Source organism: Panulirus ornatus, chromosome 49 (genome assembly GCF_036320965.1).
Source record: "Panulirus ornatus isolate Po-2019 chromosome 49, ASM3632096v1, whole genome shotgun sequence".
NCBI lineage: Eukaryota > Metazoa > Arthropoda > Malacostraca > Decapoda > Palinuridae > Panulirus > Panulirus ornatus.
The window spans coordinates 2,991,814-3,122,700 of record NC_092272.1 but is presented as its reverse complement, the minus strand read 5'-3'; the positions used below and the strand labels follow the sequence as shown (position 1 = coordinate 3,122,700).

Sequence of the window (130,887 nt, the reverse complement as noted above, 5' to 3'; positions counted from 1 at the left end):
AAGAGTCCACGGGGAAAATGAAACACGATTATAAGTTCCCAAGTGCACTTTCGTGTAATAATCACATCATCAGGGGAGACACAAGAGAGAAATATAACAGTCAGTTGATATACAACGAAGAGATGAAGCTAGGACGGTTCTTGGTAAACATATATTGGACAAGATCACAACTGAGCATGTGATCTTGTAAATTCCCAAGTCCACTTTCCTGTAATAATCACATCATCATTGGAGATACGAGAAAGAAATATAACAGTCAGTTGATATACAACGAAGAGACGCAGCTAGGAAACCATTCGGTAAACGAGTGATTGCCCGAATGGAGGCTGGGTGCGTTCAAGTCTGGCAACACACACACACACACACACGCACACATATATATCACTAGCGACAATTTTAATTGTAGTACACGGAAGGGTTTGTGTACATTACACAGTTTGGCACCACGCCCAGGGAGCATTGTCCCCGGATCTAGACCACACACCCCAAGTACCTCAGGAGAATTTTATCGCCAACGAGAGCAAAAAAAACCACACGGGTCGCCCCTTCCACCATGAAAGTCCGAGCGAAAACGGACCCGCATGGAAAATGGGGCGGTACTCTTACGAAAGCGTGAGTGACCATTTCTGTACCTCATTAGTCAACTACTGCGCATGTCCTCATTTGCATACCCTTAAGGGCTGTGTGCTGACCCTCGCACGTGTGTGTGTGTGTGTGTGTGTGTGTGTGTGTGTGTGTGTGTGTGTCACACTACTTACATGGGGGATAAACATGATATGTATATATATACCTACAGGTGCTTATATGAAGGGTCCACTGGATCATAAGGCCAGGCTGTGGCTGCCACATACATAAGACCTGGGTTCGATTCCCGGGGCATAGTGGTAAACAGTTTTGACATCAGATAGGCGTACATGTACGAGGCGTATACACCGGCCATTTCAGACGCAATCTTATGTACATCACAACATTCCTATAAAACTACAAGCTTCCGGTTATGAATTGTTATTCTGACAATCTACTTACAACATCGAGGTGATAAAAGAAAAGAAAAAAAAAAAGGGACTTCATCAATGAACCGCCATTTCCACTGCCAGATCTAGAATAAGACAAAAAATAATGGATTTTATTAACACGATATGCATATTCTCGACATCAGTTTGATACAATCATTTATGGGCCCCCCGCGCGCGCCCGCGGCCCTCCCCTTAACCCACGCCCGCGAGAACCTCTCCGTGTTTCAGTCTGCATACATGACCAACAAAGACACCTCCAGGGGGAAACTGGGTCCGAGGTAGAGATGATCAATCGCTATTCTAGGTCCATTAAACGTTACTCCCCCCCCCCCCCCCCATCACCTCACCCCCCACACCATTAAATTACCCATTATCCTCGCCTCGGCGGACATTATATAAAAGGCCTGATCGCGCAGATAAGGAGGATTAAAAGCACGGAGGAGAATCCCAGCGCTTTATCATCGTCCGCTATTGTGATAAAAGAGATTCACGCACCAGTGTTGATATAGGGTTAACCCGCTTTGGAAACCTTCATCTGTCTTCTGTGTGTGTGTGTGTGTGCGTGTAAATACGTATCTGTACCACACGGGGAGGGAGTTTTACACTCTGTGGGGTGGGATGATCCCCCATCACTTGTTTTATATGTCTAGAACACAAATCCCGAGTTCAAACGGAGTTAAATCCTTCATTCCACTTGAAACCTTTGTTTTATATGTCTAGAACACAAATCCCGAGTTTAAACGGGATTAAATCCTTCATTCCACTTAAAACCTTTGCTTTATATATCTAGAACACAAATCACAAGTTTAAACGGAGTTAAATCCTTCATTCCACTAACAACTAGATCTAATATAGAAAGTAGGATCAAAACCAGCTTATATATGTCTAGGAAAATACAAAAAAACAGTCGAATCGCTTCAAAAAAAAAATCAATTCTCATTAAAACTGTATTACAGTTCAGGAAGTGGGATCGAAACGTTTGTGTCCCCCCCTTGAAAAACAAAAAACGATCCGTTTAATAATCCTAATTCGGATCCAATACTAGATTAGACATCACATCGGATCGGAACCTGTTTACAAGCCCAGACGTGATCACCCGACCTTACACCAACGCTCGATCAAGCTTTTCGCATCCAGGCAAATAGGCAATATGCAAATTCAGCCTAAGCTGTGCGTCTGTCGTAAAAAAAATATATAAACACGAAAACCAATTTACATCAACGATAATTATCTCCGCAAATTCAGACAAATAATAACTTCTGAGGGGTTGGGTTGGGTTGGGGGGATAAAGATTATCTTAGAATGTCTATACTCATCACTTCTCCAAATTCAGATGAAAGTAATTAAACGCCAGCAATTACCCTGAAGATAATTCGAAGGACCACATGAAGAGACAATATGATAATTATGCCCTTGATAAAATACAATAGAGTTAAATGAGCTTAGATAATCATGTCCTTGATGAAATATGAAAGGTAAAATGAGATTCCATGGTATACAATTATGTCCTTGATAAAATAAGGATAAAATGAGCTTTCGTGGTATAGCGTTGCTGACCATCAATCGCGTGCGCCAGGTACCGCATCCTGGACAGGGCAGTCAGCTCACAGCTAACCCCAAGCCGTTCATCCTCCCCTCGGCGATAGCCCCTTCTTACAAACATCCATGCTCGTTTTCAACGAGAAAAAAAAATATAAATAAATCGTTATAAAGTCTCCTTTCGCCTTAGACAAACATCCTACAATTATGGCAATTAATGAATAACTGAAATTGAAAGGAAAGAATGTATAATTGTGAGGTTGGATAGCAATTTCTTCGCGGGCTCGAAAAGATAAGGAAACGCAGAGGCGTGTGGGGAATTAGATATGTATAAGTGATAATAATAAAAAAAAAAACCGTAATTTCATCACTCCAACGTTGACTATATCAATCGTCTCTATATACATCGTCTTCATCTTGGGAACTGCGGGTCAAAGTCATCAAACTGTGGCTGGATGACGACCCTCCCGCCACGACGCCACCCGGCACACATTGTACGCAGTGCCGACCGTCGTAAGTTGGCCAGCTTAAGGCTTGTTAATAAACCCGTCTTCCCCGGGCCGACAGCCCTTACTGGGGGTCATTCACCATTCACAGATAATGAGTGGGGGCGGGGATATATATATATGGCAGCTTGATGGAAATCTTGATACGAATATATGAGGTATGTTTTTCGTTTTTTTTGGGGGGGAGGAGGGTGTGGTGGTGTGCCACCCTTTTACGCCGAGGGTATAATATCAACACGACCTGTCGCTCTTCAACACGTAAGCGGAAATGCGTAGGGGGGGGCCATCGCAACCCGATCGGCGATGCTCAAGAATTGGCAAAGCCGATCAGAATACTTTATAGATACACTTGATCCTAGTCTGTGGAGGGGATCAGAATACCTTATAGAAATACAGGATCCTAATCCGAGGAGGAAGATCAGAATACCTTATAGAAGTGCAGAATCCTACTTATACTACTTCTCCTAATTCTACAACTTTTACTACTACTACTACTACTTCTACTTCTTCTACTACTACCACTACTACCACCAAATACCATCACTGTACACATGGTGCAAAAAAAGAAAAAAAGTATCTCACCACAACTCCCAAAATGCCATCACTGTAGACAAGGCGCAAAAAAAGTATCTTACCACATTTTGCGCGAAACGATATGACACCACGAACGAAGGATTCTGAGAAATGCCTATAAGTCTGGCCTCACACCGGAAAAGCCCCACTTCCATGATGTAATAAATCGACTGCTAGTTACATTTCCTCTCATTTCCCATAATGAATATCATACTGGTTAGATAAGTGATGGAAATACATACCAACTGAGGATTTTATTATAAAATTCTGTCTCAAATCCACGCTTGCCTACCCTTCCTAGAACAACACGAGCGGAAGCGATCATTTCGAAGCGCATCGGACCCGTTCGAAAAGCTGTGTCACTCTGTTCACCATACTTCCTTCATACCTTGTGTCTTTCGTGCTATCATACTTTCGTGCTATCATACTGCATAGAACCCTTCTTTCATACTTCGTTTCATCGCTCGCTATCATTCTGCAGTGCATTCTTCCTTCATTTCATTATCTTCCGTCATCATTCTGCACCTCGCACTTCATCATTTCGTTATCTTCTGCTTTTATTTCTTTTTTTTTTTTTCGTCCTTAGCCATATGAATTCACCTGTTCTTCACTCCCTTTCGAATCAAACTCCCTGAATATCTTTCCCGCCGTTCCTCACGACACAAGCACCTCCTGACGCCCAACATCCCCGGCGAACAACAGGGCGGTTTTGGTCGCTGGCAAGTTAGAGCGTCGTACGTTCTCGGTGCTGCTGTGGGTGATGGCCGGCGGGGGTTCAACAGCTTTCTAACAGGCCCGTTGAGTTCCCGAGCAGGCGCTACGTTACGACCCGGTAGTCTAATTGGTTGTCAGGGTGGGAGGGATGGCCGTGGAAGGAAGGGGGGGAGCCGGCAGTCATGGTTGGTGGGTATTTCGCAGTCTAATTGGTTGTTAGGGTGGGAGGGATGGCGATATATAGTTAGGAGGTAATGGTAGTTGATGGGTCATCGTTAGTCTAAATGGCTTTCAGGTGGGAAACGCAGAGAAGGTAATTGGGGGGGAGGAAACTGATAGTTAGCGTTGGTTTGTGGGCCTGTTGATAAGGCTCGTTAATCAGCTACTCCATCAACCATCCATTACGTAGTTAACGTCTGAAGTCGTCAGTGGGTTGGCTGGTTAGTTACAAGGACAGAAAAATAAATACATATATACATATATATCTGCCTAAGCTTGGACAAGGGCAGGAGAGGAAGCACACGCTGCACAGTGACTGTTCAACAAGTGTGGCACGGATGAATCGGGTTCTCCATGCTGAGGGAGGAGATAAGGGGCTATGGCAACCAGGAGACATATGCGCGTGGGGTCGACTCGGTCATCGGTAAGGGAAGCGGTGGTGTCAAGTGTCGTATGGGGTCCTGGAACACCACTTCTTCACACCCCCGCCAGGCTCCCCCGACGACCCCCTTTGACCAACGGCACACATTACCATCAGCAGTGCACTCTCTCTCTCTCTCTCTCTCTCTCTCTCTCTCTCTCTCTCTCTCTCTCTCTCTCTCTCTTTCTACCCCACATCCCCATCCCTTCACCATCATCCCCTCACCGTCAGCTCAAGGGGAGAGGCAACTACCTGACCATGATCAATGAGAAGGTTCGGAGGGAACTCGAAATCGCATCAAACACTTTTCTCAAAGGCGATCCCGAATCCCTTTTTTCTCGGCTCCTCCACTGGAAGAGCCAATCTCCACAGATCAACCAGACCCAGGTGTTGTGGTCGAATCGATACATCACAAGCTACGAGGAACGCTCTACAGGGGGCGACTCTGCTGTAGACTGAGGCACACAGAAGAGAATATACGTAATGGACAGATCACATGTAGAAATACACATATAGGGATATATACATATACACTTACATATGCTGATAACCACGAGGAAAATGGCTATGAGCATGTACAAGATCAAGCGTACCAATGTGACCTCTCGGAATATATGTACAACTGTATATATACAAGTATATAGCTGTACATATATCTATAGTTACAAATCATTACCTAGGGGGGGGGAAAAAGACATGATGAAGGAGGGTAAACTAAATACATACACAAATATGAAGATCGAGTAACTAGGCTTTATGATCTACAGGTATGCAAATTATGGGACAAACTGCACATACAGTAACACAAGAGAAAATGATTAGGATGGCAGATGCACAGACAGACAAGCAAACAGACATATACAGAGATACGAAGACAGACACACAGAGGAATATAAATAAAGATAACCAGAAAAACAGACATTATCCTAGCACGTCTTACAAGACATCATCACAAATGGTTAAATCTGTGGGAATAATACGCTTCGCACAATTCACGTTGGTTGATACGCCCGACGAACGCAAGGAATATACGCCCGTACGACTGTCTGCGACAGGGGGGAGGGGGGGGCGTACATCCATCATGTGTGTGTGTGTGTGTGTGTGTGTGTGTGTGTGTGTGTGTGTGTGTACCGACTGTCTCCCAATCCCCTCCCAACAACCCACAAAGTTCCCTCCTCCAAAGCGCAAACTTGTCACTCCCTCAGAGTAAATCTCTCTCTCTCTCTCTCTCTCTCTCTCTCTCTCTCTCTCTCTCTCTCTCTCTCTCTCTCTCTCTCTCTCTCATACAAAGGGCTGACGTTCACGGGGGCAGCGATCCATTAAGGACCAAAACAAGAAGCAGCTGATGTGGGGAAAAAAAAAAAAAAATATATATATATATATATATATATATATATATATATATATATATATATATATATATATATATATATATACATACCTATGAGTCCACTGGGAAAATGAAACACGATAAGTTCCCAAGTGCACTTTCGTGTAATAATCACATCATCAGGGGAGACACAAGAGAGAAATATAAGTCAGTTGATATACATCGAAGAGACGAAGCTAGGACGCCATTTGGTAAACATGTGATCGTTTCACTTTCCCTGTGGACTCATACGAATACCTTGATCACGCGCAAAATTGTAATCCTTCCCAATATATATATATATATATATATATATATATATATATATATATATATATATATATATATATATGTTTGAGTGACGACTTATAGCACGCTGGGGAAGATAAACACCTGGCTCTCTCCCCCTTATCTCAAATTGATCTGTCCTGACCGTACCCCCTAACCCTCACCTCTCTCTCTCTCTCTCTCTCTCTCTCTCTCTCTCTCTCTCTCTCTCTCTCTCTCTCTCTCTCTCTCTGTGGCGGGGGGCCACTACTACAGTTACTGCCACAGCTAAGAGCACAGCTAAACCCACAGCACGAGACAGCCACAGATCCCACAGCAGCTGAATCCCAAAGTTTACAGATATATACAGTTCAGGCAACCGTTGCTGCTGCCTTTGCCACAGCTGTGCCACAGCTACGACAGCTATAGTCAGAGCCACAACCAAAGCTAAAGCCGTACTTTAGCTTAAAGCCGCCAGCCACTGTTGAAGTCACAGCTACAATAACATTTACAACCATATGGGCATACCCACAGCTAAAGCCGCACTTTAGCTTAAAGCCGCCAGCCACAGTTAAAGTCACAGCTACAGAAACAGCTACAACCATATGGGCATACCCTCAGCTAAAGCCGTGGGTATGCGCACGCAGCCCCATCAAGCTATCATAACTACCAAGCTAGAACGACGGCTCTAACATCATACCCAGCCACAGCTTCAACTGGCAGCTGCGAAATCAAGTCACAGCTACACTCCAAGCAATTAAGACATTTTGGGCCGTCCGCAGTCAAGCTGACCCTAACTGGAGGAGGACCTGGGTAAAGCAAGCTTGGGAGGGGGGAAGGGTGGGTCGTCAAACACCCCCAAATGAAAGCAAGGGGGGGAGCAGCGCGCTTCTGAGCGCGCGCGCGCACACACACACTCGAGCGCGGGGGTTCGTTTTGCCTAGCGAAGGGGTGAGGGGAAGACCCTTGGCTTGCTTCATGGGAAGAGGCGTGGGGGGGGTGAGCGCGCGGCGCGCGGTACCAGCGACGCGCCTCGCATGCCTAATGAATGGAATAGAACCACACCTGCGCAGGGACGCGTCGGGAACCAGCGAAAACAACTCTTTTTTTCTCTCCTCTCTCTCTCTCTCTCTCTCTCTCTCTCTCTCTCTCTCTCTCTCTCTCTCTCTCTCTCTCTCTCTCTCGTACACGTCTCCAGGTTCCTACGAATGGATATCCAAGACTTGAGTGGGGTTTCTTTTCAGATTTTCGATTTTCATATTCTCTCTCTCTCTCTCTCTCTCTCTCTCTCTCTCTCTCTCTCTCTCTCTCTCTCTCTCTCTCTCTCGTACACGTCTCCAGATTCCTACGAACTTCCAAGACTTGAGTGGTTTGTTTTTGTTAGTTTTTTTTTTATTTTCGTATCAGCTGATGGCAGCCTAACCTATTTTCAACCTACCCAAACCCATTTGAACCTATTTCAACGTACCCTAACCAATTTCAACCTATCCTAACCTTTTTAATCTATCCTAACCTATTTCAAACTAGCCTAAACTATTTCAACCTAACCTATTTTAACTTACCCTCACCTATTCTAACCTGATCTAACCTATTTCAACCTACCCTAACCTATTCTATCCTAACCTATTTCAACATACCCTAACCTAACCTATTCAAACTTACCCTATTTCTACCTAACCTAACCTACCCTAACCTCTTCTAACCTAATCTAACCTATTTTAACCTAAGCTACCCTATTTCAACCTAGCCGATTTCAACCTAACCGAACCAATTCTAACCTAACCTAACCTATTTTAACCTACCCTTTTTCAACATAGCCGATTTCAACCTAACCTAACCAATTCTAACCTAACCTAACCTGCCATATTTCAACCTAGCCAATTTCAACCTAACCTAACCAATTCTAACCTAACCTAACCTACCATATTTCAACCTAGCCGATTTCAACCCAGCCTATTTCAACCTAACCTAACCTAGGTTAGGAAGAGAATCTTCAGGTAACCACCGTATTCCAAACTTACACTTGTGGGCACAAGACGTACAGAGAGAGAGAGAGAGAGAGAGAGAGAGAGAGAGAGAGAGAGAGAGAGAGAGAGAGAGAGAGAGAGAGATGCTGAAGCCTTGTTGCAACTGTCCACCTTCGAACGCAGCTGGCTCGCCATTCATATACTTGGTGGTCGAGGTCACCCACTCCCAAGCCCCAGCCCCCCTACCCCCACCACATCACCCACCCTCCCACTTAACCCCCCCTCCCCCCTCCTCACTACCCCCACCTTTCACCTTCCTCCACCACCCCCCCATCCCACCCCCGCCCCCATTCCTCCCTCCCAGGCCACTGCCGCATCCAGTCCCTCCCTCCCTGCACTACAGCCATCTCTCCTGTGGTACACTTCAGTCTCCCCCCCGGCTCCCCCACGACCCACTCTCTCTCTCTCTCTCTCTCTCTCTCTCTCTCTCTCTCTCTCTCTCTCTCTCTCTCTCTCTCATATATATATATATATATATATATATATATATATATATATATATATATATATATATATATACATTCCTATGAGTCCACGGGGAAAATGAAACACGATAAGTTCCCAAGTGCACTTTTGTGTAATAATCACATCACATGTGTATATATATATATATATATATATATATATATATATATATATATATATTCACACATGTATACGCACATAAATCGAGACTGATAGAAATATCTAGATAGACACATAGATATCGTCCCCCTCCCCCATTTTCTACACACGCTCCCTGTCCTACCGCCCGTTGAGCCTACAATCCTTAACTACTGTAGGAATCTTGATAAGGACGATGAAGAACGCGTCCTTCATAATTTATTCACTAACATCTGGGAACAAATCCAGCCAGCCAGTCGGGTTCCCCCGCATTTCAAAGCCGACTTCAGGCCCCGCGTCGCCCGATGCGCCACGAAACGGAGGGGAAGCAAGCAGTCTCCTTTCCCCTCCCTTGTTGAATTTGGTCTTTGCTCAAGAAGAGGGAGAGAGAGAGAGAGAGAGAGAGAGAGAGAGAGAGAGAGAGAGAGAGAGAGAGAGAGAGAGAGAGGCGGAGAGAAGGAAGAATGTTGAACCAGAGGACGCAGCCCGACAGAGTGGCAATCCAAGCCGGAAAACCAGAGTAAACACCATGCATTAAACATGCAACCACAGCTATTATGAGACAACGAACTTCATACAACATAAACCAAGGGTTGGCACCGAGTTCATACGAGAGAGAGAGAGAGAGAGATGGAGCAGCTGTTGCGGGTTTTTAAATCTACAGAACGATTTCTTCGCCAACTGAAAGGGGGATTTATCAAATGAAAGATCTACACGATCCAATAGAATATATGTATCTTCTCAAACCCATCATCAACAAGTCCCGGATTACTGTTATGTGCGTAATGCCCTGAGTCATATCGACTGGAATGATGGTAATATACGCATTCTACCACATGGAACTCGTAAGTCCCGCGTATGTTAAGCGTTCGGTTTTGAGGAGAACCAGCTAACAACCAATTGACACTTACGAATGAATAATTACCGTAACAATATAAGAGCGAGCCTGCAAGAACATATGTCATAGACAGAAAGACACATGTCTAGATTTCTGATAACACTGGTCATACTGTATGTGTATATATATGTGTATCTAGGGATACGTGTGTGTGTGTGTGTGTGTGTGTGTGTGTGTGTGTTACCGGACTCTGCCTGCAAGAGGTTACACCGCGAGCGACAAGCCACCTCGGGCGAGGCTACATCACCGGGAGTACAAAGCCGTCAAGGGACTCCCCACTCACGTCCCAGCTACTGGGCGTAGCGCAGCCTTGGAGCCGCAGCACCTCCTGGGAAAGGTGGACAGAGAGAGAGAGAGAGAGAGAGAGAGAGAGAGAGAGAGAGAGAGAGAGAGAGAGAGAGAGAGAGAGAGTCCTAGGGCGCATATACATAAAATAAATATATAATTCAAGATACAATCTCAGTCATCTTCCACGTCGGAATATGTCGACTTTATCTTGAGGGTATCGCAACATAGAGCGGGTGACTGTCGAGCGAACGCACACACACACACACACACACACACACACACACACATATATACAGAGAGAGAGAGAGAGAGAGAGAGAGAGAGAGAGAGAGAGAGAGAGAGAGAGAGAGCCGACCCCATCCATCCAGATTTCTGCTCCCGTCTTACGACGGACGTACAAGACCATCCGACGAGTCTACAATTTGAGCACGACGGTAAGACACTGGAGCACGACGGGTAAAACCCATGAGCACGACCATAAGCAACGACGGTACGACCCTTGAGCACGACGATGCGACCCTTGAGCACGACGGTGCGATCCATGAGCACGACGGTGCGACCCTCGAGAACGACGATAAGCAACAACGGAACGACCCTTGGGCACGACGGTACGACCCTTGGGCACGACGGTACGACACTTGAGCACGTACGACCCTTGAGCACGACGGTATGACCCTTGAGCATGACGTTACGTCCCTTGGGCACGACGTTACGACCCTTGAGCACGACGGTACGACACTTGAGCACGACGGTACGACCCTTGAGCACGACGGTACGACCCTTGTGGTATGATGACCTTGATCAGGTCAAACGTTACGCCAACATACTCACTGGGTCGTACCGTCACACCCAAGTGTCGCACGGTCGTACTCGAGTGTCGTACCGTCACACTCAAGCGTCGCACCGTCGCACTCAAACGTCGCACCGTCGCACTCAAACGTCGCACCGTCGCACCCAAACGTCGCACCGTCGCACTCAAGCGTCGCACCTTCGCACTCAAGCGTCGCACCGTCGCACTCAAACGTCGTACCGTCGTATACGCAAGAGGGCCAGCCAACAACACCTCGTTTCCTCCAACTTATACACAGACAATTGCCTCGTTCCCTCGTACAGAGCAGCAATTTCAGGCTACGAGGGAAAAGCACCTCACAGAACGACTTCAGGAGGGAGCACCAAGTCTGCCCCACATACACACACACACTGTGTGTAAATAACTAGGTCTCCTGCGGGACGTGGGGAACAATATGCACGCTCTGCCAAGGTAATTTTTTTTCTGGCACGCTCTGCCAAGATTAATTTTTTTTTTTCGCGCTCTTCCAATATACTTATTTTTTTCTTCTTAACGATTCAGTATATGTGGAGCAGAGGCTGTGTGATATGATATGGAGTGTTCCTACTCAAAACACAACCTCAAGAAACTTTAATGATAGTGGTGTGCGTACACACACACACACACACACACACACACACACACACACACGAACGAACGAACGAACGACGTATATCCAGGAATGACTTCCAGCGAACGTGAGTGGACCGTTCTGAAAGGCGTAAAGATCCGATATCGCTGACCCACCACCCTTACCCTACCCAACTCTCTCTCTCTCTCTCTCTCTCTCTCTCTCTCTCTCTCTCTCTCTCTCTCTCTCTCTCTCTCTCTCTTACGAGGGGAGGCTCCTCATGGCGACCGCTCACCCAGCACTTCAGTGGCCATCATGAAGTTTCACTGGCTTTTATATATATTTTTTTCTCTTTATTCCTTCCCTTTTCTGCCTGTGTCATCACCATCATCATCATCGTCTCGCGTCTACGGGGAAGTATACAAACTCCTCGAAGAAGAACTTCTTCATCCAAAAGGGAAGGGCGTCCCCGTCATTCCCCTACTACTGGAGGGAGCGCAGCTTTGGAGTGGTAGGAGCTACAGGAAGAAAGGGGGTCCTGGAGTAACACTGGGTCCCTCTCAAGACTGGGGTCCCAAAGCAATCACAGGAATGTATATATATATATATATATATATATATATATATATATATATATATATATATATATATATATATATATATATATATCATCTGACAAAATTGGATCGAGTGCAAATAAACCAGCCACTGAAATATCAAGGAGGAAGTGGGAGAGTGAGACGAGGTTAAGAGGAGCGGAGGAGAGCGAGACCAGGTGAGGGAGAGCGTGGGAGAGCGAGACCAGGTGAGGGGGGGGGGGACGTGGGAGAGCGAGACCAGGTGAGAGGAGCGTAGGAGAGCGTGAGTCACGGTGAGTCACCTGGATAGGAGTGGTGGGGGATGCTGGCCCTTATGTGGAACTAAGGAAAGTGTAGGGGGATGGGAGTTTATCTAAAAGGGGAGGGGGGGAAATTGGGGGCAGTGAAGGGGTGTGAGGCTGTTAGAGCAATGGAAGGGGAAGGGGTAAACTGGGACAATGGAAGGGGAAGGGGTATACTGGAAAACTGCAAGGGAAAGGGAGGATACTCAGAGCAACGGAGGAGAAGGGGGAGCACTGGGATAGTGGATGGGAAAGGGGGACGTTACGAGCAGTGGAAAGGGGTGGGGATGGAAGAGGGACGTGAGTGATGGAACGACAACTACGATTCCCCAGGATCCTCAAAGACCATCACCACCACAGAACCTCACACCACACCACCAGCACCACCAGGCCAACTTACGACACCTCCACCACCACCACAAAACTTGACATCCCTGAGCACACAACGAAAACCAAGTCCGCCACCACGACTTACCTCCCACCTCACCACGACTTACCTCATCGCCACCACGACGCCGGCCACTACAACTGTCCCACTGTAGCAAGTCAGTGTACACGGTGGAGTACGGCTGTCGAATCCTTCAAAGTCAAATCCTGGGTTCAGGAGCCAGTCCCACCCCCACTGCTCCTACCTCGCCACGTACCTGTCGGATAGAAGAACATTAACGCATGCGCTACAATCACTGACCTTGCGTATCACCACTGTTTACCAAATCATACCGATGACCCTAATCACACTGTGAACTGACGACCTCATTCCCAGTGGCTCTACTGTCAACACTCTGGCTACGATGGTGTAGTAGTTAAAGAGACGTAACTGCTATAACCCAACACTGGCTCCACCAATCGCAAGTGGATTCGCTCCTGTCAATAAACATCGTCAAACTCCAGCCTATCTCGGCCTTCAATGCCCGTAGACGCCATCATATTCTTCCTTCCCACGTCTCCGTCTCCCAAGCTCGTTTCGTTTCTTTCCTGTGGGCCGCTTCGCTGGGACCCCGATCGCAGACCAATTACGCGCGCGAAACATATCTTCCGATGATTACACCATCACGACCTTTTGTTTACGGGCGACCACGTATAAAAAGTAAATAGGTTCACTTTACGAGCGTCTTCCTTTCTTTTTTTTTTACGTCTAGAGTCATAGGCCAAACAGACGATGCTCATTTTGAAAACAAATCTGGTATCTTCCATTCTCCTGTGTGTGTGTGTGTGTGTGTGTGTGTGTGTGTGTGTGTGTGTGTGTGTGTGTGTGTGTGTGTGTCCGTCGATCTAACTACTCCAACCATGATGAACAGCTCATCACACCGAGGTTAACTAACCTCCCTAGACCAAAGCCAAATCGCGATTAATCCCACAGACAAACGATCTAATACCGCAAAATGAATTTATCGCCAATGCCTTGTCGAATGGGGATCCGAAACCACATTTCAGCCACTAAAAAAAATATATATGTATACATATTACCCTATCGTCTATAATGAGCTTCCAATCCCCTTAGACGCTGTAAAATAGAGGATTTAGCGCCTCTTCAAAGTAACCCAGCACCGACATGGAGTTGGGCCTGAACGTATGGAAAGATAACAACCTCTATAATTAACGCCACCTGGAGGCTAAGGGAGGGAGATGAGAGGAGAGGTAGATGTGTGTTCCAAAGGTCTTGAAAGGGGAGGAGGCTGGGTGGGCGTACAAACGAAGGGCTGGCGAACGAAGGCTAAGGAAGGGACGAATTCAGATGGGCCACTTCGCAGGGGTCCGGACCTGAGAAATGCTGACTGGGAGAAATGGAGATGAGTGGGTGTACTACAGGTGGATGTGATCACTGGAGCGACCAGCAGTGGGCTGGTACATTCTGGGGGGAAACAAAAGTGTGAGGGAGTGATTGAGAGCGAAGGAGGATAGAAAATGGTTAACCTCTCACACCACAACCCTGCATTTCACTCAATCTCGCAAGCCCCTTTTTCACGACATTAGGTACGTCGGTTTTAAAACAACCACACGAGTAGATTACTATAAATCTTATCTTCTATCAGTACAAACCACACGCAGAATATATCCAATACGTCAAAAACAAATCAGGAAAAGGTCAGTTCACTTTAACGAGCGGTGTCCATGATAATCAATGCCTAAGTACACGAAAAAAAAAAATTATATATTCTGTCAATACACCAATCGGAATAGACCTCTTTCTTTAAAAAAAAAAAATAACTTTCTTCCACTTCAAATCCTAAAGCTATGTAACTTTTTTAAACAAAACAAGATACGTGTATCACTTCCCCCAATATATATATATATATATATATATATATATATATATATATATATATATATATATATATATATATATATATATGAATTACACACACACACACACACACACACACACAAAGTAGAATATGAGAGAGAGAGAGAGAGAGAGAGAGAGAGAGAGAGAGAGAGAGAGAGAGAGAGAGAGAGAGAGAGAGAGAGAAACGTACAAGTGCTTCCACACACACACACATGCACACAACCCCCAGCGCTCGTTTTGTACCCTGGGTCTCTGAGCGACCCATGAGAAGCACAATATTTAGGTAATGTCTCCAGCAGAATGGATGTAACAGACGCGAGATGATAATCATTTTCGCGGGTCTTTGAGGGCGCTTCGTTCCCATGCAAGCATTATACAAGGACGTCTGAAACGCGGCTCACTGGAATTGGACCGTTGAAAAAATTTAAATATATTCACCCATTGTATTTGATAAGAAACCTGTGCGTAATGATATATATATATATATATATATATATATATATATATATATATATATATATATATATATATATAATGCAATGTGTAGGTACATCAACAATCAAGTGGCGCAAAATTAGCCCAAACGTTATTTTGCCGACAGATCAATGAGGACGAACCATTTCTGTAATTTAAAAGGCCTCGTTCGAAGCACAGCAGCTGAGGAGATACTACAAAAGATACTTTAAAGATTGTTAGGGAAATTTGACGAAATGGACATGTAGGAAACTTACAAATTTTCGAAGAACTTTCGACGCTAAAACCACACCAGAATTAGAACTTAGAACCATCTAAGAAGCAATTGACACCCAGAAAAATAAACAACAGTAAATCGTAGCTTGTACAGTATATTCGTACCTTCTGATAACAGTAACTCATTAAAACCCTTAAAAAACCTTACCTTGTTAGAGGCCGTCCTAGTTTTTGGCATCAGCTGCCCCTCAAGCGCTGGTCTATTTAAGTAATATCTCTCCATAACTCCGACATTTTCCACGACTAAAACTTAAAAATATATCACAAATCACGAAAAAAAAGGTTCTTCGAGTGATTAACAATCACAATGGGCCACTAAACTATCAAACTGCTTGTTCTATGGTGTCGCGCGACATCGAATGTTCTCGAACATTCATCTGAAACGTAGTCAAATGAGGATCGTTAAACATTATGGATCTTGCTCGCATTTTACCGAATAAATCTACAAAGCACGAAAATAGTTAGAGTAATTATCGTTAATTAACGGAATTTCAGCTGAATGATGACTGTATTAAATTATTCAATGATTTTTAGATATACATTTGGACGGTGGTGCCCTTTGAACCCAGACATGACGTCATTCTGAAAGCCCAACCATTCTATTGTTAACGCTATAATTTAGTTACCATAAATAGTCGCTTGCATAAGTCAATGTGGAATTGACGTCAAATCTAGTAATATCTCTTTATCGAAGCGTATTTACAGTCCATAGTTGGTTAAAATGGCCCTAAATAAAAAGTAACGAGTTAGGCTAGATTGCATATGGACACTGAAGTACTTTTTTTTAAATAAAGCAAGCTGTACAAGCCTTATATAACTGTATGAAGTATTATAATTATTATCTAAAGACTTTGTAAATGTTGTGTTGGTAATGCCGAAATGTTGTGTTGGTAATGCCGAAGGATAATAATGAGAAGTGTACGAAGAATATTTTGTTTTATTGTCTATTATTTTTGGATCCTGATGTTTGTGTTTGTGTGGGTGGAACAATGTGAAGTGGGGGGTTTAAATGGGGAAATTTGAGCCTAAACTACACAATTGGTAGCTCTAATTAATGGAACAGCACCATGGAAGGTTATTGTGAAATGCGTGGGATATCAAAATAAAATTATCTATTAATATAGAGAATCCTGTTTTGTATTATGAATGTAGTAAGTGGTGCTTATATGGCGTAAGCCACAATGACTACTAGTATCATTATTGTAAGAAAAAAAAATATAATATATATATATATATATATATATATATATATATGTATATATATTCTTTCGTCTGTTTCCTTGCGCTACCTCGCTAACGCGGGAGACTGCAACAAAGCAAAATAAATGAATAAGCTACCACTGTTGGGGTTGATAATTGAAGCTAATTCCTGAGCATGTATTAAAAGGCCACAAGACAATAACCTAGTAATTCTAATAATCTATGTATGTAAATTTAAGTAAATTTGATAAATATAATATCTATAATAAACTGTCTTTCAATCTGGATTAAGGTGAAGGATTTTGTAATTGACAGTTTCTGGTGGAGGCATTGCTATGTGGATGTGAAATCAAGCTTGCATATTCCTATTTTATTTATTACTCATTTATCGATAAATATTCTAAACTTGGATTGCAAGGCAGCTACTCTGCTCTAAGCTAAGGGGGGGCCCCCATTTCTTCCCCCTTAGTTAATACCCTCAGCAGGACATGGCGAAGATAACATTATTATCGACAAAGTAGACGTAAAGAAGTGCCAAATGTGGCATTGGCTAAGGTCAGCCTTTACTTCTTATCATTGACTAAGGTCAGATGTGTGCTCGCGAGGTGTTATTAAATACAGGTCAAATGTCATTACAGACAAGGGTCAGCCCATGTGTGTCTGTGAGTTGTATAAACAACTTTAGGTTGATGTGTGTCTTAGGAATATCGACCAACACTTTAAGGAATATTAGTTTACGTTAAACTATGACCTTTGGGGTTTTATTGTCCTTTTCACACAAACACATGTGCAAATGTGTTCTTGCACTTGTAAAGAATCCATAATTATGATTCTCATTATCACTGGTAAGTTTTCCCCTTACCCTTAAAGTAAATATTTGATCTAGTTCATGTAAATGTGAACAGAATTAGAGACAAGGATTGCATACCAAGTCTGAGATAAAATATTAGTCATCCCTAAACTTTACCAGAATTCGTTTTCTTAAATTGGATTCATTACGCGTCACAGAAAACGGAAAATATGTAAAGGTTTAAAGGGGTACCTTATATAAAAGACTATTCCCCCTCAAGAACATGTCCACAATTTAAGAAATACATCAAGCAAAAGTTTATTCTATAATTTAGTGATGGCTTAGAGAGCCGGATGATCACTTACCTGAAAATTATCACGTGCATATAGAATCTGCTAATTGATCTTATTTCCTAGATAATTTTGATCCTAGTAATAGAATTAAGCTGTTTAAATCGGACTTACGTCATATTAATTACTGCAAGAGGTTTAATTTCTAACATTTTATTTTACAGATGCTTTTTAAAGTAATAATTTGAAAGATACGCTAATTATTCTCATATCAGTCCACACGTCTGCCATATTCTTCGTCTCCTAACATTAAACGTAAATGTAATTGTTTTTAACCTCTATATTGAACACTTATATTGCATCAAAATTTCCATTTTCAAAATACTGGAGTAGTTGCTTAAAAGCATATAAGTCAAATTACTAATGAACATAGTACTTCAAGGTAAACTAGCCTCGTCCATTACAACCAGAACACTAGACCTTAATTATAGAGACGAGAGAGAAAAAAAAAGTGTATTAATTAACAGTGTTTATTACAGACTATAGGAAGACTTCTGTTCATAACCACTAACTCTGTCATTCACCATCTATTAAGCCTGATTTCAAGTGGTTAAGGTACGGGACTATGTTGAAGAATGTGGCTTAATTCTATGGCATATGGCAAATGAATTGAACCAAGATGCCATCCATAGATTTTGTGAAGTTTGGACTTCATTGTAGCAACAGACTTGTCATTCTCAACCCACAGCATTTCAGGGAACCATCAACATGTACAGCAAAAAATATATACATTGTTAATTAGAGATGTATATATTTACATAATGGCATATTTCGAAACTTGAGAACACCTTTAGCTTTAAATTTTGTATAATGCTGAAGGTAAAACATACTAATTGAAGGTTTACTACTATACAAGTGATTTGTATTTTGGTAATTTAGTTTTCCAAATATTTGCTGATTGGGACGAGTTGAAGAACCCCAAGAAGGAAATGGAGATTTTGAGTATGTAGTCAAGTCAAAAGCCTGTGGAAAAATCATCTCTAGGCCTATGGATACGAGAGACGTATGAAGTTAGAAATTACAATGGCCGTTAAATTGCTGAATCAGAGAAATATATTAGGTTTCTAGCCCTGTCATTAGTTAATTCATTTACAAGGAATTACTCTTTTTGGACTTGATTTTGGGCAGTTACCCTCAGAGTTACATGACTGCTACTCATTTATTTCGTCCCAATTTCTATAAACATTGAGGCAAAGGGAAGATTACGATGTTACATATTTAATGTACAATACGAGTACACCAATCACGCCATAGTGATCAAACATCGGGAAATACAATGGGTTTATTCGGAAGAACGCAATAATACAGTGGTTCCTTTGGAAATACACTGGGTTTATGTACGCAAAAATACAAGTGGTTCCTTTGGAAATACACTGGGTTTATGTACGCAAAAATACAAGTGGTTCCTTTGGAAATACACTGGGTTTATGTACGCAATAATACAAGTGGTTCCTTTGGAAATACACTGGGTTTATATACGCTACAATACAAGTGGTTCCTTTGGAAATACACTGGGTTTATATACGCTACAATACAAGTGGTTCCTTTGGAAATACACTGGGTTTATATACGCTATAATATAAGTGGTTCCTTTGGAAATACACTGGGTTTATGTACGCAATAATACAAGTGGTTCCTTTGGAAATACACTGGGTTTGTGTACGCAATAATATAAGTGGTTCCTTTAGAAATACACTGGGTTTGTGTACGCTATAATACAAGTGGTTCCTTTGGAAATACACTGGGTTTATATACGCTACAATACAAGTGGTTCCTTTGGAAATACACTGGGTTTGTGTACGCTATAATACAAGTGGTCCCTTTGGAAATACACTGGGTTTATGTACGCAACAATACAGTGGTTCCTTTGCAGTTACATAATCACCACACTCGCAGTTAGTTCATTAAAGTTACTTGACGTTAATCTCCTTTTTTTTTTCTTAAACATTCCTCGTCCACTCACATGGGAAGTGACGCGCAGTGATGGCGTAGCTGCGGGCGAAGCGGCTCGAACCAGTAGGAACCAGAGCCAACCTCCCTCCACCACACTCCCACAACGCACCCACATACAATACGAAGATTCCCTTAACCCAAACTCGTAAAAAAAAATCATATCAAGATATACAATCTTCATATCAAGATATACAATCTTAATCCTGAGACGGGATGAAGTTTTTTGAAACTTCCGAACAGTTTGAATAACTTTTTTTCAAACTTTATGAGCGAAACAGAATTCGGGATATTTCTACTGCATTTAACACTGTATGGAAACTGCATCATAGAAGTACATTACTTTGAGGTTTTTTTTTGTAAAAGTTGACCACAAAACTCGTCCCAAGTTACTCATATTACTGGTTAGGTTACATACGGTCAAGGAGGCGCTCCAAGGACATGATAAACTCCATTCAGTCCTGCTGCTGTTTGCATATTGCCTAGGCTGGGGTTGTGGTGTGCTACCTACAAACACGTGTACTGCATTATTACACATGATTTCCCCCCCTCACTGGAGTGGGAAGTTGTTAATATTAAGTGTATTCTAATTCACTTGTTTAAAAACAACTCGCTGAATATTTTTGACTTTATAGCCATACATAGACTGGTGTCAGTTAACGGAGTGTGAAATTCAACGGGCATTATCTGTAAGGATAAACAATGCAACTACCTTTATTTATTGAGCTGTTGCTCTACGATCAGTTTACGGAAAAGATTACGAACTCTAAAGCGAAAACCTTGATTACTCGTACATTAAATTCCTTGATTTATCGTACGCTTTATACTGTGTCTTGAAAACTGCAAGGGTTTCAGTTATGATGCAAACTTTTACCAGATCTGTTACCTATGAAAGAAGGGAGAAGGGTTGGTCACTTCTCCCTTAATAATTAATATTATCTTACGTGTGAAAGATTCCTGAGGGTTTGATCAGAATACAGCAGCTTGATTCGTTTATAAAATACACGTACTGAAATAACTGTATCTCTATGAATAGCTGTTTCGTGGTCTGTCAGGGTTTAAACACATTCGAATGGTATGGTCTCGTTCTGACACAGCCTAGCTTTTAAACACGCGCGTGCTGACCTAACCCCTTTAAGGTTGACCATACGATCCTTTTAGCACGGTGTTACGACCCTTAACTACAACGTTACGTCATTTAAGGTATGGTCGACCTGACCCATACGGGAACAAAAGGATAATGACCACCATATGTCCGAAAATTTAAGTACTTCCCCACAGCTCCTCACAGACACAACAAAAGAGCCATCAGTGTCTTTGATAGTTTTGTATACCTATGTCAACTGACTTCATTTGTTTTCTTCTTTTCTATACTTAAAGTGTGTAAGTGCTCACTGGATCTGTTCATCAGTCCCTGTAGTAATCACATTGTGAGATCCTAATTGTACTCTTCTAGTTGTCTTGTGCCGTAATGAGTAGATGGATTCTTCAGTCTACCTCTGTAAAGTGCGCATTCATCTACTTTTGCATACCTATACATTCAGAATGGTCAGTTACCTGTCATGCCCTCGCCCCTGCCATGCTATATAGCCTAGTATATATGATTTATAGCCTAGTATATATGATTTATAGCCTAGTATATATGATTATGAGATTAATTCCATCCTTTATCACCTGTCCATTTCCTCTCTCCCACACCTCACTCTCCCTTAACCCTAAGTCTTCCTTCCTTCTCTATACCCCATCTATCTTTGTAGTTCCATCCACTTTCCGCATCTTTCCTCCACGTTTCTTATTATTCTATTTTCCCCCTCTGTACTCCCTTCTCTTTCTCTCCCTCGCCCTCTCCAACTTCACTCCCCTCTCCTCTGCCACTCCATAAACCCCCCCTGGAGTAGCATTCATTAGGTAGAGCACCCGTGGGTACGTGACATGGTCGGGGTGTGTGCAACCCCTCCGCTCCTCCAGGTACGACAGGCTAATCCAATGCTCTGGTGAGCTTCTACCCTGGTCTTGGATATTTATATTCTGCATCATATACCACTTTATTATATCATGTTACATAATAAGGCACTATCATATATTATTTTATATTATGCTATATTATTTTCTCTTGAGATTAAACTTAAACGATCGACTAGAACACAACTGTATCGAGGTGTGAGTGCTTTCCGTCATCAAAAAAAAAAACAACTCTTTGAGAAACTAAAATAAACCTTAGGAGCAATGAAGCAATTGTCTCCTTCTCGTGTCACACTACAATTGTGTTATCTATGACGTGTGGTTATCCTGTGAGCAGGCGGTACGTGCCCTTTGATCTAATATGAGCCTGCTCTTTGACCCTAAGAGTCAGGGTTGAGATCTCGCTATGATACACGCAAGTCGTGCCCGTCGTGCTCAAGGGTCGTACCGTCGTGCTCAAGGGTCGTATACCGTCGTGGTCAAGGGTCGTATACCGTCGTGGTCAAGGGTCGTATACCGTCGTGCACAAGGGTCGTATACCGTCGTGCTCAAGGGTCGTATACCGTCGTGCTCAAGGGTCGTACCCGTCGTGCTCACGAAGTTTTATATACAACCCCATGATTATCTACGTTAAGAGCTAGTATATATACTTGAACTTTATCACTTTCATACCATATATTTCCCCAGTTAGCGGACGATGAACAAGTTGCATCAACACATTGCTAAGAGAAAAAAAAAATAACACATGTCAGTTCCAGACGAATTAGAACGTCTTCATGGATTTGACCTTGGAAATATTATCTCAATTCTGCACTGCACTGTGGGCAGAGAACAACAGCACAGTAGTACATTCTCCTGTAGTGACTGTAGAGCCAAGCAAGCTGACCTGGTCAGTATGAACACCACCCACCGTCTTGGAACATGTATAGAACCGTTGCATCACATCTTGTTTACGTCTTGTGCTATCTATTCTAAAAAAGCTAATAAAAAAACGATCATTCTAAGCAACTCATGGAAGCTTAATAGCTTTATATTCCTGTCCCGCAAGGCTAGGAAGTCAGCCACGTCCACCGGGAAGTGTAACTACAGGGTAACTGAGTAAGTGATAATCTTCAATGTGGAAGTTGCACTCTGGGCAAAAGGGGGGTCGATCTTGTGATGTGTTGAAGCAGTGTTCGAAACGCTGGAGAAATGGGTGGTATCCAGAGAGCAGACGAAGAAATATGACTTGAATATGTCTGGGGAGTGTGAATGTTTGGTGGTGTTGTACAAGACGGTTTGGGGGTATGCCATTAAAGGGCTAGACGCCATGAGAACCCAAATGGAGCCTGGAGATGGACTCATTTGTGCCTGTAACCCCGGCAACTTTATTGTGCACCCCATGCTCATCCTGTGAGCGGTAGCGGAAAAGGATTTCGAAAGTCACAAAGGGTCTTAAGCCAGATCCCAATGGGTTAATGTTACATAGGATATTACAATTCATTGCAGATATTTCATTCCATACATTACATTACTTTCATATGGTATGTTTGACCGCCTACATGCAAAATGTGGATACAAACTTAAAATTTCAGGTATCACGTTGCTGGAAGACTTCGTGAAAAACCCTGCAGAAGTAAACACACTGAATATTTTTTCCCATTTTTTGGAGAACTAAACTCAGCATTGCCCAAAGATGCATGTGAAGAAAATAGGATAACATAACGAGCGGCTTTCCCAGCTGGAGAGTTATTTATAAATATGGTCGGAAAAGACGAAGAAAAGTTGAAATACAAAGTTGGAAACATCTTATGGTCAAGGACCATTAAAATCTGTCATTAAATAAAGTCAAGACACTCATGTGACTAAGGTGTGACAGACTTTACGAGGAACAGTAGAAGGAAAAAAAGTTTCATATCCCAATATGCTTCGTCCCCAAAACAAAAGGCAACAGCGGAGAAGCGATCAAAAACATGGAATAAAAGGCCTGGGAAATAGGTCTCCATCCCAGCCAAGAAAACCTCCATTATACGATCAACAGAGATATCCTAGCCAGAGAACTAGAGACAAGTCTGAGCCAAAGATGGTACAGAAGCCCGCTGACCTCTCTCCTAAACTGCCAGAGTTGGTGTTCTGAAGGGTTAATAGACAGTGGGCGAACCCAGTTAGAGGAGATAAGATTGTAGTCAGAGGACCCTGTGGGGGTAGAAATAGAGTAAGTGTACTGGGAGGGTTTAAAGGTCAAAAAAAAAAAATAGTCAAGTGTGTTGAAAGAATAGTGGCGGTTGGGAACTCGTGTTTGAGTGTTTAATCATCTGTTTCAGATAGCAAAGGTGGGGAAAAGAGAGAGCCTTGGCTCCACCAGGATCATCTTTGTGGTGTACACCATTAAGATGGCACTGGGGTGAAGAGGGCATTGCTTCAAGGCAGGAAGTCGAATAATCAAAGAGTCCTACACAGTCACAGCTGTTGTGGGACAAATATACAAGACACAGAGGCTAAAGAAGAGACGGTCAAGAAATTTTAGGACAGATTGCTAGACAGCTGGTGATTGTTGCTTTCGTGTGGCTTGTATCTTTCTTATATATCTGCTTTTGATCAGTTGTATCACGAAACAGGCGAGGCGTAGTTTAGGATGCAGTAGACGATATGTTTGGAAAAGTTTTACTAAGGAATTAAGTTTGTTTATAGGCTTCGAGTTGGTGTTTGTGGTGTGGTCAGTCATTGTTTGTTACGTGTTGGATGCGATGCCCAGTATGGCTGGAGACTTGTTAAAGCAGAAGTGTTTGCCCATTTAGGCTGATGGGAGTGTACAAATTGGTTTCATGTCTGTCAGGGATTAAGATAGAGACGGTAGATGTCTGTGGCGATGCAGGAGTGAAACAATGTCGTATTTGCACGAATTAATGTTATATGTTTGATGCTGCTATAGGAAATGTCCAGGAGGTGTGTTATGATTTTTGAGGTCATCCTCACGTGATGGAACTTTCACATTGTAGTCTGCAGATGAGGAGTTGGTCATATCTTAATTGTCTATTATTTAGGAAACGATTACTAGCAAGACATGTTGGTGGACTGTGTGAGGTGGTGTAATTAGAGAAAAACTGATGCATCTTACATGACCCAGTATACACACATACGTATATCTTACATAACCAGCACACATTCAAACACATGTTTCTTGGACTAGATACAACTCTCGTGTACGTGAAACAAGACAGAAAGAAAGAAAAAAAAAAGAGTTAATCCGGTCAATTCAGTTCACTTCAGCCAAGATGTTCTTGTCCAAACCTCCCTCCCACTATGACTTACTCCACTAGCGCAAATTTTGCTTTGTGTTTTGTGGTTGGTCAACGTGTTATTATATCATTGCTTGTCTTTTTCGCCCTAAGGCAACATGAATAATGTGGCCATGGTCAGGCTAGGAAGAAGAGGGACACAGCCAAGTAATGTGGAATTCTAAGATCCTTGACCTTCCACCATTGTTAGGCAAACCGGTTCTAATCAGCGTCGAAACCAGATTTGTCCTCTGAACGTAATGTGCATGTGTATTTTACTTTCTAAATAGTGTGATTCTCAGCATATAATTATACCAGCCATGTCCTAGTTGATGGGAAAGTAAATTTGGTTTCAGTAAAGAAGCCTAGTGCGTAATCCTTGAGGTGTGGACGAATGCTTATTCAATAATAACAACAAATAATAATAATAATTATGATAATATCTACTTCAGTTAAACGCCAAGGATACTGACAATATCACATAATAAACAGGAGGCCAAAAATAGATCTATAAAAAAATAATTACCCAAACGGCGAAGATAAGGAGGCTAAAATTGGCCCATTAAATTGACAGTCTTTAAAGAAGTACGATCGTCTATACGTTGAACAATTTAATGGTTATTGATAATGTTAACAGTGGTTGGGATGGGGGGCTAACAACCATGAGTGTCCTAGTGCGTGTTCGTCTACACCATCATTGCGTGTGTAACACTTGACGTGTCCGTGGCGTTGGTTCCCGCTAGTATGGAAGGCAATTCTGGGTGGGGCCGCTCAGAGACAGCCGCCCTTCCCTTCCTCCTCCTCCTCCCCCGTAACCACCCCCACTTCCATCCATACCGCCCCAGGGCGGACGCCTGAGGGGGAGAGGAGAGATGGGGGAGGATACACACCGGGGGGTGCGTGATGTTACAGTGAAGGAAGCCCACTTTCCCGCCGTAATTCAATTAACGTGCGACGCTTCTCTTTGTCTACATCTGTCCTTCCCCTCTCTCTCTCTCCCCCAAACTAAACGCACGCCTCCACTTTCTTTACGAGCCACCCCCAAAGCCGGGGATCTCGACTTAAAAGACCACATCGCAGGAATAACTCATCTCCCCCGAGTAAAAACCCCCCTCTCATGTCCCCCCAACCCACCCCAACCCCGCCTCCGGGTTCTTCCATAGCCTCGCTAACCCCACACCCACACCCAGCCTTCCGTCCTCCTCCCGAGCCGCCCAGCCAGTCCCTCCACAATGACGGTTGGTGACAAGGCGACGGACTTTATTACAAGGGAATTATGTCGCTTTCTTTCTTCTTTTTTTACGTGCTATTAGAAACACTCGTCACATACAACACATCAGTACATATTCAAGCATTCACAGAGGGTGAAATGTGTGACACAGGCGATGCGTAATTGCAAATGTAAGATTGTAGTCGCATCCTAAAAACGGATTTTAGACTCAAACTGTGCTCAATAATACCAACAAAATATCAGTACACAGACTGATGAGAGGCATCAGAATGTTTTATCATTGTGGTAGTAATCATCAGGTGTTATCTGCCAGAAGTACGACTTTGGGATTCTTCTGTGTCCCTATTTAATTATGGAAATAGGCTGTGCTTTTTGTCGAAGTTAGAATTGGGCAAACCGTTTTGACGATATTTATGAAGACACACTGTATGGGGTTATATGAACATCTTCATTTGATATCTTGCAATATCATCATAACTCTTTCAAAGCCTTTTGTTGTTATCTTGTATTTGGCTTAGAAATTAACTGACAAGATCATAAAACATTACATTCGATCCATTTTTTGTGCATGTGTGTGTGTGTGTATTTTGCATTTATCACCAACTAGTTTATTGAACACTGCACACCCCCCTGCATTAGCGCAAAACGATTACATAGATCACAAAGGGTTTATGCTAAGCCCACTAAAACCTAAACGGTTGTGAGGTATTTCATTACCAAATCATTATTCCATTTCCTACATTGACGTATCCTTAAAAAAAACTTCAGTTCGTCAAAGTCGAAGACAAAGTGTTCTCGTGTGTGTTTCTCGTGTTAGACTGATAGCCTCATGAACACGGAACGTTCATATCCATCCATGATATGTACTTGCCCAACCGGAAGTGTGTTTTGCCTGTCTTGTATCAGGCGACATGATATACACACGAGCAAGACAAACAACACACACACACGCACACTACACACACACACTGCTGCCTCAAGTTTCGTTAACTCTCTCTCATTCAGCTACCAAAGGCTAAGGCTGAAACTTCTCTACATCTTGTGTGTGTGTGTGTGTGTGTGTGTGTGTGTAGCACTCCTTCGAACCCCTAACAGGGCAACCCTGTTGGTAAGGGATGACAGGAGATGTCTGTAGTGAGGCAGTCCTCCGCCCCTGTTTTAACCCCCTTCAACACACGCACTCTCTCTCCCCTCTCCCACCTCTCACGGCACTCACACTCTCCCTTTCCGACCCTCCCTCCGCCCCCACCGCTATCTCAGGACACCCAGCTCCGCCCTCTCCCGTCCCTTCTCCCCCCCAGCCCTCCCAGGGTGTCTCGGGACACCCCTGCCGCCCTCGGCAGTGACCGTGACACGCCCCAGTGACTCCCCAGCACCCACGTCGGCTGGTAGGAGGTGAGTACACTCGCCGTTCTTCGTCCATTCTCTCTCTCCTGCAGGAGGACTGGCGCTTCTGTGGAGGACTAATTTACATTTATTTAGTAGTGTGGCAAACGGAGGCATAACTGTTTATGTAAATGGTTTCCCAAGCTTTCTCCTGAGCGTGTGTGAACTGCCCAGAACAAAAGCATTTCGGGATTATTCAATTTCGTGTACTGTCTGACTCATGCTCAAGGTAAATAATGAAGTATTTATGAGTTCCTCGGTGATAACAGACTACTGAAAATGTGTCATGTGCATCGAAAGTGGCACGTTCGAATGGCAAGGTGAGTCACACTATCGGATAAATAATATAAAACGACGGATAAGTCAGATTCGGATAAAACAAAGACCATTCCAGCCTAACTTACATTGTGTGCGAGACGTAGTAACCTCCTGTCGCTATGGTGCAGCCTCGTCGTACGAGACCCGTAAACTGCATAAAATTAAGAACCCATTACGAGGTTGTTTAAATGGGTCGCGTACCGCTTTTGTTTAGTTATGGTGATGAGTGTGTATAATGCTGTGTGGCTGTTATAGTGGTTGGGGCACTGTTGGAGTGGTAGCAATGGTGGGTACCTTGATTTGGATAACGAGTGAATATTCCGCAACTGAAATGAAAGTCTGTGGTGTGGGAAGATCGAGTTGTGGTGTTGACAAGCAAGACGTCTTACATATACACTGGTCCTGTGGCGGGTTCAGCCAGTCTCCCTCAGGCCCCGCTGGGCCATTTCCCTGTTGTCCTTAGACGGGAGAATTATTTTTTTAACGTCTCACTGAATAGTTTAAACGTGGTAGGGCTGTTACGTTTTCCCCTGAGACAGACTTGGTTTATGCAACTAGTTAATGATGGAAGAGCTGGAATGTTGTGTGGAGGAGAGGCAAGAGAGAGGTGGCAGTTGAGGTTAGAGAGTTTATGAGACAATAAATGGGTAAGCAAAGTAATTTCCCCATATATTGATTAAATCCCTTGCGAAGCACAGAGGAGAAAATAGTAAGCCTAACCCTGTTATTTTTCCATTTAATGAACTGTTCACACCATCGCTGTTTCCGACGACAAAGACTTATGCCTCTCGTCTTACCAACCGGTAAACAAAGGCCGTTTGGGGGTTAGGAAACCTGTCTGGTTGTTTTGCCTCGCCCGGGAATAGAATCCGGCCCTTCACGTATTTTATGGATGTGTATCGATCCCACGGGTGTGCATGTTATCATCACATCTGCCACCTCTCGAAACGTTCTGTTCCCCTCGAAATAAGAGGTTGTCAAGTGACTAAGTGGAATGTATTTCCAACACTGTTTTCTGGAGCTCAAGAGAACTACAGCGATACAATATTCATCTACGATTAAGTTTACTTTGTTGTCTTGCAGGTTTATACTACAAGAGGAACAGGACAATAATATATATATGTTAGAAAGGATCAAAATTTTGCGCGTGATCAAGATATTCCTATGAGTCCACGGGAAAATGAAACACGATAAGTTCCCAAGTGCACTTTCGTGTAATAATCACATCATCAGGGGAGACACAAGAGAGAAATCTAAGTCAGTTGTTATACATCGAAGAGACGAAGCTAGGACGCCATTTGGTAAACATGTGATTGTCCAAAACATACACCGAGCTTATCATTTTACAAATTTTATCAACAATAAAGTCATCTAAATTGTATAGACCGTATATATATGCCCACAAATACTATCTTACGCATAACTTCAGCCAGGCAGCATACTGATGTAGGAGTAAACACACTAGGTCCTCCATATACCACAGAACATGTAAATGTTTCCTCAGTCTGTGTCAAAGTTGGTCAGAAATCAAGCCCCCTCACGTTGGCTAGTAGAAATGTGGTGGTGGTAGGGAGGAGAATCAAGTTTCCTCTCTCTCTCTCTCTCTCTCTCTCTCTCTCTCTCTCTCTCTCTCTCTCTCTCTCTCTCTCTCTCTCTGGAAGGAGCAGTCACAAGAGACCACAGGGCTTAGCAATGTGGTTTTAACACGTAGAATGGTTTCTGCAGTGGACGCCATGACTCGGCTTTCTGCAAGGACACGGAACAAGTGTCTCAACTGGGGAGGGACAAAAAGCCTGGTGCCACTGCTGTAACCCAGAAGCCTCTCGAATGGACTCCTTTTTAGACTCGACCATCGTCAGCAGCATCACAAGGGAATAGACTACAAAACCATTTATACTTAATAACGCAGATTTTCCCAAGACAATAGAAGGATAGTGGTTTGGCGAACTGCAAACAAAAGATACAACAGGAAAATAGCTCTGGGGCGTGATGCAAGCCAATGGAAACTGAAGTTACCAATCACTAGTGACTTGGGACAACGGTGCATTCAATTACAGGCGTATATGATTACTGACAGTCTATTGACCATGACTGGAGACACTGAAAACGAATGTCGAGTTAAAACTCAATGAGCCCCAATTCGACACACTCAAACATCAAGTGAATGAGGCATTTCGATATATGGTGAATGCACAATGATTTCCAAGATGGTCTGTATCTCAATATGGTGCCTCGGTACTCTACGAGTCTGCTAGAGCAGTCTTTAATACTAGTGTTATACAAGGAATCTCCAACTTTGGCTCAAGATAATGTTTTCTTAATGGACTTAAAGTGTCCTGTTTCTCTTTTATTATTATTTTGTATATCTGAATATACATGTTAGATAAGGCTTTACTTATAAAACAAAAGCCCAGACGCCATAGTTTTTTGTCCTTTACCCCTTTAAGTGGCTAACTGTGGGCAAAAATGAATCCCCATGTCTATCAACATCTGTACCTACAAAGTGTACCCAGCCAGACAGGCTGTGGAAGCTATGTGAGCCTGAGGCATGCAGCCTCCAATAGCTTGGTTGACCAATGACCAAATCCAACAGCCTGTGCGAGTCTGGTCTGTTGAGGGTGAAGAGCCTCAAAGACTTTACAGGGTAAGTACCAGGGTGTCGCCAACTCTAAATGGGGAGCTATATTCATGGATATGTCAACAATTCCTTTCATTACCCAGTAAGGTATTTTCACATATAGACTGTGCCTATATCCTTCGCATGGGATTAACTAAACATAACTGCACAACCACCATTCTGTGGACGGGGTTCCTATTGTAAACTTTAGAAATCTGAAAGCTAAATCTTCACCAAGGGTTAAACAAGGACACTAGTGTTGTTCGTGGCGAAATTTTTGTCAGCGTTTTATGTAAAACGTTTATCTGTGATCGTCAACTGACCTTTAGAATACATGGAACACCTGTATTGAATGTGACTCGTTTTTTTTCATTTTTATTTTGATAACTACGTTTCGCAGTTTGAACAGTCAACTATTAACTCACTTCTTCCTTTTTTTTTCCCCAAAAGGCTATACGGACTGGAAATATGAACTAAGCAGACAATTTCTATAAACTACCTCTTCAGTTAATGGGGAATGGTGTGATTTCTCACCAACTCTGATAAGTATAGTGAAAAGTATTTAAATATCCCTTCAGAACATGGAAAACAAAACTCGTGCTCACTGCTACTGTGCAATGCCGTCCTTTAGCATTCGTTGTCCTATATATACAACGAAAACAAACTAAGCGCATAAAGCTAAAGGATATGAGATATGCTGTATTTTTTTTCGGATAACACAAATGTAACAAGCGTCAAACTTAATCTTAAACTCAGTTCTTAAACCCCCCCGTGGTTTGACCCCATGACAAAGCGAAGAATGCTGTCCTTGTAGTTTTATCATGTAGTGTAAACCGCAACAAAGTAAACTTAACTATATTTGGATAACTTTTCACTCTTAAGATGCACAAATATGTTCAACTAATAGAACAGAACACTGGAAATAGAGTACATTCACACCCAGAAATAGTTCAATTCTTTGAAAACATAAATCATTGCTTTGAAAGGTGGCAGGCATATGTTCTGCACTAACAAGCTATACCCATAAGATACGCAAGGAGCCGGTTTTGATCCCTACGCGAGGCCAAACAGCAAAACAAATTTCCCAATCCCAATGAGATAACTCTGGAGGCAGACTTGAGTAAGGAACTGCCGAAGAGGTATCTTAAATCAGGAGAGTGTGTGAGAGGAGGAATTTGAGCCAATATGAATGAAATAAAGATTATGAGGTTAAGTGGGGGGAGAAGGTGTTAAACAGGTTGGTCTGAGTCTGAATTTGAATCAGGAGAATTTTCATTACAGTGGTGATCATCATACTCATGTAAAAAAAAAAAAAATCAAGCAATATTAATGCTGCATGAAAGGGGTCACCATTTGAGAAATCCTACATTTGAATAGCTTATCTTGTTCTACTACCATTGAACTTTGAATATGATCTTTAAGCACATGTTATATGCCAAACAGAATTACCATATGGTTTATTTCATTAATTAAATTATCCTTGGATGTTGCTCTATTACCATTCTTTATTTCCCTTTATAATCTCCTAAGCTTTTATGATTCCTGTCATTACAGCCGAGAGAAGACTAGTCATGAAGGGTGGTGGAGGAATGCTAGTACTGCTGGTGTGTGCCACTGTGGCTACCACTACCTCTGCCAAACGACTTTCAACGTGGTCAGTCACTCGCTTTTTTCTATGAAGTAGTGAGGATTGTTTGTGACTAGATAAGGTGTAAAGAGCCTAACCCATTCTAACATAAGAAAGAAGTCCTTCACATGTAAATCTAAATATACAAGGCAGAATATGTTTTATAAAGTGAACAGTTTGTTATATGATTTTTGTCAGAATATGTCTGTAATTAAAAATGTACCCCAAAAAAAATACACTTTTTACCAAAAAAGTTGAAGCTTTTAGGAAAGTTGAAATGATTTTGTGGGGAAAATTTTGTGCTGGAAAGAACCCAATGATAATAGATTGTTGTTTCAATTGGCATATATTGATGAATTACAAAGATTAAGATTGGCATGCAGTTTCATATTAAAAGATCGAAGATATTACAAGGTCAGGCAAAATCTAGATTTTCAGTTCGATCCAGCACATTTCTTTTTCTGTCTGACATGTGTTTTCCTAAAGTACTGTCCAAGGACATGGAATTGAGCTGAGAGTACCCATTTGCTGTTAACTAGATTTTCATTTCTTGCAGAAGCCCCTGAAGAGCAACACTTGGCAGAGAACCAGCCTCAAGGAGAGTTCTTAGAGGATGCTATTGGGGACTGGTTGACAAACTTTGACACTTACACTTTCATGGTGAAGGAGGATGTTGACAGTGGTATTGGTCAGAATGGATCAGAGGATGATGATGATATAGGTCACAGATGAAGAGGAAGTAGCTGAGGAGGAGACAACAGCATTAGAGGAAGACGAGGAGCAGCCATCATATGCGCCCATTACTGTGTCACTTGGGGACCAAGGTCTGCTTGACCCCAACATTGACTACCAGGGTAAGCTCTTTTTCTAAGAGTAACCAATGATCGGAAGCTAAATATAGCATATATTTTTCATCATGATATTGAAATGGGAGTAAAATATAAAATTAGTTAGAAAACTTGTCAATGATGGGTTGAGATAAAGAGTGACATGCTGCAAGGCTGTGCTAAATCTTTATTTGTGTAATGAAGTAATAAGTACCTATTTCATACCTGAATATATTTGCAAATCATGCTTAAGTCATGAGAGAAGTAAGGATTGAAAAGAATTACACTAAACTTTAGAGTAGTCCAATATAAGGATGATGAAATTCAACCCAAGCAAATAAAAAATAGTATAAAAAGAGTCAAAGAAGGCTTATTTATGATCATAATTTGGCAGGAAACAGTCAATATGTGTTTGCGTAAAAAACTGCAAGTTAATATTGTAAACATCCTATTGCCAGAACACTGCTTTAGGTGAATTGGGTAATGAAAGTAAAATATTGCTGGTCGATATCAAAAGTGCATTTAGTAACATGGGTAAGAAGATGCTCAATAAACTATTTACCACTTACAGTACATTAGACCTACATTCAAACATTCATTATAGGTTTGGTAATCACACATAAAGATTATCACAAAGAGAAGATCCAGAAATGGCAAAGATGGATGATGTTTCCTGAAATAAGAGAGTCAAGTCATAGTGATAGATGCTATTAATCCGCTCATCAACTAAGGGGAAAGAATGAGGGAAGATTTCATTACAGCCCTAATCAATCAAATTAAAAAAGGTTGAGAGTCTTCTTTAAGAAGAAATAAAAGCAAAACTGGAGCTACTAGAGAGCATTACTAGAAACCAAGCAAGAAACTTCTTACAAAAGATGTAAAGATATTCTTTACAGGGAGAGGGTTGTGGATGAATAAGCTATGTAATGAAATTGAAAGTATACAGTATAGAGAAGTCTAAAACATTTAAATATGGTAAAATACAAAAGATGGGGGACCTATGAGCATAGAACTCACACCTCTTACTGTACAAATAGGAAGGCAATAGTTTTTTCACAGCACATTGACCATTCATGATAGCAAATGATAATGCTGACTGCATGATGGTTCATACAAAGTATTCAGTTAAATACAGCAAAGGAAACACAAAGAGGACTTCAGAACTTTATTCTTCACACATGTTTCAACCTTACAGTCTCTGTCAGAAAACTGTAGGTCAAAACATAAGTCAAGAATAAAATTCCAAACTTCTGACTGTGCTTCTTTTGCTACCATTCTCCCATATGTCTAATGAATCATATTCAGATGTTATTACACATTATTACATGCATTCTGTCTTGTCATTACTGGTTACACATTATAACATGTATTCTCTCCTTCAGTACTAGTGGAGTCCCTAGTGGCAGAAGAGGGCTCTGTGTTTATTACCCTTAGCAATTATGCCAACAAGTCTTTGTGTGGGGTGGGTGGCTTTTCACTGGACTTTTCACCGGACTTCAGTGATGGGCGATCTGAGGGGCGGCTGGACATTGAACACAAAGTAGAGGACTTCAACACCACAATCATTGCATTTGCTCTAGAGTCAGAGGTATAGTAAGTCATTAAGTTCTATTGCGTGCAACTTAGTAACTGGGCCTGAATTCACAAAGAATTGTAATGAAATGTTTCATGTGAAATGTCTGGGATAAATCATGGAAAGATCTGTGGGGCCTGGATGTGGAGACTGAGTGTGAGCTGATGTAGCCCTTTCTTGTCCATTTCCTGGTGCTACCTTGCTGATGCAGGGGGTGGCAATGCTGTTTCCTGTGGGGTGGGGTGGTGCCGGGAATGGACAAGACAAGCAAGTATGAGTATGTATATGTGTTTGTGTGTATATTTATTACATATGTATATGATGATATGTATAAGTATATGCATGCATGTGCTTGTATGTGTATATGTGTGCATACAAGTGGATGCGACTTTTGTCGTCTGTTTCCTGGCACTACTATTTTAGTCGGATTTATGAATAAAGATTACTGCAATGCCTGATGTGAGAGATCTGGACTGTGTGTGTGCATGTTCAACACCCTGGATGGACATTCTGACTTGCTGATCGGGAACCAGAAATTGCCATGTTTATACTGTGGATTTCAGCCATGAAAAAGTTCTTTGTATGGCCATATTTATTCATTTGGTCTCCTTAAGGGGGCTTGCCTCACCTATGGAGATATGAACCTTACAGAAAGTAATAGTTATGAAAACTTCCCTTGATAAAAAAACAAAGATAGCCATCCAGGATGCTAAAGGTATGCAAACCTCTTGTTTTTTTTTAAAAAGAGTAAAAGAACAAGAAAAGCCCTAGAATCCTGAAATATCTATTCTTATAGCTGTAGCAATCTTATTCATTTATTTGCGAATCCCCCCCCCCTTTACATTTGTTTAAGAGACATCTCTATCTCTCCTCTATTTCAGTTTTCTTATCACAGCTCATGTGCTATTTATCCACGTAACAGTCTGCTTTTTTAACAGAATAACTCCAGTTCCCGTAAGGGCAGTTCTTCATGGGATGAGATCAGCAAGGACTTTTGGTGGGCACGTGGGCGGCTGGTGGGTGGTGGAGTGTTGGCTTTGACATTCACACCCCCAGAATGTGGCTGTCTAACCCTCAGGTAAGTGCTTAATTACTTACATTCATTCATCAAGAATGATAAAGATATCAATAAAAGTTATCATAAATGGTTAATATGTAACTTGTTTGTTGATGAACAGCAGCTATTTTAGAAAGTGTATAATGTGAACAGTTACAGTGAGAGATGCAGACCTAATAGCTTTGAGGATAAACAGTCCCTGATAAAGATATGGAAATGTTTTAATAATAGAGTACTTGAAATACTAAAGAACAGAACCAATTGAGAATGCCAGATCAATATAGAGGAAATGGGATATGGAGGTGTAAGCACCTACAATGGATTCAGAAAAACCTCTTGTACACTCATATCACTGTAAATGCTTGAGTCACTGGGGTAAATTTACCAACAGGGCTGGATCTTTTTACAACATGTACAGGAGAGTGAAAATTGGAAATATCACCTATGGCATCCATCTGAGAAAAAGCAGTCACACATTTCTTGAGTTTCAGCACTTGGTTAGCAAGGAGACAACTAAAGAATCAAAGAAGACTAGGAGGAACCTCAAAATGAACTAGTAGGCCACTTGTTCAAGAATATATGTACATTCATGTGGCTGAAGTTAGCAAAAGAAGATGAAGACTACAAAAAAAAATGGATTGAGGAAGTAAGAGAATTGTTCAGGGCTTGAGGCAGTACAGATAATTGTTTTAGGATCAGATGCAGTGGAAGCATTATTCAGATGAAGTTGCTAAAGGAATGATTAGGTGTGACAAGGTGATGGGAATAGAGACTTTAATACTTAAGTCAGAATGTGGGGCAGTGTCACAAGGTCTGCAGCATTTTTAATGAAGGAGTTTCACTAGATGGGTAATAACAGCAGGAGACAAAGAAGGAAAATGGTTGAATGAAAAGATCCCAAAAGGCCAGGGATAACAAAGAGGTGTTATGGACATCATGTAGCACTGTAAAGTCCTTAGAAAGCAAAGAAAGGAAACAGCAGAATGAGGATAAACAGAATTTCAAAACAAATATTATGAGTAAGGCAAATGAAAATTCTAAACTGTTCGAAAGGTTTAATGAGAATGAAGGTGAACAAGATCCTAGAGAGGGGAAGTTTCATGGCCTGACATGCTCTGCCTCTAATGCATCAGGTATCACAGCAAGCACTATAAAACCATGGTCCTGGGAATAAATATGAAGTAGAAGGACATGGACCTCCATCCTACTTGAGATGACCTCCACTTCACCGATGATGTATGATACCATCCTTAAGAGAGCAACAAATGTATTTAGGGCCGTGAAAACCTACAGAGATACCTAGACAGGCTCAAGTATTGATGTGATCCATGATTAATGATGTTAAACTTAACCAGCTGCAAAGATATAAAGATGTTATAAGGAAATGAGGCCAGGTTGTGAAGATCATCTTACAGGGAGCATTTTAGAAGCACCTATGTGTGAGAGGGACTTTAAAGTCAAACATCACATAATGGAACTTTTAAAAAAGTAATCTGTGTACTGGTCAGTGCCCCAAGTGACTATAAAATAGATGGACAAGATGAATGCAACACTTACAGTAATATCAGACCTAAATTTAAATATGCATAAACAGTTCTGGTATCCAACTTGAGGATATGCATCGCCTCTGTCCTTTCGACATGATGTTTTTCCCTCTCCCAATTCTACAGGCATTATTTAGGCCTTTGTTCTTGTGAGCTGTCTGCACATTCTCTGCCTCTTTTTCACTGGACGCTCCAGTCACAAACAAAATTCACATCAAAGCCAAGCCTTAATTGAAACATAGAGATTAATGAAAGAGACCCCATGACTCACACCTGGTTGTTGCTTCCCTTCATTTCTGTGTAGAGACCAGTGGCCAAAAGATTAACGAAATTTCCCTCCAGAATAAAAATTTATGAATTTCCAATGAGGAAGCTATAACAATCATTTTATGCAATACCAGTAGAACTATGAAATCAACATAGAAGAACTACATTAACATTCAAAAGAAGATCAAACTCAAAGATGAAGTCAGTACTGAATAAGCACAGAATAGGCAATCACACCAAGGAAGTAGCTGCCGAAAAAGCAGTATTTTACTACAAGCAACATTCAACAAAAAATAGTGCTGTTAACACTGCACTATCCTTGCCATCATGGCATAATCCTATCATAGGTACTCATATGTAGGTATTTATGAACAGAAAAGTTGTGAAACTATCTTCCATCTTTCCTCTTCGCTTCTTCCTATAGCCTTTCTACCTTTAACAGTCAGTTCTACAGACACCTGAGAAACTCTGATTGATTTCTTCATTCTTTTTCTTATCTGATTTTCTCTTCACTCAAGATACCCTAGACTGGGGCATGTTTTGCCTGCCATGTTGGTCACCATATAAGAAAATACACAATTTGTAGGTAAAGTAGCATGCATCAAAAATTGCACCATAAGCGTTGGATTTGAGCTGCAGGGAGGAGATAGCAACCATAAACTTAAAGAAGAAGAAAAAGAGGACCTGTTTTTGATGGATTAATTCCAAAAGGATGCATCTAATACACACTCCAACACGAGAAAATGTTTCTCTCCTCACTTCAGTATTTTACAACATGTCCTTTAAATTATGTCCTTGTATTTCATCTTGCAGCACCTACTATGCCCTACCAGTGGGAAACATGACATTGGTAGTAGGTCCTCAGGCCTATCCAACCGAGCTCCAGACGCTGATGTGTGTTGACCCTTCAGCCAGGTACCAGGTACGTGTACTTTATTAAAACGATAAAACTTTTCTCAAGTAACAGGTGGCATTTGAAACTTTTGTTGATTGACCCCTTAAGTGAGGAACACTTGCTGCCCATAAGAGAAGAATTAGGAGAGTCTTGATCACAACCTTTAAGTTTTGAGCCAGTTTGAAGCTAAAAGGGAACAATTCTTTAAAAGATACAAAGACAAAACATCTAGAAGCCAAAACATGAATTTAGGCAAGAAACTTATCAGTAAAGACATAAATCAATGCTTTTATGGTACACCAGGCCTCAATGTTTCCAGAAACCTCTCACAAGTAGAATCTGTTGTAAGTCGAAGTATTGAAGTCCCTGTTGTAAAGAGATTACATTTCTGGACAAAACTTTTTTCAATCTAACACTTATGGATGGACTAAACAGAGTCTGAAACGACACAGCTTACAACTCGTATAAAGTACCACACTCTGTCGTGATGTGATTTAAACAATAGTATTCAATAAAGACTTACTGAAAAGGGAACTATAATGAAATGTAAAGGCAAAGGATTAAGGTGCTGCTGGAGTAGGATGAAGTGGGGCAGGAAATAAAGGTTACTGGGACAGAGAGGCACTAGGGTTATCTGTCTCACCCACTGAATTGTCTGTGCTCCCTTGAGTATCTTTATCATTCTTTCCTGATATTCCTTCCCATGAACATGGTAAATAATTGGTTGCAATGAACACCAGTGAATGTATTTTTCCAGTTGGTGGTATACAAATTGAACCGTGTTCCGACATAATCAAAATATGCAAGATAAGTACACAGGTACCTTGGATTATGATGGCATACTTTTGTCATCAAAAGTGAATATTCTTTTAGACATTAAAAATTTTTGTTTTTTCATATTTGTACCTAAATTCCAAAACATCATAAGTCCAACACATCACAAGCTGAAGCATCACACCTTAAGGCCCAGGTGTATTAGCGTCGTGGATGAACGGAATAAACTTAGTTATGAGATTGTGAATTTGGTCAGTATACAAAAGTTTTAAAGGTATACGATAAAAGAGAGAGTTGAAGTTGAAGTATAGAAATACCTTCCCATAAAGTGCAAATTGGTAAATGGATAATTGTAACTTATACACCCACACATAAATTGCAGTTTCTCATTACAGCTTCATTTAAATTCCATTTGAATGCATCACACTCTTCGAGATTACTTATAATCTTAGCTTACTTATTATCATTTAACTTTTTACAGTTGCTCCTAACAATTTCTCAGTTTATAACTAGTTAATGACAGGAGCCCATGATTTTTTTGGCTGTGATTTGCAGTTTTCTCCTTAGTAATGGATATAAATTTTTTTAGCATGAATCAAATTGAGGACAACTTCTGAAAAAATTGTACTTCAACAGGACCAAGAGGAAGATGAAGACATCCAGGCAGAGGAAAATATCCTAGTAAATGGCACTCTGGATATACCACAGGTACAGTATTCTATTCTTTCTTGAGCTAGATAAAAGGAATAGAACATTACAAGTTAATTTCCTTTTTATAATCATTTCTTACCTAATATGACATCTCTAATGAAATAATACAGATTCTAATGACTGATATGGACATAATTCAACAATAAAAGCCTCATTAACACACACAAACACATTTTCCTTTGGTGCCTCTGTATGACCACAAAGTTGAATAAATTCTGTGTGCAATTCATTTGTAAGACAGAATCCAATGCTACCAGGAGTATTGTGAGAGCAAGTAATTTGTTTTACAATTTTTTCAGCAAAAGACACTTTTTTCACACTTTTTTTCAATGTTAAACACTTCTATATACACCAGGTGGAAGAGCAAGATATTGGCCTAAGAGATAGGACAACCAGTGTTCAAAATGAGGATGAAAATGCTCACCATCCACTGAACGTATGTATTGCTTTTGATCTTTAGCTTTAACAATCATACAGCCACTTGAGCTTTTGTGAATACATGTCATCTTTTGACTTATGTGTCATTCATAATCCACTTAGTGTGCTGTTAAAGCAAAGCTGTCATAGTTCATCTGTTTAGAATACACTCATGATGTAGTCTTATCCCACTGGTATCCTGGGCAAAAAAGTAGTTAGTGAATATTTGCCAGTTTGAAACAAGAAATGACAGTTTATGCAAACACCAATGGATTTTGACATACAATTGTGGCTACATTTTGAAAGCTTTTAATATTTTCCTTAAGTCACTACTAGAGTGGCAGTGTACATGAATGATATCTAGCCCTCATTTTCTGAACCTGTTCTCAAAAAATAAAACATGCTTAATTGAAACTATGCATACTGGGCATATGTATAGTAGGAGTAGGGTGTATCTACTGTACTCCATTATGCAGAGGATGGGTGTATTCTGTGTTAACATTTGAAAATATGACACAAACTGCATTTCAGTTTTTTAGTCATCTAATCCTCATGTAAAGTAGTCATGTGATCAGAATTTTCTATGGATAGGCAAAACCTTTTCTTAGAATTAGTAAATGTTTTCTGCTGAAATTTTGTAATTTATCAGTGGTTGTCGTGTTTGTAGAAGCCATCAAGACCGAAAAAATGGCGAAAAGGAAGGAAAATGGCAAAACGTTTAGAAAGAAAAAGAAAGAGGCAGCAGCAGCGACAAAAGATCCGGCAAGCTGGCAGGTAATGTTATAGCATGAGTTTCACCATTTAATCTATATCTATACTATAGGCTTGTACCGAGGATTTAATCAGTATGACCAGCTGAATCATTCTACACTCTTAAGATATGTTGTCTCTCTTAGGTTTTTGTCTTCCTAAATATTGTTATCAAGATAATGAAACAGTTTTTTAAAGCATTATTGAAGAGTACTTATTGGCCACAACTGTCAATTGAGCAAAGCACATGAATTCAAATGGTTTTGTTTCACAAAATATAAGAGTAGAAATGATAAAAGTCTTCTCAGTAAATGTGCATAATCGTAGACATAAAATATTGTTACTAAATCTGCCTCTTAATCCTTACACTGCATAATGGTCATAAGAGACTCTTTCAATCAAAAAATTTATCACTTCAGAAAAATATAATTTCCTTAAAGAATATTTGTGTATCATCCACAATCAAGAAAAAAAAGTGGTATACTTTCATTTATGATGGTTTAATAGGGTTTTTAATGGACCACAATGACGTGTGTGAGCTGCTTGTGTTTGATATTTGCATTTTTTCCATTTGTGATACCATACTGTTATGTACCTGCATGTTGTTATATAACCCCAGAACCCCTCATCCATGGAACGCTACAGATTCATGGAGATTCAGTGGCAAGGAATGGATGGACTCCCTTGGGGAGGGAAGTTCACTGAAGAGACTGTACTCTGATAATACCTCACTGAAGGTGACTTTTCACTTGCAGAGTAACTAAAAGCAAGCACAATACACACTTTATGTTGGTTGGTTGGTAGGTTGCTCAGGCTTTAGACCCATTAACTTTCAGGGTCATACAAGCCATCAATTTTGAGATACAGTCACCACCTCAAAAAATATAAACACCTTCAAGATCACACTTTCAATATGCATGTGACATTTGATGATACTATACATTACATTTATGCATAAATTTACATTGTATATAATAATTTTTGTATGCAGGTATGTGTTTTTATTTAATTTTACCTACATTTTTAACATAAAACATCTGTCTACACAAAAAATTGAGCAATTATAATCCTATAATAAGTAATACTAATGATTATATCATTACTAGAATGTAAGCGTAATACTACAGCTATTGTTTCTTTATTCTAAATCTAACAAAAACTTTTGAGTAGCTGATGTCTTACTTAAAAAGAGAGTGTGAGCTTGTGTAATATACGCCTTCTATGATATATATGGGTGACTTGAGATATGTGATATGTTTTCCAGCTACGGAGGAAGAGTGCTGGTGACATCTATGAGTAATTGAAATCAACCATTAAGCTGATAGGTGTTTAGCTAGTGAATTTTAATTTCATTCTCCTTAACAGACGCAAGATTCGCCAGCAGCTAAATCAAGAGAATCGTCAAGGTAGCCGAAAAGGAAACCACAAAAAAAAGCGTTGGAACAAGTAAGATCTATTAAGAGTCATTCAAAAGATTAATATCATATATTAAGATATTCAAGAATTTATAAGTCAATATGAATAAGGTTTGAACTGTATTATATTTGTATAAAAATGAAGCAAATATTTATCTTACTGATTTAATAATATTTCTTTTGGTGTCTGAAAATTTTTAATGATTCTTGGAAGGACACAAACTTGTCTTCGACATACATCTGCAGTAATCAAATTCATTTCCATGATTATTTGTCAACTATTATCATCTGCATTACAAAACAAAATCATTAAGGAAGAGAATCTAAATCTTCTCACTAAATTTACATGGTTAAATCTTTTTTGATTTTCGTCCACTTCAACCACATTACCTTTATCCAGATAAAGCTTCTTGTAGTTTGTCAAAACCCTACCAATGTCTTCAGTCAGACAAGCTTTGAACCCCTTAGGTTAGTAATAAACATACATCATAGATAACACTGGGTTTGATACTGTCTTTAAATCCATCTCAGAGGTTTCCATTTTGTACCTGCTCATTACTTGTAGTTTTAGTTGCATTGTTGTTCAGAAAAACATCATATGCTTTATAACTGTCCGTATCTAACCATCTTAGCCAAGCCTTTCTTCTCATATGAAATATTACATACAGATGTAATGCCTCCATGTTTGCTGACCATGAAGCAATGATTATTTTGGCTGGAGAGAAGCCTAACATCCCTCCTTCTACTAAATCTTTATCCCCACCTGCTTTGATCATTCTTATTTTGATGCCTGCCACATCAAGGACAGATTGAGTGGGGCCATTAAATTTTTTCCCATCTAAATCTTTCTCTGCCTTCATTTCTGCACAGCGTCATTGCAAAGTGTGCAGATTTAACTTCCACTGATACATCTTTCTAGTCCTCAGTTAAAAGTATGTACAAAAATTTCTTTAATTCAGTCTTTCATTCTCTTTTCCAGCTTGATCAATCTATAGCAGACATACATATTTGACATTCAATTAATCACTGGTCTATTTAGTTGTACATTTAACTGCCTTCCCCTTATTTATCTTTTTCACTTTCAAAAAGCGTGCCACTTACCCATTCCCTAGTGTGTCAAGATATTTTACACAAATGTGCTCATGAGTACTCTCCTCTGTAAATCCCAGGCAGCTATTTCCACCACTATCGCTGACCCCAGTGACCCTGACGACCCATAGCAAAGTGGTGCTACCTCTTTACAGTGTGAATGAGATAAAACATGTTGAGGAATCCTGAGAAAGCTGAAGATCCTAGATACACTGCACATGATTATATTTGCCTGGAAAAATGTGAAAAAAAAATCTGCTTTCTGGGGCATGTAAACTAAAATTTACCACTGATTGGTAAATGGTATTAAGGGATAAGATGACTAAAAAAATGCTGAATCCCTCATCAACATCATGAATAAATCCCTGGTATTGGGAAGAAATTGGGAGCAGAAAATCTTGAAAAATAGCCTGAGGAATATTTGTATGGAATGATTGATGATGGGTTTGCAGTGCTTTGCAGCAAAGATATCCACCACCCTGAAACAGAAGAGGAAGAAGGGGATCAAATGAAGTAGTAGATAAAGAAATTATGAACAGCCTGTTATGTGTGATGAAACAAATGATTCAGTAAAGTAAGGACAAAGATGATACAGTTCCTTACTATAGAGCATTTTAAGGAAGGAAGCAGGCCAGAATTACTGAATTCTTCAAGAAGAAAAGGTCTACAGCTGCTCCTACCTTACTCCTTTCTCCCTAAACACAAATTCTAAAGCTGCTCCTTCCCCATCAGCGGCAAATTCAGGAAAACTCGACATGATCAGTTTTATTATTGTATGGTGAGGGCAGTTCAAGCAGTGTGTTATCAAAAATGTGCTTGCTATTCTGGATGATAAAAATCTGATGTTATTTGTACAGAAATTATGACATTGTACATGAAAGTGCAGTTTATGTCACTGTCTGTTGTTGGTGTTTTACATCTTGGGTGATGAGTGGTGGGTTGTTTGTCGTATGTTAACAGATGGTCTGAGGCTGAGAACAGTGATAATGGCGGATAGGTCACCCAGTTACTGTTGTGATTCGAAATTATACCGAGTGCTTCTGAGAACTGAATTAGGAGCTAATTATTTGAACACTTCACATTTCTCTGGTAACATGGCATTATAGTGCTTCAAAAATAGAGATAAATACCCTCCTCATTTGTTTCCCATATTCATCTAAATATCCACCTCATTTATTTCCCCATATTCTTCTTTGTTTTGGGGTCAGAGTCAGTGAGTGGGGACCAAGCCAAGGAAATCTAATAGGTGATCTAATTAGCAATCCCTTAGTGTCCATTTTCATGTTAGGTTTTTAATGTATAGAAATCATTTTGCTGAACTTTTAAACTTTTTAATATACCATGTTAGTACTTATTCTAACTTTTCTACCCCAGGAACTCTGCACTATGGAGCTTGTGTAACACACAAGCTGGTTACATTCATTGGGTGGGACCAAAGTTACAAAAGTGTGATGATGTATGCTTGTCTGTGTTAGGTGAGAGCAGCTTCTGGAAAATTAAGACTACTACTGTGTAGGCAAAAAAACACATGCAATTCATAAAAACATATATTTATATATCATTTACAATATGCAAACAGATGTATGAAAAACCTATTCTTTATTTACTTTTGTTTTACCTTGGCAGAGTGTTTTTAAGTTTATGAATCCTACACTTGCCACGCAACAAAACTCAAAAAAACATATTATCCAAGATTAAAGATATGCATGCATAAGTAAGAAATACAGATCTTTTAGTTATCTTTATTTTCCTATGACAGAGTGTTGAAGTTCATGAATATGATGTAAGAGTGTTGGATGGTTGGAATTAAGTGATAAACTCAAAGACAGCAGTTTAAAAGTGTAAAAAAAGCTATTTTATGGTACAGATATGTAATGAAAGTGAGGGAAAGCTTAGGGAAATATGTTCAGTAAAGAAAGGAATGATTTTGAGGAGTTTCAGATAAACAAGTGGAAACTTCTCAGTGATAAGAGAATGCTGTTTAGAAATAAGCGAGATTCTTAACCTTCTGTGTTGTTAATAAATATCCAGATTTTTCCCATATACACATTCAGTTTCAAGACTGTCACATGTCATTGTTTGATTCCTGTCTACCTCTTCAGGAAACATGGACGGAAGGGGAAGAAATTTTGGAAAAAATTCCGGAAGCATGCATTGGCAGATATGCCTCAACAAAACATGCAGCAGTTAGAGCATCACTATGGTAAGACATAACAGCACTTGTATGGATTAATTGGTACAAGTTTCTTTGGTGGATGATATCCAAGCTAATGATATAGATGTCCTCTGTATGAGCTGTAACTTGTGGATCATTATCTACCCATTCCCTTTGGAGGTTAGAACTTTAAGGGGATTCACTGAATCAGACCGAATCATTTTGGAGTGCCCAGAACTGGATTCATCTTCTTATAGGTTGTTGCCTAAATACAGTCCTAATTTTACTCTATTTCCTTTTACACTCATTCATCAGAAGGTCATCCATAGATTTATCCAATGATTAGAATGGGATATTGTGTATTCATTCTTAACGAAAGAAAAGGTGTCTCTCACCCATGCTCACTGGCTTAGTAGGAATGAAGCTTTTTATAGCTACCTTTTTATATATTCAAAACTCATACTTATGACTTTTTTTTTCCTTCTTTTACGCAATTCCACAGAGCCTGGCAATAATACTGAGGGGCTTCTTGAGGAGGACCTTGGAGACTCCAATTCCACAGAACCTAAGGTAGTAGTCTTTCCATATTATTCTATATTTGTAAAAGATCTAAAGGAAAAAAGTTTAATCTCTTGTCTTACTGAATCTTTATGCTAGAAGTACCAGGATGTGATAAACAAATGACAATATTGATCTAGTGAATATAGTGTGGTTAAGAAATACTAGTTTTAGAACACTCATTGACTCTTAAAAAACTCCCAAGACCTTATGGTCAAGGTACAAGGAGACATTATTCATAAGACTTTCAGAGGTGGTGCACAATTTGGATGACAGTGTCCATCTGCTTCTATAGTCTCCATACTTTTGTTCTCTACCTCCTCAGTACAGAATAAAACATTTAATAATTGTCATTACCCAAAATTCTTCCTTGCCTCCGCTTGTTACAAGTGTAATGTAGACTAAGGTAAAGTTTAGCATTTACATAGATGATAAAATCTGGAAGTGGCATCATGCCCAGCTATGGTTGAGAAAACAGGAGAGGTATGAGACAGATGTTGATGTGCATGAAGCTTTGTCAAATTGTTATTCTGGCTGAGTTACATCATTCACAGAGGTAATGGCTTGGGGAAGGGGTTGGAGTTACAGTTTCTGAATGAGAGTATTATGCTGTGAAGCCTTCTTAAACTTTCCTTAAAGTCACGCACATCATTCAGTTAACTGGTTTCAGTGCCAAGCAGTGCCCTTATTCACATCACTCTCATTGTAAAACTTAAGCAGCATTCATGTTGCTTGTCACATGAGGTCATGTGATCCATACCATTATGCTCCTTCAGGTTATGCATCAATTTTCCTTAATCTAATTGTAGAATTTCAATGTTCTGCATGATGGGAAATATAACATACTTATTGGGCAATATTATTAGGGCAAAACCGCAGAAAATGGAAGAGTAACTTTTGAAAACTCACGCCACTTAGTGGAAATCTTAAATGCACAAGTATTCATATTCTGACTGTTTCAGATCAGATTCAAAAAATTAAAATGAAATATTTTTGTGGTAATATGTATTATCTCAGATGCTTACACTGATATCTTTTGTAATGACATGAAAAGTTGAATTTTATGACATGAAACATCTTTAGATATTTGGTAGTGAACCAATGTAATCACAAAATTCTAAAGAGGACTTTGTGTTACCAATAGATATGAATCATGGATACTTCTGTTCATTTTGCCTCTTGCACAACTAAAATACTCCATATTTACACAAATTTAATTAACATGAATTTCCTTCTCATTCTTAGGGTCCCCCCTTCCTTAACTCCCTTTTATTTCCATCCTTCAGTTACACAAGCAGCTCTTCATCTTTCATAGGCCATACTATCCCCATTCCCATTCAATATGTTAAATTGCAGTCTTCAAATATCTATCTCCACAGTTTTTACTCTCCCTTTGATATTGCTTGTGCAGAGTCTAATTTTACTCTCATGCTTCAAGTAAGAATGAAGTTTCTTCCGGCAAACTCTGCCACATCTTCAGACTCATATATGTAGCCCTTTAAGAAATTCCTCATCGAGTATCTTTAGTGGTTGATAAATTGATAATTAGTGTTTTTTTGTCTTTTGTGGTACTGAAGGGCAAAGATAAGAAACTAGTTGACATTCTCCTGGGTATGATACACAGCAACAACACTTATATTGAGGACAACCTTGATGAATTGGAGGAAGGTTCTATAAGTGAAAATAATGAAGTGCCAGATGAAACAGAAGAAGGAAATGCTAAATCCCGCAGAAAACACAGGAGACGGCGGAAGAAGTGCAAGCGCAAAGGAAGAAGTTAGTGTTAATTGTAGATATCAAGAAAACTGTTGTACTATTTCTTCATATTCCTATAGCCTATTCTATCATCCTTATCAATCTTTTTTTCATCAAGAATATCAAAACCTAAAGATGTGCTACATCAATTTTTAAGACTTGTTCCCCAGCACACCCTTTAAGACAGTGTCTGCAAAAACATTGCTTTTCCCCCACATTTTTTCAATGGTGACACACAGCTAAAATATACTGTGAGTATATGGAAGCGGAAGTGGATCATAGGGTGGGGGAGGGGGCGAAAATTTTGGGAGCCTTGAAAAATGTGTGGAAGTCGAGAACATTATCCCGGAAAGCAAAAATGGGTATGTTTGAAGGAATAGTAGTTCCAACAATGTTGTATGGTTGCGAGGCGTGGGCTATGGATAGAGTTGTGCGCAGGAGGATGGATGTGCTGGAAATGAGATGTTTGAGGACAATGTGTGGTGTGAGGTGGTTTGATCGAGTAAGTAACGTAAGGGTAAGAGAGATGTGTGGAAATAAAAAGAGCGTGGTTGAGAGAGCAGAAGAGGGTGTTTTAAAATGGTTTGGGCACATGGAGAGAATGAGTGAGGAAAGATTGACCAAGAGGATATATGTGTCGGAGGTGGAGGGAACGAGGAGAAGAGGGAGACCAAATTGGAGGTGGAAAGATGGAGTGAAAAAGATTTTGTGTGATCGGGGCCTGAACATGCAGGAGGGTGAAAGGAGGGCAAGGAATAGAGTGAATTGGAGCGATGTGGTATACAGGGGTTGACGTGCTGTCAGTGGATTGAATCAAGGCATGTGAAGCGTCCGGGGTAAACCATGGAAAGCTGTGTAGGTATGTATATTTGTGTGTGTGGACGTGTGTATGTACATGTGTATGGGGGGGGTTGGGCCATTTCTTTCGTCTGTTTCCTTGCGCTACCTCGCAAACGCGGGAGACAGCGACAAAGTATAAAAAAAAAAAAAAAAAAAAAAACAAGCTTATGACACTCTTAAGGAGAAATCATCAGACATCTGGTTGCTAAGACTATTGTTTCTAATGGTGAGAAAACCAACAACCTGCCTCAGTGAACTTTAGGCTCTCCTGAGGGAATGATGTTCTTATTTTACTCTTTCATGCTACCACTTCATAATGGGAATTTCACTTCTGGGCACTGTATCTCTTCCACCTGTGCTTCAAGAAGGTTAGCTTTTCCCTTTCTAAGCAAGAGAATGTGGGTTTTTTCCCTGACATTGTAGGTGTTATCTTTGAAATTACCAATCATAATTATTGTAAATGATTTGCCTTCCAGTTTAATATCCATAACAAATGAACGAACAAACTGAACAGCATTGTTTAACAGGACTCCAGATGCTTGAATATGGATCTCAGTCCAAGACTTAAAATGTTATTTATGTTACTTAGTCATACAGTAAAAAAATTAGAAAAATACATTTGGTATGGTGATCTGGAGATCTTCATTCTCTTAGCTTTACACAGCTTGCAATTAATAAAATTATACAACACTCGTGGGATTCAGGATTTAAAGGTTACTCTCTTGTGGATGAACTGGTTTTCATTTACATGGGAACACTATAACTCCAATTCTAATGAAAGGGGATGGGAGGGAGGCCATGTAAAGCACTTAAAGTGTTAGAAAAGATGCAAGAAAACTGTTGGAGGACCTTGAACCATATTAGTGCTTGGATTTGATGAAGTCTCTCCAGATATACTAAAAGAGTGCAGATACACTCAACATGTTAATTAAAATGTTACTAAAAAAAATCTTTGCATGAGGGTTTAGTGCCAAGGGACTAAAAAAAATTTTGTCACGACTATTTTCCTAAGATCAGATTTATGCAATCAGCATTGTGATAATTTATTTACCTTCTTTATTTGATTTTGATATCAGGGTTTCTAGAGCTTAATGATTCCTTATGTTTACATATTGTTGGAGGCATAGTATTTTTTTTCCTTTTTCAGAGAATGTGTATGGTCCAGGAGTAAAATTCTGCTGTAAGCAGGGTATCAAACATAAGAAATATATGCTGATCCTTAACAGCACAGCAGGACAAGGTAAGGAGCATCAGAGCATTTTCCAGTTGTCACTAACTCTATGTAGGGTTTCATGCACAAGATATAGGTGGTGATAATCAGAATATCTCCTGGAAGAGATAAATAATATGGGAAATACCTAGCCTCATCATACCTTCCTGTCTCAGGATCCCCTTCTATGGGGCTCCTGCAGTGTTCACAGAGTGGCCACATCAAACAGTGGGTGCCAAAGGTCAAGACATATTGTGATGTTGTGTGTATGTCTTTGTGGGATGAGTGCAAGACGTGTGTAATCATTCACTGTCTTCAGTAAAAAAGTTTTATCTTGAGCACGAGGAGTTTTCAGATATGTTGAATTCATATTAGGAGTGGTGGAGATATATATGCAAGTGTTAAGAACACAGACAAGAAAATGCGACTTGTATTGCCTTGTATTCAATAATCACTTGAAAAGGCTGTAAGATATGAAGCATAAGAAACCTTATATGATAAACACAGAATAAGGAGCATATGATGGGTTATGAAATATTTTGTCATACAGGGACCAGTTCTCTGGCTGTGAAGATCACTACTGTTAGAAGGATAGGCGACAGTTATTAAATAAATATTCTTTTTACTACAATTATTTTCATGTTTTTTCTATTGCCAAATTAGTACCATTATTCCCATTATTATTATTATTATATTACAGTATTACTATTATCATTACTATTATTATTATTATGCAAGGTAAGGGGCCTGGGAGGTGAGTTAGTTTCTGTTTGCATATATCAACTGCTGTGGTAGCAGATTCAGGTGTAAAACTGCATAAGCTTGAGTCAATGTTTGGGAAAGGGTATGAAAGAAAGAAATTTACAGTAATTGTGAATAAAAGAAGGTAGTGAGGTTTTGTTAAGGGTAAGACAGGTTGGTTTGAGTTTAACATGGGTAAACATGGCAGTAGTTGGAACTATGACTACTGAAATGAATCACATTGTGGGAGAGGGGGCTATGGTATTAGGTATACTGAGTTGTGGTAGAAGAAGTCATTGTTTGTGAGAGCAAAAATGATATTGTTTGATGGTATAGTAGTCCCAGCAGTGTTGTATGGGTGCAAGCTTTGAGTTCTAAATGCATTAGAATGGAAGATGGTGGACGTTTTGAAATGAAATACATGAAGTCATTAGTGGAATCAGTGTAAGAGGGCTACTTGGTAGTAGACAGAGTAATTATGAGACTGCTGACCAGAGAGTGCTGAAATGGCTTGGACATGTGAATAAGATCAGAGGAGAGACTGGCAGAGGATTTACTTGTCAGAAGTGGAGGGAGTAAGCTTCGAGTCATTAGGGCTTGGACATTCAGGAAGGTAGGAGGCAAGCACGGAAAAGAGCTAAGTGGAGCAGTATGGTATGTAAGGGGTGATGTGCTGTCAGTGTGTTAAATCAAGGTATATGAAGTAGTCAGGGGCTTGTAGAACCCCTATCATCTTGCTGATAGTTCAGGAACAGGTGTTGGGCTCCATGTCTGGCTACCATTTTTTGAATTACATAGGATTCTGCCTACAGAAAAGTATAGGTTTTCATCCTTCAAAATGTATATGGACAAACATCCTCACCTTACTTTAAAAAGTATGTATGATACTGATGAATAAAGGTACAGTCCAGTGATTTTCAGTTTTATCTTTGCTGACTCTAATCTCCAAATTCATTCTTTACCAGATTCATCTCAGACCTCATGCAGCAGTGTCAGTGACATTGTGACAACTTTTGCCAACCATCAGTTTGCAGTAGCTCAGAATACATGTGAATCCACCTTTTCTGCCTGTTGCTCTATTTTTACGAATGATATGTGGTAAGTAATGTTTCTGATGTATGTAAAGCTGCTTATGAGTATTTCCTTGTATGGTTAGTCATGAATTAGATATCATCTGATTCCGAGTGACTATTTACTGCTTGCACTGTGTTAACCCTTTGGCCACAGAATCAATTTCCAGTTGCATTCTCAAGGATTATGAATTCTCTAGTATAATATTTTTACACATCCTAGGAATGACCTGAAATCCAAGAAAACTGCACGGAAGATGCAACGTAAGCAGCGCCAGAGGTCACGTCGCCAACACCGTAAACAGCAGCGGCAGGAAAGACGACAGCAGCGCAAAAAGCAGAAAAGGAAAATACATTAGGAGGACAAGGAAGGGGAGGAACATGACCTAATCTTTAATAGCAATTATGGGAAGTATTATGGGAATCCTGATTACCAACTTAACAAAGAGAGAAGGAGCACAATTCAACATTCAATTGAGGATAATAACAACGTCTGAGGAGACCATAGCTGTCACACATGGATCAGCTCATACAATACACTCCCCTGGATAGTACTGTTATGTAAAAAAAGCTGACCCAGCCAACATTATTACACCATTTATTGCAGCCATTGAATAAAATCAATGTATTTCATGATCTGTTCACTGCGCTTGGAGTATATATGACAAACTCTTAAATCACCCATCTCTGCCAAAAGGTTGAATATACAGCCATTAATGCTTAAATCCTTGTGACATTCAAAACACTGTTGCCAGATACTACAGCCTCGACTTTTTCCAAAATTTTTTCCAGTCTACTGATTAGTTTATGTGGAGATATCTAGGAGGCCTACATAAGATTTTGCCCTATCATTATGTAATGATTTTTGACAATGACATTATGGAATAACAGGTATGAAATGAAAACAATAATCATAATTGTTTGTGAACAAAAACACTTTCCAAAATAAGTCATCACATTATGTGTGCCTGACAGTACTTTTGGCATACCTCAAATGCTGGTAGCAGAGAAGTATAAGTTAAAGGGAACACTGCACACATAACAGTGTTCCACCAGGTTAAGTTGTATATCATTTTATTATGTAAATTGTGCTCTAGTTAATCATAATAATACATTTATGGAGGTATTACCTTAAAATATTTGACTTTGACATACAAAATGTAAAATAGATATTAAGACTGCTGCAGTCATGTAACTTCACAACTTTCTTGAGATTTCTCAGAAATAGTATTTGGCATCCTCCAGTACATAATATATGGATCTGGGTGAAAATTGGGACAAATAGACAGACATTAATCATTTTCATATCTACACTGCATGTACTCATCGAATTCCCTGGAGAATGAAGAAACTAATACTACCCAAACATCTGTGTGTTGCAGAAAAGGTGGCTAAAATAGACTTTAGGGAAGGGGCTGGAAATCGTTCCCGCCTGCATTACTACTGTCCAAAAGAATGAACAGAGGAAGATACCTTGCAAGGATTTTTCATTCAAGGATCAGTTGTCTGTTCCTGATGCTTCCTTGCAAAGGTGGAAATAATGAACAAGTATGAGAAAAAGAAAAGGTATATTCATCAAAATCAGGCATACAGTCATGGACATACACTGTTAGTCACTCACACCATTCATATAAGCACATAATACAGCTTACGTGATCTGGTTAAGTGGGCTTCAATGTTGGCATGAATAGTGCACAAAATGGCACGAACCATCAAAATTGCTAAAGGGTCAAAAGTTGTAAGAAGGAACACAGGCACCATGAAAAATTAGCATTAGAGTTTTGTATGCAATACCTATGGTAAATCTGGTCCACATCTCATCACCCAGCCTTTATACACCTTTTATACATTTCTTATGCATGCATTCAGATTGTGAATAACAGTTTCAACAAGGATGTAATATTTGCTAAGGGACAAATCCAGTTTGAGACAGATGTCCAATTGGGCAGCAGAAGGCACTCTGAGGTTGTACTCACTTATACCATCAAGCATATTTGCATTAAAACAGGAAGAGAGATTGTGAGAAAGGGAGTCTAGTTCATGGGAGGGTGATAAAAAGTCTTCCTATGCATTTTAACATTTACCTGAGTATGAATCATAGGAAGGAAATCTGATAAGTCTCTAGAAATGTAGGCTGCCATATAAAGTTCTTTAAATCATCCCAGGACTTAGCATGATGGAAAGTCTTTATGTCGATAAGGAAACTGGCATTCCCAGTTTTCATTTAACATGATGGAGAGTCTTTTCTTTTGATAAGGAAACTGGCATTCCCAGTTTTCTTACACTCAATGTCACTAATCCAGTGTTTTAAAGTTAGCAACTCCTATAATTTGGCACCTTAGCTCCCTCACCCACCCTATGGCTAAATTTCAGCTTGCATGGCTCCATATACTGTGATGTCCACTCACAGGTATCTAAAACGCTCATGAATTGACAGATGAATAAGATACACTGTGCAAATTTTTTCATTATTCATTATCTTATAAATCATTCATCTTGTAACAATGGCTAATGAATAAGGTTCATCTTATATCAGTCATTCATTCTGTAGCAAGAGGTAATATGAAATATTCACCATTAATAATCATCATTGGAATAAAGAGTTTCTTAATGACTGTTATCTTTTATCCTCATTTTAACTGCTTGAGAATATTCACTTTTATGGTACAGAGGGCAGTATAGTGCATCCACAACCTTTGAAATTTAGTTTTAATCTGTGAACCAGCTGATGTTCCTTATTATGGTCTTTCCCAAGCTAATGTCTCAGCCAGTCTAAATTCTTCCACAATATGAAGGTAAATGAAAACTTGGAAGGCATACTGCTTCAATGATCAAGATGCTTCCAGCAGTGCCGACTATATTGCAAAGATCATCTTGGCTAGGTAGGTGTCCTATGTCTTTCTTCCAGATCTTTCTACCTGAAGTCTTGGTTTGATCATTTCTTCTATGATGCTATTCATGTTGGAGTATATTGAGCCACAAACTTCTCCCCATCCCCTGAATCTCACTCAACATTCATTTCTGCCAGGAAACATTGCAAAGCTCTTCATTGCAAGGTCAAGCAGACTTTCACAAAATAAGGTGCTGACGACTTCTTTTAGAGATAAATCTCCCTGATCCTTAACAAGAAGAATGTCTGATAACTTTTGTGATTCAGTTCAGTCTTTTCTACTCTGTCCTGACCTGATCAATCTATAGCTAACTCAAGAGCTGAAAAAGCCTATCTTTCTGTTGTCCTATTCTCCTCCAATTCTATTTTAGGCAATTCTGCATCTAGTCCTTCTCCTACATTTCCTTCCACTGAATCTAAGACATCTCTCAAATCTTCCTTGCATAGGGTCTTCCGAGTAGATTCCCAGCTTCAGTTACAAAAGTTACATATGCCTCCTCATTACCTAAGTTGACTCTGGTCCTTGCTCGCACCCATTTCGTCTCTATCCCAAAACCTAAACTCTCTCTTCTTTAAACCCTGCCTTGGTGCAGCCTATCAATGAGCAAGGAAATCATTCTAACCATTTTAACCATAACTCCAATGCTTTAGCTTCTCATGTTGTCAAATTCTTTGAAACTCTAAGATCACTATCACTTTCTCAAATACTTAGAATCTCATTCCCTTCTTCAAGATACAGCTTTCACAGTACAAGGTTTACTTTTGAGCTTTTCTCCAGTGTGATTCATCTTTGGTCTATCTCTCTCTTTGAGACTTGCTTCCGCTCTAGTTGGTCCATTGCTGTAATCATTTATGGGATGACATCCCCTTCATTCTGTCAGCAGTAGTCTCTCTCACTGTCCTCTCCTACTGCCTACTCTCTTCTCTCCATGAATGATCCCTCTTCAACCTCTAACCCTACTAATTCTTATGGTGATAATTCCACCCTTCATTCTTCAACTCATTTTCCTTATTCTCTTTCTTATACTGAACATATCTCCATTCTTAAATCAGATATGTAAAATGGGTAAACAAAAACCTGCTTAAATTCAACAGTGCTAAATTGTAATTTCTGTGTAATGCAGACAGCAAACATAAAATTTAAGAGGTTGTATTGAGAGTAGAAAGTGTTCAAAAGATGGGATCCCACAAAAGTCACCTTTCTCATTATGTTCAATTTCAAAGCAGCGAAATTCATCCCTGACATTATATCAACTTGCTGAGCATAACCATATCCACCACTCAAACGTGGATGCTCTACTTAACATCATAATACCTGCTTCCCCGAAGCTAAGAAACCAACACACAGAAATCATGTAATAAGTGGAAAGGGGAGTACAAATCATGCAGTAAGTGGAAAGGGGAGTCCATCTTAATAAAAAATTAAATACATATAGACCATCCAAGAGTGAGGAAGTGTTGGGAACAAATTTCGTTCTTTCACCACATCATCTGCTTTTCTGTCTCTACAGCTCACTCCCCTCCCTCTGCATTAACATCAAATCATTACCCCTAACCCTACATCACACCTGGTTTACATCTTGGAACCTTCTATAACCTTTCTCCCTGAGGTGAAGCCCTCTACAGGTGTTTTCTCTCACTCTGCACCCACCACAACCACTTTTTTCTATCCATTCCTCCATCCTTTGCCTGCAAACCTACCTACTACCACCATTCTTCCCCCACCTCTACACTTTTGCACCCATCTCCAACTTCCTCTTTCCTCTCCATCTCCACTCGGTCAACCATAATCCTTCAACCTACCTTACAAAAATATACCTCTTCCATATAACTATATCTCTTCTTTACACCCACATCCTAATCTTTAAACCTACCAAAGATCCATCTAATATCATGATAGTATTTCTAGCTCGTAATTCTAATTCCAATAAAGGTAACGGGTAGTATGTCATTCCTCTTTCCCTGGGAGGAAGGAATGAGTGAATTGTATAGCTCATATGTGTATACCTACAACATGAGATTCTATAGTTCTACCTCGCATGTGGGCCCTAGACCAGTTTTGTGTGGCCTTCTCAAGAGGGATAGGGTTACAGTATAAGGGTCACCCCCACTGCACTCTTCACATAGGCCTCACAGTCTCAGTTGCCCCTGAGCCTCCGTATATCAAAATTCCGAAGCAGGTGACATACTTCCATTTCTGGTAAGAAACAGTGATATTTATTCATTATCTAAATCCATATTTCCATACACATACGTTGGATCAAAGGCAACCAGCTTCAATGTCCATCTACTCCATACAAATGTACATCTTTCTGTTACTAGTTACAGTTACGACCGTACGTTATTCATGGCTGAAGTATATCTAAAGATCTTTCAAACATTTTCTCAATATCTTCATCTTTCTATTCCTAATATAAGTATTTATTTCCTTGATTTTGTCCGTACTACAATGTGGATCATATTTCACCAGTAATATTCAGTGTAATGGATAAGGGTGGCATCGGATTTCTAGTGTATATATATATATATATATATATATATATATATATATATATATATATATATATGCTAATAAGCATAAGGAAAAACGAAACCACGTCTCGAGTGCACTTTCGTGTATTATTCCTCGTGATTAAGAGAATACTTGGTACACGTGCATCATTATGAATCATATATATATATATATATATATATATATATATATATATATATATATATATATATATAGATAGATAGATAGATAGATAGATAGATAGTGTGTGTGTGTGTGTGTGTGCGCGAGAGAAAGAAAAAACGCTATACGTGACAAATATTAGCTATATAAAAAAGTTACATAACTATTCTATTGAAAACACAGAAGAAATACCATAAAACTTGAAAAATAAATCATCACTGTAGTTTAATAATGTCATTTATCAATTACCGCAGACGACCTGTTACAGTCACCCTCCCTGGCCTCTGCAGACGACAGCCAAGGCAGAGCTGGGAAGGCAACTTGTTTTTCCTGCACTAAACAACCTTTTTTAAATCATTATATCATTAATGCATTGAGATAACATTGACAAATCAAACTTTATCTTATTATCGATCAATTTATAATGATTGGGATAATATAACTTTAATAACAGCCATAATTACATGATAAAAAGGGCTAATCCCCAGTTCGCTGAATCATGAAATACTTTAAAATAACACAGTCTACACCAATAATGTGAGATATATATTTAAATATTTAGTATCTCAAAGCAATTAAAATGTCATATGATATCTTTTATCATATCTGTTGGGGTTAGCGTCTGTTGGCGTTGACCATCCTGGAGGAAAAATAACCCCCCAAACGGACGGTGATCTGTTTGTTGACATGGGATGAAATTTATGGACTTTCTGCAAATTGCCTTTTGTCCTCTAAGGTCACCACAGGTCACGCAGTATTAACCCCAGCCTGTCATCCCCTATGAAAACCACTTCAGAGGCCGGCTAAATCACCAGTTGCCAATGGAGAGGTAGTATGTACGGGTGAAGCGAGCGATGAACATGGTTATCCTAGGCAAAATGGTGAGTATATTTGAATGGAAACTTTGGTACAATGTGGCAGAAGAATAGCCAACACCAGGTAGAATATCGTGTGGTAATATCAAGTAATTATATTGGTTTAGTCACGAGAAAAGACGAGGGTAATGGCGAGGGTGAATTCCGAGTGTGCTTGCGCATTCTTGTATGCACGTATGCACTGGGGGCAATATAATGCCTTAACACACCATTAACCTCCAATTCTAAGCTTTTCAGGGGGTCATACACCTACATCCATGTTTAGGGGTGAATATTAGAGTCGAAGATGACCTTTGTGTGGTAACAGACGCCACTATGGACGAGGAATGCAGGTTGTGGTTGTTATATAACAGCTTTCATTATGTAACTACAACCCCCCACCCAGGCTAGAGAGACACGCTGGCTTCATAAAACCAAACCCATCATCCACTTTCAAATTTACCAGCCATGTCAAGTATTGTAGGTGGTGGTGAACGACTATCTTAAAAAGTGTCTTTTTAAATGCATGTGGAGTGACTATTTCCCAGAAATTCGGTTTTATTTTTTATATTTAATGAGAAAACTTGTTCTTGCAGGGGTGGGGGAGGAGGGAGGCTTTGGCTTCACTTTGACAGAGCAGTTCAAAAAATTCAGTGTGCCATTTTCTTTATCGGGTCTTCTTAAGAGGAGGAGACAAGAGAACCAGTGATTATAATCATAATTTGGGGTTAATTAGTCGGGTTAATCAATTTATATTGGTCCAGTGTACACCTGTCTTTCAGGATGTGTTAAATTGTTGTGCTTTATGCTAAACCTTCAGCATGAGATGCATGTTAATATCTGAGAGAACATTCATTATGACTTTTTTAACACCATTAATTGCTCCCTCTGAGAATTAGCTAATAAATAATATTTATGCTTTCTTGTTCGTGGGAGATAACTAGACACCAGAGCATATCAGCTCTTTTTCTTCTATACCTTACGCTAGGAAAGCCTGACTAAATGAATCATTAAGTTATCACAGTACCAGCAGGTTATCATAGCGTACCTCTAGACTGAATATAGTAAATCTTTATCATAACTTTCCAACACTTTTATGTGATTTTTCGTAAATGTTATTTCAAGCACGGTGACTTTCTCATATCATATATGTAATGTCCAAGGACTCGAGACATATGTTATTGCTGCCCTTAGAATAGCCGTTAGCTGATGTTTTACTGATGCTTTTGCGAAAATTCAGTAACACGAGGATTGCACTTGTTATGTTTTTCTCTGTGTACTCTACTGATAATGGTATATAGACTTGTCACTGTTCATGTGTGGCATTATTCTGATCTATGATATATGATGTGCATGTTTTAATATGATTCCTTATTATGATAAAAGAGCAGTTCATATGGGAATTCTAAATCTGTTGATTTTCGTGCTTCTGCCTCAATTTTCATGCTCGGGTACATTATTGTGTCATCCATTTATATTTAGGTATTATCCACAATGTATGGTACTAATAAGTCAATGACAAAAATCCAAAACAAGAATGAACCTGAAATGATTAGTTAACAGGTTATTAGTTTAACTAACTTTCTAATACTTACACCTGTTCTTTCCATAATCAGATGACCATATGATACGACATTACTCCTGAGGTCAGAAGACACAAACAAAATGTTGTATATAATTTCTATGATACTTAACCTACATACGCCTTCCATTCTGACTTAATAAAACTTTTAGAGCATCAGTATAGTGGTGCACCACTACACTGAGCCTTTTGAAATTCATTTACACATTCCACCTCAGCATGTTCTGAACAGAATCTAATTAAGGCAGACTTTAGTGAAACCTGATTCTTTCACTTTATACATAACTATCCAGAATTTAAAGAAAGATGTCAAAAATTTGATTCAGTATACTGTTAGTTTTGAGTGACAAGTATGTAGTGTTTTGTAATTCGTATGTATATGGATCAGAGATCCAAATTTGTGCTGCCTATGTTAACTTTTTTGTATAATAGATATGGAAATGCAATAAATATTTTTTCTCATATGTACATTTGAAATATCTAACTTCAAAACCATTATTTTACAAAATATTTACAGATTTGTTTTCATCAGTTTAGGGCCTTATATAAACACTTTAGCATAGTGCAGCATATTGTTTTTCTGTGATATTGTTGTCAAACTACTGATAAAGCATATGATAGTATTACTAGTTTTACATAACGTGAATTAATAAAGGATAAAGTATTTGGTCCAAATTTTCCAAGGAAACAATACTGCGGAGGAAGCAAATGAATGACTAAAGGAGTATGTCACTTTCTAAGGCTTCTCTTCTTCCATTTCTGGTATTCTATCTTATGTCACAGTGAAACCCTACCTATCTGTCTACCACCCTTTCTCAGTCTTACCTATCTGTTACCATCCTTTCTCAGTCTTACCCTAATCTTACAGTATTGCAGTATCTATCATTATTTCTCATTTCAAAGCTATGCATGTATTTTAACCCATTAGGTAACTTGCTAATTGTGCTCATTTTTGCATTACTACTGTATTACTCATAAACATTTCTTTGACTAGATACAGACATTTCTGTGTGTTTACACATACATACTCATACGAGAGAGTGTGACCTATTCACAATCTTTACTTTTTAAATCAAATTGATGATGTTGACAGATAACAGGTCTTCGAAAGATGTAGGGGTTGAGCAACCAGAGGACTTAACATCAAATTAGGCAAGAAACTTGTTTAAAAAGGGTTATGAAGTAATTTTATTATTTAAGAGTGGCAGATGAATGAAATAAGCTGACTGAGAACATTGTTAATGGAGATAGCATACAAACATTGATGATAGTTGATAATGTTCAAGAGATTGGGACCCAAAAATCATAACTTTCTTTCCATGCAGTGAAAACAGGCAATAACAATCAATCAGTCATTTAGAAGTATGTGACTGTGTTTCAGACTCATTCACTCAATCAGGCAGACAAACAGGCTGAGACATACCTGTCATAGGCTAGGGTGTGTGTGCATGTATACAAAGCACTAAAAAGCAGAAGAGGGTGTTTTGAAATGGTTTGGTCACATGGAGAGAATGAGTAGGGAAAGATTGACAAAGAGGATATATGTGTCAGAGAACGAGAAGAAGTGGGAGACCAAATTGGAGGTGGAAGGATGGAGTGAAAAAGATTTTGAGTGATTGGGGCCTGAATATGCAGGAGGGTGAGAGGCGTGCAAGGAATAGAGTGAACTGAAACAATGTGGTATACCGGGGTCGACGTGCTGTCATTGGATTGAACCAGGGCATGTGAAGCGTCTGGGGTAAACCATGGAAAGTTCTGTGGGGCCTGGATGTGAAAAGGGAGCTGTGATTGCACATGGATTGCTGTGTAGATTGTATGTAATTGGACTGCCAGAAAACATGTGACACTGTACTGCATGATAATTTGATTAAGAAGTAGGATCACTTCGCAGGAATAAGCAGGAGACTCTTTCGACTGATAGATTATCAAAATGGAAGGGAACAAAAGGTGCATGTTAGAGGAGCCCTCTCAACATGGGTTGAGGTTCGGGGATCATTATTCTTCTTGATCTATGTAAATGACTTTCCAGAAGGTAAGGAATCCTACCTGAATGTATAGGTCACAAGGAAAGTGAAAAACATGGAGGACTGCAACAACTTACAAGGGGACCTAAGCAGTGATAGAAAGCATGGATATGATTATGGTCTATAAGAAAATGTGCACGAGAAAGACTTGGAAGTCAACACTGTTCTTAACATCACTAGAACCATTACAAGAATCTAAGTAAGAAACTTGTAAACAAAAGACGTGAAGAAATACCTTTACAGCATTAGATTTCTGGATAAATGGAATAAGTAACGTCATAAAACTGAATGCTGACTATATGAAAGTTTAAGAGGTGATATAATTGTAGAGAGAGTTCAAGAGAAGAGGACCCATGAGTTTAGAATCCCCTCCCTGTGCTGTACCTGTAAGCAATTACACACACACATACAGAGACAGGCAGACGAACTCAAAAGTTACTCACTGGATACCATTTTGATATACTATACTGTCATGCTATATGAGAAAGGTTGAGCCACCTTAACACTACACATGGGCAACCAAGCAAAGATAGGAGAACATCTACCATCATGCTGTAGGCACACTCACCCAAGAGGGATAGAGTGCTGGTTTTATAAGCATTATCTGTCTCATAAGTGCTGGTGACTGTTCCTGATAAGAGTGTTTTATATCTGTAAATGTTATCATAGTCAGTTTTTTGTATTTTTATCTGTGATCAGAACAGTTCTACATACACTCAGGTATATTTTACAAGATGTTAAATGGTAATAATGGCTTTTTGCCATTTTCTGTACCACTGAGACATGACCTGGTGATAACATTTTCAGTATTACAGATCCTAAAATTTTATGCTTAGCCTAATGAAATGTGATGAGAAATACTTACTGGAACCACTACTAAATGTATCTGATTTCTAGAAATCAATATGCTCGACATAATTATTATTACTATCACGTACTTCTGTTTCTTCAAGAGTCATAAAGAATTTGAAGTAAGTATTTATCAGATACACTTGGTTTATGATTGCAAATTATTTGCTTTAGTCAGTTTGAAGATAATTCAATGTAATAACAGTTTTGCTGGTCAAATGCAGATATATTTAGAGGAATTATGGTTTTGATTTTCATGGGAAATTTACCAAAGCTTTGTTAATGCAGTAACAAAATGGGCTTATGACTATCTGACCTTAAAGAACTTCTCTAACCTAGAAATCTCTTATTGCATGATATTGATAAACCTTCAATTCATATATTCCAATTGTAGGAAATTTAATTCAGTTAATAGAGGAAGAGATGAAGATGGAATAGAAAACTATGAGAGGAGAATTCTCATCAACTTTATACTGGTGTGTAAGAAGAGGCATGACAATAGTTTGGAGACCTCTCTTCCATTAGCATCCTATTGTTTGGAAAGGTGATGGATTTCCATACATGAAATCATTCTGAAACAGGAAATATGGAGTATCTTCTGATCACAAGATGTGGGCTTGTAAAATATCATTAACAGCAGACCTCTCTTAAGCCATTAGCATCATACTGTTTGGAAAGGTGATGGATTTCCCTCTATGAAATCATTCTGAAACAGGAAATAGGGAGTATCTTCTCTTCACAAGATGTGAGCTTGTGAAACACCATTAATCTCCTGTATGACCATCAGTATTTAAAATGAATCATTTCATGCTACTTGTATTTTTAGGTAAAATAAAATCTTACAAAGCAAGAGTGCCCATTTTTTCTTGTAATTCCAGATGGACCTGGTGGTTGCAAGTGTGGCACTGATTCATCTTGTAGTTGCACCATACACAAAGGTGGAAGAAAGCTTCAACCTCCAGGCTTGCCATGATTTGCTCTTCAGAGGAACTCGTTTGGATGAGGTTAGAATACTTGTAAAATCTGACCACAATAAATGGTCACTGGGCCTTCTTCAGTCCTCTGTCTCTAATGTACTTATGACTTCTCACATATTAATGACAAATCATAGTCTTATGTGCTGATGAAAACAGTCCCCGCAAATTTCTCTTCACTTGCTCAGGTTTCCATTGGCTTCCTTGCACACCTCATGAAAACACTTCCACTCTCAGTTCTGATCATGCAGTCAATGCTAACTGAGGAGGAGTAAGCATGGAACATTTGACACATAAAAACTCAGGTACAGTTAATTTTCTTTACCAAGATAATTTTCATTCCCTCCAGTAAAGCAACACTATTGCATTATAATCCCACATCAATATTGCTGGAATTGCTAAAACTAACAGTCTTTCTTGGAATAAGCACATCTTAGAATGTTATAGGTTTTTTATAGAAAGACTTGGCTTTCATTTAAATATCTTGCAGGATCTTCATATTAAAAGTCCATGTCTGTATCCACATGGAATATTTTTTATATTTCAAAGGATGTGTCCAATTTCCTTATTTCCCAGCAAGAGCCAACTTTACACCATATTAACAACCCAATCCTGTTTCTAGGTATTTAACTCTTCTTGTCCACATGACAATATTTCTCCTTTATTTACAGTACAGTAACTGTCATTGTGAATGCTTTGATGCTCATCTTTCAATCTTCACTTGCCAGCTATTTATGGTACAGTAAATGTCATAGTAAATGCTTTGATGATCATCTTTCAGTCTTCACTGGCCAGCTATTTACGGTACAATAAAGGTCATAGTAAATGCTTTGATGATCATCTTTCAATCTTCCCTTGCCAGCTATTTACGGTATGGTAAATGTCATAGTAAATGCTTTGATGATCATCTTACAATCTTCACTTGCCAGCTATTTACGATATGGTAAATGTCATAGTAAATGTTTTGATGAACATCTTTCAATCTTCACTTGCCTGCTAGAATTAAGTTTTGTACTCACTACTCTGCCTGTTGCATTTGAATTTTTTTTCACTTTTACTTCACTTGTCAGTGAAATTCTTTTACTGTATATTGCTATACAGTATGTAACCAGAAGACTTTGATAAAAGAAAAATATGCATATTGTTAGCTATCTTTTTAATGAATGTACAGTGGAAGCTCTTTGTAATTCAGTTCATAGTCACTTGCATCCTTGTTATGTTGATTTTGTCAAGGTTTTTGGACAGAAGGTAAAAGAACTTATGAAATGGATAGACGAGGAAAGGAGAGGTCAGTGGAATGTATTGGTACAACTGGATTAGCAAGTAACATGGACGAAAACTGCATAAGTTACTCAAGGGGGTTTCTGGGTCAGTCATCTTGCTGTTTAATACAAAGAAACTTGTTGTATATAGACACACTGTTGTAATTTCTTTCAAGATTCACCATCTGCATCGTTTCAGTATGACCACCAGGATTTCCCAGGAGTGGTGCCAAGAACATTTATCGGCCCCATTGTAGTGTCTGCTATTGCCTCCCCCGCTGTAGCCATTGTTCGGTTCCTTGGACTCTCCAAGTTTATTGCTCAGTACATTGGTAAGTTACTGTGTTATTTACAAGTTTCCAAAGATAAATATCCCTTAATACTGATATAGGAAATTTTACTTTTGTCACCTTGTGCTTTAGCTTTTGTTTTTAAGAATCCCAGCAATAGGATTAACCATAACTAGTATGAGGTAGTTATTATTCTGAATGACATTTGTCATTATACTGTTTTTAGAAGCTGAAGTGACCAAATAAACAAAAAGCACAACCACGTAAGATTGTAATTGACCTCTTATTTTTGCATTTTATTTCCAGAAATTGTACATTCTGTAATTGCATATATCATCACCATGCTATTGTGGGAAAACCAGTTAGAAACAAATTCTAATGGATATCCAAATATTTTTCCTTACTTTTACTTCATACATAATTGCCCTTTGCTATCCCTTTGTTTTTTTTGTTTTTTCATACTTGTTTACCACTTCCTCATTAGCAAGATAGATGAAGGAAGGCCACACTCATTTTCTAGCTGTCATGTGCTCTAAATTTTTCATGTTCTATTATTGCTTCATATATCACTTTTTTGTTAAACCAAGTTTCTTTTGTGTTTACCAGAACTGTGCTCTTATCCCTTTACGCGCTGATGTAATTCACTTTGATTCTAGTTTTCACTTTCTAGGCTTTGTACATTTATTTATATTATCTTCCAAGGGCTTACAGTTCCTTATTTGTCCTCATATGGTTTTTGGGTCTCCTCATTTTTTTAACATCTCATGTGGAGCAGGGTCATTTCTGTTTTTAGAGGCATTATTGATGAGTGTTTTCATTGCTCTTCTGTTCCCATTTTTACCTGGGCTTTCCGTTTTTGTATACTCTAGTATAAAGTCTCTAGTATGTCAAGTTTTTGTAGTAGGCATAACCTGGCCAATGATTGTTCTGGTTCTCATAATGGCTTATATTTTGATTAGTACTATACTGTCTTTTTCAAATTCTTGCCAACATTGGTTCATGTCATCAGTGCATTCTGCTTTCATGTTCAATGCTGATATGTAATTCATGTATTCACATTTCAGTCATTCTTGGGTTTGTTTATGTAAGGCAACTCATTCTCTGTTGATTTCGTTTTTCTTCCATATGATTTTTAGACCATGTTTATTCCAGTATTTCCCTCTTTGGTTTTCATTAAACATTCTCCATATCTGAGGAGATAGAAGGCTGGAGTCAAGATGGCTTTAATATCAGGGTTTGATCACTCAGGAGGACGAGAAATATATGTGGGATAGAATGAATTGGATTGATGTCATATAGAAAGGCAATGGGCAGAACAATAGGCATATGAAGAAATCAAGGTAAACCACATGTTCGTAGGCAGAATCTGGCTGTTGGCAGTGGTTTCAATGCATTATAAATGACAGCTAGAGAGTATCCAAATGTATGGAAACAAGGCTGTTTTAATTTTTTCCAGATGTTACCTTGCTGAGGTAGGCATAAAAAAAAAGATACATTTTTCATGCCTTAGCAAATCAACATTAGGAGCAAATGAAAAATGATCTCGTTTACATACTAATGTTGTACAGCTGGCACTGTGAATGTGTGCAACTATATATTCATGTAGATCTATCTATCTATCTGTATCTCTGATGCCCATTACCTTTAGGAACTCCCTCAAGTGTGTGGGGAATGTGGGGCACAGCAAAAGTGTCTCCATAACTGGTGAAGTCCATTGCCGCTTCTTAGCCTTTTAATGCCACACCTTAAACAAGCCAATGGCAGAAGGCAACTCCAGCGAAGTGTTTGCAAAGGCTGCTATCTAATGTTCCAACTGATTACTTATACCTAATATAGGTGACACAACGATACAGAAATAAAGAGAAGACTATTTACATACTATACTTGCTTCCATATGCACATGTATAAATGTTTGCAATCAAGAAGACTATTAAAATTCTTTGATAAACAGAGTACTAAGATTTCAAATTTGAAATGTCTGCCAACAGTCCGAGGAGTATTAGGGCTGCTGGTCCTCATAGCTTGGCGAAAGTTCCGGAAGCAATTACAAGAGAGTTTTGGTCTGCCCGTTACGATATGGTTCACACTCATTACAGCCTCACAGTTCCACTTCATATACTACATGAGTCGGCCACTTCCAAATACATTTGCTCTGGTTGCAGGTAAGTTAGCTTGTATTTTTCTTCTTACTCTATTCTAAGTAACATGATACGTTTTGCTAACCATATCCTGTCCAGTGGACATTCATGAACAAGCTGTTACTTCTGAACTCTCTCTTAGAAAGACTAACCAAATTCAAGAGATGTGGGAGTAGGAAAGGCACTCCATTCTACAGTCACTGTGCTCATTTTTGAAGAGCAACAAGAGAGTAAAACTCTCTTCTTGTAAGGCAAAAATAATAATACTACGAAAATAATATACTACGAAACAGTTGGATTTTGTCTTGAATAGATGTGTCTTATAAACTAATGATGGTATAATACTTTGGTTCCCAGGACCTGCTATAAATGCCATGTGAAGGGAAGTGTTAATTGAAAAATGGAATCATGAATTAGGATATAACACACCATTCTCCCCTGTCACAACTCTAAACCTTATATTCATTCCTCCACCAGTCCTGAAACGTGCCTTAGTTTTTAGATTCCCTCCTTTACCACCTCTTAAAGCTATTTGAATAACTTTGTTATCCTAGCCACAATACAAAACCACTTATTCATTTCTCCACATGACTTAAAACATGCCTCTCTCTATTAGTAAATATGCTCCATTGCTACCTCTAGAATGTTTGCTAGTTTCATAAATTACCAGCATATTCCACAGCCCATTTCAGTCTGCTTTATCATGTTTTCCAACCTCATAGTTGCTTCATAAACACTTCTCAAATCTTTCAGCATTTTTCCTTTAATCTCATTGTAGTAATCTGATGGAGGCAAACTTACCTCATAATTAATACATCCTGATAGTTGTTTCAATCACTGCAAACTTCATATGCTTGGCAATGGAACAACATAACTTTAAAGGATGTAAAGCAATTGAGCAAATTTTCATCTGGTCGAGTTGTACATCATTTTATTTAGAAAAAAAATTCTAGTTATTCCTATTAACATAATTATGGAGATTGTTTTAAGGTATGTGTGAATCAACCATACAGGGTTATAGGACTGCTGCAGTGAAAAGGTTAACCTTACACTTACAGTTCTGGCCAAAGACCATCATCACTACCCCTGTGATACCAGTGGCCTTTAATGACTCGCATGGTAAAAGTAAAAGGCCATCTTCATTACACCCTCATCTTAACTGTAATACATCTTCAGTACACTCTGAACACCTCTGAACTGACACAAAAAGTTAAGGACAAAGGCCATTTTCAGTATATCCCCACAATACTCTCGACACCATTAGCCTTTGACCTTAGCCATAAGGGAGAGATTAAAGGCCATCTTCATTTCTCCCGCATCTTCATTATGCCCTTAACACCAAAAACCTGACCCATAAAGGCCGAGTCAAAAGCCTTAGCTTAGTGAAGACACATTTGACTTTACTCTTATGAGTTAGGTCAAATCCATCGTCACCTAACTAGGGTTAGGTTGCTGGCCATTGGAAATGAAAATAAAGTTAAGAATCAGAGTAAAAACAATATGCTTCTTCCTATGGAGGGAAAATAAATATCATGACAATCTCCAGAAAGTAAATATTGTACATCCTTTCAAAGAACACAGCATGAAACGTAAGAATGAATACAGAAATAATTATTTTTTTGATGCAGATTAAACTTAAAAATTACTTTGCAATTGTAGAATAAAGCCTCTCCTTGTGCTGTGTGCCTTATCTAAGTTTATACTGTATGATTTTGTCAGTTCTGTTACCTAAATCTTTTTTTTTCCTGATAAATATATTCTTATACAGCACTGCTTGCCTTCTCCTACTGGATGGAGCAACGTCATGGTGCTCTTATATGGACATGTGGGATTGCAGTTTTCATATTTCGCTCTGAGCTATGTCTTCTGCTGGGACCTATGCTGCTGGCTGACCTTGTGAAACGTAGATTGCAGATAATACCGTATGTTGAAATTCACAAGTTCATTAGAACTTAAGAAATTGTCAATAGTTAATGCTAGATATTTTTTAATACTTTCTTTCAAAGCTGTTCATTTCTCACCATAGCAAGATACCATGTCAGGAAAAGATGACCAAGCCCTAGAGGAAAAGCCTCACTTGGCTCCTTCCTCTTTTCCAGCACCCTCTCCTGTTCCCCTTAGTCACCTCCTATAGTTGTGTACTTTTTCTTTTTTTTCCAGAGATGTTATGTGATATACTGTATGTGATATACTGATAACATCTGGATACTTGACAGTAACTCAAACATTAAAACCTTTACTAAACAGAGAAAAGGGGCAGAAATTATACTACCTAAATACTTTATCTCGTGCTTGTTGCAGGAGGTATGTAAGAGGGGCATGAACAGGCAGCTAGAAAACCTCTTTTGGTATTGTCACTTCCAATAAAGAAGGAACAGAGAAACCAAATCAAGATATTTTTTCCTTTTAGGCTCAGCTGGCTTTTCCTGATGTTACCCACTTAGGAGGGAAATGGCAAACAAATTGATTTACTCTCAGCTATTCCTTTACTGATGTTGTCATACTCCACAGTTTCCTGCGGACTGCTATACCTGCTGGACTCCTCTGCCTTGGGATGACTATAACCATCGACTCTCTCTTTTGGGGTCGACTTTTGTGGCCAGAAGGAGAAGTTTTCTGGTTCAACACATACAAAAATCAAAGCAGCAGTTGGGGTGTATCCTTTTGACCAGGTCTATTTTTCTTCAGCATATAAATGTCAAGTTGGAGATTCCTTGCCATTCTACTGTAAAATCAGATGTAATTGCACAACCACCAGTGATAGTGAAATCACTATTCAGACAAAAAATATCAACCACCCCATCATGAATTTATGGGCTTCATTTTGCTTAGGGAGTCAAGATACTGGACTTTGAAGCATATGGTTACCAGTCCCAGCTAGGGTTTCGTAATTCTCCACAGTTCTGCTAACTCATTACCAGAACTAGTCAGTTCTACCTTGTCAAGTTACATGATATCAAGGCAAGACTCACAATATAAAGTGCGTCATACTTAAGTTTTCTTTGGAATTGCCTTTCATACTTTAGAAAGGTTCTAAAGGAACAAAAGAACAGTGGCCTCATTTGCACACATCCAGTCTCCAGCTGTCACTTATTATTTACCAAAACTATAGACTGCCATCCACATTCAGATCCTATAGGCTACTCCATGGTTACACTTGATTGCTTTATGCCCCCTAATTCAGTGCACACTTCTTGCCCTCCTAAGGGCTCAGATCCCAATACTCCAAAGCCTCTTCCCCTCCATTTTTCCATCTCCATAGTCTTCCTATCTTGTGCTTTCACTACTTCAGACATATATACCATCTTTGTCAATTTTCACTTGTTCTCACCATATACCAGAACCACATCAGCACACTTTCGGTGGCTCTCTCTATCAGACTATGCTCATTACATCTTTCCGTGATAGTCATTTTTTTTTACCAAAGTCATTCTACCCTGTGCCTCCGTGATAGTCATTTTTTTTTACCAAAGTCATTCTACCCTGTGCCACATATTCACTTTTGTTCCCCTAGCCTTTTATTATACATGAAGAAAAAGTATTTTTATCTCATACTGAGAAAAATCTCTGCCCATTATTAAGAGTGTAAGCTGACAAATCTAGACTTAGAGGTAAGTGATAATGTTTCCATATATGGTGGGAGAATACTATTAGAATACTAGTGACTTGTACACTTATGTGGTAGAATGAAACATTACCTGAGAATTCAAATGAGGGTGGGAACCGTTACATCAGCAGTTGATATTAGCAATGAACCATTCGTCATCTGTTGATACTAGCAGTGAACCATTCATCATCAGTTGACAATTATTGCAGATTAAAGGTAAGTGATATCAGTTTACTATAGTAAACTGCTGCTGTTGTCTTGCAGTCTCCTTCTCAAAATACAGTTCACATGTACGTTGATAAATTTAGCTTATTTCCTTAACTCTTGTCAGACCTCACCTTTCTTGTGGTACTGGTACTCTGCACTACCACGAGCTTTGGGTTCAAGTCTGCTCTTGGTACCCCTTGGTGTTGCTTTGGACAAGCGGCTACAAGTGCTGGTTGCACCAGCTCTTTTATTTGTTGCCGTGTACTCCTTCTTGCCCCATAAGGAACTCCGATTTATCATTTATGTTTTCCCCATCCTCAATGTTGCAGCTGCCAGAGCTTGCCATTTCTTGTGAGTACCTTTAATGATTAGTGTGTATTACATTATACTGGTATGTAAAAGAACAGTCTATTATAATTCCTGCTGTAAAGACAGGGAATGTTTAGTGCTTCAAGATTAGCATGCAAACATGTTCTTGAAACTTGTCTAAAAGCTGTCTGCGGTTATCCACAACACTAATGCTGATGAAGTGATATACGGTCAGTAGGTGTAATTTTTCTCATATACAGTTTGTCTCCTTTTGATGTTTCACTCATATCTTTGCTGAACCTCGTACTGTGTAGTCATAATCTTGCACTCAAGAGTAGTGATGCATGACTGTAATTTCTTATTTTTGGTTTTACTTTTTGTCATTTTTCCAGTTCCTTGTTTTATATGCCTGTGTAACTCAACTCACTGTGGTTTCAGTAAATACTTAGTTCATTATAATTTTTTTCAGGTTTTAAGTCCAATGATTTTAATATAAGTAGCAGATAAACTTGCCTTAGTTACCCATTGAAACATGACCATATATGTTAAGAAGTTGCCCATTCTACCAGTGATGGTTCTTTTCCTTGGGCAGATTTGCACTTCATCACCATTGGTAGTAAAGTCCATATTTTCTCTCATTAGTATACGATAAAACCAAGCACTTTTTCGTTGGAATTATATTTTTTTAGAACAAGGGCCTGGTACTCCACAGGCTGTCAAAGGGCTTGCACACCCAATTCCCATTTATGTGCTCGCTTCCAAGTTATTTGACAGTATCCATCAAGCCAGTATATTACCACTTTTTAGTTAGTCGTTGTTCCCCTCAAGCTCTGATTCTTTCTCATGGTGCTTCTGCACTTCTTTTTTCACCTATAAACTTACTGTGGCCACACTTTTTTTTCTACATGTTCACATTTTTTAGTGTAAGCAAGCAGCATCCAGTTTTCTTAAGTGTTAGCCAAATCAAATGGCAGAATTTACAGGTTTCTTTAACTTCTGACAATATGATGAAGATTGGTAACCATAAGTGTAGAAAAAGCTGTACCTGTACACCCCACTCTGAAACTGGAAAACAGCACACATGATGTAGCTAGCTAGATAGATAGACACTACAAGTGAAGAGAGGCGAGCCTGAAGAAATTCTTGAACAGATTCATCAACCTTATCTTTAGTACTTGAGTTTCATTATCTTTATGCTCCTTTCATGTTTCCTTTGGTACCAATTTTATGTTACCCTAATGAACTCCTTTTATCTTTATCTCCCTGTATGTTTTAGCTATGGTGGTCACCACCCCAGATCAGCTTTTTGTCTCCCTCAGGTTCTCACTCCTTAATGCATCCACTGTATTAACTACATTCCCTTCTCAGACTCGTACTTGTATCTGGTTTCAATTATACAACATTTCACTAACACGAAAAATCACTAAGAGCGTATTCCCATCACTCAAAGTGATCCCAGTTTTCTGTGTTCATGTTTTCTTGGTGTAAAAAAGTGGCTTCCGTACCTTTCATTCATAGCCATACTAGAATGCAGCAGTCTTTTAAATACATTCTCATTAAAATTATTGCTGTTAGGCGTTCATTACCATAAGGTGTGGAAACTGAGAAAAACTATAATGTTTATGGAAGATTCTCAATGTACCACCAGACTGTGAATGTTGGAAAAAGCTCAGATTTCAACCCAAAAAAGACAGGAGTCATCATATAATGAATTGCATAGCAGGCAGCAGGAATCATCATATTAGTGCTAAGCTTTGTGGGCTTTATTTGAACAATCTGCCAAAACTGTGACATTTTTATGATTTCTAAGTGTCTCTAATTCACTGTAGGTGCTTATTTCAGAGACTGTCACTCTCTGAAAGTAATTCTGATGTGAAAATATATATGTAAATAAATGGTAAGTATATGTCTGTCAGTTTGAGTAAAAATGCAAGTATATAAGTAACCAAAAAACTGATGTGTCATTTATTTTTATGACTATCTTATGACTACAATATTGATATCCAAGAAGTAAGTAGTGCGAAGAGTGCCACATGTTAGTCGTGCCATCATAGCAAAATCTTGTTGTCGGTAAGTACCTCTTTCCCCACCTCTTCTACCTTGAAATTATGCCATATCTTTAGGGCTATCTTAGGCCATATAAACTGTATTAGCTCACTTGTTTTTCTTATCCGTTATTCTGACAGATTTATATTTCAAGACAGAAAGCTGTAAAACTTCTTTGTATACAAAATTTTTTAAACAGAGACATTGCTACAGTCAGATCGCACATACACAAAAAATTTCCAGGTTATTCATTATAAAACAAACTAAAAGATGAATTATCTTTACAGCTGGGGAGGTCGAGAAAAATCTGGTACTCGTCAATTATTAGCCTTAGGGTGTGCACTCCACCTTCTGGTGAATGTGGCTTTCACCTCTCTGCTGTTAACTATCTCAGCCAGCAACTACCCTGGAGGTGCAGCTCTTTACAAGTTACATCAGATACTCCCTAAAGATGCAAATGTCAATGTTCACATCGATAATTATGCTGCACAGACAGGGGTCTCAAGGTTTATCCAACTTCATGATAACTGGAGGCAAGTTGACAGTTCTTCTATATAACATAATTATGAATCACTAATTACTGCCACCTCTGCAACCATAATATAAGAGGTTTAACTTTAATTCTCTTCTGACTTTCTTTGGATATATTACTGCTTCTTATGCGGTGGTTCTCTTTCTCTGCTAAACTCATAGCAGAGGTTATTGTTGAGGGAATGGAAGCATTTATGCCACTCTTCCTACAAGACGACCTCTTCTTGCAATCCATTGTTCAACCATTCCTGTTCTGAGGCCATTCAGGCAAGGGATCTGGCATATTAGGCTTGAAAAACTTCTTCCTCCAACTCCCATTCAGTGTTTATCACTGCCTGTAATCACTATAAGTACGTTATCCATGAGGCAAAGCATTCCTTCATTCAAAAGCAGTGTGATAATCTCTCCTTGTCAGCCAGTGATAGGTCTTTCTGGTCTTCATCCAAGGGCATAGCTAAAAATTTTTGTCACTACCTTTCCTTCACTTTTCCATTCTGGCAATACTATCGCTGTCTGCCACAGACAAAGCAACTCTGGTTCCCAATTCCTCACACTCTATCATGGATAACCCTAACATTCATTCATCCCCTGATGCTCCTTCCTGTAATCTCTTCAAACTGTCAGAAGAGCACTTCTCATACTGGACATAGGCAAGGTCCCAATGGCATCCATCCCCATTTACTGAAAGGGTATGCCTCTGAACTTGCACCTATGTTTGCTCATCTGTTCTATATCTGTTTAAAAGCCAGAATTTTTCCTTTTTCCTGGAAGCATGTGTTGGTACATCCCATCCCAAAGAAGGGTGGCACTAGCTAGGCCATGCAATACTTGGCAAGCTGCTGCATCACATGATTACTGTGCGGCTGTTGGCACTCAAGGATGGGCCATTTTGATAACTATTTCTTTTCCTGCACCTTGAAGCTTTGGAACTCTCTATCCTCTCATTTCTTTCCCAATCTATGACCTGGCACGTTTCAAAAGACAGCTTTTTCTAGTCCTTCAAATTTCTTAAATACTTTTCCTTGTCTTCTTTTTCCCTTTTCATTAAACTCTATATTTCAATTAAAATCTGGCCTCGATGTGCATTTTTGTCCTTGACTTGAGCCTCCAATGAAAAAAAAAGTTCAGATACTTTGTTGGGTTAGCTCTGTTGTGCTTATAGCATAATACAATGGAAGAAGTTTGATTAAAAGGTATGATTTAATTGACTTGCATATCAAGGTATTGCAAGAGGAGGAAATGATTTTATATAACCTTGGAACTGATTTTATATAACCTTGGAAATGATTTTATATAACTTTATGAATCTTACTTGTGAATTATTATTCCATGAGTATATTACCTAAACTAGAGGGTGTTATCTCACTTTGGAAGAATTTTATTAAAAGATAAGTGGGTTGGGCCATTTCTTTCGTCTGTTTCCTTGCGCTACCTCGCAAACGCGGGAGACAGCGACAAAGCAAAAAAAAAAAAAAAAAAAAAGTTTAATGTGTATTTATGTATATGTCTGTGTGTGTATATATATATATGTGTACAGAGATGTATAGGTATGTATATTTGCGTGTGGACATGTATGTATGTACATGTGTATGGGGGTGGGTTGGGCCATTTCTTTCGTCTGTTTCCTTGCGCTACCTCGCAAACGCGGGAGACAGCAACAAAGCAAAATAATAAAAAAGTAATAAAAGTTGAATCAGCTTACATATCTAATTAGTAACACTCAAGATATTGCAAGAAGGAAATTATTTTATATAACCTTGATTAATCTTATTAGTAGAGTAATTGTTCCATAAATATTTTACCTAAACAAAGTATTTAATCAACTTCAGAAACATGCATTTAAAAAAAAAAATAACTTACAGGTACAACAAGACAGAGAATATGAAGGCAGGAAGTAGAGATCTACGGTCTTTTAGCCATCTGTTGATCGAGGGAAAGTCCAAGTACTCTTACAACCTAAAACATTACACATCATCCCATGAGATTGTCTCTTCAGTGGAAGCATTTTCCCATCTCAGTTTCAATTATCAGCAGTTTCCTCCAGTGAAGGTATTATTTTGTCTCCAATATAAAATTAGGTAATGTGTACCCTTCAAAGATTACAGTTTTCTTTTATCTGTGTTACTGTTTTTCATAATTTTTTCTTCTGTAAATCTTCTTGCATCCCAGCCTTTTTATCTCCTCTTTGTGTATACATGGTAAGTCAGCATTCGTCCTTTTCATATACTTCCTCTTGTAAGCAAACAGAATCTGCTTCTTAGTAATGGTCAAACAAGCATCCAGAATTTTCCAGCATATATTTTCAGCATTAAGTGCAGAGTCTCTTTATTAACTTCAAACTTCCACTTGTGGGCACAAGCATCAGAACTACTCATTTTCATTCAGTTATAATGATTTCAGAAGCATTAACTCTTTGCTAAGTTTGAGCAATTTGTGAGCCATGGAGACTCATATTTGACAACCCAGCCAACCCTATTTCTGTGTTATTTGGATAAATATGTCAGCCTGAGGAGCTGGTCGATATTTTACCAACATTTAGGCGATCTAATGCCTGTAAAAGGTACCGTAACTTATAGGTAGCCAGATAATTTGTGAGAGATCTGCTGCATTTAAATCTGCTTGGCTTGCAGGTGGGAGGCTCTTAATAGCTGGTTGTTGAGGTGGAGGTGTCCTTAGTATTGGAAATTTAAACTTCCTGTTATTTGAGGTTCATCCTGCCTTTAATCAGGGTAGTTTAAATGCTTACATTTTTTTTAGTTTGTTGTTAAAGCACAAAAAAAAGTCATACTGTACCTCAAATTTTATTTTTTTACAGGTCAGAGTCAAGCCAGCAATTTTCCTCTTGAAGAATCTGGAAGAGGAAAGTATGGACCAATCTTGGGCTTCCGAAAAAATTTCTGACACTTTTGTAGAAGAAACAGCGAGTGTAGAAGAGATGAATGATGAAACTGCAGAGGGGCAGAATCAGGAAGATGTGGGAGAAAAAGAAGTAGAAGAAGGCACCTCTGAAGGAGAAGAGGAGTTAGAGGGAGACAATTCTGAAAAAGAAGAGGAGTTACAGGGAGACAACTCTGAAAAAGAAGAGGAGTTACAGGTTGACAGCTCTGACGTACTGGAAGAGCATACTGTGGATGCAACAAAAACCATCAGTGAGGATGATGAGCCTCACAAGGTGGTTAATGAAGAGGACAAAATTAGTGAAGATGAGGTACAAGAGCAGGAAGTGAAAGTAGATGATGATGGTGAGACTTTAAAAAGTGAGGCATTAGAGAAAGAAATTCATGAACAAACAGAGGAAACTGATGCTGTTGAGGAAGAAGGAATTCTATTGGAACCCAAGCTTCCTGATACTGGCTGCTTTGCCCCAGAAGGAGAAATAGCTGAGGCAGAAGATACTGTTGATGCTGAGGACAACCTCTCAATGGGTGATCAGATTGTCGCCGAGTCTGATGTTGGTGCAGAAGTAAATGAAGAGGTAGCAGAACCTCTTCCTGTATTGACAGATAAAAGCGAAGAAGAGGAAACTACGACAGGATCTTGCTCTGAATGCAATGCAGGTGATGCTAATGATGATCATATTACTGATGATGATGATGCCAGTAACATTATTGATAATGTTGAGCATAATGATGTTACCGGTGATGATAATGATATTAATGATGATTCTAATCTTGGTGTAGATTATAATGATCAGAATGATGATATTGCTGATGTTAAGGTTGATAATGTTATCATTGAGGATATTGCTGATGTTAATGTTGATAATGTTATCATTGAGGTAAGTAGTATCAGCAGTGATGATACCAGTAAAGATAGCAGTAATGATAATGTTCAGGATATTAAGGATGATTCTAATATTGATGTCACTAGTAATGTTAGTGATGATTTCCATGATGATGTTGAAACAAATCCAGAGGTTCTTGATGACAAAGATGAAGTTACCCATAAGAAAGATACTGAAACTGTGGAAGATGTAGTACATACTGAAGATCTTGAAGAGGAAAAAAAGGAAACAAGGTTCGTAGAAGTAACAATGCATTTAGACAAAACAGAGTCCAGAACTGGAGCAAATGAAGTAAGTGCTGAAGAGCTCTCTGTAGAACCCCATATAACAGAAGTACCTGTGAGTGTCAGTAACCAGGATAACACTCAGCATGTAGACACCTAAACCTTCAGTGACTGCAGTGGTTGTGAGGATGCAGTTTTGAATAAGATTTGTTTTCTAATCTTGAAGCATTAACAGTAATGTCTTTGGTATGACTTTCAAGTGTTTAAGAGATGAATGTATGATGTACGGTAGTCCAGTTTTGTTCATATCATAGGAAGAGTAATATGCTTCTTACTCTTTGAAACCTGTTCATGCCCTCACCTCATTCATTACTCCAATTATATTTGGTTTTCAAGAATTTGAATCTTGTTTGCATTTTTGACTATTGTATATTGCATTCTTCCTCACTCCTGAATGGAGTGCAACCTCAAAGCAGTGGGTGCCTCAATAAAAAGGGTCACGGGGTTGTAGAATTCATTTTATGTTGAGTAATATCATATTCCCACATCACACTATTATCCAGGTTCAAAGAGACTTAGCATCAACAAACGTATGAGAGAAACTGTAATATCATACTGCTCTTAGAAGTGCCTTTATAGAAATTCCATATAGATTTATATTTTTATGGTACAGAATAGCTTTATGCATGCTAATGCCTTAGTACAGTAAATTGTTAGAAGACCAGTAAATATTATTTTTTTATTATACATTACTCTTGAGTTATCTGTAGCATTAGCCAGTCATGAGAGTTCATTTTATCTGCTCTGTACATTGTAGCATTAGACAGTCATGCAAGTTAATATGGAGCATTCAGAATCAAGCTGTTTAATCAATTCTTCCACTAGTTTGACAATATTTTTTAAGAATATATTAAACGTTCCAAAAACTATTTTTGGGCTTAAATGGCTGCTCTTCATTTATAAGTATATCCTATCTGTAAAATAACCAATAATGTTATGATGAATAGTAGTATTTTTACATGTCTTTGAAGAAATATAGGTTACGAATTAACCTTTTTTTTGTATTGGCATATTTCCACATTTGTCATTTTGCCTTTATCTTTTGCGAGCTGTATATAAAGAAGAAAATCAGAATTGTGTTACATATGGTGGAATTCTATGTCATTTCAGTTAGAAGACTAATTCCAATTGCAACAGACAATTCATCTGGGATAAAGCATATTCTGGCATATTCTCAGATAGAGACCAGACTGGAATAGCTGTGTTTGGGTGTTTGTAAAATGTTTATTCCTGTGTCAGTGTTTTTAATCGGGTATCCAGTATTTTCAACATTTTCTCAGATTGACAAAAGGTACTTTTCCATATTCTTATTATGAAGTTAGAAAAGCTTATTTCATGAAAAACTTCAGCTTATCTATATGGCATTTTCTCTATGAATGAAATTGGAGATTTACACATAAATATCATTGTACCCACATCCATGGACATTAGCAGATGCATATACTTTAAACTACATGGGGTCATGCAATTAATATGAATTAGACTAATGTCTTAAGAATGAAAAATATTTCAAATTCACTACTCTGCCAAAAATGCATACTGGAGTATACCCTCTCCCTCCTATCAGTTGGAGGTATTCTGTTACTGAGAGAATGTTGAAACCTCTGCATAACCCTTAAACCTTCTTCCAAATATGAAACATTTGTATTGATTATCCTTTACCTGATGATAAAGAAAGTCAGTTTTAGGAATGACATAAACAAGACAATTGTTTTGTGTTACAGTAAAGTGGTGAGCAGAGTGAAGACCTCTTCATTAATCGTATGTTTTTGCGTGATGAATGTTCATGATAATGAAGAGTTGTAGTGTATAGTTAGCTGTGAGTGAATTAACTCGATTCCAGTGTGACATTAATAAGATAAGAATTCTTAACTATGCTTCTCATTTGACCCTTTCCTTTTCCATTTACTAATAGTATAGCAGTAATATTTTATTTATATGGAAATAATTATGCCTCCTGTAGTGTCTCTTAAGTTAAGAATGGTCTTCATAAGGCTGTACAATTTTGGCATACCATTTTATAGTTGAAATCATCTGTAAAGCCACCAAATAGACCCAGTCTGACTGTCAGTCTCTTATATTGCAGATGACTAAGTAGCTAATTCAATGAATGTGTAGCATTCTTTGACACAGAAATGCATAGAGGTGTGTCGTGTATAAGAAATGAGATACTGCATGTGCCACTGGCTTGTGGTGTCAAATAGCATAAACGTACTTTACAAACAAAACTTTCTTTACATACAGTAGCTGTTTTACAGAAAGTTGATATTGTGTAACTTGAGTTCCCCTTAATATTTTGTAAAAGTAAACCGAATATTTCACAACAAAGTACAAACAGTTATAGACCCCTCTTAATTTTGAATTTACTGTTATGTTGTCAATCCTAATGAAAATTCCCATCTTTAGTTCAATTTCCATGGGGGGTGTCTATTTTCTCACCTCTGGTTTACAATTATGTTGAGCACAGTGTAAAAATAACATAACATTATGCTACTTTCACCAAGCCAAGTGGCCTTCTCAGTGGAAAAGAGGGGATGAATATCATATTTCCTTTGGGTGACCAAAGCAAAGCATGTCTTAGAGAATTGTGTGCCAATAGATATCTGCAAATGAACAATCAGAAAAGAAAAGGCATTAGAAATGTGTGTATTGCCTTGTAGATTTTTTTTAGAAGCAATAGCTAATTAAGATGCATAATCTCTAGTGATAAGTGAACAAATCTCAATTAAGAACGTTTTACCATTTGGGTATATTCAATCTACCATTTACCATATTTACTGTATTCTTATTTAATGATTACATGCTGTACAATCAGTTTCAGAGCATCCTTTTTATGGTTTAAAAGCATATGTAGGTAAGCTAATGAGTTAATTAGAAGGTTTAATTCTAAAGTGATGAAAATGTAATGGACAGATTAGTTGAATACTTCAATTATTGTGAAGATGGATGCTGAATGTAAATGCAGTAAAAGTAAGATGTGAAAAGTATGAAAGATCACAGTGTAATGCTAGTCTGCATTATGATGTGAAAGCTGTGGATGATAGTGGGAAAACTGAAGTTAGAAGCACAATCTTGCAATGGGGTAAAATTAGAGGGTACCACATGCTCTGGTGAATGGCAAAAAGAATTTAAGAAAAAATGCAAGGAAAAGTACATGATCAAACCCCGATGTAAGGATGTGATGCCACGTTTATACTGGTCAAGACATGATAAGAATGCAATAAAGTTAATAAATTGTCTGGTTGTAATTAGGTAGAGAGAGTAAAGTATGATGATGTGATACAGACATGTAGTGTCATATCATTAAAAAAGGTGGGTAGATGAGTCGCTTAGGGTGATCAAGTAGAACATGAGGCAAATGAGAGGTTAGTCTGAAAGAAACTAAGTAATAACACTAACCTACAAGTAGAAGTAGTAAACTGTTGACGAGATGGATAGAAGCCATGAGAATAGCATCTATACCGGGGATATTTCAGCATCCATGTGCACATGGTGTGCATACAAAAAAAAATCTTCCTTGAATCAATTTAGCATGTACAGTGAAAAAGTAAGTAAGAAGTACTTTTATATGCATGGAAGCTCATCATTTTCTTTTATGCACTTGGCATTGGTCGAGGATGCGTGTATATATGTATATATTCTGAAAAGCCATATTTTCATAATCCAACTTACAGAATCAGAAATGGAGTTAATAGGGATAGAAAATGCAGAGAATGCAAAAATGGAAATAGATCAAATTACTCACACGGCAAAGTGAATGCAATGAGATTGGGAGGCAAGACAATGAACAAAGTATAACTTTTTTAGCTTGCCTAAACAAAGAAGAAGAAGAATTGTTCTACTACCCTTAGTTTCCAAGTCTAGGTCCACACACATGTCCATATCTACACCTTGGTCAAGTTTTAAATCCAGCTTTAGTTCTGAGCGACTACTTGATGTATGGTCATGTAACTTCATCTAAAGATGCATACTGATCAGTGCTTCAATGTTCTTCAAAAATAGGTCGCCTAACCCACATTGTATGCTTCAAAAGTAAACTTTGTAATTTGTGACCACCAATGTTTATATGTGAAATTCCTTTGGGGTAAAGAAACCATTCTCTGCCCAGCATTGTACACCTTGAAGTCTGCTCAAGATAACTAAAAGCAGGATTGTTTGTTAAGAAATGTTACACAGTGGAAACTGTTTGTAGCATTTATCTGTTAACACCAAGGTTCTGTAAAACAGAGATAAATGGGTTAGAACTGAAGAATGTCTCAAGAATGTATTGTTTGAGAGAAAAGATTCTATGAGCAATGCGTGGCTTAAGTGGGTAAGAAAAAATGTCTATTATTAGTAGCACTTTGGATGACCTGTTTCAATAAGGATAATTTTTCTTTACTAGTTATAGATTGTAAGGATAATCGTACCATAGAATTAGAGGAATATTGGAAGGTAGAGAATTGAAAGTTACTTGTTACTCTCAGTGGATGATACTCAAACCAATAGATGGGATATAAACTGTCTATGACTACAAATGTGTGTATGAAATGGAAATTTAATCAGCTACAAACAAAAGCAAAGTGTATATGGCTCAGAGAAGAGTGGTGATCTATGAAATAAGGGTGGATGAAGAGAAGGCAGGGAGATTATGTATGTAAATATTAAGTACTGTCAGCAGTGATGGTTAAGTAGAAACAAAATGAATATCTAGAAAAGGCAAACTGACGGGGCTTTGACTGTGATGAGAAGGTGTAACAGAAGTGTTGCAGGCCATTGTTCCATGATAATATAAAGTACAAATAAGCGATGGTTTCTGGGTCTGACTGATGAGCTTGAAAGGCGCAGTTTATATGTTTTAAGTGATTTCATTAAGTATTTGTGTTATTCCCTTTTGCAGGATGATGATGAGGACAGCGGCTCAGCACTGGAGCAGGTACTAAAAAGGCTCAGACGGTTCTTATGGAATGTATTTCTTCTCTGTACAATCCTTTACATTGGGACGTCATTGTACTGAACTGCGCATCTGTTATATCATTATAATCGTACATCGGTTGCGCCATACTGCGAAATTCGTAAGGCTGGGCCACGTTTCTACGACATGACCTACAAAGGACTGTACTGTCTTTTAATTTAGTATACCCTTACACTAAACCACCCATGTGTTACCGTCAAGGAGTTTCTAAACTTCACAGTCTTAATATGTGCCCTCTGGCTTGGCTACGTCATGACTCGCACATAATTATCACGTCCTTGCAGTCAAATATGTTTTCTGATACTTGTATGTCATTTAAGGGAGGTGGATAAATTATCACCGAGGTGGATACATTAATACCGACCATGCTATAACGTCTGGATGTCTTTAGCTATCATAAAATGCACAGGGCATTGTGCACTGGTATGTAGTATGTCCATGGCTTATCTCTATCGTGAACTGCGCATTATTTATTGACCTTGTAATATGTGGCACAGTCAGTTAACATCTTTTTTTTTATTATCATATTGTAAACTTTGCAATCTGTGGCGTCCTTTACTGTCTGGTTTAAAGCTTATGTCGACCTTCTCTGTAAGCATTTCTGAAAAGCTCTCAACAAATATTCTATATGGTTAAGCTCTTACGGTTATGTTCTATCAGCAAATATATATATTTCTTATATCAACTTGGACAAAATTATATATTTCGTGGTCTGAGTATACAAAAGTCTATGCATATCTATATGACTTGACAAGTAGCAGTGAACACTTTAGCAGGTCATATTTTCCATTAACAAATATATCTTTACTGAACTGGACAAATGAAAGAAATTCATTAATGTGGGAATGAAATCTGGAAAGACTTTATTAGCTTCACATCAACTTAAAGCACTAAGCACTTTGTATTATGAACTCAAGCTTCAGTATTTCATACTACATTAAAATACAGTATTTCGATTTGCTTTTAATCTGATTTTTAATACAGTATTTCGATTTTTCTTTTGGTCTGATTATTATCTAAATACAGTACTTCGATTTTTCTTTTGGTCTTATTTTTATTGCGCATATACTATTAAACGCAAGCGTAATATAAGAGAGCGTTATTAATTACACCATAGCTTTATCTACATTCAAGTTACATTAGTGCAGTTCATTTCAAACTAATTCTCTCCATTAAACTACACATCTATCTGGTATAATTAGCAAACAAGTAGCAATCCTTAGAACCAATGTATTCATCGCAATATCCCAAGTGTGTGTGTGTGTGTGTGTGTGTGTGTGTGTGTGTGTGTGTGATTTCAATTAATTTCGTTGCTCAATAATGAGAAAGTGGCTCATTGTTTCATTTACAACGAATCGGGTTCGTTCTTTGCCCCTATATCTTTGCATAATAAATATTAAGGTTTCGATCCCGGAGTCTCGACTTTTAAGTATGTTATCTATCCACTTTACAGTCGTTTCTCTAAATAAACCTTTCTGGGTCTCACAAGTTTCCAATCTTACTGAAGGACATATTTCTAGGCTATAACGAAGCTGCTGAAGGCTACAATAAACCCAGCTGAGGCTACCAGAGGTTACGGGGAGCTTATTAAGGCAATTTGAAGACATATTGAGCATGTTAAAGATCTGTCGAATTTAAGTTCACAGATTTTCCCCCCCATTATTTCCATATTATTCGACGTCGAAACTTATGATCTTTATCTTAAGAAGTCACAAACTAATAATACAGGTAATAGTTATCACGATATACCCCATTCAATAAGTGAGATTATTTCTTTTAATTCTTAATCCAACCTTCCTGTCCCCTTAAAATGGATTGCTCTTATCCATTTGTGGATTTCAATGTCTCTATTTCGTCTAAACACTTACAAACATATGATTACTGGCTGAGCAAGTGCTACTACTTCCAAGTGAACACAAGTGAGACTTCTCAAAGAACGTAAGCTAAACTAACATACAATTTGAGGAGACACTCTAAATCAACTGGACTGAATCTGAGATAAATGGTATGCAAATGAGTAAATCAAAAAATGACAATATACAGAATGAGTCTTTCATTCAGCTTTCAGTACTCTTATGGCCTTATAGGAGACTGTATCTGTTAAGTGTTTTACAAAAGACATGGTCTTAAATGTGTTCATGACGGCCAATTTTAGTGCCTTATCAAAGTGGAGATATCCTCCCATATTCCCTAATGTAACTTTTTATCGAGTTTTGCTCACTAACTTTGCACCAAAATAAGAATTTTAGAGGATCTTTTTGTTTTTCTGGAATTGATTGTCTGTTAGTATGTAGAGGAAGAAATACAAGAATAGTGTCAAAGAATGAATAAAAAAAAGTTTACTTCATTTACAAGTATTTTCAAATTCCTACCACTTTTTAAAGAAGGCTGATGAGGAAAACAAGGTCTCTTAAGTTATAAAGTTCCTAAAATTCACTTCAAAAAAAGGAGCACAACCAAGGAACAAGTGTGGTGGGTATATGTGTGATATTAAAGAAAACCACTTGCTCTCAACCTCAATTTTACCATTAGTACTTCCTTGCCTATCAGTGACCAATATACCCACCAGAAAACCACCATTAACCATTGCTTGGTTACACAAACCATCCTTAACCCACACTGTTCCCAACCTGGCCCACTTAAGCTTTGCCTAGCTATCTATCTTGTCCATATTGGCTGTCCCAAACCCACACCGCCATCAACAGCTAACTCTGCAATTGCAAATTTTCTGCTCCTATCTGTAATCCACGAGAAGTGCCACTTTCAGCAACAGTGCACATCACACCAGGAATTATATTCTACCAGTAATGTACATGTTCACCAAGTCATTCCTCCAATGCAATGATGGTATAATATAAAGTATTCATTTTGAAACTCAGACGCAGTGCATTTAAACTAAAAAAAAAAATCCCGTTTCTACACGTTAAATAGAAAAAAAAATTCAGCAGCATGAGCTGTAATATATGCAAAATAACGCATTTTGACATTTTTCCTTCACATACACTAACTAACAACACAATTTCGTGCCTGGTTTTACAATGAAAAAAAATAGCCTCGTATAAAGACACACAAAAATCAATCCACATTTTCAGCAAAATATAGTTTCCTTCAGTAAAATCATCAGTTAACAAACGCATGTGTGTGTTTGGTGATATAGATTTCGACGAAAGTGGTGCCATGGAATTCCTTACAATCTCCAGAATTAATAATGGAAGTGGGTTTTCAGGTGCAGCTCCTCCTACTCCAACAAAAAAAAAAAAAATCAAAAAATTCATGTCTCTCAAAGTGGGCAGGGCTGTGAACGGGATACTGTGGGGTAAAAGCAATCTATACCAAAAGCCAAGTTAAAAATCCCACTGGCACCTCTTTCGTCTAAATCTATTAAATAAGACAAGAACAAAAGGGAAATGTATGGTGTTGTCTTTTTTCCTTTTTTTTTTGCGTTGCACATAAGAAAAGTCCTATGGACGGCTGAGAACATACAAGATGGATTCCATAGGACAATAGTGATTCTATAGGGCCATAGGGGGATTCTATAGGGTTATAGGGACTCTTATATGGCTATAGAGATTCTATAGGGCTATAGGGGGATTCTATAGGGCTATAGGGATATTCTATAGGGCTATAGAGATTCTATAGGGCTATAGGGGTGATTCTATAGGGCTTTATTCGGTAAGGTGATACACAAACCGAAATATTACAAGCAAACTTGCCTTCTTTAATCACTAATGTATTCCCCCACCCCCCAAAAAAATAATAATGCTATTCATCGTAATATTTGAATACGACTTATTCCGCATTTAGTAAATTCAATGGTTTAAGATGGTTAAAGAGAGAAATAGGGATAGAATTCATTCTTATGTGATCTATCTGTCCCCACACGGTATTGTAAAACCCTAGTAACATCTGAACTCACTGTTTACCTCCCTCACCAAATGACCCATGGCATAGTTCAGTGACATATATTCTAACAACCATGAAATGACACGGTAACAAGACTGAACACGACAAATGTAGCCTTTAAATAGGATGGTTATGATTGATTCTATGTTTTTTCGTATATTATCTATCATCTACACCTACATTTTCCCTTTCCCTTACAACCCTAATACAACGAGTCATATTGAAAGACCAGATTAAGAGTGAACTAGGAAAATCACACTATCAAATAGCTGTTAACAATGATGACAACTATTCCCTAAACAACACATATCTCTAGAAAACGGCCCTCGGTCAACATTCAAATCACTCTTTCCAAAAAAACATATTCCACAAAAACACTGAAACAATAGATACAAAGTAATCAAAAGCATATCCTTCTAATATCTAAAATACGATGAGGTTTTTGAAACATTGTTACATACCTTGTAATGTCGCGATGGATTAATCCCATTGTAAATCCTTCGTTTTTGGACCACTTTAGCCACTGCTTCCTCTCACTACAGTTTATAAGTTACAAATCCCTTATATATCGGTATCCACGTCAGTAATAGTATAGTTAATTAGTAATACAGTTTCTACAGCGTATTTATCACTAGACACAGTATATACATGTTACTCGCGCAACAGCACAAGGCCCTCTGACTGAACGGTTTAGGTCATGCATTTAAATAATACCGTAAAGGAAATGCAACTCCCTTACATTGCTTATTTCATTTGAGTTGACACAGCTATTATAACGCCATCTTTTCGGTGTGCTGGTAAGTTGTAAGACAGAGAAAATGGCCAGGATAGACTAAAGTAGTTCCACTGACACGTATAGAAAACGTGCACCACGAGTCGTCTCCTTATATGGCATTTGCTGAGGTTTGTCTAATTTTGACCAATTTGTATTAATATGTATGAAATTCAAAGTACTTATTGCATCTTTCGAGTTGTCTTTGTTAAACTACAAGTAAATATGTCCACTATGAATCTATTCCACTATCACAAGTTTTAGTAGATAGATTGGTTATATTAAGCACAACCGTCTTGATCATCAATTCATTTACGTTTGTCTTAAGAAATTATTCATTTATCAAGCTGATGTGTATCATAGAGTAATGAAATAAGAAAGCAATGGGTCTCATTATCAATATACCTGTAAAAAGAACTGAACCTTTAATAACCACTTGCTGTATCGTCTGTTTGTTTTCATTCGTAGTGACTTTTCCTTTGCGTTGTTGTATATTTTGACTATATTATTGAATGTTAGGATAAATCTTTATCACAAAGAACAGTGTTTTTTTCATTACTCAGTCAATCTTTTTACAAGTTTATTACATACTTTTACTTATTTAAGCCAATATTTCCCCGGATATACTACCTAACATCATAAAATAAAATCTAATGTTATAGCCACTTACCAAAACTAAATTGAATGCGGAGTTAAATTGATAAATAGCCATTTACCAAGACTAAATTGAATGCGGAGTTAAACTGATAAATAGCCATTTACCAAGACTAAATTGAATGCGGAGTTAAACTGATAAACAGCAATTTACCAAGACTAAATTGAATGCGGAGTTAAACTGATGAATTACCATGATATATACCTACTATCATTTTACCTACATGGTTTTTTTTTTTCCTTTCTTTTGCTTCTGTTTATCAATCACAAGTATATTACCTACTATAACACCGTTCAAGTAATAATGCTCCAAATTAGACAATTATTCTGGAAAGTCTCAAGGGAAGAAAGAATACTGCCCAAGCATCCTTGAATAAAAGGCTAGCATAAGAATGCGAGGCTGGAAATCCTACACCAATGTATTGAGATAATTTTTCCTTTAAGGCTACCAAGCTCATGTTATAATAGAGAACTCGTATGAAAGTCCATGGAAATAAAAATGGAACCCATGAAAACTCTTAACTTTCCCTAGCATAGTAAATATACCACATTTTCAATGTCACATCATGGGGAAAAAGACATATATATACATTCCTTTGAATGGAAGATTGTTCTCGAGTGTGACACCTATCCTAAAATGCCCACTTCTAACCCACAATACCCATCCCTGATCCACGGTACCCACTCATGTCCCACAATACCCAACCCTAACCCCACACTTTCCCATCCTAGCCCCACAAATACCCACTCCCCAAACCCCCCAAGCCCTACACTGCCCTTCTCTTAACGTGTCACACTGTCCACTTTGACCGCTTTTCACATCTAACTCGTCTTACCTGTGCTGAGCAATGACCTAAATCCTTTTAAATGGATTAATTCCATCATAGATATTATACAATTCATCAAATCCTTAACATCTCTCAGGATTCTTGACCTTAATCACCATTACACACACACATCTGTAGCTTTATACCTTTGGAGGGAGTGGTATAGCTTGGAGAGTATGAGATGCGGGTCCTTGTTAAGTGGAGCAAGACAGTTTGGTATAGACTTGGAGAGTATGAGATGCGGGTCCTTGTTAAGTGGAGCAAGAAGTTTGGTATAGACTTGGAGAGTAATGAGATGCGGGTCCTTGTTAAGTGGAGCAAGACAGTTTAAAGTGTGGAGTTGACATGCATCCTGTGGAAGGAAAGTGAATCAGCCGATAACACTTTACTACTATGACTAGGCTGGAGTTATCGTGCTGATAAGATCACTTGGCTTGAGACGTGAGTGTTATCATGACCGGAAATCCCAAGGCGCTTCCTGATTTTTTGACTTTTGAGATTCATATACTAACTCCTCTGTCCAACTAGCAGTTACAGAAAGACAGCCAGCTGTCGTACACTAACTCTTCTGTCTAACTAACAATTACAGCATGAGAGACAGCTGAAATGGAGTGATAACTCTTTTAAGTAGACTCATTTTATTCCTACCAATATTCCTATATGAAAATGTGGTCATAATAACTGGATCAAACGACGTTTATCTGAGAATCCTGAACTCATTTTCGAATTCCCGTTGCCCCACATTCTGAAAATGGACATGATGTATTGCAATAAGATTACTGTTAATCTGGGACGGGAGCTGGAAGATATAAATCAATCCCCACTTATAGTAGAATCCTTAATTAACACATTAATACCAACACATCCTTCTGCATAGGAACGAACTGAAATTTGATAGACTCAAATACATTTTCTCAATAATTGAGGTTCCATATATATATATATATATATATATATATATATATATATATATATATATATATATATATATATATATATACTGTAACTTTTATGCTTACAGTAATTGATAGTTATTTTGCAATCATGTGAGGTAGTGGGTGGGTTATAAAGACTGCCATATAAAAGGTAAATATTTCAAAATGTCTGAAAACCAGTTTTATATGATATATGGACAAAATAAATGCATGACATACAACTTGAATTTTAAAAAAATTGCCAGGCTTGAAAAGATCAAGTTAGTGATACACAGCGACATTAAAAGACACATATTTCACCATATTGTGTGACACAATACTAGTTCCGTAACCAATTGGGGAAAATAAAAAATGTTCCTCATTTCCGTGAAGCTCGAGGCAAGACACAGCATTCAACACATGACACTTATCGTGTGAGCTGATAAAACAGATAATGAATCCCATGGCGACCTGACCACCACTGTCTAGCCAGTCTTATACCGTCTCTCTCATTAGGCACACCAAACTAAGCAAATCAGTAGAAGGTCTGTACATCAAACGAAAGCAAGAACAAAACGAACTGTGCAATAGAACAGAAAAATAGTTTTAGAGGAGAAGTGAAGACACCGATATTGCTTCAAAGTTTTGTTAGTGAGGAGTGAAGACGAAGTCAGAGGACCGTCTAGACAATCGGACGCCCCCTTCTGTATTAACATCATTGGTATCAAGTTTTCCAAACTGCTAGGTAAGATATTTACTCATATATTAGCATGTCTATGTTGAATAATGCTATCACTAACACTACTACTGCTACTACAACTACTACTAAGACTCTAATTACGTAAAACCAAAATCATTGAAATTCGTCCATTTTAGTGAGAGATAACCAGTAGAGTGCTGTCAGTAACCCTTGATGGACTAACCAGACTAAGCAATTAGCTTCAGATGTTGCACACAACTTCAAGAGTCACTGATCATTGGAACTCCTAGTTAGAACTAGTGATAGAATACGTGTCAACTCTCAGGCTTTTCAGGTTGGTGAAAGAGAATGCTAAATGTGGTGTCAGTCAATGATATTAACAAAATGAAATGAAATTCATCTTTACATAGACTGAAGTAATATGCATCAAAACTGTGCCACTTGACAGGAGCTAAACATTACATATTTGTTGCTATATTCCTTAAAAGAATTACACCACTGATTTCAACTTCAGTTTGGTTCTACCTCTGCTATGAACTTTGGCCAGGTTATTCGTAATATATGAGATTCCTTAGAGAAGTTGAGAACGTTAAATGTTTTAGGTGAACGATCATTCATCTACAACCGCAATTTCAAAATAAATATAATGAGTTTAATGTATATTTCCTGTTAACACCGGCGAAAGAATGATAACTTATCATTTATTGTCAATTTCAGGGGCAGCCTAGGACTGTTGCACTTGAACTGCCAGTGCAGTGAAGAGCAAAGGAAACAAAGTGTTTTCCAATTATACACTTGTAATTGGATGAGGATTTCAAGAACACCTATGATAATATTCCTCGTAGAATTTAGATTGTTCTTTCCCTAACACAAAAGTGAGAAGACACAAGCTAAGGACATTTGATATCACTTGAAGTGGTCTTGGAAATGTAGAACTTTAAAATCAAGATTTATATAAACGAGACTTAACTTGCAGAAATTGTGGACGAAGAACAAAGAGAACAACAGTGTTAGTGAGAGCAGTTTCATTGAACAGTTGAAGCGATCATACATTGCTTAAGCTCAAACTGTGAACGTTAGAAGGACGTTACAACTGTTTCAAAGATGATGTGGTATTGTGGCAGGGCTGAGCAACCTCTGTGGAGGCGTTGGCGTCTGGGGCTTCCACTTCTATTGCTCAACATTGTCCTTACACAAGGTAAGTTCTAAGGAAGTTGATTTTTCCTCTCAACGAGATAAGGCTGTCGTATCAAGCATAAGTAGATGAAAAACGTGTAGATAAGTGTTTTTATATATTACACTGATTAAGGTATTTCTCTACCGTCGTCAAAACTGAGGGTCAAAACACCATTAACCACTGAAGAACAAGAGTGAAATCGCCAACTAACATAAATACAAAAGACAATTCACACAATGGTTGCCGTAGTACCTCACTGACAACAGATGTGTCATGAGATTATAAAACATGGATCGTTGGATATAAATCCGCAGGTCTTCTGATATCAGGGTAATCTAATGTAGTTTGGGTGTGCTCATGTATTCAGTGCACAAAACAACCTTGTTCCAAAATCCACACTCGTCAAAATGGATATATACCGAATCTATTTCAATATTTCTTTTATTTGATTCGTGGAAATGTTCCGGGTCGTCAGGATTACGTAGCCATGACACAGGAGATTACTATAAGATAAAGTCGCACATTGGCCTTGTATGATTCACAATAACGATGTGTCACGCAAATCTACTCGTTAGAGAAGACGCAGTACACCAGCACGAGACAAAGTATAATAGAGACAAGGAAGGTTTAAGTCAAGATAACTTAAGGAAAACTACACCAACTTATATCTTTAATCCTAAACAGTAACCTAAATATGTGGGGGAAGAGAGATTCTTTTGTCTTCACATCTGTTGATGATGATGATGATGATAATAATAATAATAATAATAATAATAATAATAATAATAATAATAATAATAATAAATAGATAATTTTCTGTATGGTAACACGTGAAAATCTTTGAAAAAAGGTACTAAAACACCTCTCGTTTGAAATCACAAAGCTCCTTTGAGTAATGTCTACATTGATTTTTACCATTTACTGTATTATCATCTTGCTTCATCGCAAAACTAACCTTACAGGCGTAATCTACGAGAACCCGAGCTTACAGGAGGTCCTTTCCCTCCGGAAGGACTGGACTAGGCTGTGTGTAGAGGCTCAAAACCCAGGCTCCAAGCTGGAGCTGCAGCTGGTGGTGGGAGGAGGAGGACCCGGCCGGGAGGTGGAGACCGTCTTGGACAGCGTCGCCGTCAGGAAGAAGTGGCTCCCAGTCGACGAAGCTCGCATCCTCACCGTACGCCATTACACTACCGGCAAAAGGAAGGTAAGAAAGGGGGCGCTCTGTAATTATCAATAGAATTGACCCATTTAATTAATAAAATGGGTCCATATACAGGGCTATGAAGGGTTATATGTGCATGTTTCGCCATTTGCCTGGGTTAGTCCATTGTTTCCCAACCTTTCCGTGTAGCGTACTACTTAAACTGTCTTTACTATGCTTCCAGCCTAAGTTAAAACCTTTATTTAACATAGCACTTGAATAAATCTTACATTCAAGACATTATTTACTGAAAAGTACAAAGGCTAGTGTCAAACATAACAATAAATATCAGCCATATTATTTCTTCGTTACAGGATGCCGATATAATGACTGAATCATCATATAATCCATGAGCATTATGCAAAACTACTGTAACGAGGCAACAGATTATCTAAAATGTGCCTAAATTTCTCCTCTACATACATGTCGCTTGATTTCCAGTTATGTAAAACTGGGTTGAAGTGACACCAATTTTGTGTGCTAAATCTGCTTACATTACTTAAACATAAGAATAATCACCTCTAAGTTACAGAAATATATGAACCTATTGTGATTCTTTTAAATTCTATCGTATAAAAATGCATATAAAATTATGCCAGTCATATTCTACATGCTTTGGAAATTAAATAGGTCTACTGTAGCATTCACACATACACTGCAGAGACCTTACAGTAAGTCATAGGTTACAAGATGCAGCAACCTGATGTAGGTAATTACCTCCTAAACAATACTTTATGAACTGCCAAACATACAAGGAAATAAACAAACAAATACCACATACTAATTATCTCAGGAACTAAGCCATCATTTATATAACCCTATAACATCAATCTTCAAAACTTAATGTTATACACAAAATAATATATTGGATACACTAATGGGTACAGCATGAAAAACCGAAATACAGAAATATATTGAACTTCAGAAATCATCTTGTGAGTGACAATGCTATGTAGCCTAATCGTTATTTGACGTCACAAGATAAGGAGGTATCACTATGATTAAAAAGGTTCCAGTGAGTACCACACTGTACTATACTATTATCTAACTTTCACAGTCTAGTAACCTAACACTAAAACCAGGTGTACACCATTTACATTTGAAGAGTACGGAAACCTAAAAAGAACAGCTACTAAAAATATTAGTACTGGCTCTGTTTTCTATTCTGTATTGCAATTTACAACCAGTTTCTACAAGTACCAATCACTACCATACTTAATTTTACAGACACGAAAGTGTTAATTCACTAGCCATTACCTCTCTATAAATATCCCTTTCACTCTACTCCCACAGCACAAAATGCAAGTCTTCCTGGGCGAGAGAAAGCTACCTAATGACGAGGATCCTATCAAAGCCTTCTATCAACAAGCACAACAGTGGAAAATCTCCATTTACGTCAAGGTAATACGGATGGCTGAAAACACCTGCTCCTCCATCCCTTATGTTCATCTTACACCCTTGTTGTAGGAAGTAAAGGCATATTAAACTTGTTTTCGACGTCTTGCAGCAAGAACAAAGGTTTACAGCATATGTGAAAGATGCGACGACTACTACTACTTATAATAATAATAATAATAATAATAATGTTACGGGGGAGTTTTACACTTCGTGGGGCCCCATCTGAACTTTCTCTACTATAAAACAACTTTTTAAACATAAAGTAAGTGTCCACTTTCAAATTAAATGTTATTAAATACTATGATTCAGGCATTTAACTTTCACAGCATTACTGGGTGCAGTAATAAAAAAAATGTGTTTACATGCCACAGGGCAAAATCAAGATTGAGGTCTGTCCAGATGAGGAGGCTACGACACCGAAGCAACCCACAGTGTTGCCTCCAACTACAATAAAGACGCCAGGTCCTCCTCCTCCTCCAGCAACAACACCTACAGTAGCATCAAAGATGCCCACAGGGAAGGCGTCCCAGGCACCGCTGGAGAGGAGGGAGGAGTTCCTACACCTTGCAGAAGACGAGGGAATGGAATCCACCACCTTCGAGGACTCCGGCATTACAACTGCCAACGTAAACGCCACAAATAATGCCACAGGTGGGTGGACTTTCTCCCCCCCCCCCCCCTAGTCACATTGAGACACATCGGAATAATTATACATATGTCTGAACACACACAAACACATCGAGCCCATATGAGCAGCCTTATCCCACGGTGAACAGCAGTACACAGTAAAGCATCTTAATTTTCAGTTTTTATTTATGAAATATGCTTGTTTAAAGTCTTTATTTCTCATCCAACCTAATTTTCTCACGTATTTTTTTCTATTTTCAGCCTTTGGTTGCAGTTAATTCAATAAACTATTACTATCATGGTCGCAACATAAATACACATACGTCCTCCACACAAACATGTCCTTGAATAACATACTATGAATATTTACAGCAGACACGAACACTATACGTATGTATACATTTAAAACAACATATATATATACACATGACTGTATAAGCTAACCTTAAATAGTGGTTGGTATAAGGTGTCACAAGTACTTGCTTTTTATTCGAAGACAGTCGACCACTCTTTCCAAAATATTGCAAAACGTCATTATATCAAAATGGTTTGGAAAATGTTAGGTTTCACCCGTAACACATCGGGAGGCATAATAATAATAAAGAGGAGGGTGTAGACGGGTACACTGCTGTAAACCCGCATCACCAGAGCATCGAGAAGAAGAATAAACCAGGTTTAGGTGGGGACTGGTTTAAAAGAGAATGCCGGACACCTAAAGGTCTTCTTCTTTCCATCCCTCACAGAATCACCAAAGACGGAGGAGGAGTGGTGGTCCTTCCTGATGCGTGACGCTGGGGGCGTGCCCATCCTAGCTCTCCTGTTGATCTGCCTCGTCGTGGGTGCAGTCATCGGCGCCCTAATTGCCCTCCTGTGCGCACGGCGCCGCAAGAAAGAACTCCACTACAGGAAGGTGAGGAGGAGCATGCCACGTCCCTCGGACCATCTGGACGTGATCATCAACCCCAGGAGTTACAACACGAGTGATAAGAAGAGCACATCCGATTTCGGCAGCTTGGGGAGCCGGCGCGGGATACCCCTCAATCCTAGCTTCACCTCGGCCGATCTAAGATCCAACAGCATCCATAGCCGCATGAGCAACATGAACGACCTCAACTTCAGCAGCAAGAACAGCAGCAACAACAACTCCATCGACAGCAATCACCTCAGGGCCAACTTCCCGAACGTGAAACACAAGAACGGGATCACATGCACCCCCAGGAGCGAGGACTCAAATACTGACAATACCTCCGCCTCCACGAAGCTCAATATAAGTTACCCAATTATGAACGGCGTCTACTCCATACCCCACGAGACAGAGGCGGAGCTTCTCCCCCTCAAGACAGAGACGACGAATAACAATAACTATGACGACGTGAAAGAGAAGCAGTTTGGCACCTTTCGTAAGTTCAGGCCATGATCATGACAAGCCTTCTGTAAGATCATGAAGGATTCTGTTCGTAAAATCACATGCAATATGTGAAGATTATTGGACACCCCCATGTCACTCAACAATATAGAATGATTAGCAAATGATATTATTTTGTATAAGTCATAAAAGATCACCGAGAATGTTAAATAAACATGTGGGAATCAAAAGTAGCCGTTAAAATCATGGCAAATTTCAAAGTCCCGAGTTGAACTTGACATCACGAAGTGTTCAAATTTCGATGTTTTAAACCCGCGCAGTATTTGAATCTTAAATCATTTCGCCAAATGTTCTATAGTTCACTCAGGGTATTGTATGATCCTTCAAAAGCTACTTGTATTTAATCACTTCATGACTCATATAAAGAAAATACTCTTAGGTGAATCACTGCATTATTGTGAATAGTCTTATTAGTGAATTAGTCTCGTTTGGTAACTCGGACCTGATTCTGGATCGACTTCATGTGAAGTCTCTTGCTGTGAGGTATACAGTAATATATAGAAAAAAAAAAGACTCATTACACAGGGATTGTTAATGTAATGCCGTATTACAAAACTGTCATACGTGATTTAATATTCACGGATTCATCTCGGTAATATTCCGACACAAATCACATTCTCCCTCCGCAAGAATGAAACTGGCGTTATCTTTTCATTTGTAATCTATTTCTTCCCGGCAATCAACACCCTAATCCCGTTTATTGGTGTCGATACGTTTGTCTTGGCCGGCAGGGGTCAGGTCAAACACACCTACACTGAGGGCCAGCGTTGTTGACACCATGGTCAAGAGAGAGGGGGGGGGGGGGGGGGTGAAGTGACAGGGGGAGAAGGATGTTGGACATTGATTTATATTGTGAGCGTTTTTGTTCAGCAATCTGAATATCATAGACCTATATCTATCTATCTATCTACCTATCTATCTACATGCATATAGTTTAGGTAGTACGGACTCAGCCTGCTCGTGGTTACACCGTGAGTGAAAAGCCACCTTTGGCGTGGTACATTTCGCCCCCAAAAGATTCCATAATGTCCCTGTTTCTGACTGTAGCCATCTCATAAAAGGGTCCTGTGATTAAATATACATATAACAATATCACTGCATTATATATATATATAGGAACATTGTTGTACCAACTCTTTAACACGAAAATTAAATATTTTAATAAATGGTATTTTAATAGCCTATAAAGTTTATAAATCAAAATTAGACCAGAGAGGTAAGAGTTTACTGGTGTTATCCCAAGATCACTCCAACGCTGCGCTGCACTCAGTAGCAGTGGACTCTGGAAACTTTATTGAGGGGCAGTGTGGATGTATGTGGAGGAGGAAACTGGCGTTTAAAATCTTAGTTTTGATTCGTCTCGAAGTGGGACTGAGTGTTTGTGGCGAGTTCCTGGGTTTCTCGTCTTAGCGACACTATATGAAATATTGTGTATCTGTTTCTGTCCATAAGTACCTATTTCTAGAGCATGTGGGAGGGAATAAGAGTATTCGCGTATGTTTATGCACGTGTGTGTGTGTGTGACTCCAAGATGTTGTGTGTGTATGTACTTATCTATGTGAACAGTATGGGGCTTTCTTGCAATAACCATGACACCAACACGTATCTACAGACAACTAAATGAACCTACCAGCATCTCTCATGGCGTATACTAGGGGAATAACCTAAGACAATGCAAAACTTGTTATCTTGTACTCTAAAATGTAGGCAATCTTTATCATTGCGCGCATTTCACACAGGCCTAGTTGTCAAAATGAAGTAAAGCGCGATTAAGATTACCTAACCTGGCAAACGCCTAATTCAACCTAGCTTTCTTTGCAACAAATCCCATTCGTGCTTTGAGGAGCAATGAATTCGTAAAATATAAGGTGGGAAAAGACCTCAACTAAGAACTTTCTCATCTCTATCATCTAAGCCTACCTTCCCGACCATAAAACCCACGCCTACAATGGTCACTATTGCCTATCGCCATCTGGCTTCCACCTGCCTTGATTAAATTCTTATCAGCGACGCTGATTAGCGAAGGGGGATATCTTCCTTCCAATATTAGGCCCTTATCTTAACAAAAAAAAAAAATAGGTCTCCTTTGCTCCGGAACCTGTTACTTTATCGATTTTTAGCAAACATATTACATCTAGGAAGGTTATCTCTTAAGACGTGGGAATTACTGTATTACCAACAACAAGAAGGCATAACAGGCCAACTACAGCCCTTCTGTGGGCGCTGATAAATACATTTTCACAAGTATGTAGTCCTTATCAGGGACTATGGCGGCGAGGCGTCGCGCGGGAATACACACTCACACCCAGCGCGGCCGCTTAAGTTACCATGTTGATACGCAGTGCCGCGGGGAAGGTCTCCAACGACGCCCTGGCTTCCTCCTACGCCTTTGCCTGAAGGGCTTGTACCTCCTGTGCATCTCTAGTTGATCGGGAGACAACTGTGATAACATTTCTTATCAGACATCATGAGGTAAGGAGGTGCGGCGTAGGACACCCGTAACCCGAACTCTTCGCTGGTGAAGACCCGCGAAAATAACTCCCTTAGTAAGTTACATTTCTGCCATATGCATATAAATACAGTCTTCTTGCGTCACTATAGTATTTTCTTTATTCATACCTTCGTTCATAGGTATTTCACACTCCACATAACTATATCGATAACAATAATGTCAGTTGTTTTGATTGGTGTGGGAATGTTCTTGTGTCCCATCTTTTATAGATTAAGGATTATCATTGTAGACCGGCCCAGGGTTCGAATCCCCACGCTTTTGATATAAATGATCCACTGAGCATCACTTAACTTTATTAACTGACCTTTCAGAGAGGACCCACATGACTTTTGACAGAGAATATATAAGAAACCTTTTCAAATTTTGATTGTAACTTCAAAGATCATGGGAATTACGAATAGCTTTATGAAATAGCACCATAATATTGAGCTACGCTTTTTCAAACAGCTTAAAACTGCAAATCTCTTTAACAGGTCTATCCCTATGGTCATCAGGAAGCTATCATAGCTCATATGAAAGTTCATGTCAAAAATATCTACCATGATCAGAAATCCCAAAAAAAAAAAATCTATCTTCAAAACAAGATTTATGATTAACATCTCATGGATAAGCTAAACAGGCTCGAAATGGCTTCTACTAACTTGGGGTTTCAAATTCCTTGCAGTTTATACGAATCGGATTCACCCATGCATTGACCTAACAAGTCTGCTGTAGCTGCTGTGCAACGAGCTGTTGAAGAAGCTGATGCTGCAGCTTTGCTGTTGAACCTACTGCAGCTGCCGTTACACACAAGATACAGAAGTACTTGCTGTAAGCTTTCCAAAAAATATTCGGGGGTCGGCTGGTACACGTCTTACATACAAGCTTGTAAGAAGCGACTCACAACTGGAGAAAGCGGTGGCGATGGAGGGCGGTTATGGAAGGCGTGGCGGAGACTGGACGCGAGGACTTTCTCTCCTACTGCTGGGGCTTCTGCTGTCTCGTGGAGTCTTCGTCAGAGGTTAGTCCGTGACTGCTGGGGTGATGATTGTTACTGGGTGTAAATCCACGACTGCTGGTGTTGATCTTCCTTGGATATATCAACAGCTGCTGGTGTTGATCTTCCTGGGTATATCAACAGCTGCTCGTGTTGATCTTCCTGGGTATATCAACAGCTGCTGGTGTTGATCTTCCTGGGTATACCAACAGCTGCTGGTGTTGATCTTCCTGGGTATACCAACAGCTGCTGGTGTTGATCTTCCTGGGTATACCAACAGCTGCTGGTGTTGATCTCCCTGGGTATATCAACAGCTGCTGCTTGATTTTCCTTGTCACTGGCTTGCCTGAGTGTTGACATTACTAGGTATAATATTCTTGGTGTGGTGATGGTCCTATGAATCACGAAAAACCTGAAATTCTAACCTCAATATTTGAATGCTACCGTTGTAAGTACATTTGTCAATCATTACTGTTGATGTGGGCTTACGACACAACAATTACTTTTATTCCACAGTATTTGTGCTCTCAGGGAAAAGCGTCGAAATGCTCTCAGAAGACTTTAAGGACAAAATTCATAATGTCGAATATTGGTGATTTTCCACAGGGGAGGCACTTTACAGAAGTGCTGGCAGTTTAAATTTCATACCTTTAAATTAAAGTGTTGTGAATATTTTGAGGACATGACCTTAGCTTAAAGTGCTAACGATGTTAGAACATCAGACCCTGAAGGAAAAATGCAAGCGGATATTAAATCTAATATCGAGTGTTGATGCATAAAGGTTAGGCCCTTAACGTCGAGTGTTTGCTATATATATATATATATATATATATATGTATCGATCAGTCACCGTCCAGTGATAGCGATATGTATTGATCAGTTAGGGTCCAGTGATATAGCGATATATATTGATCCTTTAGTGTCCAGTGGTGGCGATATATAACGATCATAGAGCTAGTGATGAGAGGCAACTACAAAAAATGTTTTGGTCTGTAACGTAAGATTTTAAGGCTTTTTTAAAAAAGGCTTTTATATATAATGTTCCGTCATATCCATCACGAAAATGATACCACACTAACGCGTCTGAAAAATGAGGCATTCTTTTTCTAAACATGCGAATAAAGCGTCTCAAACTCACACTCCTCTGTACATATATCTCTTTCTCTTTATCCTAACTATAAATCCTTCAGACATCATCTCCTCTTTAACATTATTAGTCGTTTTTTTTTTTTTTCTTTTTTACACCGCAAGGCGAGACGACGAACACGACCCGGCTGGAACAAGTGCGTTCCTTCTTCCACAACACGACGGGCGAGGTGTGCCTCAAGCCCTTGTCGAGCCCCGTGGACCCCAAGGTCGCCCTACGGCTGATGGTGAGGTCGACGGCCAACTCGAAGATCTACGAAGGCGGCAACGCCACCGTCAGACCAGAGCTCCTGATGGCAAATGTCTGGAGTCATCTCACGTTCCAGCACATCACTGAAAATTACCGCGTAAGTCTATGTCTCATATTTTTCTTCTCTATATTTCTTCGAATAGGTTACGGCCAGCCTATTTATCTCTCTATGGCAATCCAAGTGTGATAATTACCTATTTTTTACAGTATGGGGAGGGAGTTGTACATTCGTGAGGGCCCCCATCTCTTGAACTTTTTATCATATATGTAAGCTGTGTATGCTATCTGCGTTCACAGTTTCATTTTTCAGTTTATTTCATTCAATCCATTACTTTGATACTGTAAAAGTATTTCTTATATTTACATAGAAGTTTTCTATATAAAGGATAGCATCCCCCATGTTAACTCATATTTAAATTACCATCCCCTTATAACTTGATGAAATACAATATGGAAAAAAATCATAGAAAATGAACATTAAATCCATGAAATGATCATCTAGTTAAATCGTTTTATGCAGAATTTTGTTACACTTTAGTCTAACGAGATTTTAAAATGGGAAATTATAAATAAGCCGACATTATCTACAACAATGATAAAGAATGGAACGCACACACAAAGCATATTACTATGCTAACAATTCTGCTGTATATTTTTCCCCTTAACTTTCATGGTATGGGGAAAAATCACTTTACAATTCGTGAATAATTGATTAACATGATAGGCAAAGAGACGACATATAAAGATAAGTACTTACTATTTGGTTATAGTATGCTGGGGACTTGCTGTCAATGTAAGACTTGTCTCTACTTCAGCACGCCCTGAAGGTGGAGGTGGACAGCAACCCTCTTACCTTCAACAAGCAGAAGAGGATGTTCATTAACAGCTACAGTTTCGAGGAGGTTCTCTTGCTTGTTAAGGTCAGGTCATATTTCATGAATTTAAGTTATAATACCCGATATCACTGTATTTTGATACTATCAAAGTCTGCTATATCTTATTAGCCTAAAAGGAATTATTCTTCCTCTCTTGCACGGAATAGTATGACATACACTTGGACCAAATTCTATATATTCAGACTCTAGTACACTCTAGCACTAATGTAAACAGGCTAACATGCCACTAATTACTCACCCCGAGAGTTAGGTTAAACTAGCTAGCTTCATAAGAGCCTTCTGCTCTTCAAGATCTACTAAATAAATGTATTACAGGGTCGTGTGATGTTGAGCGGCTGCCCTCCACCAGAAGAGCCGACGACGACGACGACCCACATCGCTACCCACAGCGCTACAGACGCTACCTACATCGCTACCAACAGCTCAACAGACGCTACAAATAGCCCTACCAACTCTACCTACAGTAATAATATACAGAATTCTACCTACAGTAATATACATGACTTTACCTACGCAACCTACCTCTCAACCGCAACAGAAACACCTTCAGGTAGGCCAGCGTTACTGCTTCACATCAAGCAAATGTCTGTTGTTTGCTGTTCATTCTGGGGGAAATGAAAATGCTTTTTTCAAGTCTTACAAGACTGATATGTTCGTTTAATATGGTTTATTATAAATATGGCGTACTGCACGAGAATGATTTCGTTGGATTTATGTCATAAGCTGTAGGTCATCCCAATCTATAAGCAGCTAATTATGCTTGTGTTTTAACCTGTTGAACGGGATCAAGTGCAAAGTTCATAAGGTCAGCAACTCGTCCCATTGTGGTGAGAACACTATTTAAATAATCAAATTACTCCAAAATTTATCCGTACGTCTGACGCGATCGACTTACGTTAGCATATCCGAACTAAGAATATCATTGGCAATGGAATCAAATTTACATCAACGCTTAAGTGTTTGATTACGGCTGTTAGTCTGTCCGACAACCTTCTAACTTTTTTTTTTATAAGCGTACTCAAAAAATCCTCAACTACTGCACTTGAAATATGTTTCCGTTGTCAATCTCACATTAAATAAATGTCCATGAGCCGCCCTGCTTCCTTCGCATGGCGTGGAAGCTCGCAGCTCGCCAGCCATGGAAGTCTCATGCACCTTTAGTAATGATAAATATTTGCAAGGGTGGATGGAGCTCAGACCACAACCCTTCCCCTTGTATTCCATGAAGTGAATACTGAATTATTTTAAAATAACTTTTGAGTTCCCATGGCACGAGAATAAGGTATAATCATGCATAATGAAAAATTAGTTACTGGGAAATGATAAAGGAAATTAATGTAACGATAAAGAATTTTTCAGTTAATGATAGGCTCTCGAGGGACAAGTGAACTATACAGCATGAAATGCAACTAAAAGTGAACCAAATGTTTCTGAGAGATATAAGCTTCTAACCTTCAGAGCTTTCATGTCAGAGACATGCTGATCCCTGCTAGTGTGGACATCACAACCTTAACTTCACTGTAAATCGGTCTGTGAACGTCGAGTTCCCGCTATATTTGGAGGAGCAACCTCGATAGATTTACGATAAATGTCATTGGTAGCAAGGTGACCCCTGGTTGACCTCGTTGGCGATGGGTGGTCATTACCGTTCCCACACAGACTATATATCCACTCTTACCCTTACCCCATCCAAGCTCCCATACACCATGAACATCCGAGTGTGGACCGTACAGGTTATAATACTACTATTTCCCCAACCTTTTCATCCATCTTAGGGTGTCTGTTCTGTTCCAGTTAATAATTCTAGTGAGGTAGAAAGGTCACACCCTATACTTGTGTAATCAGGGGAGGGATACAGAACATAAACTCAACATCTTTCCAAATTTAGTATCTTACATCACAAGAGCAGCTCAGTCCTCTCCAGTCAGTATTACGTCAGACGTAAACATAAAAATCTTCCCAATTAAATAATAATGAACACTCCACACTCTGCCATGTGAAAAGGCAACAATTCTTTTTTTTTTCCTACAAGGCTGCATCATTAGATCCTACACTAAAATTCCCTACAACCAATGGATGATACTGTTGTGAAATAAGCTCCTACCTCTGATTTATTCAGCAGTGATGTCAACCCCTAACATTTAATCATTCTGAAGTAAGGTAAGCCCCTATAAATTGGTAATTCAATGAAGTTTACTCCCACCGTTAGACGATTGCGTGGTGGAGTCAACTGGCAAAAGTTTTGGTTGATTCTGTACTGAAATAAGCTCCCACCATTGTTTGATTCCATACTGAAATAAGCTCCAATAATTGTATGATTCTGGTGTGATATAAGCTCTCATCACTGGATGATTGTGTTGTGGAGAAAGCTTTATCACCTGATATGAATAGGTTCGCCTAGTATTTAGCTTACACCACTGGAGGACTTTATCAATATTAACTTAATCCATGAGACTATAATTACATGAGACTATAATATGTAATGCAGCTTTAGCTAACAGTATGTTCTTATTTGTATACATGCACAACGCTAATGTGCATGACTTGGACTGAAACTGCTAACTCCAAAATCTTAGCAAATGAGTCACTCTGAATGAAATTTACAAAACACATTGGCTACTTACGATTGTATGACTGATTTCACTTTCCAGTAACCATGTCCAGCCAGACTGGCTATAATGCTCTCCTTGTCTACAGAAGAGGAGGTGGCCATCGGTGGCAGGTCGTGGATATGGGCACTAGGGGGTGCTGGAGGTGTGCCTCTTCTGATTGTGCTCCTGATACTTGTCATTCTCCTCATTGTTGTCTTAGTTTTTGCCACCTGCTTTTGGCACAAGCGAAGGCAAAATTTGGGGATGAGCAAAAAGTATGAGCACACTGCTGTTGAATACCGGCACTGTGATGATGCTATGGAGGCCCAAGACAAGTACAACAAGCTCTTCCCAGTGCCAGAGGACAACCTACCAGCCAACTCCAATATGATGACTTTCCAGTCCAGCATTCCTTCCAACAAACAAGTGAATACCTCCTCTCCCAGCAGCTTCACCAATCAGGTTAACACCTCCAACAGTTTCACAAACTACGTCAACAATCCCATGTGTAGTGATCAGGTTACCACCACCGTCAAAAGCCCCATCAGCTACAACAGCAATCCCCTCTACAGTCCTCCCAACAATGGTGCCAACATCGCCTTCAGCAGCCCAACAGATTTCACCAGTGATGTAACCAACCTTGCTTATACTTATCCTGAGAACCAAGGTATGCCAAATAAGTGATGACACAATGTATAGATTCCTAAAGGAATTGCAAGTGACTTTTGATGCACTGTAGGGGATCAGTGAGGTCTTCTATATCATTTTTTGAGATCTAACATCACAATAGCCAAATAAAAATTGACCCTCAACAGTGTTGAAACCTAGTGAAAAATCTTTATGAATTAGGCTTTATGGATTAATAAGGTGATAAGCTTGTCTGACTGGACTAAATAATTAACATTGGAATGCCCACATTACACAAATAGCTATGTCTGCCTTTGAAATGCCCACATTACACAAACAGTTAAGTCTACTTTTAAGAAACTGGACTGTTCATTCAGATGCTGCAAATTCTTTTCTGAATATTTGCTCCAATTATACAAAGGATTCGTTTGTCCTTGTATGAAATACTTCTCTTACATCTAGGTTGTTCTCAGCTCAACATATTTACTTGACAGAGTCAAGTTTACAATAATGCAAATTATCATTTCTCCCAATCTCACCTTAAAACTTGACCAACTTGCTCTGTACCAATGTTGGTTCACTTTCTCTCTTCTGTTGATATTACTCCAATTTCTGCTTCCAAAGATTCAACTTTTGCGCCACTGCCATGGTTAGACCACATGATTCTCAGCAAGACACTATGTCATATGATTAATTTATGGTAACTAGTACTTCAAGGATGGGCTGTTGCGATGACCATTTCCTTCCTTATTTTGCTAAGATCTGGAATTTTTAAACTTCTTGTGTCTTTCCCTTTTTAAAATACATGTTTTCCATTTCTTCCCTAACGTTTTCCCTTTCTCTCCCTACTTTTCTATCCCTAGCTCTTTTCTTGTTTCATTTACAGTCTGGATGTGATGGGGGTATTTGTCTGTGACTGTGTGAGGAGGGTTGATTGCATAAGAAATGACAGGGAGTCACAGGTTGGTACAGCAGATAGTGTTCCTGATGTGACACATTAAAAGGCCACCTGGGGTAGATCTAGCCCACATAGGTTCAAATTCTGACTATGGTTGTTGTCAACCAAGCAGTTCATCCTCCTCTTGGGGCTGATCAAAAAATTTAGTGCCTTCTGTCCTGATGAGGCTCCTGCAGCAATCAGGAAACTGGCCACACCCATCGATCAGGACCACAGGTCATAATGGTTTGATGCTGTGTGAGTCTAAGTGCATAAAGTGCAGGACAGTTTATGATAGTTGCATCATGGGTATGAAGGGCCTCAAGATATATTAAAATGGTGTTTGTAGTGTTATACTGATGGATGATGTCCTGAGCTGGCGAATGGACTTGTGTTTGTTGGGGAGTGCAGTATCTAACGGATACATGGCTGGTGTACTGGAATTTAAAATTGAGTTGAGAGGTGACTTTTATGTGCTTTTTTGGTTATTTCATTGTGTGTTTTGTCAGCGTTAGACTTCTTAGGGGTGAGAGAATCTATGAATAGAGATTACTCAAGTGTGAGGCAAGGGTAAGCTTTTTATTTGTACCCGAGATCTGTTGGTTAGTTACAGTGCTGGGATGGGAAGGGTCAAGTTTTATTGCACAGAATTGTTTCATAGAATGCTGAGGTTGGAGAATTGTGAGGATCTTTTGTTTCATCATGAAGGTATTGAATGTTTGTGGTCACTAGGCAACCAGTGATTGTTCTGAGTGCACAATTTTGTGGCTTGTAGCTTTGTTATATCTTCTCTTGAGTGGGTGGAAGACCAGACGATGAAGCATAGTTGAAAGTGGAGCTGATAAATTGTTTATATAGGATGTTGAAGTATTTCAAAACTGGTACCAATTGGGGTATTTAGTTTTCTTCTTTGTATTGATGTTATTGGTGTGGGAAGAGAACATCATATGTGTGTCATATGTGATGCCTTGAATGATTAGTGATTTGCTCAGTGGATGTGATTGTCCATCCATATACATATACAGACATATACATATACATATTCATACTTGCTTGCCTTCAACCATTCCTTGGTGATAATCACAAGGAAGATGAAACACAATAAGTTCCCAAGTTCACTTTCATGCAATGATCACATTGTCAGGGGAGATACAAGAGTGAGATAGAGGACGAAGAACAGTCAGTTGATATACAAGAAAGAGATGTTGCTATATATTTGTATATATGGAAAGGTCTGTTGGGCCAGGTTTAGGATACCCAGGTGAGAAGTACTGATAATATCTCTCCCTGTTCAGTGTACTTCTCCCATTTGTGAATAGTATCTAAAGTTCTACACTAAGTTGTCAATCAATATTACCTTAACTTGTTGGATTCTATTGGTCGACATGTGTTCCTTGCATTGGGATTTCCATTACAGAGGAACCCGCCCAGATCTGCAAAACTACAGTAATCACATTAGAATGTACAAACCCATGATACTGTAAGCCCTCCATTATGAAAAAAAAAAAAAAGGAATTTACGTCCTTAAGTTTGGCCTTTGATGCAAACTGATCTTTATTACATGTTAAGATTTAAGGCTTTTCAGCATAGCTATGAGCTGAGTATAGAGCTGCCATAATATAAAAACAACCATTATTGTAATATATAATTCATCCAGCACTTTTGAATAAGAATTTAGCTTGCATAATAAGGTGCAATGCATGAAGTGACCGTACCTGGCCATTAACAATGTGTTATGTGTAGCTGTCTGCAGATTGAGTAAATGTTGCTTGTTTTGTCATGTTCAGTAATGATTTCACTATCTTCCTGTCATGTTGATCTACTGTATAGTACATGCTGTATTTACCAGCTGCAATATCACTTACTACCTAAGTTATCACAATTTACATTGCTTTTTACGCATGCAAGTGCGAAATCTTATGATAGTTCATACAGTGCTTCCTGAGTACTACCATTCAAGTCTTCACAATTCTTACACATCATCAGACAATAGTGTTATACTATGAACTTAAGAAAGAGTACATTGTAACAATGTTTATGAATAAAAGAACTATTCGTTAAGATTTACTTTGTCATAAACTCATACCTCTATAGGAATTCAAGGAAATCTATTCAGTATAACTGACAGCTTGCCTTTCAGAGGCATATATCTCTAAAAAAAATAATCTGAAAAAATGTGGTATGAAGATGCATAATCTTCATACTGCTATGACTACATGAAATGCCCTAAGACCTGTTTTATCACTTGCCTCACTTAGCATTACATACTACATGGATAGTTACTAAAATAAGTAATTCATTATAATGATGCTTGCGAATAAATGATGCCGTTTCCTGTGAGGCAGGGTAGTGACAGGAATGGATGAAGGCAAGCAAGTATGAACATGTACATGTGTATATATGTATATGTTGATATGTTTATGTATATGGACGTTTATGTATATTTATGTGTATGTGAGTGGATGGGCTATTCTTCGTCTGTTTCCTCAGGCTACCTCACTGACACGGGAAGCGGCAATTAGGTATATCAAACAAAATGAATAATAATAATGTATAATGAATAATCACAATAATGCATTATGTTGTTTAGGATATAAAAATCAAATGATCTGAAATATGAATTTGGTAATCAATATTCATTTCATCCTTTATGGCTTTCATTTTGTTGGATCCTGAACCTTTTTCTAATTCATGACAATAATTATGTTTTTCACATCCTTGATCATGTATCAATAGCTTTTACAATATAATGAATATTGCTAAATGTAACTGTAACACCACGAATATTTCAGAAAAATGCATTAAGAAGCATCTTTCAAGTTTATCTGTTCTTTGCTTCATTGCATACACATGCACCTGCTTCTGATTGTATGCATTCTGAAGATTGTAGTTGACAAGAGGCAAAAAAAATCATGGAAAAGAAGTTGGACATTATCTATTCCCACGATGTTAACACACTTCAAGTTTGCATGCATATGGTGGGCTGATTTTTCTTGCCTCCACACACTTCTTGGACTGTACTCCTTGCAAATTTTTGGCTTTTCTTTCCCTTCAAATTCTTGGGTTGTTTGGTTGCTTCAGATGGTGAACCAAGTCCTAAGGTAGCTGAGTACAACTCAATTCCATTGTAGAATCAATTAATAACAAGCATGTTATGAGTTCCCTCCAACTGATGTGGTACAGCAAACAATAAGGCATTTCAATAGAATGATATAAGAATTTACTTTATGTCAATGTGCAAGAAATAGGAGGTATTTAGCGAAGCAGTGCTAGCAAGTGCAAGAGAAGCAAGTGGCATACAGAAGATTAGTAGGTGGGCAGGTTAGAAAGGGTAGCGAGTGATGGGATGACAAAGTAAGGTTGCTTCACAGGAGAAAAATAAAAGGAAATTGAGCAGTATTTCAGAAAAGAAGAGTAAGTGACTGGGATATGTACAAGAGAAAGCAACAGGAGGAAGGATTAGGAATAAGGGGGGAAAATGAGAGATGGGGTGAGTGAGTATCAGCAAATTTCAGGGATGTGTTTTGAAAGACAGTTAACAATGTGAGACAAACAAGAGAACAAGTGAGAACATCAGTGCAGGGGGCAAATGGGGAAGTGGTAACAAGCACTGATGAGATGCAAAGGAGATGAAGCACATGTGTATGATGATAGGGTGACTGATGTTGGGTATTTGGGTCAGGGAGGTATGCAAAATGAAAGAACCATGGGAAGGGTATGCATATGCAGCATGAGTGGGTGATGTCATCATGACCGTTTGTTTATGGATGAGGTGGTGAGGGAGGTAAATTCAAGCCTTAGAGAGAAGGTATGTAAACTGTTATGATGGGAAGGCCTGGGAGGTGTCAGTTATTTTTTGCTGATGACATGGCGCTGGTGGGATATCCAATGAGAAACTGCAGAACTTGGTGTCTGAGTTTGGGAATGTGTATGAAAATAGGAAATTAAGAGTAAATGTGAGAAAAAGCAGTTATTAGGTTTAGCAGAGAAGAGAGACAGTTAGTTAGGGTGTGAGTTTGAATGGAATTATTTGAAAGAACTGAAGAGTTATAGATACCTGATATGTACAGGAAGGAAGAGCAGCCTTTGAATGGCCTAAACAAGAAGAGAGAAGATAGCAGATATTACAATATGTATGATTTTATGAAAGATTAACAAGATGGATATTGATTAGCACCAAGCGATAAATGAATTTCACAGTGGCGGATGAATGTTGTTGTGTGCATGTCTATACCTTTCTCTTTATCTTTTTATACTTGTTCACCATATCTTGTTTAAGTGAGGTAGCACCAGGAACAGCCAAAGAAAAGGCCTCATTTACTCATATCAATTATCTAGCTGTCACGTGTAATGCACCAAAATCACATGTGCAACTGATGTAGCATTTCACATAATTGAACATAATTCCCCATACAGATCCCTCATTCATCAAAGCCCCTTTCTAGCAAATACACTCATTTTTCCTAGAATATCACTGTATCTACATTTATATATAACCTTATGTGTTACTATCCACTCTGCTACTGTAAATGAAAAAAAAAATGTATAAAATAAGACAACAGTTACTTCAGCATTTTATTTGGTACTACTGCCAGTACTTCACAATAATATTAAAATTAAAATCACTATGCATACCAACGACAGCATTACCAAATGGAAGAACCGGAGACTGAGAACTGAGATGAAGTACAATTGTGCCATATTGAGTTTACTGAGCACCTTCCACTACTATACAATTTACTGGTCCTTGTGAACATAACCCTAAATGAAACTCACATGTTCATCATACTTGCACGTGCTAACCCTGATTAAAAAAATCTTTAACAAATTCATTTTCTTTGGGGCAATACACTGTATCAATTGTAAATTTGTAACACTAGGATCTCTTATGAATTCAAATGCAGGAAGAATTATGTGTTCAAGTTTGGCTACAGTAAATGAATGATAATAAAATATGGTGACAGCAGATAAGACTAGATCTAAAGACAAATGCCATAATTTGATTTACATCTACCTCTTAGTATCAGTAATGAAATATATCAAATACCTGCTTGTCAAAAAAGGAAGTAAAAATCTGGATAACTAAAAAAAAAAAAAAAATATAATTTATGTTACTTCACTGTCATACAAACCTTTCACCAACTCGTGGTATTCAAATTCACCAGTAACATTGACTGGGCATGCTTTAAATGCAGTTCAGTGAGTGAAAAACTTAATTTCTTTCATACAATATCCTTTAAAGGAAACATCATAATATTATTACATAAAATAAAACATCCCAAATGATTAAAAGCAAAATTTTAATGCTTTCTAAAATTTATGGAACATCAAAGGAAGAACTATATTTTGTGACAGGAATCTACAGTCCTGGCTACTAACACCTATGTCTCAAGAGATGTTCGGAATGAATTCACCAATGACAGGATTTATGAACACATAAAACATTAACTTGACTTAACATATAACATACAACATGAATATCTGTTTAAATATATATTTTTTTCTAATTCAACAGTAGACAGTTAACACTATTACCTTAAAATGCCATCATTAAAATGTATATAATAATTATTGAGTACAACTTGGCAGATGATAATACAGTAGTTCTAATTCACTATCATATTAGACATTCTTCACTTTATAAGGCCAGTGTATAAATGCAGAAATTGGTCATACATTGTTACGTGAGCTAAATGTCATTACCCTTCTGGGAGCAAATATAATGTATGTCATGATAATGCCTAACATTCAATGTTGTTAGTTCTGAAAACTATTTAATGAGTAAACCATATGTTCTCATCATTAACAATGTAGGTTTCTGACATGTAAAGGCAAATATATGAAGGGTGAAAATTGGATGGACATGACATTGTCAATGAGGATCCCTGGTCCCTCAAAAGGTAAGGTACTGACTGGGTTACAGAAGGCACGGGATAAGGCTAAACAGTCCCCCAGCTAGGAGCTCCAAGAAGGACATTGCAAGTAAGCAAACAACTGTTAGAAGGGCACAGTTCTGTATCCTAAAAACAAGCAGATAAACTTTTCTGTAAAAATATACCATATGAGGGCAGTTAAATACTATGTATAACAATCATTTAGTGTTTTTTCTGTGCCCCTCTACTCTGAATGCAGGAAACGACACATGGACCATAGTTGTATATAATGATTAATGTGTATCTGGAAACACTGAGAAATACCTAAAGCCTGCAAGTATCCACTGCTCTGAATGTACAACAGATACACTGAGACAGGCAATATATCTTAATACTCCTCACTAGCTGGGGCATTGTGCAAGGTCACAACATGAAAGAGTCTCTTCAAAGTTTCTCCTGGGTAAGGTTTATGTTGGTGAAACATGCAATAGGTCTACAAAATGGCTCTCACAGAATACTTGATAAAATAGAATGTATGGTGGAGATAAAAAGGCAGGCACTGCACCTTAATACTCCTCACTAGCTAGGGCACTGTGCAAGGTAAAAATATGAGTCCCACCAAAGTCTCTCTCTTGATAAGGTTTGTGCTGGTAATACAGGCATTGGGTTTAAAAACTGGTTTCACAAATCAACTTATTCAAGATGATATAAGTGATCAAATGGCAAAATATAATATTCATCCTTGATGGAAGTTTGGAATGCTTAGCATACCACATGGTTCTTTTTTGCATACAGTAATCCACAATGGAATGAGGGGATTGTCAGAGTTAAATAAATGGCACCTCCATGTATGAAACTATATTCACTGTCTACCTGAGTGATTTGCACCTAGTACCTAGATCATGTGTGTACTGTACTTAGTTGTATGTGTACCTTGTTCATTCATGTACCTTACTTCATACACAATACTTTCCAAAGGAAAATAAATTTGTAAAAATGTGATTCTGAAATCATGGATTACCTTTCACAAGCTTCCATATCGAACTTCTTTTTTTCCGTATCATGACAATAATCAATCATCATTTGTCTCTTAAGACTATGAATGCTCTTTATCTGGTAATGTATATAAACCAATGTGCTCACATCCAGAGAGATTTCCAAATAATGTGGAATGATAAGTGTGCAAGGTAAATTTGTATCATTTACAGGACAGACTTGTTACAGAATAGGACCAACACATGTAGGTTCAAATGATGAAATGCTTGAGAACATCAAATTAGTAGATCAGCCTTCCACCTATATTAAAACTCCAATAGTTTTACTTCCTCCCTAAATTAACACTAAATCAAATAATTAAATATATTATATAAAAATCTCTTATTCCAACACAAACAGGATGATTAATGTGGTTACTTACATTCTTACATATATTCTGTATTTGTACAAAAAATAAGGAGACATTACCCCAGCCTTAAAAACTAAAATGACACTAACTCCTTGTCAAAAAGCTCCCAAAGCATGACCAAACCCAAATTTGACTGCCCATGGAAGAATGTGCTTCAAGGTATGGCATGATGAGATCTACACCATGTAAACATACCATAACCTCTTAAGATGCCTTATGGCAAGTTATTGAAAAAAGCGGCAGATACTGCAAGTTGAACACTGGAATAACTAACCATCTGTGAGATTTATGAGAATCCATCAAGTCCTAAAAAATATTCTTCACTTCACCTGAAGATTTCACAGCATGAGAACAGTTAAATACGATCTAATAAAACTATGACTTTCCATTTGTGCAAGCTTTGCACAACTGATGGTCTAAAAGAAGACTAGCAGTTATACAAATTTACTGTGCCTATGTCAATTTTACTCTCTCCTTAGAGCTTGAGTCACCTCTGTGATGCTAAAAAATGCCTAGTTAAAAATTTGAGCACAGAATAAGAATACTTAAGTCAAAGTATATGAAAATATAGAATAAACTCAGATCTAAGGGACATCAGATGCAATCTTTCAACTTTCACACACATTTCAAAATAAATGCTGGCTGAAGGAGTTAACAGTGAAGAAATGGTTCCTACTAACCTTAATGAAGTACACAAGACATTATGAGTCACAAGATGAGCCAACAAGTCTTGCAGTACAAGACGTCCAACCTGAATATAAGGAGCACCATGGACATGAGATACAGCACAGGTTAACACCACCTATATGGCAAGATCTAAATCTTCCAATTTTGTAAAATATAAAGAAGTTGATCCCGAGCCTGGATTGCACGGAAGAACTTTTTGTCAGCTTTCTGCTATATCATTCATTCTCTGAAATATATGAGAAAACCGAGTTAAAGATACAGATACTGTATTAATTATTAATGAGTGATTTAAATAACGTTCATTTTTCAGCAAATTCCATTTTCCTTTTCTTAATACTGTTCTGTTCCCTTGATCTCCACTGCTCTATTCATTATACCCCATTAGTATTTGTAGCAACTTGCATAATCATACACAATCTTCCCTATCATTCTCCTGGTAACTATGAAGTAAATTATGGAACATCTTCAGCAACAGTATGGCTAAATACTTAAAACATTTTGGAATTACAGAAAAGGAAGAAAATTTTTCGAGGAAAAAATACCAATCTCCTTAAAACTCGACCTATCAATATATAGTACACCTCCTTGCTCTAATACAGCAGAATGGTACAAAGTAGATTCTTTCCCTGATATTCTGGTTGCTCACTATTTCTACACCTGTACGTGCTGAAGACCCAGAATAATGCTAGAAACATTTGTTGATAAATTCCATATACTGACACAACTATCATATTTGGGTCAGGTGCAGCATTGTTGCAATACAAAAACAGAGTGCAAGAAGAATGAGGGATGTCTCACCAAACATAATCAAAAAGAAGAAAGAAAAGCATAGGAAGATGAAAGTAAAATAAAATTACAAGATAAAGAAAGAGGAACACAACTGTGCTTAAAACTGTGTTATTTGAAAATATGCACACAACCAGCAATGGATTAATGGTCATGCTGCGGTGTATTCATCTTGCTCATTTGGATAAACACAGCATAGATAACAGGAAATGGGAACTATTTCATGATAACAGGGAATGGAAACTATTTCATGTTATGAGCAAGTGTTTAAGGTAGGAAATATAAAAAACATTGGCAAGTGGCACATACTTATGTTCTTTGCACTGGTACGACTGTCATCATGTGGTTGTGTGGCAAAGCCTCTTCATAGCCTCCTTTGCTCTTCATTTGTGACTGTAGCTGGGCCAGTTGGTTATTGCCCATTTGAACATCACTTGAGCCAATATGTCCTGTGTGGACAAAATTGGTTGGCTCTCCAATCATAGAGCGATCTAAGCGCCGCCGTCGACGCTGCAATGGTGAATAAGTTGATAACACATTTTTAGAAAATATTTTTTTGGTGGAAAACATTAAGGATTTTCTCATGTTCTGTTGTAAGAGTAAGATGCATTATGCTGCTAGCACTGCCACTTTATTTAGCAAAAATACTCATACTACCATCAACACATAACAATCTTTAAATCGAACATTTCTAAACAACAGTCACATTCCCTGCCTTGCAAGTTAGCACTTTCTTCACACGTAACTTCTGCATTAGCAAGATAGCACCAGGAACAATGAATAACAGCCTCATTTATACACATTCAATCTCACCATTATATGTATCGAAAGTATTGCTTACCATTCACAGCTAAATCCCACAGACTAATACAAACTTTCACATACCTTAGACAACATAATATGCTGCATATCATTACTGATCTTTACCAGCTCTTTCTTTTGCAAATTAAACTTTATGAACATGGCACTACATAGGGGGAAAAGAGGAAACTTCCAAAAGCAAAATTAAGTATCCAAAAGCAAAAATAAGTAAATGATTACCAATTATTACTATCATGATGTTTAATTTTGGTTTTACTATCTTACTTCTCAACAAAAACATACAGATAGCATAACAAGCAATCATCACTACACTTACCCATTAAAAATTGACAAAAAGATACAAACTTCAACTTCCTTTCATGAAAGGATTAGTCAAAGAGCAATAAATCAAGCAATATGCAATCACTGACTATGACTAATATGCAACATGACCCAAATGCTAACAAGGATGTACCAGACAAAGAAGGAATACCTTAAACTCACCTGTGGAGGCTGTTGAGTGATGCAGCAAGCAAACCATTGGCCCCACACATCACCAGCCATTGTTGAAGAGTAGATAGGCATTGGTTCTCCAGGTGGCACACACAACCAGAGGTAGGCACGGAGATTTGCCTGTATGAGTTGGCGAATCTCCGAATCCCTCAAAACAGGATTAGTCTTTCATAATCTGTGGATGCCATATAACTAAAGTAAAAATTGCAAACTCACTTTTGAAAATAAAAATAAACTTTTCAAGTTTGAATAATGATAAATGCAAGGAACTGAAATCTATGTACTACATTTACAAAGACAAATATCTATTAACCATAATGAAAATATCTAGAACATTACAAACTCGAGCCTTTTCAACAAACTCCCTGCAACCATCAGAAACACTGAGATTCAAAGAGGAAAAATCAAAGAGGGCTCTGAATAGTTCTTTTACTCTTTAGGCTTGAGTTCGTAATGTTCTAGATATTTTCAGTGGTTATGTAAGAATACAGACCATGCTTCCAAAAGCTTGGTTGACCACCAACCATACACAACATCTTGAACTTTGCTTGGACTGTAGGTAAATCAATGGATTAGTCCTTTGGCTTAGACAGCATAATGTTCTACATTATATATACCACCTTATTAGCATTAGAAACTAATGGAAAATCTTATGGACAGGCGGTGTTATATGTGGAAAGCAGATAAAAACATGGGAAAAGTAACTGGGACTATTTGTTTTTATCCAAGAACAATTAAGTAACTCTAAAGTGGGGAGGGTAATGAGGATCCTAAAATGCTATGCTTAAGTAAAGTAAAAGTAGGTGAAACATTTGTATAAATCAAAAATGAATTTCCTCAATCAACCATAATTTACCTTGCAGTATTCTGGATATTTAAAAAATATGCTTGTTATGATTTGAGTTCGCATTCAATTTTAAGGCACTGCATGGGTTTGAAAGAAGCATATGCACACACTACCAGGAAACTGGATATAAAAACGTCCAGCAAACATTCTTTATCATAAGGCAAGTAGCATTAAATGACAATGTCAATACTGTAATTTGAATAAAACATAAATCAAGGTAAATCTTGAACCCTAAGTGAAGTTAGGCGAGGCTTTCAAAGTTTCTGTTGATCTCTAAAAAATAATTCACCTCATTTTACATCAACACCATATTCCCTATGATCTCACAGGCATCCTCACAATCAATTTATTCATTAACATGAAAAAAATTATCTAATTGATCTCCACTAGTGTTTCAAAAATTTCACCAACTTACAAGGGCAGAATCATCATTCAATTAACTACTGAAGAAGCTCCTGACTAGAGTAGCTACTTTTTAAAATTTTTGCTGGGTAAAATTTGAAAGATCAAAGAAGCGAACATTCTTGTACAGAGGACAACGTATCAGTTTCAGGTATCTCGCACAATTTTCACAATGAATACCTATTTGACAGATCTATTTGACCAAATGAATGAAATTATCAATGTTGCACACAAACAAACATGTGGTTAACAGCTGCCAGAATTTACATGAAAATCTGACATAGGAGCCTCAACAAGAGTCTCCAGATTAAGTGCGAAACGCTTCTCTGAGTAAAATAAAGACAACCTTGTCCCAAGCATGTGCTTTCTGAGAATTAGAACTTTTCTCTGAGCATGAAAACCTTTTCTTCAGTAATCATGCCAACACAATTATTTTCGAGGCACACATGTGACTTTGCATTTGTACAAATTGACAACACTCCTTTTCTAGGAGGAAAATCATGTGTAAATAGGTTTGAGACATTTCTGTTATGGGTTAAAATAAGTGGATCCCTGTAATATAGCTGCTGGTGTGATCCTCTTAGTAAATAATTACAAGATATAAAAAGCCCCTTTGTATCGTCTTTGTACATTATGCAAAGATTCTATGCATGATCACAACTTTGAAAGATATCGAACCTTTACAGTGATTATATCAGATTCAATGAAAGGAAAAGTAAACTGTTTCTGTCCTTCAGTATGACTTGAATATAAGCAATATACTCAGTCATGATGACACAAAAGTAAAAAAGGTGCATTCACTTAATATCTTAAAAGTCAAAGGTGGAAAAAATTCTTGTACTTTGCAACTAAAAACTTACCCTACAGACAAAAATGCAGCTAAAAACCGAGGATCAAAACCATTTACTTGTGGGACAGCTGGGGCTGAGACGAGAGTTAAACAAATCAGAAGGACACACCAAGAGTTATGGAAAGAGCACAGGCTGAAGTACTGACTGTACAAGAAATTCTTAGATGATACACTATGGGAGAACATGAGCTACATGACAAAGGGGTAAAGGATTATGTCTGTACTGCTAATGGTACAAAGCCATATGCTTAAAATTCATGAGAGAGATGATAAGATGTGGTGAAAGAAATGATAAGGCTAAAATTATATTGAATGAAGATGCAATACTATGATGAATCTTTGAAGATGTTGTATATGTACAGGTTAATCTCGTCAAGATTTCAACTTCGTACGCAAAGTAATATATATATATAAAGCATTGTATTAGAGTGGAAGTTTTTGTTCACTTTAAAACAATGGACTTAAGCTGAGGAAGGGTGAATGACCTGAGAGACTATTCATATCAATACTCAGAAGTTTATTCTTGAGACACAAATGAATCCCATCATACAATGAGATGCCTGTAATACAATATTACCAACTGCAGCTAGCTAAAACACTTGCAAACTCTGATGAAAAGCTCCATATTCCCATATAAACTTATGTACTAGTCTTAATCTCACATACATGAGACTATATGTACTGACTTACTACAACCTACTCTTTTTTGTTACATTTTATAGATAAAGGCACAGACACAGTTGCTCACGTCAAGAATAAGCCTGATGAGAAGATAATAAAATGTATCTATAGTTCTTAAAGAAATGAAGTATTGCACCCAATTCGTGGAAGAAAATGGTGAATGAGATCTAAAGAACATGGGGGAAGTAAAGAGTTCTAGAGTTTAGTCATGGGTAGAGAGGGGAACAAACTGAATCTAACTGTCCTCTGGATGCCTAAGCTGACACTATATCAAGATGTAAAAACCTACGATTACTATTTGTATGTCAAGAAAACAGAGCCTTACACTCGTGTTGCTTCACCTTTTAACTTTGTATATATTCATGACATCTTTACTCCTACAAATGAATGTATGTACGCACATACAAGGCTAAAAAGATAGGGCAGCAAGAGTGCAAAACTCTTTCCCTGTAAAACACGAAGAGTAATCACACACACACACACACCCAAGTATTGGTCAAATACTTCATGACCTAGACTGAGAGAGATGCAAGTAAACAAGCAACACTCTAGCATAACAGCCTACCTGAAGAGAGAAGCAACAGTGTAATGAAGAGAAAGGAGTGCAATTTGAGGTATGAGCAGGTGAATCAGGTTAACTGTATCTCATTGAATTCTATCAAGAAGTGCCCCCCATATATATATATATATATATATATATATATATATATATATATATATATAAGTGAACAATAATAAATACTGGCATGGATTAACTCTCAAAAGTCCTAGGAACTCTTGCAGAGAAACCCTTAAGGTCTAAAAAGAACACCATTTTTTTTCATGCACACATGGCTGCCTCTTTAATTATCATCATATTTTCTTGTGCAGATAAAAAAGTTCTAAATCCACATGCACTTCATCTCCCTATATAAACTACTTGCAGGAAACATGTCATATGAACCTATTCCAATGTATCCCATATGCGTTAACTACCAAATGACCTTTATTAACCTTACATGTGGCAGCTACTGTCAGCTGTATCAAACACTCGTCACGAACCAGTACCACACAGAGTACTAGTAACGTCTTAATAAATCAAATCACTGCCATGGTTCTACTTACATCATTAAGGTTCAACCCCCACTACTACTTGCACCACCTGTGATCTATAATAAATAATACGGTGTTGATGAGCCCCAACTGTCATTAACCTACATTCCTCAAAATAACCGGTAACCTGAAAAAGGCAGTTCTAACGTCGTTTCGCGGTGATGGATAGCCACACTTGCACTCCCTCGACGTCAAACGTGCACTTACAAAGAGACAGACACTTATAATTCAAAACTCACTGCGGTTTTGAGAAATTTAGTCGCCCGACCCAGGCGTCAAGACAGATGGGGTGAGCTCTCCCTCCTCAGTAAACAGGTTTTTCACTCTTATTTCATCTATCTGGGTCTTTCAGGCCAACTAGGTTGTTCCCACCTCACTACACGGAACTTATAAGAGCGCCCAACAGGAGAACGGAAGCACTACTGTTATGATAAACAAGAAAATCTACGAAAATGACCAACACCTCTGTGTCTCCAATTACTCATGAATGTGTCCGGACGCAAAGTGAAAACACATGTCAATTAGCAGTTAATACTTTGCAACATTTATAAAATCAAATATATAAAGTGATAATAATACATTAAATTAGTATTCTGTAACGAAGATAAAACGCTGAGGTTTTTGAAGATTTTCCATATGACATTATACTTAAAGCAGAAGTCCGGGGAAGAGATTCGAACATTGTTCCTATATCCTGACCTTAGCATTCAAGAAAGATATATCTATTCTTTTTACTGACTACACAGCATAAAAGATAAAATACATTAAAAATATATATCTAATAATACGTATGGAATATTCTCATCACGTGTTTGAGAACAATAATAGCATTTTGATTGATTTATATGTCTTGACGTATTTTTGAATGATGAGCCTAAAGAGCTGTCTATTTGTAATCAATACTTGTATTGACTCTAGATTGACGACCTTTCATTACATTTTGACATGGTTCATTTTATGGTATATAACAAATGTGGGGGTATACTGAGTTCAACGAAACAAGAATAGACAAAAGCCAATGACCATGAAAATAGGTTTGTTTAACTGTGAACGCCAACAGATGAAAAATTGTCTTTTGAAAATTACTCTGAAAGGCAAAAGCTGTTATATTCACTTCAAACTTTATCCAAATACAATTGTTATGTAAGTGTGTGTGTGTGTGTGTGTGTGTGTGTGTGTGTGTCTGTATATGGTTGTATGTCTGCAAATTTGTCTGCATATAAACTGCTCGTTTGTAATTAACTTTCAGGGTATACAGGGGAGGAGCTACAGGTATATAAGCCTCTCTAAACCACATATTTCCATTGCTCTGGTTTTCACTTTCCTTGTGTCACCAGCACTCAATCATCAGCAAACCTGTTTCAGAGATACATAACCCTTGTTCGAGGCAATATTTCGAACGTCAGTCTTGTTGTGTTTTCTAACCGAATATTGTCCAATTACCTCGAATTAGACCATGTAATTAATCCTTAATTAAAGTCCTAAATTCATATATCTTAAGGACCTTGAAGATTTCTCCGCCCTTAAGTGATAATTCGAGTATTATTTCTGAATCGCTGTGTAAGGCCTGTAGGCAACCAGCGCTGTCTATTTCCTCGAAGGTAGACACCAACTGCTGAAGCAGATTCTAATATAAATGATATATATATATATATATATATCGTGATTATATTGCTGGGGCTTGTATAGGTAGATGAAGACAAATTTTGGACATTGACCGAGAGAGGAATGACAATTCGCTTTCACAAGTTTAACAACGCCTCAGCTGGCTCCATTTATCTTTATCTTTCACCAAATAACAAATAACCAAATAAATAACCAGGTCTGGTGATCTATTACTTTAACATTTGCTTAAAGTTTACCTTCACTGGTAATTCAAAACACGAAAGCTTCTTATGTTGCATGTACGAATTCAAACAACATCTTCAAATGCAAAGTTTGACCCCAGAGTATTTCAAATAAATTATTCATGTTGCTCAAGATATAGAGTAGCACTCTCAATGCTAGGCGTTACTCTCGAATGCTAGGCATTACTCTCAAATGCTAGGCGTTACTCTCAAAATGCCAAAGTCCAGGAGAATCATAAGGTATGAGCCCCTCCTTCAAGTCTACTCTGCCTAAGATTTGAATAGTTCTTTCTGTAGAAAACACCCGTCTGCAATCTTACTAACTGTATCAGCAACTTGAAAATGAAACTCATTATCGACAAAGATATCTGTATTTTAAGCAGTATCCCTCTCCTCTCTCATTTATACATCTATCATTCCAGTTTCTTGGTACAAAATACTTTGAATGAGATCCAAACATCTGCATTTGCAGACTAAATGCCACTTATCTTCATAAACCTTCTTAGATCCTGTATTTTGCCTTCGATGCTTCCAAAGGAAGCCGATCTCATCCCCATTCCTTAAGTATAAGAGTTCTGGATCCTCTTTGGAAAGTCCATTTTAAAACCTGACACTTTCTCCCAAATTACGCGCTTCTAAATAACTCTGGCCATTTAAATTTTCCAAACAGTTTGATGAAATCACATTATATTGTCATGATCATACCTTTATAACATATCTATCGTAATATATCAATTATTCTATATTCCTAACCTTCTTGTATTTGGTCAATACAGTTTATCTCTAGTTCTTCTTGTATCTTCCCTTGAATTTTTTCCCCCCTACCATCACTTCTCACACACCTGGTACCCCTTCTCCACTTCTTTCACTAAAAACTCGCGAAAATTACAGTGACATTGCTATTTTCTCAAGCTTTCTAATGCCTCAAACAATGTTTGAATCATTCTAATACGACACTGCTATTTTCTCAAAAAACTTCTAATACCTCTAATGATGTTTGAATCATTCTAAATTATCTTTTCCATTAAGTGCGTGTGGTTCTCTTCCATAAAATCTTAATATTAAAAGTTGTATATGTGTGTTATTACCTATATGTAGATAGAGGGAGGGAACCTTACACTCCTCGTGTTTTGTGTGGTGCCTATATACATAATTCACCTGCTCGTTTAAACACACTCCTAACTAAATCACCTTCTACTCAAACAAACTCCTAACTAAATCACCTGCTACTCATTCAAACAAACTCCTAACCAAGCAGGTCATTTCAGTCAGGCAATTGTGTATAATTAGAAAACGATGTATAACAGCACTAAAGATAATCATAAACTAAATAATTGATATATGGGGGCCGACGTGTGTCACTGGGGTGACTTAGGACATATATAACCCACGGGGGTAAACCAGAGAAAGGTCTGTAGGGCCTGGCTGTGTGGCTAGGGGGTGGCTTGTGGTTGAAAGTGCATTGTACATGAAAGCTTGGGGTGTGGATGTGAGCGAATGAATGAAGTCATTTCCTCATCTATTTCCTCGTAATGAGGGAACTATAGGACATACTGAGCAACAGAACAAAGAAAAAAAAATAATATGATCACCTTTGGTAATGCTAAGTAACGGATTTTTTGTCTAATATACAGTTTATTCGCAAGAAACTCGTAGATTAAACAAAAAACGTTGCACGCCATTTCTGAGTGTTGCCATACAATGTGTTTGTAAATAAAAAAAATGTGTCATCCCAGCGATGCCTGTAATCAGTCCAGTTAATTTGGAGTAATCAATTAATTGCAAGTTATGGGGAATGATGGATGTGATTGATCTCAAGAGCTTTCAAGTCTTACTGTAGGATGCGATTAAAAGGCAAGAACGGAAACAAGAATTACCTGACTTATCATCAAAACTAGGACGTCACATCCGGTACAAGACGAAAGTCTCCCCCCACAGCTTAACTCTCTCTCTCTCTCTCTCTCTCTCTCTCTCTCTCTCTCTCTCTCTCTCTCTCTCTCTCTCTATATATATATATATATATATATATATATATATATATATATATATAGGCATTAAATCAAGGGATATATATGCGTACTGAGAGCATATATATAGTCTTTAGAAACAGACCATAGCGTACCCCCCCCGTAATATTCGATCGCCGTTTCCTGCATTCGCAAGGTAGCGTAGTGGGTATCAACCAGTAAATTACATACATATTTCAGTACGTTACATGATCACAAAACGGATGTTCGTCGTTCGGTATACTGTAGAGCTACAGAGCGAGACAAGAGCTAGAGGATTTAGGTACTCTTAAGACAAAGATTCTCTGTGTCACGTTTTCTATGAGTTTTCCGCCCGCATACGCTTCAAACAAGCGTTACTGTGCATCTCCTAACGCTAAAGATCCTGGTTTACGCTTGATTCATGCCTGTTGTGTGCCGTTGTACGCCTGTTTCATTCCTGTTGTGTTCAGACGCCTTTTCAAATCCTATCGTACAGCTGTTGTACGACTGATATACACCTGATGCACACTTGATATACGCTTGTCATATGCGTATTGCATGACTCCTGTTGCACGCTAACGGTTCGCCTGCTACAAGTCTGTTGTACTCCTGTTGCACCTTGCCAGTTGAACTCGCATTGCACGTCTGTTGTACTGTTGCATGACTGTTGTACGCGTTACACGTATTCCGTTTGTACGCCTGTTGTACACCGCGAATCTATAAAACCATCTATCTTAAAATGTCCACTTTCCCAACACTCTACATCATGTCTTATCTACAAATCCCCTTACTAAACTAAACGATTTTTCCCCCCCCAAATGGTTTATCTGGAAATATTTCTTAAATTCCTTCACTTCCTTCATGTCTTCTTTCTATGTGCTTCGATTTGTCACACTTACTTTAATCATTACGAATTCATGTGTATTTCTTTTTTCTACATATTTTCTTTCACTCATCTTTCTTAAACTTCTCATGACGTATTGTGTGTTATGTCACTAGATCGGCAGTGATCATTGGTTTACAATAAAAACCCACTTATACGAAGTGGTGAGACTTTAAACAAGTTACCATATTCGTGAGTTTCTAAATATTTACCCCAATCTTAACTGATGGTAATATATCCCTATTCGTTTGAATAAAAATGAATATAAAACATTAACAGGCAGAGTATAATTCACCTGAAAATGTATTATAGTGTGTAATTGGGTGAAATTCATCTTAAAATGGTGCTGGACATAAACTACTATAGTTTACCATAAAATAAAATGCAGTACTTCCATTTTCTGTAAACTATCATATTTTACATTTTCGCTCTTGATGGTAAACTCTTCCATTTTTCTTATGTACGTAATCCATTAATCAGTAAAGCACTACTTCAAGCAGTCGCCATTAATAGCTTTGGATAATGAGTGAGCTTGTAACGATAGTGTAGTGTTTCTGGAATGGAATAAGATCGGCGGAGCGTAATTTGGAGGATCACGTCTCATTGTAAAATGTGAAACAGATGAAACTGTGGTTCAGCGCCAATTCCCAGTTTCCCCTGCAGAAGCGACTCATAAGAAGATTAAGTTTCCCCTGAAGATGCACTTCATGACAAAGCTAAGTTTCCCCCGTTAAAGGACTTCATCGAAGCCTAGTTTTCTATGTAACTGACACCTATACAGATATACTACACCATACAGGCACTAAATACAGGTCCTCTCCGCTTGTATAGACACGCAATATAGTACTTCAAAAAAGTGTAAACTATTCTATAAATCTTATTTTGTACGCTTTTGCAAAATTCATATCAACAGACTGTAAAACAGATGTAAAAAAAAGCGTGTCGGAGAAGGACGAGATAGATTATCTTATCTTTCTTCTTAAGATAAAAACACGTAGGATATGTTATTAATGCATTCTAGATGAGAAATTACAGCGATACAGAGTGTTTACATAAGATTGCATATATATATATATATATATATATATATATATATATATATATATATATATATATATATATATATATATATATATATTCAAACTATTCGCCACTTCCCGCATTAGCAAGGTAGCATTAAGAACACAGGACTGGGCCTCTGAGGGAATATCCTCACCTGGCCCCCTTCTCTGTTCCTTCTTTTGGAAAATATATACCTCGAAAACTCTAAGGGGAAAATGTAATCAGGGGAGACCATTATCTGATCCAAATAATAGAGCAAGAAAATCATCTACATAGTCAACACAGATGTAGCTAAGTTCATAGACCAGGCAAAAACCTGAGAAAAAGACAAACCATTTCTATATAACTATGAACATAAACATCTCTTGGAAACTGTGGGGTGGCTATGGGAAGAGCAGCGAGCCGTAGGTCTGGTAATTATACTTGGAACTTAATGGTGGTTGGGAATAGGCATTAATAAAGCTTTCGTAGAAAACGGGGTCAGGAACCATAGCGTTAACTCTTACAACGAATTTGTGAACTGCATGAGCCATGGGAAGCTACACTCACTACAGCAGAAGTGATAAACAAGAGGCAAATATAAAACTCTAAGCCAACTGCTAAACTACCACATAACACTCAAAACAAGATATAAATAATATCTTTCATAATACTCTCATACAATATTGGAAAAAATTTTTAAGTATATCAATTGATCCGACCTGTTACTACAAATTTTTGGTAAGTATAAGACCTTGTCCCTCCCATGTTTGAATGTATAGTAAAGGTTTTGGCTTAGCCACTTTCACCTACTAATAACTATCAAATCTAACATTTAAATCTATCAAATCTAACATGTGAATCTATGTACATAGTCAAGACAAAATTTTAAGGTTGTAAGAGACACGGGCATCGCAAATGTAGACCTCTCATCCATATACACATATTTACAAACCTATATATTGAAATTTTGCTTCTTCAAAAGTAATCATAGAGAAAAAAAATACAATTTCTACATATATGTATTTATAATTTTCTCAACCGAAGTCTGGAACCCATACTAGGAAAAAAAAAGTTATTATCAATAGCTAACTCAAAACCCAATTTAGAAATCAACTCATGATGGAAGGCGTAACATGAGCAAGCAAAGGACATGTAACTTGTCCTTAAAAATTAATATGCGCATCGCTCCCTCTGAACTCATGATCACTGCTTGCTTTTAGTCTTTGGCCCAAATATTATTCACCACCCTAGTGTAACTGCGCCATAATGATTCACTATCCTAGTCTATATGCACCATAATCATCCACTACCCTAGTGTATCTACACCATAATCATCCACTACCCTAGTGTATCTACACCATAATCATCCACTACCCTAGTGTATCTACACCATAATCATCCACTACCCTAGTGTATCTACACCTTAATCATCCACTACCCTAGTGTATCTACACCATAATCATCCACTACCCTAGTGTATCTACACCATAATCATCCACTACCCTACTGTATATGCACCATAATCATCCACTACCCTAGTGTATATGCACCATAATCATCCACTACCCTAGTGTATCTACACCATAATCATCCACTACCCTAGTGTATCTACACCATAATCATCCACTACCCTAGTGTATCTGCACCATAATCATCCACTACCCTAGTGTATATGCACCATAATCATCCACTACCCTAGTGTATCTACACCATAATCATCCACTACCCTAGTGTATCTACACCATAATCATCCACTACCCTAGTGTATCTGCACCATAATCATCCACTACCCTAGGTATCTGCACCATAATCATCCACTACCCTAGCGTATATGCACCATAATCATCCACTACCCTAGTGTATCTGCACCATAATCATCCACTATCCTAGTATATGCACCATAATCATTCACTGTCCTACTATATACACCATAATCATCCACTCCCCTAGTGTATCTGTACCATAATGGTGTCACGTTATGTGTAAACTGCGCCATAATCATCCACTCCCCTAGTGTATCTGTACCAGAATGGTGTCACGTTATGTGTAAACTTCAAACACACGAAAACCTAAAACTTTTAAGACACATTAGCATAAACCTCACGTAGGAGGGAAAATATGAGGTGAATGTGCAGGTCTTTCATCAGAAATCAATTCCTCCTTAACTGCCGCTGTAAAGTCTAACAAGCCAAACCCAGGCATATCTAAAATACTGCAGCAAGGTCACTGACTAACAAGGGGGGGGGGGGCTTTGAAATAAAGCTTGCTCTCTCTCTCTCTCTCTCTCTCTCTCTCTCTCTCTCTCTCTCTCTCTCTCTCTCTCTCTAGCAGGTCACCAAGTGACAGGGTGGGCTTGAAATAAAGCTCTCTCTCTCTCTCTCTCTCTCTCTCTCTCTCTCTCTAGCAGGTCACCAAGTGACAGGGTGGGCTTGAAATAAAGCTCTCTCTCTCTCTCTCTCTCTCTCTCTCTCTCTCTCTCTCTCTCTCTCTCTCTCAACAAGAGATATAAATATATATAAGAAATAGTCTCCTTCGCCAGGAGTGGTAGGTCTTTGATGGAAATAATATACTTTATTCAAGAGGCTAGCCTGTCATGGCTCCTTTTGAACACCGCTGGCCCAATTTCAATATATCTAAGCCACTATGAATCATTTCCCCTCCTATTCTTCTATTCCTGTTTCGGTGATTGAAGTTCACGTCGTAAAATAAAGTAGATAAAGGAGAGCGTCCATTTTGCCCCACACACACAGGGTAAGGATTACTTTAGAATGACGTATTTCCTTCGATTTTTATATGAGTCATGACGACAAGGCCTTCCGCAGACACTCTGCTTAATGCAGCGTTGAATTCATTAATAATCACTACGTTCTGGCGATCAATATTCACCCATATCAAATGCCCCATCTCTGTATTACCATATCATGAAGGAATGGCGTAGATGTAGGCAGGTCTACCCCCATTTCTCTGAGCGAATAAGGAGAAAATGTGGGGTCTGACTGAAGAACCCAATCCAAATACTTTTCTGTGAAATACTTTGCAGAGGGAGAAAAAAATGCTTTTTCCCGTTTAGAAAACCAAGCCTACATTAGGCCAGTGATCCTAATGCCTTTATCAAAGCCTAAACCCCTTTTACTCTTCCGATGAATTATTAATCTTTTTATTGAATGTCAAACTTTCTACAGTGCAACTAACGACTCATATACATACATAACAAAGGAACTATTGGTACAGATAACATCTGATGTCTACAAGGATCTTTTAGGGGGGCCAAGTCTTGCTCAATGGTAATCATTCTTCCTCCAAGCATTATTCATTCATGGCTGATTCATCATGAAGGAGAGTTATTAAGCTTTATAATGAAATAACAGAACTGTGTGGTGTTGTATGAGAGAGACAGACAGGAGGAGCAGAGAGGTGTGCGTGGCGCTGGTTCTCGTTGGGGAGATGGTGTCAGTCAATCCCTCTCCTGGGACCTGTATAAAACCTGTCATATTTTTGTTCTCTTAAAGGTCAATAGTCAGCTAGTGAGATGCCAGATTTAGAACCAGCCGTGGAACATAACTCGTACAAATAAAAGTTTGGGAGGGGGGCGAAAACGACGACGAGATAAATACACGAATATACTTTTAAAAGTCAATAATTTAAAACTTTCACCTTCGTCTCTTATTTGCAAACGAAAAATAAGCCAGAAGTGCGAAGTCTGATATTGAATGACATTTACATAGCCAACTACTTTCGCTGAGATGAAACCTAGTGAAGATACAAGACAGAAGAGTCTTTGAAGAGCTGTCGCTGACTGAAAACACCAAGCAGTACTAACAAGAGGGTGTGTGTGGCTACTAATGAGATCGTAAATCTAAGCAAGTCTTTCGCAATAATGGATTACAAAACTGGCCACAGACCTCAACCAGTCGACTATTATTTCACTTTGGTTAACCTTCCCAGCAGACAGACGGATTTCAAAGACACCTCCACGACTACCCTATTAAAACTACTGCTATACCCTCAAAATTCGAGGGATTTGCATACATACACAGACCCCAAGGTCCAAGCGAGATGGCATGACCTTAACACTTACTTAAAGAGGGAGACATTATTCAAAAGCAAAGGAAATCGTGTACATAAACGCAGTCGCGTCTGATGGTGCGCCAAGAATGCACAAAAGAGGGTTTCTTCTTTTTCATCTTCACAAAAGCTGGATCATTTCACTGCTTTTGTCATTGAGATAAGCTCTGGCTGTCGAATACAAAACCATATTAGATTCTTTGTCGACAATTATGAATACCACTTGAAATCTAAGAT

At 38.4% G+C, this 130,887-nt stretch overlaps 5 protein-coding genes across 9 annotated transcripts in view; 4 read left to right on the top strand and 1 right to left on the bottom strand.

Moving 5' to 3' along the window:
* The first annotated feature begins 30,777 nt into the window (after positions 1–30,777).
* Positions 30,778–54,704, top strand: LOC139764250 (uncharacterized). Its single transcript, XM_071690749.1, is given in 17 exon segments — positions 30,778–30,845; positions 32,373–32,413; positions 33,002–33,165; positions 33,167–33,299; positions 34,655–34,860; positions 35,784–35,923; positions 38,527–38,635; positions 40,019–40,090; positions 40,449–40,529; positions 41,178–41,284; positions 42,626–42,706; positions 45,867–45,967; positions 46,422–46,489; positions 48,055–48,253; positions 50,220–50,312; positions 51,989–52,121; positions 52,317–54,704. Coding segments are annotated over 17 exon segments (1,932 nt in total). The 3' UTR covers positions 52,453–54,704.
* Positions 54,705–58,346: 3,642 nt separating this feature from the next.
* Alg12 (Alg12 alpha-1,6-mannosyltransferase) lies at positions 58,347–83,535 on the top strand. Its single transcript, XM_071690824.1, has 11 exons — positions 58,347–58,538; positions 63,845–63,970; positions 65,402–65,534; positions 67,481–67,654; positions 69,399–69,552; positions 70,142–70,286; positions 71,569–71,795; positions 74,087–74,332; positions 76,193–76,379; positions 77,146–78,405; positions 83,278–83,535. Exons 1-11 carry the CDS (start codon positions 58,512–58,514, stop codon positions 83,392–83,394), a joined length of 2,796 nt encoding a protein of 931 aa, XP_071546925.1. The 5' UTR covers positions 58,347–58,511; the 3' UTR covers positions 83,395–83,535.
* A 7,375-nt stretch (positions 83,536–90,910) lies between these two features.
* LOC139764317 (uncharacterized) lies at positions 90,911–98,117 on the top strand. Of its 2 annotated transcripts, none has more exons than XM_071690809.1 (6): positions 90,911–91,167; positions 91,840–92,320; positions 93,262–93,503; positions 94,794–94,901; positions 95,270–95,549; positions 96,269–98,117. In XM_071690809.1, exons 2-6 carry the CDS (start codon positions 92,227–92,229, stop codon positions 96,940–96,942), a joined length of 1,398 nt encoding a protein of 465 aa, XP_071546910.1. In that variant the 5' UTR covers positions 90,911–91,167; positions 91,840–92,226; the 3' UTR covers positions 96,943–98,117. The 2 variants fall into 2 exon arrangements, with proteins under 2 accessions (XP_071546910.1, XP_071546911.1); XM_071690810.1 differs by lacking the exon at positions 90,911–91,167 and adding an exon at positions 91,300–91,456.
* A 100-nt stretch (positions 98,118–98,217) lies between these two features.
* LOC139764318 (uncharacterized) lies at positions 98,218–108,947 on the top strand. 2 transcript variants are annotated; one of them, XM_071690811.1, is made up of 6 exons: positions 98,218–99,423; positions 100,128–100,463; positions 101,691–101,932; positions 102,651–102,755; positions 103,047–103,281; positions 105,429–108,947. In XM_071690811.1, the coding sequence occupies exons 2-6, from the start codon at positions 100,367–100,369 to the stop codon at positions 106,004–106,006; spliced, it is 1,257 nt and encodes a 418-aa protein (XP_071546912.1). In that variant the 5' UTR covers positions 98,218–99,423; positions 100,128–100,366; the 3' UTR covers positions 106,007–108,947. The 2 variants fall into 2 exon arrangements, with proteins under 2 accessions (XP_071546912.1, XP_071546913.1); XM_071690812.1 differs by having other exon boundaries at positions 98,218–99,497.
* A 2,501-nt stretch (positions 108,948–111,448) lies between these two features.
* The window catches only part of Spec2 (CDC42 small effector protein Spec2), a 74,731-nt gene continuing 55,292 nt past the window's right edge, over positions 111,449–130,887 (bottom strand). Inside the window, exons 1-5 of one of the 3 annotated variants that reach the window (XM_071690823.1) lie at positions 121,063–121,328; positions 119,061–119,124; positions 116,943–117,126; positions 115,947–116,147; positions 111,449–115,077 (exon numbers count right to left, since the gene is read on the bottom strand). In XM_071690823.1, coding sequence (XP_071546924.1) covers positions 115,947–116,147; positions 116,943–117,023 — 282 coding nt within the window. In that variant the 5' untranslated portion in view covers positions 117,024–117,126; positions 119,061–119,124; positions 121,063–121,328 and the 3' untranslated portion in view covers positions 111,449–115,077. Of the gene's footprint in view, positions 115,078–115,946; positions 116,148–116,942; positions 117,127–119,060; positions 119,125–121,062; positions 121,329–130,887 lie in introns of those variants that run through there. The other 2 variants (XM_071690821.1, XM_071690822.1) reach the window with 2 other exon arrangements.

What these genes read in the sequence shown, in the direction of transcription:
- Alg12 (XM_071690824.1), top strand. Translation starts at nt 58,512, where the DNA reads ATGAACATGGTTATCCTAGGCAAAATG. An exon ending in ATCAAAGCAGCAGTTGGGGT is followed by an intron (nt 70,287 to 71,568) that starts GTATCCTTTTGA and finishes AACTCTTGTCAG; the next exon opens with ACCTCACCTTTCTTGTGGTA. An exon ending in CCAGAACTGGAGCAAATGAA is followed by an intron (nt 78,406 to 83,277) that starts GTAAGTGCTGAA and finishes TCCCTTTTGCAG; the next exon opens with GATGATGATGAGGACAGCGG.
- LOC139764317 (XM_071690809.1), top strand. Translation starts at nt 92,227, where the DNA reads ATGATGTGGTATTGTGGCAGGGCTGAGCAACCTCTGTGGAGGCGTTGG. An exon ending in CAACATTGTCCTTACACAAG is followed by an intron (nt 92,321 to 93,261) that starts GTAAGTTCTAAG and finishes CTAACCTTACAG; the next exon opens with GCGTAATCTACGAGAACCCG. An exon ending in ACACTACCGGCAAAAGGAAG is followed by an intron (nt 93,504 to 94,793) that starts GTAAGAAAGGGG and finishes CTACTCCCACAG; the next exon opens with CACAAAATGCAAGTCTTCCT.
- LOC139764318 (XM_071690811.1), top strand. Translation starts at nt 100,367, where the DNA reads ATGGAGGGCGGTTATGGAAGGCGTGGCGGAGACTGGACGCGAGGACTT. An exon ending in ACATCACTGAAAATTACCGC is followed by an intron (nt 101,933 to 102,650) that starts GTAAGTCTATGT and finishes TCTCTACTTCAG; the next exon opens with CACGCCCTGAAGGTGGAGGT. An exon ending in AGGTTCTCTTGCTTGTTAAG is followed by an intron (nt 102,756 to 103,046) that starts GTCAGGTCATAT and finishes AATGTATTACAG; the next exon opens with GGTCGTGTGATGTTGAGCGG.